The 121,965-nt window shown below is 43.9% G+C and overlaps 1 protein-coding gene across 4 annotated transcripts; it reads left to right on the top strand.

Moving 5' to 3' along the window:
* The first annotated feature begins 27,160 nt into the window (after positions 1-27,160).
* On the top strand, positions 27,161-101,700 carry PDLIM1 (PDZ and LIM domain 1). 4 transcript variants are annotated; one of them, XM_073596484.1, is made up of 9 exons: positions 27,161-27,401; positions 54,289-54,440; positions 77,052-77,136; positions 86,387-86,457; positions 87,382-87,690; positions 91,156-91,310; positions 99,311-99,364; positions 99,744-99,855; positions 101,265-101,700. In XM_073596484.1, the coding sequence occupies exons 1-9, from the start codon at positions 27,306-27,308 to the stop codon at positions 101,449-101,451; spliced, it is 1,221 nt and encodes a 406-aa protein (XP_073452585.1). In that variant the 5' UTR covers positions 27,161-27,305; the 3' UTR covers positions 101,452-101,700. The 4 variants fall into 4 exon arrangements, with proteins under 4 accessions (XP_073452585.1, XP_073452586.1, XP_073452588.1 ...); XM_073596485.1 differs by lacking the exon at positions 99,311-99,364 and having other exon boundaries at positions 27,164-27,401; XM_073596486.1 differs by lacking the exons at positions 86,387-86,457; positions 87,382-87,690 and adding an exon at positions 82,473-82,675 and having other exon boundaries at positions 27,167-27,401.
* Positions 101,701-121,965: the final 20,265 nt, after the last annotated feature.

Genomic DNA, 121,965 nt, shown 5'->3' with positions numbered 1-121,965 from the left:
GGGTCTTCCTTTAAATCAGGTGTCCCCATCAGAGTCCTTCTTTAAATCAGGTGCTCCTTTGCATTAGGTGTCCCCGTCATTGTCCTCCCTTTACGTCAGGTGTCCCCCATCAGAGTCATTCTTTACATCAGGTGTCCCCATCAGAGTCCTCCCTTTACATCAGATGTCCCCATCACAGTCCCCCTTTACATCAGGGGTCCTCATCAGAGTCCTCTTTTAAATCAGGTGCCCCTTTACATCAGGTGTCCCCATCAAAATCCTCCCTTTACATCGGGGGTCCCCATCAGAGTCCTCCTTTACATCAGGTGTCCCCATCAGAGTCCTACTTTAAATCAGGTGTCCCTATCAAAATCCTCCCTTTTCATCAGGTGTCCCCATCAGAGTCCACCTTCATATCAGGGGTTCCCTTCAGAGTCCACCCTGTACATCAGGGATCCCATCAGAATCCCCCTTTACATCAGGTGTCCCCATCAGAGTTCTCCTTTACATCAGGGGTCTCCTTTAGACTCCTCCTTTAAATTGGATGCCCCTTTACATAAGGGGTCGCCATCAGATTCCTCCCTTACATCAGGGGTCCCCATCAGAGTCCCCCTTTACATCAGTTGTCCCCATCAGAGTCCTCCCTTTACATTTGGTGTCCCCATCAGGGTCCTCCTTTAAATCAGGTGTCCCCATCAGAGTCCTTCTTTAAATCAGGTGCTCCCTTTACATTAGGTGTCCCCATCATTGTCCTCCCTTTACATCAGGTGTCCCCATCAGTGTCCCCCTTTTCATCAGGTGTCCCCATCAGTGTCCCCCTTTTCATCAGGTGTCCCCATCAGGGTCCCTCTTTACATCAAGTGTCCCCATCAGAGTCCTCCTTTAAATCAGGTGCCCCTTTACATAAGGTGTCCCCATCAGTGTCCCCCTTTACATCAGATATCCCCATCAGGGTCCCACCTTACATCAGGGGTCCCAATCAGAGTCCTACTTTAAATCAGGTGGCCCTTTACATCAGGTGTCCCCATCAGAGTCCTTCTTTAAATAAGGTGCCCCCTTTACATTAGGAGTCCCCACCATTGTCCTCCCTTTGCATCAGGGGTCCCCATCAGAGTCCCCCTTTACATCAAGTGTCCCCATCAGAGTCTTCCTTTAAATCAGGTGCCCCCATCAGATTCCTCCTTTAAATCAAGTGCTCCTTTACATCAGGTGTCCCCATCAAAATACTCCCTTTACATCCGGTGTCCCCATCAGAGTCCTCCCTTTACATCAGGTGGCCCCATCAGAGCCCCTCTTTACATCAGGGATCCCCATCAGAGTTCTTCTTTACATCAGGTGTCCCCATCAGAGTCCCCTTTACATCAGGTGCCCCTATCAGAGTCCTCCTTTACATCAGGGGTCCCCAACAGAGTCCTTCTTTACATCGAGTGTCCCCATCAGAGTGATCCCTTTACATCAGGTGTCCCCATCAGGGTCCTCCTTTACATTAGTTGTCCCCATCATTGTCCTCCCTTTACATCAGGGGTCCCCATCAGAGTCCTCCTTTAAATCAGGTGCCCCTTTACATCAGGGCTCCCCATCAGTGTCCCCCTTTACATCAGTTGTGCCCATCAGAGCCCTTCTTTACATCAGGTGTGCCCATCAGAGTCCGCCCTTTACATCAGGGGTCCCCATCAGAGTCCTACTTTAAATCAGGTGCCCCTTTACATCAGATGTCCCCATCAAAATCCTCCCTTTTCATCAGGGGTCCCCTTCAGAGTCCTTCTTTACATCAGGTGTCCCCATCAGAGTCTTTCTTTAAATAAGGTGCCCCCTTTACATTAGTTTTCCCCACCATAGTCCTCCCTTTACATCAGGAGTCCCCATCAGAGTCCTCCTTTAAATTAGGTGCTCCTTTACGTCAGGTGTCCCCATCAGGGTCCCCATCAAATTCCTCCTTTACGTCAAGTGTCCCCATAACAGTCCCCCTTTACGTCAGGTGTCCCCATCAGAGTCCCCCTTTATAGCAGGTGTCCCTATCAGAGTCCTCCTTTACATCAGGTGTCCCCATCAGAGTACTCCTTTACATGAGGTGTCCCCATCAGAGTACTCCTTTACATGAGGTGTCCCCATCAGAGTCCCCTTTACATCAGGGGTCCCCATCTGAGTCCTCCTTTACATCAGGTGCCCCCATCAGAGTCCTCCCTTTACATCAGGGGTCCCCAGAGTCCTCCTTTACATCAGGTGTCCCGATCAGAGTCCTCCTTTACATCAGGTGTCCCCATCAGGGTCCTCCTTTACATCAGGTGTCCCAATCAGGGTCCCCTTTACGTCAGGGGTCCCCATCAAATTCCTCCTTTACGTCAGGTGTCCCCATAACAGTCCCCCTTTACATCAGGTGTCCCCATCAGAGTCCTTCTTTAAATAAGGTGCCCCCTTTACATTAGTTTTCCCCACCATAGTCCTCCCTTTACATCAGGAGTCCCCATCAGAGTCCTCCTTTAAATTAGGTGCTCCTTTACGTCAGGTGTCCCCATCAGGGTCCCCATCAAATTCCTCCTTTACGTCAAGTGTCCCCATAACAGTCCCCCTTTACGTCAGGTGTCCCCATCAGGGTCCCCATCAAATTCCTCCTTTACGTCAAGTGTCCCCATAACAGTCCCCCTTTACATCAGGTGTCCCCATCAGAGTCCTCCTTTAAATCAGGTGCCCCTTTACATCAGGTGTCCCCATCAGAGTCCTCCCTTTACATCAGGTGGCCCCATCAGAGCCCCTCTTTACATCAGGGATCCCCATCAGAGTTCTTCTTTACATCAGGTGTCCCCATCAGAGTCCTCCCTTTACATTGGGTGTCCCCATCAGGGTCCTCCTTTAAATCAGGTGCCCCCTTTACATTGGGTGTCCCCATCATTGTCCTCCCTTTACATCAGGTGTCCCCATCAGAGTCATCATTTACATCAGGGGTCCCCATCAGAGTCCTCCTTTAAATCAGGTGTCCCCATCGGAGTCCTCCCTTTACATCAGGTGGCCCCATCAGAGCCCCTCTTTACATCAGGGATCCCCATCAGAGTTCTTCTTTACATCAGGTGTCCCCATCAGAGTCCTCCTTTAAATCAGGTGTCCCCATCGGAGTCCTCCCTTTACATCAGGGGTCCCCTTCAGAGTCCTCCCTTTACATCAGGGGTCCCCTTCAGAGTCCTCCCTTTACATCAGGGGTCCTCTTCAGAGTCCTCCCTTTACATCAGGGGTCCCCTTCAGAGTCCTCCCTTTACATCAGGCGTTCCCATCAGAGTCCTCCCTTTATATCAGGGGTCCCTATCAGAGTCCCCCTTTACATCGGGTGTCCCCACCATAGTCCTCCTTTTAAATCAGGGGTCCCATCAGAGTCCTCCTTTAAATCAGGTGCTCCTTTACATCAGGTGTCCCCATCAAAATCCGCCCTTTACATCAGGTGGCCCCATCAGAGCCCCCCTTACATCAGGGATCCCCATCAGAGTCCTCCTTTACATCAGGTGTCCCCATCAGAGTCCCCCTTTATAGCAGGTGTCCCCATCAGAGTCCTCCCTTTACATCAGGGGTCCTCCTTTACATCAGGTGTCCCTATCAGAGTCCTCCTTTACATCAGGTGTCCCCATCAGAGTACTCCTTTACATGAGGTGTCCCCATCAGAGTACTCCTTTACATGAGGTGTCCCCATCAGAGTCCCCTTTACATCAGGGGTCCTCCGTTACATCAGGGGTCCCCATCTGAGTCCTCCTTTACATCAGGTGCCCCCATCAGAGTCCTCCCTTTACATCAGGGGTCCCCAGAGTCCTCCTTTACATCAGGTGTCCCGATCAGAGTCCTCCTTTACATCAGGTGTCCCCATCAGGGTCCTCCTTTACATCAGGTGTCCCAATCAGGGTCCCCTTTACGTCAGGGGTCCCCATCAAATTCCTCCTTTACGTCAGGTGTCCCCATAACAGTCCCCCTTTACATCAGGTGTCCCCATCAGGGTCCTCCTTTAAATCAGGTGCCCCCTTTACATTGGGTGTCCCCATCATTGTCCTCCCTTTACATCAGGTGTCCCTATCAGAGTCATCATTTACATCAGGGGTCCCCATCAGATTCCTCCTTTACATCAGGTGTCCCCATCACAGTCCCCCTTTACATCAGGTGTCCCCATCAGAGTAGCCCTTCATATCAGGGGTTCCTTTCAGAGTCCTCCCTTTACATCAGGTGCCCCCACCAGAGTTCTCCCTTTACATCAGGTGTCCCCATCAGGGTCATCCTTTACAATAGGTGTCCCCATCAGAGTCCCCCTTTACATCAGGTGTCCCCATCAGAATCCTCTCTTTACATCAGGGGTCCTCCTTTACATCAGGTGTCCCCATCAGAATACTCCTTTATATCAGGGGTCACCATCAGAGTACTCCTTTACATCAGGGGTCCCCATCAGAGTCATCCTTTAAATCAGGTGCCCCATCAGAGTCCCCTTTTACATCAGGTGTCCCCACCAGAGTTCTCCCTTTACATCAGGTTTATATCAAGGGTCCCTATCAGAGTCCCCCTTCACATCAGGTGTCCCCATCAGAGTCCTCCCTTTACATCAGGTGTCCCCATCAGAGTCCTCCCTTTACATCAGGTGTCCCCATCAGAGTCCTTCTTTAAATCAGGTGTCCCTTTTACATCAGGTGTTCCCATCAGAGTCCTCTCTTTACATTAGGTGTCCCCATCAGAGTCCTCCTTTACATCAGGTGTCCCCATCAGAGTCTCCTTTACATCAGGTGTCCCTATCAGAGTCCTCCCTTTAAATTAGGTGTCCACACCAGAGTCCTCCTTTACATCAAGAGTCCCCATCTGAGTCCTCCTTTACATCAGGGATCCCCATCAGAGTCATCCTTTAAATCGGGTGCCCCATCAGAGTCCTCCCTTTACATCAGTTGTCCCAACCACAGTCCTCCCTTTACATCAGGTGTCCCCATCAGAGTCCTCCTTTACATCAGTTGTCCCCATCAGAGACCTCCTTTACATCAGGGGTCCCCATCAGAGTCCCCCTTTACATCTGGTGTCCCAATCAGAATCCCCTTTACATCAGGCGTCCCCATCAGAGTACCCTTTTACATCAGGCGTCCCCATTAGAGTCCCCCTTTACATCCGGCGTCCCCATCAGAGTCCCACTTTACATCAGGCTTCCCCATCAGAGCCCCCCTTTACATCAGGCATCCCCATCAGAGTCCCACTTTACATCAGGGGTCCCCATCAGAGTCCTCCTTTACATCAGGGGTCCCCATCAGAGTCCTCCTTTACATCAGGGGTCCCCATCAGAGTCCTCCTTTACATCAGGGGTCCCCATCAGAGTCCCCCTTTACATCTGGTGTCCCAATCAGAATCCCCTTTACATCAGGCGTCCCCATCAGAGTAACCTTTTACATCAGGCGTCCCCCTTTACATCAGGTGTCCCCATCAGAGTCCCCCTTTACATCCTGCGTCCCCATCAGAGTCCCCCTTTACATCCTGCGTCCCCATCAGAGTCCCCCTTTACATCAGGCTTCCCCATCAGAGCCCCCCTTTACATCAGGCATCCCCATCAGAGTCCCACTTTACATGAGGGGTCCCCATCAGAGTCCTCCTTTAAATCAGGTTTTCCCATCAGAGTCCTCCTTTAAATTAGGTGTGCCCAATAGTGTCCTCCTTTTACATCAGGCGTGCCCATCAGAGCCCCTCTTCACATCAGGTGTCACCCCTCCCCCCCCCCTCGTACTCACAGCACGGACCAGCCAGAAACTGGAAGTGACGGTACGGGACTCTCCAATCACTAACCACAACAGGGAACAATGATACAGTGGGAGTGTTCAGGGCGCAGAGCTCTGCACCCTGTGGACATTCTAAAGGTAACCAATAGAGCTTCTTGTTTGCAATCATGTATTTGCAAACACGTCATGCTTCCCATAGCACCTGTGTGTCTGGCGTCCCACACACACTTTAAGGGCCATTATGTTAATCTTTTTTTTTTTGATGAGTAACTTTGGGGGGGCGCCCCCTATTGATGGGTCACCGCTGGATCCAGGCTATTCAAAAAGATGGTGACCACCCCAAATTATAACTGGCCTTTGCAGTAAGGTGCACATGGAAAGGCAATGCACATCAGCAAACAAGCAAACAATAATTTCCCAGCACACTTACCAGCCAGCCTGCAAAAAAGAAAAAAAAGTACCCATTTTAAAAATTCATGTTAAAACAAATAAAACCTCTGTTTTAACATGAGTTGTTAGACCGGGTCAATTTTATTTTTTGCATGCTAGCTAATAAGTGTGCGGGGAAATTTTTGTTTGTTAATGATCCAGGCTGCAGATGTTTCACATTATCTTTGTTTCACTATTAAACATTCCTCTAGTAGCATTGGTTGCACATTATAATCAGAGTCACTACTCTCTGTCCATATAGTTTACAGTTTATGGTATACAGCTGTTCTATAGCCTTGGGAAGAAGAGGGGAGAATTATATTTGTTTTGCATAGAGTGACATTTGCATCTTTTTGTTATGTATGGCAATAGAGTTATCTTAATAGAACATGGTTGTCTATTACATTTTGTGGCCATCTGGGAAAAAGAAAAAAAACAGATAAAGAGTAAATGACTGTTGAAAGAGAAGAAAAATATGGCTTTCACTTGGTACAGTGCAAAGGGTTCAACCAAAGGCAACTAATGTTGCTACTTCATAGTAATAAAATGGGTGATTTATCTAAGGGTTATTCATTTAAGGACTCGTTCACACGTTAATGCCCATATAGCGTGAATGGGCTGTTTTTTCCAGAGTCTCAATTACAGGTGCTGCATTCAGGCAGCCCATTTGAATCTATTAGGATGCACAGAAACAGCCGCTGGTCCTAATGTGACACTTGTCACAGTGGCTGTGTCCGTGCAGCTGCTGCATCCTAAAAGACTTCAATGGGCTGCAAGCAACAACTGAAGTTGAGACCCTGAAACAAACGACGCCTTTGATACAATAAATAACCTGTTTTATTATTACTATGACGTAATCAGAGCATCATCGCCTGTGTGAATGAGGCCTAAAACTAGCTTTTTATTTTTTCATTTTAGAGTAGTGAGGGGTTAGACTCCATGTTGGGTTTTCATCATTGTCTTTGTTAAGGCTGGGGAGATTCATCCTCTAATTGTCCCCATAACCATTATCACTGGGACAGAAAAAGAAGGGAGATAGAACGCGTAATATTCTGAAGGGGTAAATTATTTTATTTTGCCTACAAAAGCATAGGCACGCTAGTGCAACAGACCTCCATCTCCTGATTTACATATGTCAATAAACACAAGGTCTGGACTGGGCTGATCTGTTATTTACCAGAGGGGGCCTGTTCCCGAGGACACGTGAGTGCATGTACATTATCTAGGCTAATATTTGAGCACATGTACAGCCATGGCCAAAGTTTTTGAGAATGACACAAATATTAATGTTCACAAAGTCTGCTGTTCTTATGATGACAATTTGCATATACTCCAGAATGTTATGAAGAGTGATCAGATGAATTACAATTAATTGTAAAGTCCACCTTTGCCATAAAAATGAACTTAGGCTGGGTTCACACTGCTGCGGTGGCAGACATCGTATGTGATTCGCAGCGCACTGCTGTTCACATCACATGCGATGTCTGTGCTGTGCGATATCAGCCATACACATAGTATGGCTGATATCGCACCGCATTCGGTCCAAACTCGCACAGGACCCTTTTTTTTGTTCGGACCAGAATAGGATCGCATGGGTGTTCACACCTATGCGATCTGATACATGTCCGAATTGTCAGTTCGCAGTGCGATATGCAAGCTGAACTGGGGGTGTCGTTAACATTGTATGACACTCCCCAGCAGTTCGCATATGGCAGTGTGAACTGTCGTGCGAGTTGGTGCAATGCGGGAACCCGCAGTAAATTTGCCGCGTTCCCGCACCGCAGCAGTGTGAACCTAGCCTACATCCCAAAAAAAAAAAATCCACTGCATTTCAGCCCTGGCACAAAAGGACCAGCTGACGTCAGTGATTCTCTCGTTAACACAGGTGCCAGTGTTGACGAGGACAAGGCTGGAAATTACTCTGATTGAGTAAAGCTGCTTACACACGGTACGATTGTTGGCCAACCGAGCGCCTGATTTTTGTCAAAAGGGCGTGTGCCAGGATCTTGTCTTGCATACTAACAGTACACAATTGTCTTGCAACAAACACAAACATAGTGACGTACTACGAGGAATTTCAACTCTTGAGCGTCGCCCTAATTCCGTGTTTGGTGAGCATTGATTCCAAGCATGCGTGTTTGTGCTTTCGACTTTTGTGTCACGGATTTTTGTACTGACCATATGAAAATCTGACGTCAAACCGTTGTTCACCGAAAATATACTAGCCTGCCATCCAAAATTTGTTAGGCGAAAGTTGGACAACAATTGTCAAAAGGAGTGTACTAACAGTAAGATTTTAGGACAACAGTCTGTCAACAGACAATCCCCTGCCAACAATCGTACCGTGTACGAGGCTTTAGAATAACACACTGGAAGCTTTAAAAGGAGTATGGTGCTTGAAATCATTTTTCTTCCTCAGTTAACCATGGTTACCTACAAGGAAACACATGCAGTCATCATTGCTTTTCACAAAAAGGGATTCAAAGACAAAGATATCGCTGCTACTAAGATTTATGGGATCATTAAGAACTTCAAGGAAAGAGGTTCAATTGCTGTGAAGAAGGCTTTAGAGCGCCCAAGAAAGTCAAGCAAGCGCCAGGACCGTCTCCTACAGTTGATTCATCTGCAGGATCGGGGCACCACCATCAGAGAGCTTTCTCAGGAATGGCAGCAGGTAGGTGTGAGTGCATCTGTATGCACAGTGAGGCAAAGACTTTAGGAGGATGGCCGATGTCTAGAAAGGCAGCAAAGAAGCCACATCTCTCCAGGAAAAACATCAGGGACAGACTGATATTCTGCAAAAGGTACAGGGATTGGACTTCTAAGGACTGGGGTAAAGTCATTTTCTCTAAAGAATCCTCTTACCGATTGTTTGGGGCATCCGGAAAAAACCTTGTCCAGAGAAGAAAAGGTGAAAGCTACCATCAGTCCTGTGTCATACCAACAGTAAAGCATCCTGAGACCATTCATGTGTGGGGTTGCTTCTCAGCCAAGGGAGTGGGCTTACTGTCAGGGCTGGGCTCAGTCCTGCCTTCTCAGAGCTGGCCGCTCAGCTGTCGGCTAATTGCCAGCTCCTATCTCTCCACAGTTACTCAACTGTTGATGACATGCTACTCATTAGTCCTGCCTACTTAAAGTGGCTGTAAACCCATTACAACCACTTTAACCTACAGGTAAGCCTAGATTAAGGCTTACCTGTAGGTGCAAGAAATATCTCCCAAACCTAAAAGGTTTAGGAGACATTTGCAGGAATATCTGCACCGATGTCTACGGCGCATGCACTGTAGACATCGGGCGCAGGTGCACTGAGTGTGCCGTTTCTAACAGCGATCATGCCGTTAGTGGTGGCACCAACGCGCATGCACGGGAGTGATGTCATCACGGCTCCGGCCAGTCACAGCGCTGGAGCCGCGATACATAGAAGTCACTCCGGGATAGATGGCGGCGTCAGAGGAGGCGAACGAGGGCCGATGCCGGGGCTTCGATCTCAGCTAAGTAATTCATAATGAGCTAGTATGCTATGCATACTAGCTCATTATGCCTTTGCCTTGCAGGGTGTATTTTTTTTTTAAGAGGCTTTACTTCCTCTTGAAGCCGTTCAGCCCAGTGGATCACTGCGTTCGCCTTGGTCAACATCACAGAAACTATCTCCTGTGATCCTGTCCAAGACTTGCTTTGCTGACATCCCTTCTGGCTCCAGATCCTGTTTGCTGTTCCACTACCTTGATCCCTGGCTTCTGGCTTGGATGACTATCCATTCCGGTTTCTAAACTTTGGCTATGTTTTGACTACGTTTGTTCTTTTTACTTTTATTATTAAACAAGTGTGATTTAATTGTACCTCTGTTTCGGTCTGATTTTATGGTTTCTGACAGTAGGCGAAGGCTTTGAATTCAGAAGATGCAGTCAATCAACTTGGTAATATTTTTTCCAGATTGGATGAACTGGATCACCGCATGGATCAGTTTGCCATGACGTTACAAACGCTCCTGAGTCACACGGCTCACCTGGAATCTCCCACTGTGGCCGCCCCGGTACAACCTATGTTGCAGGCCGACCCTGCTGCTGCTCCATTCTCTGTGCAGGCACCCGCCTTGAGTATTACCTCTATAAGAGGTATGTCTGGTTCCGCTCCGCTTCCCCAGCGATTTGGAGGTGATCCAGTCCAATGCAGAGGGTTTCTCAACCAGGTTGAGATATACATTGAGATGCTGCCCCAGGCGTTTCCCACAGACAGAAGCAAAGTAGGTTTCATGATATCTTTTATTTCTGAGAGAGCCTTGGCCTGGACAAACCCTCTATGGGAGACGCAAAAACCTGTTGTCTTGAGCTACCCTGAGTTTGTGGCTTTGTTTAAAAGGGTATTTGATGTTCCCGCACACTCTGCTTCTGCTGCCAAGTGCCTCATGTCCATCAGAGTATGAAAACTGTTGCCGACTATGCCATTGAATTCCGTACTCTGGCAGCAGAGGTTGCGTGGAACAATGAGGCCGTTTTTTCTCATGGTCTCTCGGATACTTCCAAGGATGAGATGGCAGCCCGAGATATACCCACTGAGCTGGAGAAGTTGATCACGTTTGCCATCCTCATTGACTCCAGACTCAGAGGAAGACTCTCTTTTAAGGAGCGCTTGCAGAAGCCACCTGTTCGTTTGTCTCCGAGCTTTGCAGTCCCACCCGTGCCTCCCTCACGTCCCATGCCTCCTGGTACCGAGTTGGTCAGTGAAGGTGAACCCATGCACCTGGGTTTCACGCGTCTCTCTGCGGATGAGAGAACCTTTAGGAGAAGGGAGAGATTGTGCCTTTATTGTGGCCAGGCAGGTCACTTTTTTAAGTCTTGTCCTACCCGTCCAGTGAATGCCCGAACCTTGAGGTCCTGTCACGGACAGACCTTAGATGGCAATGTTTCATCCCCAGTTATCCAGAAGGATAAGCCCCTGGTTTCGGTTACCCTTTCTTGGGCTGAGTTGTCCGTCGAGATACAGGATCTAATCAACTCTGGGGCTGCAGGCCTGTTCATTGATGCTGCCTTTGTATCGAAGCACTCGATTCCGCTGCAGCTGCGTGACACTCCACTTGCCATTAAGGCTCTTGACGGGAGACCTCTACAGCCTGCCCATGTGACTCATGAGACGGTTCCGTTGTCCATGGCCGTAAGGGCTCTTCACCATGAGATAATCCAATTCCAAGTTATTTCCTCACCTAAGTTTCCGCTGGTTATTGGTTATCCTTGGTTACAGAGGCACAACCCCTCTTTTGATTGGCTCCATGCTGAGGTTCTCTCCTGGTCGCCACAATGCAGTGAGACATGCTTCCAGAGGGTAGCCAAGGTCCTGTGCACCTCTTCACTCTCCTCCCTGCTGAAAGAATACCGCTATTTTAGTGATGTCTTTAAAAAGGTCAAGCCAGTAGTTTGCCTCCACACCGGCCATATGATTGCTCAATTGATCTTTAGCCTGGTGCCATACCCCCTCGTGGTCGGGTTTACCCTTTGTCGGTCTTGGAGGATAAGGCCATGGAGGAGTATGTTGCAGATGCACTTTCTCGAGGTTTCATCCACAAATCCTTGTCTCCCGCTGGTGCTGGTTTCTTCCTTGAATAAGGAGAAGGAGAACAGTGGTGAACTGAGACCTTGTATTGATTATAGGGGTCTCAATCATTTCACGATTAAGAATTCCTATGCGATTCCGTTGATTATGGAGTTATTTTACCGCCTCAAGGGAGCAACGGTTTTCACGAAGCTTGATTTGAGAGGGGCATACAATCTTGTGAGGATTAAGGAGGGTGACGATTGGAAAACTGCGTTTAATACCAGAACAGGCCATTATGAGTACCTCGTAATGCCTTTTGGCCTTTGTAACGCCCCGGCAGTTTTCCAGGAATTTATTAACGATGTCCTCCGAGATTTGTTGCAGTTATGTGTGGTGGTTTATTTCGAGGATATCCTCATATTTTCCAAGTCCCTGGAGAGCCACCACACAGATGTCTGTCGTGTGCTTCAGAAACGAAGAGAGAACAATCTCTAACGTAAACTGGAGAAATGCGAGTTGCATCGCAAACAGGTTAAATTCTTGGGTTATGTCATTTCCACTGCTGGTTTTTGGATGGACACAAAGAAACTTTCAGCAGTCCTACAGTGGCCCCGACCCCTGGGTTTATGTCCTCTGCAGTGTTTCCTGGGCTTTGCCAACTATTATCGGAAGTTTATTCATAACTTCTCGTATCTGGTCAAGCCCCTGACTGATATAACCAGAAAGGATGGTAACCCACAGAGTTGGTCTCCAGAGTCTGTTAAGGTCTTTGAGAGTCTCAAGGCTGCCTTTGTTTCTGCTCCTGTGTTGGCATATCCTGATCCTACATTACCTTTTATCCTTGAGATTGATGCTTCTGAGACTGGAGTTGGCGCCCTTTTGTCTCAACGTCCTACCTCTGAGAGCGCTATGCATCCTTGTGGCTACTTTTCCAAGAGATTGTCACCTGCGGAGTGCAATTATGAGATTGGTGACAGAGAGCTGTTGGCGATCATTTTAGCCCTGAAAGAATGGAGACATCTCCTCGAAGGTACCACTGTACTGGTTCGCATTCTTACTGACCATAAGAATCTCACATTCTTGTCTGAGGCTAAATGCCTCTCTCCTAGGAGGGCGCGATGGGCTCTAATCTTGTCAAGTTTCAATTACATTGTCTCATTCTTACCCGGTACTAAGAATGTAAGGGCTGCCGCTTTGTTGTGACAATTTTCCTGCACTTCCAAGATGGAGTCGGTTCCGGTTCCTGTGATTCCTCCTGATAGTATTCTGGCTACGGTTCACACCAGTCTCACTTCTCCTTTGGGTGACAAAATTCTTGCTCCTCAGGTTCATGCTCCTCGAGAAACCTTTCGACCACTGCTTTGTCCCAGAGAGTCTTCGTACTGCCATGCTCCAGACTTACCATTCTCCCAAGGCAGCTGGCCACCCTGGGAAGAATCAACTCGTTTGGGCCATTTCCAAACAATTCTGGCGGTCTAGTCTACGTGCTGATGTAACCGCCTTCGTAGCTGCCTGTTCTGTGTGTGCTCAGAGTAAGACTTCATGACATCTTCCAGTGGGCCTTCTACAATCCATGCCCAATGGAGAGAGGCCCTGGACCCACCTGTCTATGGATTTCATTGTGGAGTTACCCGATTCCCAGGGCAACACAGTTATCCTTATGGTGGTTGACTGGTTCTCAAAAATGTCTCATTGTATTCCACTTAAGAAGTTGCCCACTTCTAAAGGAACTGGCTTCAATTTTTGCTTGGGAGATCTTTCGCTTACATGGGCTACCCAAGGTGATTGTCTTGGACAGTGGTAGTCAGTTTGTGTTCCGGTTATGGAGAGCCTTTTGTGCACAGTTGGGAATTCAGCTTGCCTTTTCCTCTGCGTATCACCCGCAGACTAATGGGGCCGCAGAACGAGCCAATCAGTCCTTGGAGCAATTCCTACATTGCTATATTTCTGACAATCATAACATCTGGTTAGACCTCTTACCGTGGGCAGAGTTTGCTCACAATAGTGCCTTGAATTCTGCTTCCCGATTGTCCCCTTTTTTTGGCAAACTATGGTTTCCAACCTTCCATGTTGCCTGTCTCATTTGTTCCGCAGAGTATTCCTGCGTTAGAGGAGCATCTCCCTGATCTTTGTTCCACTTGGGCATAAATCCAGGTGGCTTTGCGGCATGCTAATGATGGGTACAGACTCCATGCTGACCGCAGACGCTTGCCTGCGCCTTCCTACCAGGTTGGGGAAAGCGTATGGCTGTCATCTCGCAACCTCCAACTTTGTGTTCCCTCACTGAAGTTTGCACCTCGGTTTATTGGACCTTTCCATATTCTTCGCAGGATTAACCCAGTGGCTTATGCATTCAACCTTCCTTCTAATATGCATATTTCGAATGTATTTCATGTCTCCTTATTAAAACCTTTAGTCTGCAACAGCTTTACCACCTCGGTGCCATGTCCTCACCCTGTACAGGTTCAGAACCATGAGGAGTATGAAGTACAGTCCATTGTTGACTCTCGTAGGTTCCGTGGGGGCATACAGTACCTGGTGCATTGGAAGGAGTACGGTCCGGAGGAACGCTCTTGGGTCTCATCCTCGGATGTACATGCCCCTGTCCTCCTCCGAGATTTCCATAGACGTTTTCCCCCTCAAGCCTGGTGGTCCTCCGAGGGGGAGGGGTCGTTGAGGAGGAGGTACTGTCAGGGCTGGGCTCAGCACTTCCTTCTCAGAGTTGGTCGCTCAGGTGTCAGCTAATTGCCAGCTCCTATCTCCACAGTTCCTCAGCTGTTGATGATATCCTGCTTGTCAGTCCTGCCTACTTAACCACTTAAGGACCAGCCTCGTTTTGGATTTTAGGTGTTTACATGTTTAAAACAGGTTTTTTTGCTAGCAAATTACTTAGAACCCCCAAACATTATATATGGTTTTTTTCGAACACCCTAGAGAATAAATCCGCACCCACACCAGTCCATCGCCACACCACACTAGAAGCAGCGGGTAGCCATCAGACCCCTCCATCTCCCCGCAAGTGGATCATCACCACATCAGTACCACCATCAGAACACCTTTCCTACTAGCAACAACATCCTCCTCATCATGTGCAACTTTAAATACACAGCAGACACCATCCACAGGCTAAGAAACACGGCCGCAACTTTACCGATCGCCACTCAAAAAAGACTAAAAAAAGAACAATTACTAAGAACCAACCCACAATCAACCAGGAAATGCAAGGAGACACCGATCCAACCGCAACAACTAGCATGCACCTTGATCAACACCAGATGTGCAGTCAAGCACAGGCTGGAAATCCACGATTTCGTCATCGAAAACAACTTAGATTGCCTCTTCATTACAGAAAGCTGGCTAACACCTGACTGCAACACCATCCTAACTGAACTGGTGCCTGAGAACTACAGTATCCTAACCGAGCATAGAATCGGAAAAAAAGGGAGGAGGCCTAGCAGTGATCTTCAAATCTTATCTTGGGTTCACCAAACCAAACGTACAGAACTCAGTGCCTTTCATGGAAACACTCTCACTGCACCTCCAAACAACACCTCAAGACACCATTCACATACTACTATGCTACAGACCACCAGGACCAAAGACCAATCTCCTCACGCCGCTCACTGAATTCTTCTCGATGCACACCTTGAAAACCAAAAACCTGCTGGTACTTGGGGATTTTAACCTGTCCCCACCGCAACCGCCTGCGTCAACCAAATGGAAGAACTTGGCCTTCAACAACTGATAAACTCTCCCACGCATGGTTCAGGACACACTCTAGATCTCATCTTCAAACAGAATATGGACATCAACGTATTTGACAACACTCCACTACCATGGACGGACCACCATGCTATCAAATTTAAAATCACCACTAACACCATCCTCCAAAAACAGAAACACGTAACAGCAACACACTGGAATAGATCTCAGAAGAAACTTCACTCTGATCTCTTCAAAACTACATTATCGAGCAAAATTCTTTTGCTAAACTCAAACCTCTCAACAGAACAAACGCTCAACTCCCTAAACAATGTATTACTACAAACAGCAGACTTCGTGGCGCCAAAACGTAGAACACTCATCCGCAAAAAAAAACTCAAGCTGGTTCAATGGTACTCTCACCCTACTCAAGCAAGAACGTAGAAGAGCTGAAAGAGCATGGAGAAGAAATCCTACCAAGGAAAACCATGCTAACTACAAAGCACTCACGGGGAAATACCACAAGGCAATCTTCAAAGCCAAAAAAGAACATTTCTCAGACACCATCTCATCTGCCTTAAACCGTCCGCGGGAACTTTTCAAAATAGTGGCTCAGTCTATGAACCCGACCTGCTTAGAGCCCCCAGGAAACGATACTCAAGAATTCTGCAATGAGTTATCAGATTTCTTCATCGACAAAATCGACAACATTCGGAAATCAATCCATCAGAAAACAACGATCACCCTCACTGAACCAAAGCAAAAAGAGGATATCGACACAAACATCACTCAACCACCGAATTTCTTTTTGTCCCCAATCACCATAGACACAACCAAAAACATCATCAGAAGCCTTCGAGACAGCACATCACCGAACGACATCATCCCCACTAAACTGCTTAAAGAATGTTCCGACATCTTGGCCCCTATCCTAACACAGCTCATAAATCAATCATTCAAAGAAGGGACTGTGCCAACCTCCCTCAAGCAAGGCATCGTCAAACCTCTGCTAAAGAAAGCCAATCTCGACCCTAAGGACCCTAACTGCCGCAGACCAATAACTAGCCTCAACGCCATCTCCAAGATTATGGAGAAAGCGGTAGTACAACAGCTACAACGCCACCTGGACACACACCTCCTCCTGGACCCTCTGCAATCAGGCTTCCGCCCAGGCCATGGCACAGAAACAGCACTTCTCAAAATATGGGACGACGCCCTTGAAGCAGCAGATGACGGAGAACAGAGCCTCCTGGTACTGTTAGACCTCAGCGCAGCATTCGACACAGTGAACCACAATACTTTACTTGTCCGCCTCGCTGAAGTAGCAGGAGCTACAGGTTCTACTCTAAAATGGTTTACATCCTTCCTAGAGAATCGCTCCCAGACAGTGAAACTAGGAACATTCACCTCGGAAACCCGGGCAGTCTCCTGCGGAGTCCCTCAAGGATCACCCTTGTCACCAGTACTATTCAACATATACATCCGCCCACTTCTCAATATCATCAGGAAAACCGATCTTTGCTTCCACTCATACGCTGACGACACCCAACTCTACCTTCGTATCAACGGACAAAAAGACCTTCATCAATTACAGAAATGCCTCTCCTTAATAGACGACTGGATGACCACTAGCTCCCTCAAACTCAACGGATCAAAAACAGAACTTCTTCTCCTACAAGCTAAAAAAAATTCCAAAATAAAGACTACATGGACACCTCCCACCATCCTTGGACAGACCATCTCCCCAAGCACCAAAGCCAAGAATCTCGGAGTCATTTTTGACTCAGGAATGACAATGGATGCACAAATAGGATCAGTGGTGAGCGGATCCCACCATCTCCTCCGCCAACTACGTAGACTCATCCCCTTCATCCCAGAAGAGGACAGAGCGGCAGTTGTAGGAACAATCATCAATTCCCGACTCGACTATGCAAATTCGCTCTACGTAGGACTACCCCAATATCAGCTTGCGCGCTTACAACTCAACCAAAACACGGCGGCAAGACTGTTAACAGGAAAAAAACCCTGGGAATCCATCTCCCCCTCCCTAAAGAGCCTACACTGGCTAACCGTGAAGAATCGGATCACATTCAAGACCCTCTGCCTCACCCACAAATGCGTACAAGGAAACGCCCCACCATATCTCCGCGAGAAAATAAAACACTACACACCGAATCGCAGTCTTCGATCAGCTAACCAAAACCTCCTTACCATTCCCAAATACCGCTACAAAGCAAAGGGAGAACGAAGATTCGCAGTCCAAGGACCTTGACTATGGAACGCTCTTCCTACCAACATCCGCATGGAAGAAAACCACCAGGCCTTCAGAAAAAAACTAAAGACCTTCCTTTTCTGAGAAACTGACATCAGAGAATGCATCCAGCGCCTTGAGGCGATTCAGTTCGCATTTGCAGCGCTTTATAAATCATTCATTCATTCATTCATTCATAAAATGGCGGTTGTTGCAATACTTTTTTTTGCACCGTATTTGCGCAGCGGTCTTATAAGCGCACTTTTTTGGAAAAAATTCACTTTTTTGAATAAATAAATAAGACAACAGTAAAGTTAGCCCAGTTTTTTTTATATTGTGAAATATAATGTATATATAAAGTAAATTGATACCCAACATGTCACGCTTCAAAATTGCGCCCGCTCGTGGAATGGCGTCAAACTTTTACCCTCAAAAATGTGGAATGGCGTCAAACTTTTACCCTCAAAAATCTCCATAGGCGATGTTTAAAAAATTCTACAGGTTGCATGTTTTGCGTTACAGAGGAAGTCTAGGGCTAGAATTATTGCTCTCACTCTACCGGTCGCGGCGATACCTCACATGTGTGGTTTGACCACCGTTTACATATGCGGGCGCTACTCGCATATGCGTTCGCTTCTGCGCGCAAGCTCGTCGGGACGGGGGTTTTTTTTTTAAAAAATGTATTTTTATTATTTATTTTACATTATTTTATTTATTTTTACACCGTTTAAAAAAAAAAAAAAAAATTGTGCCACTTTTATTTCTATTACAAGGAATGTAAACATCCCTTGTAATAGAAAAAAGCATGACAGGACCTCTTAAATATGAGATCTGGGGTCAAAAAGACCTCAGAGCTCATATTTACACTAAAATGCAATTTAAAAAAAAAAAAAAAAAGTCATTAAAAAAATGACATTGAAAAAAATTTGCCTTTAAGAGGCGTGGGCGGAAGTGACATTTTGACGTCGCTTCCTCCCAGCAGTGTCATGGAGACGAGTGGGCGCCATCTTAGCCTCACTCGTCTCCAGGCACAGGAGGGAGACAGACACGATCACCTCCGCTGCTACTGACGGCTCCGGTAAGTGGCGGAGGGCATCGGATCACGGCAGGAGGGGGGGGCCCTCTCCCGCCACCGATAAAAGTGATCTTGCGGGGAAACCGCCACAGAACCACTTTTATCAGAAAGAGGACCGCTGCACGAAAACGGGGATACCGGGATTATGGCAGCTAGCTGCTGCCATAACAACGATATCCCCCTTCAAAATTATAATGTACATCGGCATGCGGTGGTCCGGAAGTGGTTAAGCCGTTCAGCCCAGTGGATCTCTGCCTTCGCCTTGGTCAACAACACAGAAACTATCTCCTGCGTTCCTGTGTAAAGACTTGCTTTGCTGACATCCCTTCTGGCTCCAGATCCTCCTTGCTGTTCCACTACATTGATCCCTGACTTCTGGCTTGGCTGACTATCTGTTCCGGTTACTGAACTTTGGCTATATTTTGACTTTGTTTGTTCTTTTTACTTTTAATATTAAACAAGTGTGATTTAACTATACTTCTGTCTTGGTCTGATTTCATGGTTTCTGACACTCACTCACAATTTGGCTATATTTTGACTTTGTTTGTTCTTTTTACTTTTTTTATTAAACAAGTGTAATTTAAAGTGGATGTAAACCCAATGTCATCCTTTCTAAACTACTGCCATAGGGGTTATCTATAAGGATATACACGCCTCCTGCATGTATCTTTACCTGTCAAATGTCTCCCCTCTGACTGTTATTAGACCAGACAAACTGCAGATTCTGTGGGTGGGTCTGTTGTCTGGAGCTCAGTGGGTGGAGTCTTGATGTCAGTAGACTCCCCGCCCACCTCTACACTCCCCTTGTCAATATGCATTTTCTCCTGTGTATTTCTAACACTGAACTTCTGCTATGATCTCTAACATCCAGTGAAAAGACAGGAAAGTAACCACATGACTTCAGCATGCCAAATCATGGTGAGGTGTGGAACAGCCAATCCTTGCAGAGCTGCTGAAGAAAGGAGTGGGGGAGGGAATTAAAAAATAATGGCTAGTGCACAAGATGTAAATCACCTGTCACTCAAAGCAAGGGGGGATATTTGACAAAGTTTTTCTCAGTTTGTCAAGATTTTTCTCACTGAACAATAAAAGAGGATTGCTCAGAGAATGATTAACTCTGTGTGGCAAGATTGGGCTCAAATGATAGGAAATCTTATACTCTACAGTATGATATCAAAAAACAAAAACAAATTTCAGGTTTACATCCACTTTAACTGTACTTCTGTCTCGGTCTGATTTCATGGTTTCTGACACTCACAATTTTGCCTAAGATCACAGCCATAAATAAAGAATGACTGCCATTAGTCCGGATGTGCCCCAGAATTTGATTGACAGGAAAAATTACAGAGGTCCTGAAAGTTTTGAGTCAACACTACAAATATTGACTCTCTGCATAACCTTAATGTGATTGTCAATAAAAGCCTTTAACACTTATAAAATGCTTGTAATTATACTTCAGAATACCATAGTAACATCTGACAAAAAGATCTAAAAACACTCAAGCAGCAGACTTTGTGAAAATTAATATTTGAGCCATTCTCAAAACTTTTGGCCATGGCTGTACACTGTCCATGCTCATATGTGAGCACATCAACACTGTCCAGACTCTTTAAGCTCTAGATCAGTGGTTCTCAACCCTTCTAGTGCCATGACCCCTTGATAAAATTTCCCAAGTTGTGGGGACCCTAACATTAAAATTATTTTCGTAGCGTGGGTTGTCAGCACCCAAGGCAAGACAAGTAATTTGCTCCCCTAACCCACGGACATTTAACGCTCCCTGAGTCCCTTCCACAGTATTAAAACCCCGTATGGTACATTTTAGGATGTACCACTCTTTCTCTTTGTTCTTCTTTCTTTCCCTTTTATCTCTCTCTATCCTAATTTCTTGTTTTTTTCCCCATCCCTTTCTCTAGCCGTCTTTCTTGTTCTTTCTCGTATTCTTTCTCTCCCTTATTTTTGTTCCTCCCCCTCTTTTCCTCTCCCTTCCATGTATTCTCTATTTTTTTTCCTTCTCTTACTCCTTAGTGGTGGGGTGGGGGGAATGGGATGAGTGGCAGTGCTGGTGGGGGAGTTCTGATCAGCCAACTTAGGTGCTCTTGATCAAGGTCATCTTCTGATCTGAGAACTGTAGTGGGGACTTTTAATGGCAACTATAATCACAGGTAGTGTTACTCACTGTCACCGGCTTCACTGTGTCTCCGACGCCAAAATAAGGAGATAGGGTCTCCTCTAGCCCCTCCCACTTCCCATTCCTCACCAGTCAGCTCACCTCTAGTCTCTGCCCCCCAGCCATGTCATGAACTGAACGGGCAGCTGCGAAGAGGCTGAGTGGGCGGCCGCGGGCTCCAGGAACAGCCCAGCTGGGCAGCCGCAAAAAGCCTGGGAGAGTGGTGCGGCTTCAGGAACAGCCTAGGATTCGACCCCCAGGTTGAGAACCACTGCTCTAGATTGATGGAAGGCAAATGTCACTGCAGCTGGGCCACATTATTTGCAAATTGTGCATATACATAGTTTATATTGCTTATGTCTGGTGTACATTATGTCCGTGTCTGGTAGAGAGCACCATGAAAAGAATGGCTAATAAAATGCTTCCTATCAGTATAAGAATGACCCTACATTATACCATTTCCAAGTTCCAAGTACACATATTATTTTACCCCCCTTTCACCCTCATAATTCTAGGCCTTTGGAGGAAATGTACTTTAATATACCTATACAAGATTAGGAATGGTTTACCTCTAAAGCAACCATCTTCTCCCATTACTGAGCTGAAACGGCTTTCAAAGCACATGTACTAAAATCAGACCAAAAAGCTAATTATAGTATAGCTCTGCTGTTTTTTTTAGAACTACTGAATTTGCAGGAATCCTCCAGTAAGATCAATACTGGGCCTCCATCACTGACCTCTCCCCTTGAAAATGCTATTTGCCTGGCAGTCATACTGCTTCAATTACTTAATTATTTTGAGTCACTGACTTATAACATGTATACCCATTAGACGCTTTAGTGCTCTGTAAATGCAAGCATTTTTACATTCCGATGGAAAATGTGTGATAGGACCTTGTTGTCGGAAATTCTGACCGTGTGTGGGCTCCATCACACATTTTCCATCGGATTTTCCGACACACAAAGTTTGAGAGCAGGATATAAAATTTTCCGACAACAAAATCTGTTGTCGGAAATTCCGATCGTGTGTACACAAATCCGACGCACAAAGTGCCACACATGCTCAGAATAAATAAAGAGATGAAAGCTATTGGCCACTGCCCCATTTATAGTCCCGACGTACGTGTTTTACCGTCACCGCGTTTAGAACGATCGGATTTTCCAACAATTTTGTGTGACCGTGTGTATGCAAGACAAGTTTGAGCCAACATCCGTCGGAAAAAATCCTAGGATTTCGTTGTCGGAATGTCCGAACAAAGTCTGACCGTGTGTACGGGGCATAGGAATGCAAACAAAAAACATACAACAGAACAGCGCCCCTGGTGGTTATTTTTTTTAATTTACCATGACCAAAAAAAATCAATGGAGAAAATCCATCTATACATTGTGTATATAGGTTACAATTGGGTGAGATAGCAGAGATTGTCACCTTTATACATAGACGCACAATCAGTGTCAAGTTGTCAAGCACAAATAAACAAACAAAGGAAACAATAAATAAATACAAGAGCAAATGTGACCAGTACGGGGCCTATATTGTTTCCATTGTGGAGGGGGATAAGGACAAAAATAACTAATTTAATTAAGCGGTGAGTTTACAAAACCCAAACAACCAAACTTCATAATAGAAATGACATACCAATTACAATTAGGACACAGACTTGTCTCAGTCTAAATAACATTCAGCTAACAATATGGTTTTTCTCAGTGGAATTGATCGCTGAAAATACATTTTACAAAGATGCTCCTTGTCTAGTAGTGGTTGGAGGGGGTGAAGACATACGCAGAGACACAGTAAGTGCCCCTGAGGTAGAGTAACTGTGATGAAACCAAGTAGCCCATACATAGTTGCCAACATTGAAAAAAAAATATGTGGGACACTTTTTTTTGCTGTAGGCGGAGCCAATCAATAATTAGGAGGCGGGGCATTCGTTTGTAGGCGTGGCCTAGTAAAAAATAATAGTTGCGACGCGCGAAGCGCGCCGCGGCGAAAAATGGGCGTGGCTTACGCGGAAAGTGGGCGTGGCTTACGCGGAAAGTGGGCGTGGCTTACGCGGAAAGTGGGCGTGGCTCAAGAGGGTATGGTTAGAGTCTGAGATGAATGGGGGAGGGAAAGGGGGAGAGGGAAAGGGGGAGAGGGAAAGGGGGAGAGGGAAAGGGGGAGAGGGAAAGGGGGAGAGGGGAATGACGGGACAGCAGCCCCAGGTCCTACACAACAATAGAAATATGTGTATTCTAGAAAGTTTAACAATCAGCAGATAAAGATACTCCAAACACCTGGTGTTAACGCTTCAATCATCCCGGCACCATGGTTGTTATGGTGTCAGGATGATTGAAGCGCATTATTTCTATTATTACATTGTAATATAACATTAAATCATTCAACTCACCATAATGCAGAATCAGTGGGATCCCTGAGCGTGTCACTAGCCACGTCGCCTGCCACCAGCAGAGTCTGTCCTTGCATCAGGTGCCCCCGCCAGAGTCTGTCCTTGCATCAGGTGCCCCCGCCAGTGCAGCCCCCCCTCAGTGCAGCCCCCCCTCAGTGAAGCCCCCCCTCAGTTAATGCAGCCCCCCCCTCAGTTAATGCAGCCCCCCCCTCAGTGCAGCCCCCCTTCAGTTAGTGCAGCCCACCCTCAGTGCAGCCCCACTCAGTTAGTGCAGCCTCCCCCCCTTAGTGCAGCCCCCCCAGTTAGTGCAGCCTCCCCTCAGTGCAGCCCCCCCAGTTAGTACAGCCTCCCCCCTCAGTGCAGCCCCCCCCTCAGTTAGTGCAGCCCCCCTCAGTGCAGCCCCCCCCTCAGTTAGTGCAGCCCCCCCTCAGTTAGTGCAGCCCCCCCTCAGTTATTGCAGCCCCCCCTCAGTTAGTGCAGCCCCACTCACTGCAGCCCTCCCTCAGTTAGTGCAGCCCCCCTCACTGCAGCCCCCCCCTCAGTTAGTGCAGCCCCCCCTCAGTTATTGCAGCCCCCCCTCAGTTAGTGCAGCCTCCCCCCCTCAATGCAGCCCGGCCCCCGCTCAGTGGAGGAGCGGCCGGTGTTCTGCCGAGAAAGTTCCCCTCGGCAATGGCGGACCCCCTGTACTGCGCAGGCGCAGCGCTTGCGCAGTACGGGGCTGGGGAACTTTCAGGAAGACACGGCGCCGGTGTCTTATCGAATTCAGTCCCCTATCATATAGTGTCCTCCCTCTACTGCGCAGGCGCAGTACGGAGGACAAAAGAGACTCCGAAAGTCTCCGAAGTTCAACAGCTGATCGTCAGCTGTACACGGCGCCTGCGCATTTATTCTTACCCTATGTCCAGGATCATTCCCTACTATCCAAGTGGACATAGAGTTAGAATAAATATTTGCCGAGCGCAGCGAGGCCGTGCCCGAAGCGTGGCGAGCGAAGCGAGCCCGCGAGGGGCCCTCTTACACTGCCATCGCTAACAGGTGCCCGAGCGCCGTGTACAGCTGATGGTCAGCTGATCAACTTCGGGCATTTTCGGCATCTCCTGCTCCTCCGTACTGCGCAGGCGCTGCGCCTGCGCAGTACGAGGCGGACACTATCTGATACGAGGACACTATATGGCAGAACACCGGCGCCGTGTCTTCTGCTCGCTTCAGTGGAGAGGGGAGGGGCCGTGCAGCCAAAGAAGCCGCTTCATTGGCTGCACGGATCGAGCCCCCTTCCCCTCTCCACTAGAGGCAGCTAGAGCGGCAGCGCCGGCCGCCATTTTGCTGGAGCCCTCTGCTCCAAAAAAAAAAAAAAAAAAAAAAAAAAAAAAAAAACCAACATTCCCGATTTTCCTTATGGAAAATCCCGATTCGGGACACTCTCCAATCGGGACGAGGGTCCCAAAATCGGGATTGTCCCGGGAAAATCGGGACTGTTGGCAACTATGCCCATACAGTGTAAAATTGTTACCATATTTCTCTTTGCACTTCCATCCATTCTACCTGCTATTTTCTTAATCTAGCCTGCTCTGCTAGGCACTTGGAGTCTCTTGCAATAGCCTGGAATTAGTCGTCTAGCAGCGTTTAAGAGGTGTGGCAACACACATTTTTTATAATGGTTGATGGGAATGGTGGAGAGGTGAAGTAAAAATTGTTTTGGCAAAACAAGTATGCCTATATCTAAGATAGATTTAATCTGAGTCTTGCTGTTCATTCAAAACAGACAGATACTAGGACAGTCCCACCAACTATGTGGAAAAGTACCTTGGTGTCCACAACCTCTCCTACAGAGATTGAACTGTTAGGAGTAAAAGATTGCGAGATTGGAGGGGACTTGGTACCATCAGGTAAGTCATTTATAGTTGTTCCCCTGCATCTTAGTGTTCACAGAACTAGAGTGAGTCAAATGATATACGTGATCTGGCTGAGAAACTAAAAATTCATGGTGCAAATCTCTTTTCCATTCGTGTATTAAAGACTGGTTTTCCCTGAGTGTCTGCCAATACAATGAACTGCACCACACCCATTCCCAAAAGTAAATTCTGCACTACTTTTGGCGACTTCAGGGGCGACTTCAATAGACATCTGTGCATGAACCCGCACAGATGTCTGTCAAATTGCCCCTAAGTTGGACTGAAATGCCGGTTTGAAATTGTGCGAGTTCAGCTGAACTCACACATTTCAAACCCGCCCTCAGTGGGAACGTGGGCTCAAAGCGTGCTGCTGTCAACCATAGAGGAGGGTATCCACCTGTGTAAAGACAAAAGAGGGGGAAGGGACAGACGACGCCACTGCTTTGGCGAAGTATGTTAATGTAAGCCTTTATTAAAGCAATGTAAAAAGATCCTACTAACAAAGGTAGATGCATCGGGAGCAATTAGGGGGAAAACTGTGCACTGCCCCAAACTGCACAGGGGATCAGTCTGTAACCCCATGTCCGGATCTCTGAGAGTGTGCCGGCTCCTCCTAGGTGCTGAGCCGCTGCCTAATCTCCCAGTGGCAAAAAGGTCCACTGCACCAATGACACCACCAAAGATCCAGATCGCAACAAGAAGCGTTTCAAGGAAGCGTCCCTTACCTGCATAGGCAGTTCTTTGGTAAGGACAAGTTTGATCCCATCTGCCTGCACTCCCTACCACCATTTTATATCTTCGATTGCTTTCCAAATATAATAAAAAATAGACCCAAACGTTTAATCGCTAAGTCAAATTTGCCAATAAACCACAAATCAACTTGAATTCATAGTTACATAGTTAGGTTGAAAAAAGTCACAAGTCCATCTAGCTCAACCAATAAAAAAAAAAAAAAAAAAAAAAACACACACAACCATTCAACCCCATACACACAATCCTATACCCACATTTGATCCAAAAACCCCAGCAAAGCATGATCCAATTTGCTACAGCGGGGAAAAAATTCCTTCCTGATCCCCCGAGATGCCATTGGATATTCTCTGGATCAACTTTACCTATAAATGTCAGTACATTTAGGAAAGAATCCAGGCCTTTTTTTAAAGCAATCTACTGAGCTTGCCAGAACCAGCTCTGGAGGGAGTCTATTCCACATTTTAACAGCTCTTACTGTGAAGAAACCTTTCGGTATGTGGAGATGAAATCTCGGCAGGCATTTTGCATGTGGGTAGTGTAGGAACAGATATTAGCGTAAGGGAGATGTTCCAGACGATTAGGGAAATAATAGGGGCATACCATCCTTCCTGGAGACTTCCCCATTTGGGTACAGACCGGCCAGGCCACATTCCACCCCTCCAGAGACCTGCTCTGCTACACAAGGCTGTTACATTCTATGAGTGTTCCCGGTCAGAAGCCTTCCTGCTGGGCTTGCTGTGAATTGTGCAAACAAAATCGCAGGATGCCTGTCCTCCCTTTTTGGGCGACAGGCACCTCACAATTTTGTTTGCGGAATTTTACAATGATTCCTTGGGCGACAATTGTGGCAAAATTGCGCAGTGAATGGGATGCCACTGAAAGTAACAGATTGCAGTGATTCAGGAATTGCTGGCAAAATTATGGCGATTCTGCTCGCGATCCGGAACACCAAGGTGTGAATGGAGAATGTGAGGTTCCATTGAACACTGCCCTATACTACCCAAGAAAGGTTTGGCTTTAGCTATACTTTGCTATGGAAGAGTGTAAAGAAGTGCTATGAAGAAATGAAAGGCCTTCCCCCCATAGTCCGGGATCCCTCCAGGGTGCAGAGTGATGATGGATCTGATGGAGAGGAATGCTCAGCTCTGACAACATTCCTGAACTTTGGGATCCTGATCTTCCATACATGGGCACAGTGCTGTCAGAGGGGGCGGGGCTGGGACCTCCCACACACACACTCTGCCCAATAGAGGAAGAAGAGGGAATCTGTGCGCCGCTTGAACAGTCTTTGTAGGGAGTTCCCGACTGTCACACACCACGCCCCTTTGTGCCGGAGGAGCCGTCCTTGGGAGAAGCTGGACACACACAGCCTGCCGGGAGAAGATTCCACACTTCCCTCCACCCATCCATCCCTCCCTCCGGACTATGACCACCAAACGTGTCGTCCTCACCGGACCCGCACCATGGGGCTTCCGACTGGTCGGGGGAAAAGACTTCGATCAACCGCTAACCATTTCCAGGGTAAGTCCCAGCTGTGATCTCTATTGGGGATCCTCTGTATGTGGACATCTCCCAGCTGTGATCTCTATTGGGGATCCTCTGTATGTGGACATCTACCAGCTGTGATCTCTATTTTGGGGGGAGATGGATCCACACACAGAGGATCCCCGATCTCCCCCCCCCCCAATTGAGATCACAGCTGGGAGATGTCCACATACAGAGGATCCCCAAATGTGATCTCTATTGGTGGTGGTGGTGGGGTGATTGGGGATCTTCTGTATGTGGACATCTCCCAGCTGTGATCTCTATTGGGGGGGGGGGTTGATCGGGGATCCTTTGGAGACCTCTCAGCTGTGATCTCTATGGAGGGAGATCAGGGGTCGTCTGTATCCCCCATACACTGTCATAGAATAGTCATATGTACATCCCCTGCTCCTCTCCTTTGATCTCTATGCATGAGATGACTGGCAGGGTGGAGCACACTCCGGCTTCCTGAGTTCTATGTGATACTCTGTCTACTTTGCTTAAAGGCAAATTCATGCTCAGCCTGCTTCACTGCAGCTGCTGGTGGACTACAAGTACCAGCATGCCCCCTCAGGCGCACACACTGCTCTGCAGTAGCTGATTAACTGCAGACAGAATGCCAGTTTATTAAATCCAGACTTGGGACAACCACAGATATGGGGGAGACTACAGTATACACTATACAAGCTCCTTTACATCTACTATCAGTCGTGTAGTACAAGGTCCAGTATGGATACAAACCAAATGAACTGTAAAGTGATTGTAAAGTCTTAATTTTTTGTTTTTTTTAATAGCAAACCTGTTATTCTTACCTGCTCTGTGCAATAAAATTGCAAAGAGCAGCCCCAATCCTCTTCTGGGCTCCCCCGCCCGTGCTCCTGGCTCTTCTTGGTGTGCCACCATAGGAAGCCACTTTCTTTGGTGGCACATGTGCGTGCTCAATCCCGAGCCGCACTGCCTGCATGGACACAGACAGCAGCCCCAGCCCCAATCTCTTGTCACAGGATTTGACTGACAGCATTGGGAGCCAATGGCAAAGCCAGTGAGAATGAGAAGGGCCACTAAAGATGGGCACAGTGCTGGATTGAGCGAGGTAAGTATATGGGGGGGGGGGGGGGTGATATTACTACCTAAAAAAACAAAACGTTATCTTAATTTAGGGAAAGCATTTTTTTTTTTAAATAACAAACATGTTATACTTACCTGCTCTGTGCAGTTGTTTTGCACAGAGCAGCCCAGGTCCTCCTCTTCTCGGGTCCGCCACTGGTGCTTCTACCCCCTTCCTCCTGCCAAGTGCCCCCACAGCAAACCACTTGCTATGGGGGCACCCTAGCCGAGCCACTGCTCTGTCTGTCTGTCTGTTCAGACACAGAGTGCAGCTTGGCCCTGCCCCCGCTATCTCCTCATTGGCTCACTGGCTGTAGCGGAAGCCAGTGGCTCCCACTGTTGCCTCAACCAATGAGGAGGAAGAGACCCAGGACAACCGAGGCTCTTGTGCACATCGCTGGATCGAGATGGGGCTCAGCTAGTTATTGAGGGGGGGGGGGGGGGGACACTGCTGCACATGGAATGTGCAATGGTAAAAAAAAAACCTTGAGCCTTTACAACCAATTTTGGGTCAAAATGTTTAGGCTTAAGAACCACTTTAATGTTTGTCATCCTATTACATAGCTTTGGTAAATCTAAAGGAGATTGTGCAACCAGGTTGTATCGTGTATGGCCAGCTGTCATGTTTGGTCTATAATTATGCATGGTGGGTTCTGCTGAGTGTGTGAGTTCATGGTTTCTGTATATTCCCATTCTTGAGAAAAATATACTAGTGACTGTTTTTGGTAAAGTTTAAATGAGAGGGGGGGGGGGGGGGGGGGAATTGTAGATATCACAGTCTGTCAAAAGTTATATGATCATTTCCCATTCTGATCAAACGGATTACAGGACCATCATTCTATGTCTAGGAGTAGCCCTAGGATCCCCATACATGTTACAGTCTGCTGTACAACCAACTTTAGATTTACTAAAACAATGTAATATGAGGACCTACCTTGCAGGACAGAAATTTGCACGGTCTATGGTCTTCCTAAGCTATCCAATCTAAATTTGATTAGGCTTCCTGTACTATATAATTATTGGCAGATCTAAAGGAGATTGTACAATCAGATTGTGCCATGTACGATTTCACACAGAGAAAGATGTCGCTGACTGAACGCTTCTGAATCTCAATCGCTAGCGATGGGAGTGACATCTTGCTGCCTCAGCTACAGAGGAATCATCTGTCTGACATCAGTATTATGTTTACTACACACTATTAGAAAGATTGTTCAATCTCTTGTTTATTAGCACATTGCATTCCAGAGCTAATGACCATCACGTTTGAATTTCATGTAATTGTATTCGTCCTATAAAAATCAAATGAGCAATCGAATAACAAAGTATTACCATAGACTGTAGGAAGTTGTTCTCTGTGGTTTGAGAGTTTTTTTGGTTTCCTTTTCAGCATAGGACGTGGAACCCATCCCTTATGGCCCGCCCTGGCATCCTTTAAAAAGTTCTGAACATCTGGGGAATGGGGGGCGGCAGGAAGGATCATCAATCATGTGACTACTGTACTGTAATTGGCTGTCACAGTGGTCACATGATCAGGAGCTGACAGCTCAGTCTCTGTTGGGAGCGCACAGTGAGCACGCTCCCAGGACAGAAACAGTGATGCATGCGTGGTGTGTGTGTGTGTGTGTGTGTGGGCGTTTTTAAAGTGGATGTAAACCCTAGTTATGAAAGTTGAACTAAGCACATATATCTGTTGTGTTTACTTATCCCTCTCCAAAGCTCTAAGTGGCATTTCTCTCTGGTGCTTTGTTCCTCTGTTATCAGCATGAGTCCTTTCTAAGACACATGAGATAACAGTAGCTGAAAGGGGGAGTGAGATTAGAGGGAGATAAGCAGACAGCCTGTCTCTGTCTATTCAGACTACAGCTCTGCATGCTCCTTTTGTTTGGGGGGGGGGGGGGGGGGGGGTCCACTTCCTTCAATCAGCTTACACACAGTGTAAACCCAGTTTCCTCACCCACTCCATGTGCTGCTGAAAGAGGAAGAAAGAGTGTATATATATATATATAACTCTTTCTTCCTCTTTCAGCAGCACATAGGAGTGGGTGAGGAAACTGGGTTTACACTGTGTGTAAGCTGATTGGAGGCAGTGGACAACCCCCCCCCCCCCCCCTATAATTTTTTAACACAACCTGCGCTTTCTAAAGAGTGTAGAAAGCTGAAGACAGAAGATATACAAGTAAAACTTATATAGGGAGATTTGTTTCATCCCCGTGTATCTTCTGAAGCTATTTACATCCACTTTAAGGTCCAACTTTTTTGCTGCCACACGTGTGTTATCTGGGAGGCAACAGATTAATTGCACCTCCCATTTTACCATCTACAGGGCATTGTTAGGGCTCTTTCATATGGGTGGTAAAAAGCTGGCAGTTGAGCTGCTCCCCACCTAAACCCAGAAATACAGCTTCTAAGGGCTGTACACATGCCATGGTCACGATGCTTAGCTTCGCAGCCCAGGCAAAAACAAAATGGTTGTTGCATTTGGAGGGCGATGCCATCACCGAACACAACCTATTCAAGTGAATGGGGGTGCTTCACAACCGCCCTGCAACTATGTGCCAGTGGACACAGTTGCGGCATGATAGGTTGGCTTTTTGGGGTTAAAGGCTGGGTCACCCCACAATGCATTTAGACCCCTTTCACACTGGGGCGCTTTGCAGTCGCTACAGCGCTAAAAATAGTGCCTGCAAAGCGCCCTGAAAGAGCCGCTCCTGTCTCTTCAGTGTGAAAGCCTGAGGACTTTCACACTGGAGTGGTGCGCTGGCAGGATGGTAAAAAAAGTCCTGCTAGCAGCATCTTTGGCGCGGTGTGTATATCGCTCCTCCACCGCTCCTGCCCATTGAAATCAATGGGGCAGCGTGGCTATACCGCTGGCAAAATGCTGCTGCAGCAGCGCTTTGCAGGTGGTTTTAACCCTTTTTCGGCTGCTAGCGGGGGTTAAAAGCCGAATACCCCTGCAAATACGACGAAAAAGCGGCACTTTACCGCCGACACCCCAGTGTGAAAGGGGCCTTAATGCATTTTCAGTGCGTTTTTGTTATGCATTCCTGTGCGCTAAGGATCCCTCTAGCTCTTTTGTATGTTTACATGCATTCCAATGGAAGCAAATGACTGCTGCTGTACGTTTTAGTTTTTTTGCTTTTTTTTTTGTTTTTTCCATTTGTTTTTTGAAATCAGTGGTGTCGGCTATGGTGAGCGAAAAACCTTGATTTTACTGTGCGTAGGTTCACAATGGGTTTAAAAAAAAAACTATGCACCTGAGCGCATCTGGTGTGCACAAGCCCTAAAACAAGGCGGTCAGGAGGTTATCTATCTCTCTATCTCTCTATCTCTCTATCTCTCTATCTCTCTATCTCACCTGTCAAATGTCTTTGAAGAGCTATCACAGCAGAACGTTTTTCAGAGGGACAGAAATAACAGTATACTTGTGAACGAGCTCTCAGGGCCAGTGTGGGCAGTCTTTTGTTTGGTTTAGAACAAATCCTATGGGAATGCAGAAACGGCTGAAGAAGGCCAAAAACAGTTCAGCGGTTCCTACAATGAACTCTGATACTCCTAGGCTCCTTTCTCATAGGCGCCCTCTGTTCCTTCACCTCAGGGCGCCCTACACGCTTCCTCTTCTGGGTCAGATCAGAATGGAATCTAATGTCACGTATGTGAAATCCATGTCTGCTCTATTGTGTGGTGGTGTTTTATTTTTTATTTTTTTTTTTCTTCATCTTGCTATAAAGGAAAAACTGACCCATGTAAACCCTACAGGCAGCCAGATGTAAGATTACGTGCATCTTCCTGGTCTGGTCAGGTCCGCAAAACGTTTACAAAAACGTCTTGCTTTCGGTCTGACGAACCTGAATGGATCCAGATGTAAACTGACGCACATCCACTTATATTAAGCCATATATATGGACACATTGCTGGCTGTTTTTGATCCGTCTTGTCACAGTTAGAAAACAGACTGATGGGACGCTTGTGTGAAAGGGGCCTTAGAAGCATCCTAAACTCATGTCAGAAGTACGCTGCATTTGCCCATCCACCCACATTCACACGGTTGCTGAAGCCCATACGCCGCGTTCGGTCATTTTGTTTATTTGACTGGAATCGCTGGTCACGGCACGTGGGCAGTCCATGTAATGCAGGCCATACATAAGTCGACTTCCAAACTAACTTTCTTTTGAAGATTGTAATTAAGAATTTTTGTTTGAATTTCCCACCATTAGTGGGCCGCAGGAACGGCTGATTTTCGTGTGGTCATCGAATTTGTGTGATCGGCATGTTGTGCGTGAAATATAATCGAAAAAGAAATGAACATGAGCTGTGACCTGGCAAGAAAAGAAGATTCCTGGCCTCGAAATGTCTTTTCTGTAACATGAGGTGAAATTGAAGGCTTGGTTGGTTGAATTTGGAAGTCAGTGGTGGCCTCATCAGATTACAAAACGCACAGAATTTCTGATCTTCAAAATAAAATTTGTTTGGAATACGACCCATGTATGGCATGCATACGTCTATGGTGATGCAGTAGCTGTACAGACACAGCTGCTTGTCCTAATTTGACAGGCGTGTGGGTAAGTGGTTACAAATGCAGGATGCCAGCACTCCCCACCTGTCAAATTAGGACAAGGTGCTGTGTCCATACAGCCACTGCGTCCCTAAAGTCTTCTATGCGCCTCCCGCACACAGCACCTGGCGGCTCCAGCCGCATAAACAAACGTCCAATTTATGGTGTACAGGCCTCAGCACCCCTGCAAAGAAGGCCTAAAAAGGCAATTGATCATGCTTGTTGGCATCGTTATAATGGCTGTTTGGCATTGTTAGGTTTATGTAAGCTGTTTCTATGTTTATATGATGGTCGTCCTTACTGGAGCTCTGTAGACAAAGATCTGCCTGGTAGTGACATGGCTGTTTTAGGCAAGGTGATTTTGTCGCTGTGGTTTGGCGTCGGTCCAGGATGAGCTCATCCATTTCACAGAAGCCATCATTGGTGATGTATGAGGTGGAGGCCAGGCTTATCAGGAGTACAATGCAGCTGAAGATGAACCCAAAGTTTGGACAATGAATAGCTGTACAGTCTGACTGATTTTTGTAGGTTAGATTAAATCCTAAAAGTAGTTCACCTCCCGCCTTAAGTAAACACAAATTGCACAATGTGATAAGACCTGTGAGGACAACTCTTGACCAGGACCAACTCGCAAGCCTGCATGTTCACCTGAGCACAGTGTGAGCAGGACGTGTTCCTGGTGATTTCAAAGCTTTTTTTTTTTTTTTTTTTTTTTTTACTTTTATTTTGGCCTTTTTTTTTTTAAAGTGTTTTACAATCCTATTGTACATGTTTCAAGCTTTAACCATTTCCTAGGCTGGACAAGGGAAGGAGAGCAGTTCTAGTGGAGGAGAGGATTCTTGGGGTGCAAAATCATGTGCATCACATGTTTACAGACAGTCTTTTCGAGGTCTATGGGCCACAAAAAAAACAATTTTTGCTAAAAAAAATAGCTTGTGTAAAACCACTGAGTGCTTAAATGTGAAGTCAGGCATAGGGAAACGCACTACTAAACGCTCAAGTGTGAGTGGGGGCTAGGAGCTCATTCATGCTAGTGGCACATAGGTGTGTTAATGTGCGATTACCGTCTATGAGTCGAGTTAATGCCAAATAGCTCAATTTTAGTCTCATCTGACCACAGCACTTTCTCCAAATCCTCCTCTGAATCATTTTAGATGTTCATTGACATTACTGTACATGTGCCTTCTTGAGGAGGGGGACTCGCTGTGTTTGGAGGAAGACAAATGCTGACTATGACCCTAAGAACACCATTCCTACAGTCAAGCACGGAGGTGGAAACATTATGCTTTGGGGCTGTTTCTCTGCTTAAGGTACAGGCTGACTTTGCCGCATTCAAGGGCCAATGGATGGGGCCATGTATTGTAAAATCTTGGATGAGAACCTTCTTCCCTCAGCCAGAACACTGGATCATGGCTGGGTCTTCCAGCATGACAATGACCCAAAGGAGTGGCTCAAGAAGAAACACATTAAGGTCATGGATTGGCCTATCCAGGCTCCAGCTCTGAATCCTATAGAAAATTAATGGAGGGAGCTGAAACTTTGAGTTGCCAAGAAACCTTAAGCCCCGTTCACATCGGCGTAATTTGACATGTCAAATTGCAGCCAATTGCTGGCAATGGCACTGTCCCAATATGGCACCACACCGATTTCCAAAAGAAGTTCCTGCACTACTTTTGGCAAATTTTGGGGGGCGATTTCAATAGACATCTGTGCATAAACCCGCACAGTTGTCTTTCAAACCCGCATTTGGTGTGAACGAGGGCTCGGTATTTAGAGAAGATCTGTAAAGAGTGGACCACACTCCCTCCTGATATGTGTGCAAACCTGGTAAGCAACTACAAGAAACATCTTACCTGATTGCCAGCAAGGGTTTCTCCACCGAGTCATGTTTTGCTTGGGGATCAAATACTTATTTTACTCACTGAACTGCAACTCAATTTATAACATTTGTATCGTGTGTGTGTTTTTTTTTTTTTTCTGGATTTTTGGCTGATATTCTGTCACAAATTTTTATCATAGGTGTATTTTAAATGATATGCCCTCAATATGGGGGGGTGGGTGCTTTGGGGCAGGGGGGGGCCCCCACCCCAAAGCACCTTGCCCCATGTTGATGAGGACAAGGGCCTCTTCCTGACAACCCTAGCTGGGGGCTGTCGGGGTCTGCGGACACGGGGATTATCGGAATCTGGAAGACCCCCGATCCTGCCCCCACCCTATATGAATGGGTAGGGGTACCCCTACTTATTCACCAAAAAAGCAGTGAAATGGAATAAAAACACGAGAGCCGTTTTTTGACAATTCCTTTTAATAGCTCTGTCTTCTCTAGCTGTCTACTCCTTCCCGCTGCTGTCTTAGTCCTCGCCGCTGGTTACCCACTAAAGCCACGCCCCCCCCCCCCATGTTGAGGGCATGCGGCCTGGTATGGTTCAGGAGGGGGGGCGCTCGTTCGTCCCTTTCCTGACCTGCCGGGCAGCATGCTCGGATAAGGGTCTGGTATGGATTTTGGCATGGGGGTCCCCTCCAAATCCATACTAGACCTGAAGTGCCTGGTATGGACAGGCTGCCAGCAGCAGAGCCAAATGGTGCACCTGTGCCTTCTACCCCCACCCTAAAGTGGTTGTAAACCCTCACATATTCCCTAGTGAAGTGAAGGTGACACAGAGATGAAACAAATCCTCCTACATAAGTTTGTACCTGTCTGCAGTCTTCTCTTTTCTACAGCCGTTCAAAGTCCAGCAATTATAAAGCTTGTCTGAGCTGTCAGAAAAAAAAGGGGGGCGGAGGGTTGACATTACATTTAGTGGAGAAAACTGATTCGAGAGAATGATTGGATTTGGGAGTGGAAAAATAGAAGAGGGCAGAGAAATACTGCAAATTGCTAACGTAGCTAAACGCACATTAACGCCAATGCAAAATGCTTCTAAAAGTGCGTTTTTACAGGCGCCTTTTCCTGGTGTTGGTACTGACTTTGCAACTAATTTTTTTTTTTTTTATTTGTATTTTTTTTTTTTACTCCCTGTGTGCATGAGGCCTTAAGCCGGAGTCTCATTCATCGGGGCTAAACACCCATTGTGTATTAGGCTGGATTCACACCTATGCATTTTTAGTGCTTTTTGCATTTTGCACTACAGTCCATTTAACATGGTTTCCTATACAACACGTTCTATAGGTGTGAATCCAGCCTTAGGCCCTCTTGGATTGATAATACAGTATAAATCGGAAAGTGGAAGTATTTGCTTTTTATTTTTGTTTGCTTTTTATTTTTGTTTTTTTAAGGTATTTGTATATATTTTATATAATATGCAAGGCTTCTTACATAGATCTATTCATTCCCTGCCCACTGAATGGCGTTCATTGTCTAATACCCCTACTACACATGTGACAATAGAGGGCCCCAGTTAACCTACAAGTATTTTTCTGGATTATGGAAGAAAAGGGAAACGCCCAAAGAAAACTCACATTAACAAAGGGAGAACCCACACACTCCATGCAGACATTGTCCCAGGTGAAACTACCACTCAGTGCTTTCCCAGAATGTCATAAGTATATGTGTGTTAGACCAAATCTGCATAGTAGAGTAAGCAGATGTCTTCTGTTTGTGTGATGGAAGTCATTTGTTGTATTGCACAATGATTCTCTGTACATGAGCAGGAACATCTGCCTGTCAGATCATACTTGTAAACAAGTCTCAGCCTTGCTGTAGCCATAACCTGTAACGCTTCTGGCGGTTATCACGCACGACAGTTACTTGTGTTCCAAGATGTGGTGATTCACGTTTAGAAAATCATTGAAAAATATTTTCCTACTGTAAAATCGCAGATGGCATTGAAGTGACTGAAATGTGCTGACCCACCTGATCACTGACTTTTCGTTGTACCCGAAGGATGGAATGTGACCGTAGGATGCCCGGGGGCATCTCTAATCATTACTGGGAGATGGAGTGTTCAGGGCCATCACTGATACCGAGAGACTGCCAATGCTGACCTCTCACTCTGGAAATACTAGTTGCCTGGCTGCCATGTTGACCATATTACTTCAACTCCTTATCCCTTGCTCAAAACAAGCATTCAGAACTGTCTGAATAAATGATCTCCAAACAAAATCATGAGCACTGAAATATTAACCATAAATCACACTTGTACTAGTCCAGCAACCTCAGCATTAGAATCACAGGACCCTTTAAAGCTGGCGACAGATGACTGGTCTCTCGGCTGGCCCCTCTGCATGTATGGACAGTATATTGGCTTTCTAGCATTCTGTTATTGCCAGCAGCTATAGCCGCTAGCAACAATCACTGTGTTCTCCCGCAGGGGCGGCTCCCGTCGGAAAAACACACTAGCTCTGTAGGAGGGATTCCCCATCAACACTGACTGTGTTGATTTCCCCATCAATCGATTTTCTTGCAGGAAAGAAAAATTGCTTCATCTATGGCCTGCCATAAAGTAGCCTCAGATCTACTAATCAGTTCAAAGGCAACAATTGTGTCTGAGCTGTTACTAGTGCATAGCAGACCAGAACCTTGATAAAGATCAGTGTTTCTGATCAAAAGATGTCGGATTGAGGCTGTAGGTCAGGGATATGCAATTAGCTGACCTCCAGCTGTTGCTACAAGTCCCATCATACCTCTGCCTCTGGGTGTCATGCTTGTGGCTGTCAGAGTCTTGCTATGCCTCATGGGACTTGTAGTTCTGCAACAGCTGGAGGTCCGCTAATTGCATATCCCTGCTGTAGGTGATGTCACCTAGGTAGGGGAGTTTTTGTTTTGTGCCTTCTGTGAGTGAAGTTATCTGATGGTTTATTTTGCAGCCGGGATCCTGGCTGATACTACTTAAGCCTAGTACACACTATTCAAAAATCTGATGAACGATCGTTCGCATTTTTCCTTGTCCTCTTCCCATGTTGAGAAGCAGAATGTCTAAAATGGCACAAAAATTCTCCAACAACAGAGGACTATAGAACTATAGTCGTATTTTGTTTATGATCGTGCAGACTTGCTCATTCGATTTTTGTTTTTTTTTTGTTTTTTTTGTTTTTTTTTATTGGATGAATACTGGTACTAATTATCGGACATATTGACAACTAGCAAGAAAAATTTCCCACAGGTCCCTTTGGAAATTTTTGTCTGAACAGTCCATATTCTCGCTCTCTATTTCAGAAAGAGGTCTGCTATGACAGCACCTATATGTTTGACTTGGGAAAGGTTCTTTTTAGGTTCCAAACCTAATTAAAAGCTGGATAATCCTGGGGTCCTGTGTATAATTCCCACCAGGCACATCATCTGCATGGAGTGTGTATTTCCTATTTGTGCTGCGGCCATGTCAATGAGCCCTTAGGTGATCCTCTGAGGATACCAGCAGACTGCATCCATAATTGTATATCTCAGCAACCTACTTACTTCACTCTTGACATTTGTTTTATTGCGCTTCCTAACCGCTCTTCAGATGAGTTATGCTTTGAAGCTGTTATGCAAGAGCTGTAGACCAACTTCTGTAATAAAGAAGGTGAGGTATATGATTAATAGACAGTTTGGTACTATAGCATTCTGTAATTTCCTAAAGTTTATATCCAGATATTACCCACATTTACCCCAAACCTCCCTCTCTTACTCTTGAGATTATATATTTTTTATACCTTCTTCCTGTAATGAGAAACTGCTTTCATTACTCCCTGTGACATCACCAGGCTTGTAAAATGATTGCAGGGGAAGCTTCTGTGAGCTCAGTTCTTGTTGATGTAGGCACACCCCCAGAACTGCATCTCCCGAGAGCCTTTTCCTTACACACAGCATGTGGACAGACTCAAGGCAGCAGCACTGTTTTGTTGAGAAGTAAATTAATGTATATGTTCTGTAGCCCAGCAGGCAGAACTGATCACAGTGATTGCAATTTCATTGCAGGAAAGGGCTCCATGTTGTCTGCCTGCTCACTAGATTTCTGGCAGGTGGGGAATTTCTTTCTGTACTTGCAGCATTTTTAAAGTGCTAAAACATGGTGTTACTAAATGCATTCAGAGCATTATGGTAAATACTGCTGCAGTAAATTTATTACCCCTTACCTGCTGTTGCTGCATCCAGGTCCTCCACGATCTGCCCTGTCCACCAACTTCCTGGTTGTTGGGTAGAGGTGAGCGATTGGTTCCTGCAGCAGGAGCTGGGAGGAGGTAGCAGGGGGGTGACTTACTGTGTGCTTTAATGGATGCTAGGGCCAGGAACACGCATGCAAAGGTGTCTACTTTGCAGCAGCAAGAAATAGAACATGCCTACTAACCGGATCACAAGATGGGCATACAGGAAGGGTCTCGTTTCAAGAAATGTAATGTATATATTTGTTGTATTTAATAATAATAATAATAACTAGAAAAGCTACAATTTCTGGGGAAATTGTGGAAAGTGTTCTTGCCTCTACAACTGGAGTGGGCGGAGTAACTGGGTGGAGTGGCTTGAGTAACTGTTTGTGTGGTTGGAGTGGCTGAAGTAACTGTGAAAAGTGTTAAAAAGCTTAATATTTTAAAAAGTAGTAAAACAGTTGAAGTCCCATCATTAGCTGAAAGAGCTGAACATTTAAAAAAATAAATAAAACCTTTTTAACCACTTCAATACCAGGCACTTAGACACCTTCCCGCCCACGCCAATTTCCAGCTTTCAGCGCTGTCGCAATTTTAATGACAATTGCGCGGTCATACAACATTGTACCCAAACAAATTTTTTATCATTTTGTTCCCACAAATAGAGCATTCTTTTGGTGGTATTTGATCACCTCTGCGGTTTTTATTTTTTGCGCAACAAATAAAAAAAGACCGAAAATTTTGAAAAAAAACAAGTTTTTCTTTGTTTCTGTTAAAATTTTTTGTAAATAAGTATGTTTTCTTCTTCAATGACAGGCACTGATATGGCTGCACTGGCGGGCACTGATACGGCGGCACTGATGGGCATCGATGAGGTGGCACTGACGGGCACTGATGATGGGCACTCATAGGTGGCACTGATGGGCACTCATAGGTGGCACTGATGGGCACTCATAGGTGGCACTGATGGGCACTCATAGGTGGCACTGATGGGCACTCATAGGCGGCACCGATGGGCACTCGTAGGTGGCATTGATTCGTACTTATGGGTGGCACTAATAGGTGATTATGGGTGGCACTGATAGGTGGCACGGTTGGGCACTTATGGACACTGATAGGTGGGCACTGATGGGCACTGACAGGTGGCACTGATGGCACTGATTGGTGGCATTGATTACACTGGTGTCATTGCTGGGCAGAACTTAAATATAATGGTGCCAATCAGTGCCCATTTGTGGGCACTGATTGGCACAGATTGGGCACATGTAGATGGCTATGGGGTACATACCTGGCCATCCACATGTTGCCCCCTTCCCTGGTGGCCCTAGTGGCATCCCTGGTGGTCCAGTGTGGTCATCTGAGGGGGGGCTGCGCTGATAAACAATTAGCGCAGACCCCCCCTGTCAGGAGAGCCGCCGATCGGCTCTCCTCTACTCGCGTCTGTCAGACGCGAGTGAGGAAAAGCCGATCAACGGCTCTTCCTATTGACATCGTGATCAGCCGTGATTGGACATGGCTGATCACATGGTAAAGAGCCTCCGGAGGCTCTTTACCAAGATCAGTGGAGTGGTGTGTCAGGCTGACACACCTTTCCACCGATCGCCGCAATGCGCACCCCTGCGGGCGCGCTGCGGCATGTTATCCTGCTGGACGTCATATGACGCCCAGTCAGGATAACGGAACCACCGCCCGGCCGTCAATCTGCTATAGGCCGGGCGGGAAGTGGTTAAAAAAAAAAAAAAAAAAAGATTTTTTTTTTTTTTATTATTATTATTATTATTATTATTATTATTATATATTTTTTTTTTTTTTTTTTTCATGGTCATAATGTTTTGGCTGATCATGGGGTGGTCATAATGTTTTGGCTGATCATGGGGTTGTCAGCTTTTGTCACCTCCCACCTAGTTTTGAACATTTCGCCATTCATTCTTATGGGACCAATTTCGCCTCAAAAACGACGATATTTCGTGAACCATTCGGCGAAACGTTCCACAAAGTAATAGCACACCAATCGGGAACAATCCGCACATTTCAGTATATTACTGTCTATGTAGTGTAAAAGCTGTGGGAGGAGTTAGGGTGGTAAATTTGGCTATAATAATAATAATATATATGTGAGATAACAGTAAGTAGTCTTGCTATGCAAGACCACTTAATTAGTTGGAAAAATAAACTTCTGGGGGTATCTGTATAGATCTGATAGTGCTCATAGACACGACAGTCATTGCTATGTCTGGATAGGTTATAATATATATTGGGGACGGAAAGTATTCAGACCCCCTTAAATTTTTCACTCTTTGTTATATTGCAGCCATTTGCTAAAATCATTTAAGTTTATTTATTTTTTCCTCATTAATGTACACCCAGCACCCCATATTGACAGAAAAACACAGAATTGTTGACATTTTTGCAGATTTATTAAAAAAGAAAAATTGAAATATCACATGGTCCTAAGTATTCAGACCCTTTGCTCAGTATTTAGTAGAAGCACCCTTTTGATCTAATACAGCCATGAGTCTTTTTGGGAAAGATGCAACAAGTTTTTCACACCTAGATTTGGGGATCCTCTGCCATTCCTCCTTGAAGATCCTCTCCAGTTCTGTCATGTTGGATGGTAAACGTTGGTGGACAGCCATTTTTAGGTCTCTCCAGAGATGCTCAATTGGGTTTAAGTCAGAGCTCTGGCTGGGCCATTCAAGAACAGTCACGGAGTTGTTGTGAAGCCACCCCCTTCGTTATTTTAGCTGTGTGCTTAGGGTCATTGTCTTGTTGGAAGGTAAACCTTCGGCCCAGTCTGAGGTCCTGAGCACTCTGGAGAAGGTTTTCATCCAGGATATCCCTGTACTTGGCCGCATTCATCTTTCCCTCGATTGCAACCAGTCGTCCTGTCCCTGCAGCTGAAAAACACCCCCACAGCATGATGCTGCCACCACCATGCTTCACTGTTGGGACTGTATTGGACAGGTGATGAGCAGTGCCTGGTTTTCTCCACACATACCGCTTAGAATTAAGGCCAAAAAGTTCTATCTTGGTCTCCTCAGACCAGAGAATCTAATTTCTCACCATCTTGGAGTCCTTCAGGTGTTTTTTTAGCAAACTCCATGAGGGCTTTTATGTGTCTTGCACTGAGGAGAGGCTTCCGTTGGGCCACTCTGCCATAAACCCCCGACTGGTGGAGGGCTGCAGTGATAGTTGACTTTCTACAACCTTCTCCCGACTGCATCTCTGGAGCTCAGCCACAGTGATCTTTTGAGTTCTTCTTTACCTCTCTCACCAAGGCTCTTCTCCCCCCGATAGCTCAGTTTGGCCGGACGGCCAGCTCTAGGAAGGGTTCTGGTCGTCCCAGACGTCTTCCATTTAAGGATTATGGAGGCCACTGTGCTCTTAGGAACCTTAAGTGCAGCAGAAAATTTTTTTGTAACCTTGGCCAGATCTGTGCCTTGCCACAATTCTGTCTCTGAGCTCTTCAGGCAGTTCCTTTTGACCTCATGATTCTCATTTGCTCTGACATGCACTGTGAGCTGTAAGGTCTTATATAGACAGGTGTGTGGCTTTCCTAATCAAACACAGCTGGACTCAAATGAAGGTATAGAACCATCTCAAGGATGATCAGAAGAAATGGACAGCACCTGAGTTAAATATGAGTGTCACAGGAAAGAGTCTGAATACTTAGGACCATATGATATTTCAGTTTTTCTTTTTTAATAAATCTGCAAAAATGTCAACAATTCTGTGTTTTTCTGTCAATATGGGGTGCTGTGTGTACGTTAATGAGGGGAAAAAATTAACTTAAATGATTTTAGCAAATGGCTGCAATATAACAAAGAGTGAAAAATTTGGTCTGAATACTTTCCGTCCCCACTGTATTTATTTTATTTATTTATTTTACATATGCTTTAACTAGGAAGGCAAAGTTGTTACTGTGTCATGTCTGTTGGGTATTTGTCTTTATCAGGTCAGCAGTACATATCGCAGAGCTCTGAGTCATTGTGTAAACAGTAAAAGTGACACTGTTCAGCACCCTGTGACAAACAGGAAAAGTAACAATAGCAGCTGTTATGGGCTTGATCATGTAAAGCTGTTTGTGTAACCTCCCTAACTATGCAGTCCTTTGATTGTACACCATGCCCCCTGCTGCAAGTCTGTTTTATGTAAACTGTCATCTGCCAGCTCCATTAATGGTGCCCATTGGCATGCTTCTGTTCATAATGACCTACTGTTTGAGTATAGGCGAGTATGATAGACATCTTATGGATGGTGGATGATTTCATCCAGACAGAGCAATGACTGTCGTGTCTATGAGCACTATCAGATCTATACAGATACCCCCAGAGGTTTATTTTTCCAACTAATTAAGTGGTCTTGCATAGCAAGACTACTTACTGTTATCTCACATATATATTATTCTTATTATAGCCAAATTTACCACTCTAACTCCTCCCATGGCTTTTACACTACATAGACAGTAATATACCGAAACGTGCGGATTGTTGCCAATTTGTGTGCTATTACTTTGTGGAACGTTTTGCCGAATGGTTCACGAAATATCATAGTTTTTGCTGCAAAATTGGTCCCCCATAGGAATGAATGGCAAAATGTTCCAAACTAGAGTGGGAGGTGACAAAAGCTGACAAACCCCATGATCTGCCAAAACATGACCATGCCATAATCGGCTAAAACATTGACATCCACCCCCCCCCCCCCCATGATCAGTCAAAACATTTTGACCCCCCCATGATCAGTCAAAACATTTTGACCCCCCCATGATCAGTCAAAACATTTTGACCCCCCCCCCCCATGATCAGTCAAAACATTTTGGACCCCCCCCCCCATGATCAGTCAAAACATTTTGACCCCAACCCCCCCCCCCCCCATGATCAGCCATTATGACCACCCCATGATCAGCCAAAGCATTATGACCACCCCATGAAAAAAAATAAATCATTTTTAAAAATAAAAAATTCATTTTTGAAAAAAATGCTCAGCTATTTCAGCTAATGATGAGACTTCTTCAACTTTTTTACTACTATTTATACTTTTTTAAAATATTAAGCTTTTTAACACTTTTCACAGTTACTCCAGCCACTCCAACCACACAACAGTTACTCAAGCCATTCCACCCAGTTACTCCGCCCACTCCAGTTGTAGAGGCAAGAACACTTTTCACAATTTCCCCAGAAATTGTAGCTTTTCTAGTTGTCATTGTTCCAGCCAGATTAGGCAGACAGTGGGGTTTATTTGCTAAAGAGTGCAAAATGTGTCACATTTCTGCATAGAAACCAATCGGCTTCTAACCTCAGCTTGTTCAATTAAACTTTGGCAATAAAACCTGGAAGCTGATTGGTTTCTATGCAGAATTGTGACTAATTTTGCCCTCTCTAGCTTTAGTAAATAAACCCCTATGACTTCATCTTCTCCGCTGATAGACATGTATGCTTCTATTTCAGGGGGCAGATTTCTTCAATGGGGGCAGCAGCAGGAGGTCCTTTTGGGTGCCCATTAAGCTGACCAGACACCTAAATATATACACATCTAATCTAACCAATGACACCATCTGTACTGTAATCTTGTGCTGTGGATATTGTAATCTGACAGCTGGCTCCGCATATGATTGGATGCGGTGGCTGTTTGACCAACAATTTTATGCCTGGCTTCTTTGATATTTCAGTTAAAGTTGGAGGGGTCCAAAAGGGCCACCCACAAAGCAAATTTATATATCTGGTTCATTAGCAAATACATTTTAAGCCCCTGTAAAAACTCTCCCCTATGTCGCATTCAATGGGGGCAGTACTGCCACCTAAACCAACCTATTCAAGTGAGCTGAACAACAGCCTTGTGTTTGCAGTTTGGTATTCCCATTCAAAAACCCTATTTAATTCTTCAGAGACCAACATGTGTAAATAAGCCCTAATAAAGTTAAAAAAAAAAAAAAAAAAAAAAAAAAAACCAACGCATCCTTTCGTTTTAGGCCAGCCTAACTGCATCCCCTAATATTTTACAGTAAGTTAATTTGTGCTTTTCAGGCTCGGTTCACATTGGTGCGATGCAGGAAGCCCTGCAAACCCATTGCGGCTTCCCGTATTACATCCGACTCGCAGGCAGTTCACACTGCCATATGCGACCCACTGGGAGTGTCAATACAAAGTTGATGACCCCCCCAGATTGGTTTGCCTATCGCAGTGCGAACTGTCAATTCGGACATGAATCGGATCGCAATGGTGTGAACACCCATGCGGTCCGATTCTCATACAGACCAAAAATTTGCATCACATAGACATCGCATGTTATTTGCACAGCAGTGCGTTGCGAATTACATGCAATGTCACACAGCGCACTAATGTGAACCCAGCCTAAAGGATTTTATTTAGCATTCTAAATCGGCAGAAATTTGAGCCACGGGCACCACTGTGTAATTTTATCGAAGGAATACAGTAGAATATTGCTAGCCAAACAGTGACTATCCAATCAGATGCAGCCACTCATTGGGTTTATCTGTGCAGTGCGGATAGAGGAATATTTTTGATTTTTTTTACTAAAAAAAAAAAAAAAATCTGGGTGTGTGGCCAGCTTTAATCAACATTCAGAGAGCTCCTCAAATAAAAGTCCAGGATCTAGTTCTTGCAAAGCATGGTCATGTCCTGACCTTTTTCTTTTGGATGTGAACTTTAGCTGGCCATAGATGGATCGAAATTCAGCAGCCTTTTAAAGTGGTTGTAAACCTCAAACCTAGCATATGCATAGCACAAAGCATATCCCTCTATAGTGTGTACCTGTCTCAATCCAGAGCACTAAGTGTCATTTCTGTCTGCTGGCTTCTTCAACCAACTTCAACTTTAAAGTGGTTGTAAAGGCTGAAGGTTTCTTATCTTCATGCGAAGAAGGTAAAAAACCTTCAGGATCCAGCCCACCCCCAATACTTACCTGAGCCGATCAAGCAATGTGCACGAGAGCCAAGGCTCTCCAGGGATGCTCTCTCCTGATTGGCTCCCGCTGCTCTCAGTCACAGCCAGTGGGGAAGGAGCAGACACAGAGGCAAACAGCTTGCTCTGGGTGCACTTGGCAATGGGGAGGGGCCTGAAGCACCGGTGGGGGATCCCAGAAGAGGTGGATTAGGGCAGCTCTGTGCAAAACCATTGTACAGAGCAGGTAATTATGATGTGTTTGATATTTAAAAAAAAAAACAAAAACAAAAAAAACAAGGCTTTAGAACCACTTTTTAAAGTGATTCTAATCAATCACCTTGTAAAACAATCTGTTCAGTTTAAAATAGAAATGAAAGGCAAAACATTTTTGTGTATAGATATAAAAAAAAAACATCGATTACCCCCCCCCCCTTTTTTTTTTTTTTTTTTTTGTAAGTGATCACATGCCCTGTGTTTTCAGCTGCATAAGAGCAGGGGGAGGAGAAGCAACAGTACACTAAGCTTTCCAGTGAATGGCTGTGCAGGGGAGGCGTGTCAGAACAAGTCTGACTGGAGGAGAGCAGGCTGAGTTCCCAGCACAGCTAGAGAATTAACCACTATGTGCTCTCCTGCTTAGTGTGGTCAGTTGTTCATAGGAAAGCAGAGGGACTGGCAGGAACACCAGGGATTTCAAACAAGGGAAGCAATACAAAGAGAACAGCAGAAGACTTTTTGATACAAGTACATGGTACAGCAGGCACATATCAGGAATATAAAATGTCGGGGTAAAAAACACTTTAAGCAATGTCAAATGAGAAGAGCCACTATGTTTATTCTCTTCAGGAGTTTTAGTCCAAACATTTGTTTGATTAGCCTGGGAATGTGTTTGTGGAAAAGTTATTTGTGGCACAGATAAGATCTGTCTGGTCTGCAGAATGCCTCATTCCTGTGTTTAAAATGTTTGACCATATGTTTCCTTGTTCTCTTGGATGGACTTGCACACATCCAATGTAAATATCATTCACATTATGTATACAGCAGAGGCTAGACTTTTTAAATTTCTCGTGGAAGCATAGCAGCTCCCAGTAGATGACGGAACAGCTGAGGCATGCTGTATAGTGCTCTGTGACCCCAAACTGCACAGTTAAATTAAAGCTAAAAGCTAACCTCATCTCCCCTTCTTCTTTCTTTTTTGATAGGGTAAGGGAGGGTTATAACGCCTTCCAGCTTCTTGGCAATCTGTTTCCCATTGGAGAGATTTCCCTTCACTTCCTGTTCCATAGCCAGAACAAGAAGTAAGGGCGGTCCAGGTTACCAGAACTAGTGTCTCCATTGGAAGCTTTCCCCTCTATTCCTACCATGACAACAAACCCCAAATTTTGGGATTTTCTTTCACTTTCACTCCGTGATAACAGTAAACAGGACAAATAGTGAGGGCGAATCTCCCCAACGGGGGGGGGGGGGGGGGCAGGGCACAGCCAGCAATAAAGCCAATCCGCTCCACTCTATCCAGAACTAATAAATGTTTTGCCTTTTAGTTTTACTGTAAGAATTAAAGTGGAATTTCAGCTATACACCTAACTAGCCTTAAAACTGTCCCCTCCTCCCCCCTCCTCCCTCCTAACACCTATGCTAACTAACCCTTTTAAGACCGAGGTATATACTTGTTTTCAGGCTGCTTCGGTCACGTGACTTCCCCAGTGTCAGTTAGCAGCAGCTGCAGGGGAGAGGAGAGATTGCTCTGACAACGACTAGTAAAGCCTGAAGTGGTGAGGTCACCCATAGGCTCCCATAGCCCAGCCATTGTCGGTACTCCCTCCTCTCCCCTGAGGCCAATGCTGACGGATGCTGGGGAGCCAGTTCACCGGACCAGCGTGGCCTGAAAAAAAATACGTAAGTATACTCATACTCCCTTCCCCTTCCTCCTTTTTTTTTTTTTTTTTTTTTTTTTTTTACACAGGTTAGTTGGCATAGGTGTTAGGATTCCGGTGGGGACAGTTTTTTGAGGCTAGTTAGATGTACATTTCTGGAATTCCACTTTAAGCTGAGGATGTGAGATTGTATCGCTCCCTTTTAATAAAGACACTTGTTGACTCTCAAGCAAAATATATATACTGAAAAATAGCTGGCACATCAGGAGGTAAAGACCTCACGTGTTTACTGAGGTCTTAGTGTTACTAAACCCAGGACCCTGCATTCACTATATCTGGTCTTCCACAGAACATTGAAATGCAATTATTTTAATAAATATAAACTGCTAAATACCTTTTCTCATCAGCACTATTTATCATTCTTGTGATTTCTACCAGTGTCTGGCCGAGCACTGGTTAAAGCTTGTAGGAGGAGTTTTTTTATTCTCCTCTGACTGTCCTATGAGGCTGCATGAAGCCTGAGTTTCTGTCTGGACAGTGCTGATTGGCCCTGTGCTGATCACATGCATCCTCCCAAGAAAAAAAATAAACAGATGGATTGGGGACAGTAAAAGAAGGGGAGGATCAGAGAAGACCGGATCAAACAGCCTTTTTACACAATGCAGAGGATTAAGCCCTTAGGTTCCAAAGTGAGTATAACAAGCATGCTTTACTGCATATACAGACTGATTTTACTGTTTCGGGTTTAGTAACACTTTAATTGCAGAAATACATCCATAAAGGCACAGGCCATATTCACATAGGCCATATTGGTGTTTGCAGACAGCCTTGGACAGAAAACCTGTACAAGTTAATAAAGGGAACTGTGTCAGGAAGGCCGGGGCTCTGGGATGTCCCTTGCAAACAGTGTAGTGATTGGTGCAGAAGCTGTAGCAGGATATGACCAATGCTGTGACCCTAAACTGGGCAACACGGAGTGTGAGGCAGATGATGTGTGGTAAGGCTAGTCATACATTGTTTGATTTCTTTTGTTCTGCCCACATCCTCCACCCTCTACAGAGCAGAGGGACAAATTGCCTGCTGTGCCTACCATGTTCTGAATGGATGCAGGCGCTGTACAGCAGACCATTTTCCGCCAGCTCCTTTTGATTTTTGAATTGAAAAATGTCTGTCGGAAGGCGCCACCTACGTAGCAAATTTCATGTGATTCATCAGAAACCAGCAAAAGTCAGATAGTGTATGGCCAGCTTTAGTGTTACTTGCTGTATCAGTTTGTATCCATATTCTTTTGATGCTGGTATGAAAGGAACTGGATAGCACTCAGTTGTATCTCCCATGGACATGACACAATTCCCGCTCTTACCTCTAGTGGTGAGAAAGTCCTCATTTTGTTTGTATAAGATCTGCAGTTCAGTGCAATGTTGATTTGTGTGTTAGGAGAATAAATACTACGTCTACTTTGACTTCAATACTACATTGTTAGCAAAAGGTGTTGCAAAAGAACACACATTCTTCATTCGCTAAAAGAAACCAACAAGATTCCTTTCTCAAACATTACCTCTTGGGGGGTTTTGTTTTTGAGCCTGTAAAACATTGCACAAGGAATCAGCAGTTCACTGGTGCCATGCAGGTCTCCTCCCGATCTGTCAGAGTATGCCCAAAAATCTCGTATGTATCCCATTAAGAACTACAAGCCAACAGCCGCAAAGGATGTCGGGGCTTGTAGTCCATTCACACACAGAGCTTTGTGCATGAATCGTGCCGCCATGTTGGCCACGCTGATTTCAAAAAATGACAGCTTGTATAGGGACCTTCTCCCTGTACTGTTGTCACGGGGGAAGATATAACATGTTCCCAAAGGTCAACTTATCCTTTAAGTCAGCTCTGGATCTTCATGCTGAGGTGCAAAGGTGAATATCCTCGTCCTCCTATGCCAACCACACTAAATAACAGACTTTTTTTCAGGTACAAACTGTTATTTGCTGTTGCAAGCCAGCAATTAGACCCCTTTCACACCAAGGCGCTTCAAAAACGCCCTAAAACGCCTTAGCGTTATTAGCGTTTTAACAGCGTTTTTCAAGCGTTATTGAAGCATGTGTGTTGATGCTATTTTTCTGCTTGCATGTTTATCCTTTGTGTTATCATGTAAAACAAGCAGTGTCTTGTTTTATTTCAAATCTTCATTTTTTTGGGATTAATTCTTTTATTTGGCACTTTAATTTTGTTTTTTTGGCACTTTGATCTGTTTAATCATTCTGACCTTCCCACAAGTTCATTCCTGTTGTTGTAGATCTCTCTTTTCTGCTTGCATGTTTACCTTTTTGAGATCATGTGAATTTTCTACAGCTCAGGGGAGATTATAGGCGCTATTCAGGAGTTTTTACAGCGTTTTCAATTCATTTCAATGGAGAGGCGTTTTTGAAGCGCTTTTTCAACGCCCAAAAGCTGCTCCAAAGATGCTGCTTGCAGGACTTTTCTCAACACCCCGCCAGTGCAACGCCTCAGTGTGAAAGGGTCCATTGAGATGCATGGGGAGCATTTTATGAGCGTTTTAATAGCGTTATTTTTAACGCTAAAACGCTACAAAAACGCCTTGGTGTGAAAGGGGTCTTACAGTAGCCACCCTTGGCTCAATTTTACGACAGTTTAATGTGGTTATAAAGCCTTAGAGCCCTTTAACACTGGGGCGGTTTGCAGGCGCTATTACGCTAATAATAGCGCCTGCAAACCGACCCGAAAGTGCCGCTACTTTCATTCCAGTGTGAAAGCCCCGAGGGCTTTCACACTGGAGCGATGCACTGGCAGGACTGTAAAAAAAAGTCCTGCCAGCAGCATCTTCGTAGCGGTGAAGGAGCGGAGTGTATACCGCTCCTTTACTGCTCCTGCCCATTGAAATCAATGGGACAGCACGGCTATACCGCCGGCAAAGCGCCTCTGCAGATTCGCTTTGCGGTGGTATTTAACCCTTTCTCGGCCGCTAGTGGGCGGTAAAACCGCCCCGCCAGCGGCCGCATACCGACGGTAAAACGCCGCTAATAATAGCTGCGTTTTACCGCCGACGCCGCCCACGCCCCAGTGTGAAAGGACTCGTAAGGTTTTTCACCTTAATGCATTCTGTGCATTAAGGTGAAAAACCTTCTGTGCTGCTGAATCCGCCCCTTTTTCTCTGAGCCTGATCAGATCCAGCGATGTGCACGAGTGCAGTGGCTCCAATATAATTACACTGTCGCATGAAACCTGACATTGTAAAACCCAATAAAAATGTATTAAAACAGAAACATATAGGTTTACAACTAAGGGGCGGTTTACACTAGAACGCAGTGTGGGAAAAGCTCATTTTGCGTGTTCCTCATAGCGTAGGTGAACGTGTTGCTCTTGTGATTTGCATGCAGGTGCCAATAGATTGTTAATGGCACCGCAAATGCAGTGAAATTGCATGGTACCACAGTACCATGCAGTTTGGTGTAGCGCGTTTTGAAAAGTAGTGCATGCTTTTTCCATGGTACAGTGCATTTTGCAGTCCATTGGAATGAACAGGCTGTCAAAACACACCACGCGGGGACATGCGCATTCTAGTGTGAACTGGCCGTAAAGGGGACTCCCAGTGGTGCAGTATAAAATCTGTCTTCACTGTAAGATCAGTCATAGTGCATTGTACCCACTCAATTACCTGACTCCTGGGGTTTGTGTGGGGTCATGTTTGTGTGAATTGGGGCGTAATCAATTGTTAGGCGGTTTTCTCCAGGTTTAAAAGAGAAGTATGGGATTTAGAAAAACAAACATACATACTCTGCTAGGTGGATGCAGCATTGATCCGAACTGACTGACAGCTCAGAGCGGATCCAAGACCGCTAATCGCTCAGTTCTCGAGTCCGCTCTGAGCTGTCAGTCACCAGCTCATTGCTCTGCCCTTCCAGCGCTCACTAGAGCGCCGGGCTGTGGAGGGGGTGGGAGGGGCTTGCTCAGGCTCTCGGAGGTGCTCTGAAAGGCTGAGCCAGCTGCCGACCCAGGCATTTAGGTGGATGCCGACATTGTCGAGATGACTGCAGAGGCTGGACCAGTTCTCCAACGGTTCCCTCCCACTTTAATGTGTTCTAACACTCCATGTTTCCTCGTCCATATAAAATAATTCAACAGAAAGGGGCCACAGCTGGTGGGCAGACCCTGGAACTCAACCACAGAGATCTCCGTAATGGTCCCCACAAAATACTTATTAGCAGGTAAAACTCTCCAGCATCCTATCAAAAAAATATATTAGTTTCAGCTGAATTTAGCCATTAAATCTGTCCAAACTGCATTTAAAGCTTAAGAGATACCCTGAATTGCACAAAATTATTGCTACAGTAAAGTACAACTTAAAAGAGAAGTCCAGCTTTCTCAGCATGTTTGATGTAACACTCATATTTAGAGTTCTTCCCCTTCTGCCCGCTCCTATCATTACTTGAAATCGATTCCGCGCACAGCTACAGCATTTGTTCAAAGGAATCTGAAAATTAAAAAAAAACACCATGGGACTTATTCACTGCAGCAGAAGGACTTGTAATCCAGGGATACTTCCTCCAGTCCCTTAACTGAAGGTCTATATCTTGGTGTGGATCTGCAGCTGGAGGGATAGTCAACAGGAGCCTGCATTTCACCCATAATCCACTGGTATGCAAAAAAAACTTTTTTTTTTTTCTTTTTTTTTTTCTTTTAATCAATACGAGTGCCCTTCCCTTTTTTCCCGGGGTTTTTTTTTTTTTTTCACAAAGGTGGAATGTGCCTTTAAGTCGTCACTTGTACAGTGCAAGGTACAGCCCATGGTGATGAAAGCAGAAGATCTAAGGAGTGAGGCAATATCCTCCGCCAGACAGGCAGCATGTGATTTTAATCTATTCTCTACCTTATATGTGACCATAAAAAGACACATATCAAATTCCTGACAATGTTCAGTAGGTCACTGCTAAAAGCAATGCATAAAGAGAAAAACTTTGCCTCAACTGGAGCACAACCACTCAGCATGTGAAAATTTTAAGCTTCGTGGAAAAAAACGAAAGCTGATTGTTTGCTATGGGCAGATCTTGTCTCACTTTTTTTCTTAATTCCCCTAAAATGTTCACGTAAGAAACTTTGTTAAATGTTCAGTGTGTGTTTCCCCAGCTCAATAGAACTTCCCAAATAATAAAGCAGAATTGTGGATGCAGTTTGTGTACTGATATTTTATCTTTTTTTTTTTTTTTTTTTTTTTTTTTTTTTTTTTTTTTGTATCTTTCCTTTATCTATGGTTACTCTCATTTCTGTTTTAATGCTTAAAGAGAGAATAATTGGGTTTATTTTACACACTGGCAGGGCAACAATCCAATCCGAGAAATGTTACCTGTACCCAGGCAATGTTCCAGCTGTGCTTAAAGTAGAACTAAGGCCAAAACTTTATTTTTATTTTTTATTTTTTTCATTTTGGATAGAGTAAGGGAGACTTTCTGTTCCATCTTTCAGTGACATTGGTGATCAGGACAAATGGAGGGGGTGATTGTCACCAATAAGGACACTACAGAGCACACTCACTCATGTCCATAACATAAGCGGGAGGTGTTCTGTAGTCCAGCAGCAAGAACACGGGTAGGGCTGATAACTCTGCTTTAAATTTCAGTGCAGCAGAGGCAGCATTGTTCAGACACAATGGGAAGTTCAGATCACACTGGATTTTTTGGGAAGTCAACAGATATTTTTCTGTACTCGCAGTAGTTTTAATAAGGCAAAACACCGAAAATGTGCATGTATTGCAGAAATGTAGTGACTGGCTTTTTTTTTTTTTTTTTTTTTTTTGCCTAGACATGCTCATTAATTGAGAACGTTTACCCCGAGGCAGCAACATCTGGACTCCAAACTGTGGCCCGAGGGCCAGATGCAGCTCTTGGCTTGCTTTTAGCCAGCCCTTGGGGCACTATCTCATCCACTGACACCAAAGATGGGGCACAATTCCTCCCAATGATACAAAAGATGGGGCACAATTCCTCCAATTGGCCCCAATGATGGGACACAATTGCTCCCAATGACACCAATGAATGGGGCACAGTGGCTCCCAATGATGGGGCGCAATTGCTCCCAGTGACACCAACGATGGGGCACAGTCCCTCCCAATAACACCAACAATGGGCACAATTCTCTCACTGACATCAAAGATGGGGCATTGTTTACTCCAACTGATGCCGAGACATTTCCCCCCAAGTAAACTGGGACAGTAAATTGGGCCTTTGTTTGGAGACCTCTGATCTGGAGGAACCCTGGCTGAGAATGGCTGCTCTAGGCACTTGCGCAGAAGTACCATGTAGAAAATACAGCTCCAGCAGTATTATTTAAATCCTATTGCCTACAAATGATCTATAACTGGACTTCTTGCCTTCTTACAGGTGACACTCGGTAGCAAGGCTGCTTTGGCTGAACTGTGTACTGGAGATGTGGTTGTTGCCATTGATGGAGAGAACACCGATGGAATGACTCATTTAGAAGCCCAGAACAAAATCAAGGCCTGTGAAGATGATCTGGCTCTCACCATTAACAGGTAACTTTCTCTGAGAGGATAGATGACAACATATAACCAGTTTGCATTTTCTCTAAGTGCTTCAGCCACAGTTCATGTAAAAACAGGAATGTGTATGCATTCCTGCGGTCTCCTCCCTCCTCGTGTGTAAGTGGGGAGCGTGAGTTGTTATTAGACGTCTGTATTCAGAGGCAGGGGACCAGAGAAGTACAGAGGTCTGTATAAGGGCAAGATACATAGGGGGAACAGCTGTATAGTTTGTCTATACCATCAATCCAATTAGTAATAGCAAATGGCTATATCTCTTGGTTTTTTTTTTTTTTTTTTTTGTTCCTTTATATCCCTTTTCTATGGCTGAGTGAACACGGATTTATACAATTCAAATTCATTGCAGTTTGCTTTATAAAACCTGTCAGAAGCAGAAAACAAATACCGGTACATGAGCCGCCATATCTCTGATCTATCCTTTGTTACCCAAGTGCTTGATGAAACTTTGCATATGTTGAAGAGCTGTATATTGCTGTAGTTTATACAATGTGGGATTCATCCGGTATACCAGATGGTGTACAGCCGCATCAAAAAAGAAATATTGTGTATTTTCAGTAAGCACATACTTTGAGTTATACGAATTGCAAATTCTACATAGAAACACAAGGTTTTTAAAGCCGTATGTATAAATGTAAAAATCTGTTTTACAGTTTCTTAACAATATATACAATTTTATTTAATTTTTTATGAATCTATTGCAAACTTTCTACCTGGAGATCCTGCCAATAACCAAACTTCCTGTTGGCAGGTTGACAATGCTAAGCTACCTCCTTGCAATTAGCAGCTTTTTTTTTTTTTTTATATATACTTTAATAAAGTTTAAGACCTTACAAAAAACAGTAGAACAGTAGCAGAGCTCACAATTCAAAAATAATGACAGCAGAATAAACAAAGTCCAGGTATAGTCTAGGTATCTTGCAAAATTTGGTGAACAAACCTAAAGAATTGTACAAATTATGAGATACACCACTGGACAATTAATAAAGAATAAGAGAAAAAAGGGGAAAATACAAAAAGAAAAGAACATCCTAACCAACTAAAGGATGAGGGGGTTGAAAACTCCAGAAATCAGACTGCCAAACAAAACACAGGGAAGTTATGAATTATTGGGAATCTCTGCAGAATAATACATCCAGCCCGGCCATACATTCCGCTTCCATAATATCTTCCTCCCTCTTCCAGTTGGAGAGTGTGGGGCAGGTGGTCTGTTTCCAGAACCTGGGAATTAAGGTTTTGGCAGCATTGAACAGATGGGGAGTAACGCTTCTCTTATAAAAGTTTTATTGAGAAGGGGACCCCATGAAAAAAAATTGGAAGGGAGAACTTTCTGTAGGTCTAAGAGTTGTAATTTTTTTAATCCAGGGGTGATCACCTCCCAGAAGGTTCTAATCCTGGGACAGGACCACCAAAGATGGAGGATAGTGCCACATTGGTCGCACCCTCTCCAACAGTGGGCATCAGCAGTGGGAAACATCCGAGCTTAACAGGATGGGATCTTTTACCACCTAGTGAGAATATTTATAAGCCAACTCCTGGATACGGGAACTAATGGAAGTAGTATGTGTCAATTTAATGATCCTCTGAATCTGTGGAGGTGTAGATTTCCAAGCCAAGTTCCCTCTCCCATTCCCTTTTGCTCTCCTTTTAATAGGCTGTTGGACTGTCTCCCCCATTGACCCGATAGATCCCCAACAGTCAACAGAATGAGTGCATACAGCAGAGTGACAACACTGCTGCCAACTGGTAAGACAGTGACTTAGTTACTTGCAGGACTTCCAGGTGAGAAACTTTGCAACACACTCACAAAAAATTCTTTGCTTTAAAAATATTATATACAGCAAGACATGATGCTGTAAATTACATTTTGGGCTTTCATACACTTTTTAAAACACATTGATAAGACTATACACTTTCCCTTTCTGAAGGGCTTACTTAAAGGTCCCTGTCTGCATGTAACCACTAAGGTGTACGTACAGCCACTGCGTTGGTCAACCTGTCATTGATGTGAATGCAAACAGCTGTGACTCCTGGGTGCAGAAATGCACTGAATTCAGTCATTGTACGGCCCTTTGCACTAATGTGAATGCGCCCTAATAAAGAATTATTACTAGGCATCATTCATTTTGATCCCTATATAATGTGATATTGAGGTACTTACAGTCTGACCCTCATGCAGTGCAATTTGGAAGCAGCTACAGTCTGACCAGTTGGACCTCATGTACACTAGGCTCTTCTGAATAGTTTTTCTCCTGACAGGAGAAAAGCAGCGTTAAAGATGCACCTAAAGCCACGTTTAGATGCTTTCAGCCATGTCAAGCCTTTGGGCATTCATTTTTCATTGGCCAGGATAAAAAATTTATTATGGCCATTGAAAGGAATAAATGCTTAAGCACTAAATATGCCTAGCCTTTAGGTGCATTTAGATGCCTTTACATGCATTTACACACGTTTAGGCGTGTCAGGTGTTTTCTGCCCAAACATTCCTCTTAACGCGATTTTGATGCGTTCAGATTTCTGCCCCTATAACGCCCCTGCCTCTAAACTCCTCTAATAGCCTATGTGTGCATGGACACGTAGGCTAACGTAGAGGGGCGTTTAAGGGCAGAAAAAAATAACCTCAAACGCCTGCAAAACAAGCTTTTAACAGCTGTAGAGTACATGAGGCCTTAGTGTCTGCAGAGATGGGTATACCTTTTCTGGGTTTAAACAATCTCTAAACTCAAGAACAAAAATGTGGTGGTTGCATTCGTTTTAAATTTCAGGCTAATATCTCTTTTTCACACTCCATCATTATCAGAACAATTAATGTTCTGGGAATGTCATATGTACTTATGTGGGTAAACGCCAGTGCTGGAACAACATTGAGATTTGTGCCGCCTGTGAAAGTCCATGCACATGAGCCCTAATGGCCATCATTTTTTCATTTTTTTTTTTTTTTTTATTGTAATATTAGTGACAGCAGTTTTGTTATTTTCTTAGCACTGCACATTTTTTAAAAGTAACTTTTATGGTACAAGTACAGAACATGCCTGTTGATTTTGCATAAAATGCCACATGTCTATTAATGGAGGATATGCAGATGAATGACAGGTCTGCCGCCATTCATAGAGCGCTCTTCATTTATGGAAAGTATAGTACAGCTTCTATCAATGGAGGAGGGTGGAAGAAAGCATAGCTGATGGCTGCCTGTGACAGGTCCCCTTGGCTGTATTAACCCCCATAGCACTGAATTACCGTATGATGGCTGCAGGGTATGCGAAGGGGGGGTGGTAGTAGAGGACAAAGAATGTCAGCTATGACAGCTGGAGCCAGCACAGGATACACTTTTAAGTGTAATTGCTGTCCCCTGTGCTGGAAAAAAAAAAAAAAAATTTACCAAAACTTAGACTTTTTACGCAATCCTCTAAGCTCCTATTCACACTTAGGTGTGCCATAGGTGGGCGATTTTGAGTGGTTTTTTTTTCGTGCACATTTTTAAGCGGGAAGTGCCATACAAGAGCTTCTTTATATTCTTTGGAGTGCCCAAAAACGTGAGTAATGCGTGTTTTGTGCATTTTTATTTATTTTATTTTTTTTTGGGTGCTCCTATTGAAGTTAATGTGACCCAACTCTGCTTCAAAAGCAGCTCCTGTATGGCGACTGAACACTCAAATATGAACAGGGACAATTTTAAAAGCATGGGATTTTGATTGTAGAGTGTTTCAGAGCTTTGAGCTCCAAAACCCTCACTTGTGAATGGGAGATTAAAGTGGTTCTAAAAGCCAAACATTTTTTTTCTTCACGCATTTCCTGCATTAAGATAAAAAATGGTTCCAGTGGAAGTAGTGCCCCCTCCCCTTATACTTACCTAAGTTCTATCCCAATTCAGTGCTGTGCCTGCAGCGGCCTTGGTCTCTTTCTCTCCTCAAGGCCAATGGCTCCTGCTGCTGTCAATCAAATCCTGAGAGCTAGGGTCAGGGCCAAGCTAGGCTTGGAAGTAAGTCCGTAGGTGCGCTCCCATAGAAAGCAGCTTCCTATGGTGGTGCACTGAGAAGAGGAGAATCCTGGAATGCCGGCAAGGGGACCCCAGAAGAGGAGGGTCGGGCTGCTCTGTGCAATACTGTGCATGCACAGAGAAGGTAGGTATAACATGTTTTATTTAAAAAAAATAAAAACAGATCTTTTACATATTCTTTATGAGTAGCTATGTTTATCAGATATTTAAATGGTTCCTTTATCTACTGGGAGATTTTATGGGGAAATCATTTTATGCAAGGCCTGTCAAGTGAAGATGTTTTAAAAGCGGAAGAAATGAACAGGTCAAGGTAGTAACTCTGCTCGCGATCTGTATTTAGTTGCTAGGTCAGTCACTGTTTAAACAGTGGGAAGATTTGCTTTATCAGCATGAAGATTTAAGTCATTGTGAAGTCAATAGGTATATTTCTTTCATCTATCACTTATTAAACTGATACTAAGTGTTGCCAGTAGTAGCAGTTTAGGTGAATCCTTTTTTTTTTTTTTTTGCCTTGACTTGTACTTTACAGTGCATTTTTAATTTTTACAGTTAAATTTGAGAACACCCCCCCCCCCCCCCCCACTATGCTTGTGTGTTCCCATTTATACAGCATACCTAAAAATAATAGGCTCCAACATTCATTCACAGATCTATTCAAAAGGAACTGTGAATGGAAGAACACAAATGCTACCTGCCATCGTTTGCCAGGCAAACCCATAAATATCAATGGGGCACAAGTGTGGTGATGTCGCTGCACTTGTAGTCCAGTCACTCCATTCTCCATAACCTGGAGGTGGAATATGGCTTTAGAGTGGATGTACAGACAAAACTTTTTTGTGGTGGGTTTTTTTTTTTTTTTTTTGTTTGTTTTTTAATTTTGAACAGTGTAGGAAAGCGTTTAAAACTTGCCAGTTTTCTGTTTCCTATATGCCATTGGGGCTATTTCCCTTTGCAGTCCTGTTGTGTGTCTGCCTCAGGAAGTAAAGTACAGGGAATTCCTTTCTTGGGAAGTTTGTCAGCAGAACAGTGGTCTCTCTGTAAAGGTGGCCCCTAGGCCAACTAGGGAATTTAATTCTACCTTGTGGGGACACAGGCAGCAATAAAAACTTGGGTCCTAACCCTTCCCTACGTTAATCAAAACTATGAAATAAATTACACCATTCCTTTTTCAAAATTAAACTATAAATAATAATTTTAAAAAAAGGGAAAAAAAAAAGCATGATGCATTAAGGCCTTATACGTACTGATGTCTGGAGGCTGCAAAGTCCTTTCGCGTAAACTCCCTGGCGCTTTCCCATGCCCAAGGAGCTGCATCTTAATGGTTGCAATGCACGGTACTCGGGTTAACGCCGATGGCTTTTGCATCAGCATTTACATGCACATCCAACGTATTTCCCAAAACGCAAAAGTGGTGCGTTCAGGAAAATGTACCATACACGCATGTGTGGGAAACCCGCCAGTGCAGAATCCATCTGCTTTTTACAGGATTATGGCCATGTCTATCCATTCACTTGTATGGGCAGCTGTACCCAGCACTTGCAGCTCCCCAGGCACAGGAAAGTATTGAGGAATTTACACTAGATGATGTTGCAGCCTCTATACATGCGCATGCATCAGGCCTTAGGCCGGCCATACACGATTCAAACCATTAAAGGGCAGGCTGAATGTACCAAGTTGATCGATCAGCTTGGGTACAACCAGCCTGACGGATTTTCTTACGATTAGTGACTGCTATAGCCGCAAGCAATAATTACTGTCTTCTCCCGGTAGGGATGGCCTTTCTGCCCCCGCTGGGAGCAGATAATGGCTCGGCAGGAGGAATTGCCCTGTCAGCACTATCTATGTTGATGGGGGAATTGTACGAATTTCCTTCTTGCAGGAAAAAAAAATTCATGCCGTGTATGGCCGTCCTTAGGGCCTGTAACTGTAAAAATTCTGGTGCTGTGACTGGAAGATTTACTCTGTAGAGAAGATACCAAAAAACAAATCACTATTTTGACCATATTATTCCTTAAGTCATATACTTCAAATTTTCTGCTGTATTTGTGGTCTATGATTAATGGCAAAAATATGCTGAGCACACCACATTATCCTTAGGCTATCCCACTTGTATATACCATATTATTGGAGCACCCAGCTGTATCGGACCACTTGAATGGAGCCAACTCCTTTTTCACTTTTGTACAAGTCTGCAAGAAAGTACTTGTGCCTGTTGTTGCTATGGTTACATAGACTTTATAAACAACTCCTGTAAATCCCCACTGTGTACTGTTTGTTCTGGGTTTGTCACTGATTTGGTGGAGCAATAAAACTTTTTTTTTTTTATGAGTGTAACAAAGGTGTGTATGCCTGAACAAGGCAGAAAAAAATAGAATATTTGCAGCACAATGAGAAGGCCTTTGCTTTACTGCAAACAAATGGTTCTTGGAAGAACAGTTAATGAATCCATCGCATTTGCCAATATACTGAAATAAAAATCATGCTGCTTCAATGCAGGCAATATCCAGTGCAAGGTTGTTTTAATAAATGGGATGAGAAAGAGCATTTGCCTCAGGCTAATTGGGGTTGATGGTCTGTTCGCTAAGTAATAGAACCTAATATTGGGTGTGCAAGACATCGAGAACTTGAATCTCTATACCAGGGTTTATGAACCAGGGTTCATCCAGATCCTTGAGCAATAAGCCATTTCTGCCTCTCGGATAAGTTCCCATTGACACTATTGATCTTTTTTAGCCATTTCTAAGTGGGTAGTTCTATCCAAAGACCACAAATGTAAGGAGCATTCTTCCACTAATCATTAGGGGAGCGCATCTTCACTGGTCTTACAATTCAATATAATTACGATTATCCTGTCCACTGTTTGATTCCGCAATGCATCACAATTACTGCGCAAGTGCGCATGGTTAAAGTTTTTATCCAAAAATTCAAGCGGTCAGAAAAACTCAGTTTTTCTCCAGTGGCAGAGGGATGGCTGGGATCAGGGGCAGAGGGGTGATGGTAGTGGAGGGATGGAATCAGTGACACTGGCACTCACCAGCTCTATGTCAGTCAATTCCCCCTCTTCCATACTGCTCAGTGTGTTTTCTCCTTCCTGTGCCTCCAGTGAAGCCTCTCCTGATGTCGGGTCTCCTCAAGCTCCTCCCCCTGCACTGTACTGGCTGTTGGCTCATCAGCTGACTTTCTGCTTCAGTAAAGGGAAGTAGGCTTTATCCACCATGCAGGCTCTGCCTCTGTGTTTCTCCCGGAGAGGGAGAGCACTGCACGGAGTGACCGATGATGCCATTGGATATGAATTTGGCCGACTTGCAGCATTGTGAACGTCAATCTCAATGCATCCATGCTGAGATTTATATTCAACGTCCCCTACTAATCGTATCATTAATTGTAGATATAGTTTAGTCATTTTTAGCAGGGGTTCCCTGAGACCAGAAAGTTATTTTTAAGGGTTCCTCTGTAATGAAAAGGTTGAGAAATGCTGCTCTATACAATAATGAATGCCTGTCCATGAGTCCTTTAAATTGCCTCGACTAGTTTGAGCTCTTGTGGTTTTATAGAGGCTTTCCCAGGTTCCCGAAGAACTTGCTACAGTTCTGCCATAGACTATAGCTGTCTTCCTTCTGTCTCATTGACTCAATTATGTTGAACTTGAGATCAGGGCTTGCTGGGAGGTCATACCATATGCTGCAAAGTTCCCACCTCCTCTGCACTGCAAATAATGAAGTTGTGACTGATAAGTCTGCTTTCTGATTGTATTACATGATGGTTAAGAATGTGCTTGTACTTCTTACCTATCCTGCTTGTGGACATGCAGCCCTAAACGTGCAGGGAATCTCAAATACTTGATTGATTGGGAAAGCGTAGGCCCAAAGTATAAGGGCACATAATTATAAAACCTTGCCCCTTCCCCTCCCAAAAGATGATACAGAGACAAATTAAGTTTGGAAATGAGCAAGGCTACAGCTTCATTGAATTTCCAACAGAAGAACTTTATTACTTTTTTCAACCACATAACCAGTGCCAGTCAGTTATACAGTGAGCACATCTGAGCAGTAACCTAAAAAAGTCTTCAAAGCCTGTCTTTACTATGAGTGCCAGACAGGCGCTAGACCACATCTGTCAAACACAAGGCCTTTAGGCTGAATTCTGCCTGTCAGGCTTTGTCATGTGGCCCTTGCACCCAGTTTTGCAGATGAAATGTGGCGGAACGCCCCTCTGCTCCTGCTCCTCGCTGTTACTTGTAAACACAGAAACCTTCTGTGTTTACAAGGGACAGCTTTGCTCGCAGCGGTTCCCAGATTTACCGGATTCCTACCCACACTCCAGGCGGGGAAAGATCTCCAGAATCTGAGAGAGAACGCGAGGCAGAGCTGCCTACACAGGGAGGTATTAGAGCAATTACACATGGAGGCAATAAAGCCAGGACAGGTAGGAGCGAGATGTGAGGAATCTTTGGGGTGAGGAGGGTTGGGGTTGCACACTGTACACAGAGCACCCCTGAACCCTGCACTCTGTACACAGTGCGCCCCATATACAACCGGCCCTTTTGAGGACAACCATACTGCTGATGCAGCCTGCAATGAAATTGAGTTTGAACACCTCTGCGCTAAACCAACAAAAGAAACCATCCTAGCCTCTGATATGCAGTTATCATGGAGCTGTACATGTGATCAGTTATGGCCCCAGCCATTTGATAGCTTTACAATTCGGTTGAGAGCACAAGCACTTGTGCAATTTATCATTCATTGCATGCCTTGAATGTAATCATTTTGGGAAAGTGTTAAATCGATGGATTTAACTGTATTGCCAGGTAATGAATACTCTATTAGGATATTATTCACTTTAAAGGTCGCTCTTGGTAGGAGCTCAAAGGGCCAATATTGCTGTTACCTGTGGGCTTTCATCTATGAAGGCAACACATGTACAAAATTTCCAACAAAATTCCCAGGTCTGATAGGTCTCTCTATCATAGAAGGACAAGTCTATGGGCACTCTGCTATACTTGATTTGGGCGTGTCTATGCACAACCACAACAGTCTTTTGGAATATAGCATGGAACTTGTTCCCCATTACTAGATGGATAGATATGTGAATAGATGTACAGTATATTTTTTTTATCATTGTCGAAGAGGAAAGCTCTTCCCTTTTTTTTTTTTTTTTTTTTTTTTTTTTTTTTTTTTTTCTCACGGTGTCTTGGGAAGTGTCTGTTTATTGGCAGAAGATGGACGTTTTGGTTATAAATAAACACGGATAATATTCCAAAGCATCCTGTCATTTGTCATGTCAGTGTTCTCAGTATTTCACAATTTTTCACCGAATAGCAGTCTTCTGTGTTGGAAAATATTTTGTGATGTTCATGTCTAAAAGGTTTCTGAAACAGGAGATGACTAGATCTATGTAATGTGTGCTCACCAGATAACTCCCGGGGGTGGGGTGGGGGGGGAGAGAATAGTAGTCTGCAATGTTGAATAATTGTGGTCTCTTTCTATTGTGCTGGAGGTGTTTGCTTGTGTCTCCTCCTCCCACCTCTATAGACATAAGCACATATGAATGCGTTTATTTGTAGGCTAACAATAAGGATTCCATTGCTGCTTGCAGAGAGAGGAGGGTGCAAGACATGTAAAGCGAGCCATAGACGGTGCAATTTCCCTCTGGGCTCTGAGCACACAGTGATTATTGGTAGCGACTATAGCCGCTGGCAATATTCGCATTAAAAATCCGACATCTTGCTTGTACCCAAGTTGATGATTGATCAACTTGGGTACAATTAGCCTGGCCATACATGGTTCAAATCTCGGCCGGTCCCTGCTGAACCAGCCAAGGTTTAAACCATCTATGGTCGCACACTGAGAAGTCTCAAATTCTACTTTTAGTTCAAGAGGAGAATCTCTAATCTTTGTGCAATCTCCTATAACCAAGACCCTGTTCTAAGTTTAGCAGTACCCCCAGAGATGCCATTCTGTGCCTGCTAACACAGATGTGCCATGTTAGTCAGGTCTCCATATTTAGTAAACCTTGAGAGTCACTAGGGATTGATTGATTTATTTATTTTTTATCGTTTTTACCCCTACCCTTCTATTCACTAACACTGCAGAGTCATCATGTGTGATGAAAATAATATATCATTTAGCTATTTTTCTCCAATAAAATATACTTGAAAAGGTCAAATGGTAGTGGACATGGGAAAATGTGTATTACTGTACACGGGCCAATGTTAAATATACAATTCAGTGGATATTCTGAAAATAGGTACTTTTAAAGCAGAAGGCAGAACTTTTCATTATTTATTTTTTTGCCAGTAAATACCTTTTTTATACAGCCCACTTCTTGTCTGGTGAGAGTTTGCCAGGAAGGGAGAGGGATGAGTCATAGGAGGGCCAATGAGAGCTGCAGAGATGGAGGTGTGCCTGTGTAAATCCAGGAAATGAACAGGCAGCAACTTCAGCTGCCTACACTTAAAATGGCTGCAGCCAGAATATATATTTATATTTTGCAAAGTGGTTGGAGGTAAGCTTCACAATGGCAAAGATATTTTTAATACAAATTATGTGAGCAGACTGCAGTTTCTCTTTGAAGCTGAACGCCAAGAATGATTTGTATTGCATACATGCATTGGTCCAGCTTGGGCCAATGTAATTATGCATATTTCATACATTAGGAACTGCTAGGGAAGCTTGCAGTCACTGAATTTAAACCAATAAGATTGCTGATATCACCATAGTGGTGCCAACTACTACAGCGTTTGTCAGATTCCTCAGGTATAAATTATGCATTATTACATTGGTCCAAGCTTGACCAATGTAAGAATGCAATACAGCTAGTACCTGGAATTCAGCTTTCAGTATTTTTGATAAATTGTTTACTTAACCACTTGCCGACCGCCGCATGCACGTCCAAAAACGTCACTTCCGCCCACGCTTCTTAAAGGCACATTTTTTTCAATGTCATTTTTTTTAAATGACTTTTTTTTTTTTCTTTTTTTTTTAATTGCATTTTAGTGTAAATATGAGATCTGAGGTCTTTTTGACCCCAGATCTCGTATTTAAGAGGACCTGTCATGCTTTTTTCTATTACAAGGGATGTTTACATTTCTTGTAATAGGAATAAAAGTGACACAATTTTTTTCAAAACAGTGTAAAAATAAAATCATGGAAAATAAATAATGGAAATAGAAAACAAAATTTTAAAAACCGGCCGTCCCGACGAGCTCGCACGCAGAAGCGAATGCATACGTGAGTAGCGCCCGCATATGAAAACAGTGGTCAAACCACACATGTGAGGTATTGCCGTGACCGGTAGAGCAAGAGCAATAATTCTAGCCCTAGACCTCCTCTGTACTGCAAAACATGCAGCCTGTAGAATTTTTTTAAACGTCGCCTATGGAGATTTTTGAGGGTAAAAGTTTGAGGCCATTCCACGAGCGGGCGCAATTTTGAAGCATGACATGTTGGGTATCAATTTACTTGGCGTAACATTATATTTCACAATATAAAAAAAAATTGGGCTAACTTTACTGTTGTCTTATTTTTTTATTCAAAAAAAGTGAATTTTTTCCAAAAAAAAGTGCGCTTATAAGACCGCTGCGCAAATACAGTGCAAAAAAAAGTATTGCATTGACTGCCATTTTATTCTCTAGGGTGTTAGAAAAAAAAAATATATAATGTTTGGGGGTTCTAAGTAATTTTCTAGCAAAAAAAAATGGTTTAAACATGTAAACACCTAAAATCCAAAACGAGGCTGGTCCTTAAGTGGTTAATAGTAATATCCAATGTAGTAGCCAGTTAGTTGATACAGTTGTGTTTATGGGAGCAAATCTTGATGTTTGATTTCTAAGGGTAACATACAAAACATAAATGGAGTAAAAATGTGTTAACAAAACCAACAACAAAAGCAGTATGTCATTATCCCCGCAAAGCTGGAATTCATGGCAGGGGACTATTCAAAATCCACTCTTATCCAAAGACATAAACGCAAAACCTAGTATATGACACACAATGCCTGGTCTCCTGAATAATTGATATGTCCCAGGGGAGTCTTCCTTCATCCTGCTTCCTATAGAAGCTTTTTTTTTTTTTTTTTTTTTTTCTTCGTTCAACTCAGCAGGGCTGAACGAAAAAAAACCTTACCACCCTGCCAGAACACTCTCTGGTCAGCACTCTCGGCCATCAAAGAGCGCTGATCGAAGCCGGTCAGAAGACCTTTTTTGGTCATTCCCCTTCGACAGAAGCCATCGGACTGGCTGCAGTACACACGGGCTGAATGTTGGCAAGTTTCTATTAAACTTCCTGTGAAGTTACCAAGTACGAGAATAAGGGATGATGATTTGAATCATACAAAGTCAGAAAATACCTCCTCGTTTACCAGGTCTAAACATAATGGGAATGGTAAATTGCAGAGTATCCTGGACATATGGGTTTATGAAAGCGATGCAAGATGGGCTGTAGGGGTGCTGAAATTGTTGCATCGATGCATCGCGATTCGGGTGTCCCCGATGCGGCATCGATGCATAAAAACCCGAAAATCGATGTTCGGTGACGTCATTAGTAGCCCCGCCCCTCCCGGGAAAGCGCTCAAGCAAATTTTTAAAACGTCTTTATTTTAATAAATGTTTTACAATTGATGCCGTGCCCCCGCTGTATGTGCTTTTTAAAAAACAATGTCACTTCATACCGAACTTCGCCGGTATACGATCATGTGACTCCCGGCCCGCCCCGCCCCTCTCCGCTCTCCTCTTCGCTCTCCACTTCCGTCTCCTGAGTCCTGACGTCAGCGGGGATTTCTCAGTCCCGCCCGCCTCTCTTCTGATACGATAACTATAGTCAGCGGGTGGGACTGAGAATTCCCCGCTGACGTCAGGACTCAGGAGACACGTGAGCGGAGAGGGAAGAGGAGAGCGGAGAGGGGCGGGACGGCCGGGAGTCACATGATCGTATACCGGCGAAATTTGGTATGAAGTGACATCGTTTTTTAAAAGCACATACAGCGGGGGCACACCATCCATTGTAATATATTTATTAAAAGAAAGTAATTGTGGGGGGTCAGTGATGGCTGCATTTAATGGGCACAGGTGGCTGAGTTTGGCGGGCACAGGTGGCTGAGTTTGGCGGGCACAGGTGGCTGAGTTTGGCGGGCACAGGTGGCTGAGTTTGGCGGGCACAGGTGGCTGAGTTTGGCGGGCACAGGTGGCTGCGTTTGATGGGCACAGGTGGCTGCGTTTGACGGGCACAGATGGCTGCGTTTGACGGGGGAGGTTCAGTATTTTTCAGTTTGTTTGCTCCCCCCAAAAAAATTTTGAGCACCAGCCGCCACTGGTCAGCACAGAGAAAGTACAGAGAACTTCACAGGGCTGTTTGTCATCTGTGGATTCTTTCCCTTTTGACCTCCCAGCAGCCGTGTGTGTGTGAATGTCTGTACCCTGTAGTGCACCGGATTACTGCACTTTTTAGGGAGTGAGGTTATTTTTAATTCAAAGCGGAGTTCCAGTCAATTTTTTGTTTATTAGAAGTCAGCAGCTACAAAAAAAGTGCATCTTCTGACTTTTAATAAAAAGACACTCGCCTGTCCCACAATCCAGCGACGTGGCCACCCAAACCCTCCCTTCTCCCCCCCCGCCTGTCCACAGCGCTGGCAATACTATTGTGGGCATCCGGCTGTGACAGCTTGCAGCTTCACAGCCGGGTGCGCATGTCTCACTACGCTGTCCTGCATAGCCGGGCAATCTTTTGGGAACTGTGATGTGTCCCAGAAGATTGCAGGGTGGAAGGGCCACCTAGGCGGCCCAAGCGGAAGTGGGAGCTCGTCGGTAATCGTGATGCATCGCGGAATCGAATCGTTGACCAGATAATCGTAATCGAATCGTGAGACCAGTGAAGATGCGCAGCCCTAATGGGCTGAAGCTGTTCTTAAGAGATAGTGGCCCTGATCTAGATTCTTAACGCCCAGGTCCAGGAATTGGGGAGGGGGGGGGGGTTCCCCCTGCACTATAAGGGTTTAAATGCTTGTTATGTCTAGGTGGTACATTAACGGGCATTATTATTACCTTACATTCCTGCTTCGGCGCTCTCCTCTTCCACTCAAAGCTCCATTCTGTGGTCCGTCCCTTGGTGTAAAAGTTGGCAGTAAAGTGCCGCAATTTTTAGTGGAGCTATTCAGCCGCTAGCAGGGTGGCTTTAACCCCCGCTAGCGGCCGAAAAAGGGTTAAAACCACCTGCAAAACGCAGCGGTGCTTTGCCGGTGGTTCGGCGGCACTGCCCATTGACTTCAATGGGCAGGGGCTCTTTAGGAACGGTGTATTCACTGCTCCTACAGCGCTGCAAAGAAGCTGCTTGCAGGACTTTTTCTGACGCCCTGCCAGCGCAGCGCCCCAGTGTGAAAGCACTCAGGCTTTCACACTGGGATTGCAGCTGAGGCTTTTTTCAGGTGCTTTACAGGCGCAATTTTTAGCGCTAAAGCACCTGAAAAACGCCTCCAGTGTGAAAGGGGTCTTAGAGGAAGACCTTTGTCCACGGCCATGACTGGTTTACAGAGGAGGCTGGAGGGTTTCTACTGGGGTGCCGAATATATTTCTCCTTATTTTGGCACCCCCAGACATGTCAAGCATTTAAAGCTGTGCAGTGCCGTATCACAAAAAATGGCCTGGTCCTAAATCTTCCGGGGGTCAAGTGGTTAAAGTGGAGGTAAACTCCACTTTTGAACTTGTACCTACAGTTAAGCCTTTAATAAGGCTTATGTGTAGGTATAGTAAATGTCTCCTAAACTTGCACTGTTTAGGAGATATTCACACTGGATGCAGTCGGTGACCTCAACAGCGCATGTGCTCTGAAGTTCTGGCATACCGTGCCGGAGCCGAGATCTCTCGCACACATGGCGGGAGTGACATCATGGTGGCCCTGGCCACTCATACAGCTGTAGCCCACGCGTCTGGAAGGAAGAACGGGGGAAGATGGAAGCCCTGTCAGCAGCGACAGCGCACCGCTGGAGTGTGTTGTAAGGTAAGAATTTTGTGCTAGTATACATACATTATGCCATTTGCCTTGCAGGGGATTTTTTTTTTTCTTTAATGCCACTGTTTACTACTGATTTAACCTTTTGCAGTGCCCCAGTACAAGGATTATATGTATATATTCTCTATCTCTAGGCTATGTATGTATGTGTGTGTGTGTGTGTGTGTGTGTGTGTGTGTATAATTAATATATATATATATATATATATATATATATATATATATATATATATATATATATATATATATATATATATATATATATATATATATATATATATAAATATAATTCTCCTAATGCCAGTCATGTTGTGCTACCCCTCCCCTTCTTAGATCTAAAAAGACAAGTATAGAAAAGTGTTTTTCTATATTTTGTCTCTGTAGATCTAAGAAGGGGAGGTAGCACAACATAGTGGGCAGTACAGTGGTGTAGTGGATAGCACCCCCGCCAAGCAGTAAGAAGGGTCGCTGGTTCGAATCCCAACCACGACACTACCTGCCTGGAGTTTGCATGTTTCCCCTGGGTACTCCGATTTCCTCCCACACTCCAAAGACATGCTGGTAGGTTAATTGGATCCTGTCTAAATTGTCCCTAGTATGTATGAATGCAAGTTAGGGACCTTAGATTGTAAGCTCCTTGAGGGTAGGGACTGATGTGAATGTACAATGTATATGTAAAGCGCTGCGTAAATTGACGGCGCTATATAAGTACCTGAAATAAATAAATAGTGACTGGCATTAGGCTGTATACTCCTCAGAAGCCTTATAAAGGTGCACCAATTGAATTCATGTAAATTGAGGGTACTGTAGCTTGGTGTGGATGTTTCCTGGGTTGCAGTAGCTGTTTTCTTGCTTTGTTATATGAGATGATTGGTGGTTATGATGACGGGCTTTAACCTAAAATGATTAGGTTCATTGGGTAATCTCCTGGCATTTTTCCATTGTTGCTATGTCTGCTGTCCATCTTGTCTATTTCTGCATAATTGCATGCTAGTGAGTAGTTAAGAGGCTGGTTAATTAAAGAAAAAAAAAAAGGAGTATTTTTTTTTTTTTTTTTTTTTTTTTTTTCATAGGCTTGTGTTCAAAGCAAATCATGCAAGTACAGAAACCAAACCTTTACGGGAAGATACAGCATCATAAGAACGATTTGAATTCAGTCCCACTGATGCCCAGTAAAGTTTAGAAGTGGCGTGATGTTGGGTATTTGTTTTTTACTCCTATGAGAAGTATCCGCTGTGCATAGCTTTGCACTCCAAGTCCAAAAAACCTAGTTGACTATTTGAAGTGAGCCTAGGCACGTATGAAAGTTCCCCTTTTAAGAATAGCTTTCCATGAGCTTTTGTAACGGTGCAAGTTTTTAATGCATTTACATATGGAATTTAAATGATACACAATGCAATTGTGTATGTGACCATCACTGCGTCGAATTTAAAAAAAGAGAAATATTCCATCTGGTTTTACTGTAGAACAAGATTATTCAAAAACCCAAAACCAGACAGATTTACCAAAGGATAAAGTATATGTACTACGAGTTTCTCATGGTTCACACATGGTTCATTCTAAAGTGTGAATTCTTTTCCGGGATTCAGTAAATTGATGATTATTCTATTGTTCAAGCCTAATCCTGAACACCTGCTCAACAGTCCAAAAGCAATTGTGTCACACCTACACAATGCTATCACGCACACATATAGAGTGCTTATGCTAAGAGATGGGGACTTTCACCTTTTTTACAATCTTAAAGCGGAACTACACTGCATGTGAGCGCCTCAGAGTGAAAACGCTAGAAAATTCTATTTTAGTATTCAAAGCAAACTCCCCATCTATCCATGTCTCTAAGCTTTATTTTGCTGAGAAATCACTTTGAAAATCTCCCACTAGCATTTCTGGCCATGGCCAACTCAAAGCGGTAGTAAACTACCACGAAGATTACAAAAAAAAAAATGGGTCCCCCTGTAGGGTTAAGTTGTAATGTACTGGTATGCACTGCATGACGGACTTGCCTGTAAAGCAGATCGCTCCCTTGCAGCGCTGTCACGGGTCCCTGATACTGCTATCTTCACCCGGTCTTCCTTCCGGGTTCACAGTCTCCAGCTGTAGTAGTGGTCAGGGCCGTGATGATGTCACTCCTGCGCATGTACGTGGGAGCCCTAGACTCCGGCATGCCATCCCTTCACAGGACATCGGTGACGTCCCCGGCAACATCCCTTGTGAATGTCTCCTAAACGGTGCAAGTTTTTAGGAGATATTCACTGTACCCACTGGTAAGCCTTATTATAGGCTTACCTGTAGGTACAAGTTCAGAAGTGGATTTTATCTCCACGCCAGAAGATTTACCCCCCCTTCCTGACCAGGTCCTTTTTTGCGATCCGCCACTGCGTTTATTTTAAATGAACTGACAATTGCTTGGTCATGCAACACTGTATCCAAATAAAAAATTTTTTTTTCCCACAAATCGAGAAAAGATAGACAAAAAAAGGCAATTTAAAAAAAAAAAATCAAAACAATATTTTTTACTTTCTGCTATAAAACACATCTAATAAAATATTTTTTTAAAGAAAATCTAATTTCTTCATCAATTTAGGCCAATATGTATTCTGCTACATGTTTTTGGTAAAAAAAAATCCAATAAGTGTATATCGATTGATTCACGTGAATGTTATAGTTTCTACAAACTATGGGATATATTTATGGAATTATATATATTTTTTTTTATACTAGTAATGAGCTTTAAAGCTGATGTTTTTTGCAATAATTTTTTTCCCCCTACAGCGAAGTATGTTACAAGCTGTGCAAGCTTCTGGATCCTGGAGAAATCGTGTGTACAGGAATGCCCGGTCCTCTTCCTGTCTCTGAACTGTAGGGGATAATCTCTTCAGGTCTCTGAACTGAACTTAATATAAGAAGTTCCCATTGAGGACCACCCCCTTCCTTCCCTCCCGTCCATTGACAAAGGTTCTTTGATTGTGTTGCGTGTAACAAGATCCATGAATGGGGGAGAGTCACAGGATTCTCTCCCTCTCATTCACAGATTGAGTTACAGGAAGTGTAATCAATGAATAGGCTTTTCTCGCTTGATGAGCAGGGAGGAAGGGGTGGGTCCCTGCCCGAAGCTGTTAACTTCCTCGGTGCCGATAGTTCAGAGACTGGAAGAGGACCTGTCATCACTTCAGACTGCTCCAGGATCCAGCAGGACGTGGGATATACTTCAAGTGGTATAAAACCCAAAATCAAAAATGTAATATATTGACACTTACCAATCATTGGATGTGGTGGCTGCATCAGTTTTCTTCTCTTTGGTTTTATTCCCCTCTGTTTTCCCCTGGTGATCTGGCCAGCAACACCCCTCCTGTATTAATAAGACACCACTCTGGAAGAATGAGCACAGGAGGCACCGCAGCATTTTCAGTCTGGGGGTTAAATGTATAAGCAGATTTAAATACGCCAACAAATGGAAGCCAAATTCCAGCTCAAACTTTATAATCGGTTACCGCAAGCCATTTTGGCCTTTTGGAATAAAGGTTTTGCATGAATAAATAAAAGCGGATTATTTTAAAGCGCCCCTGTCAGCGATAAATGGTTCGCCTCATCCATGTAAACTGATACATTCTGCTGGAGAGCTTGTGCTTTTGAAACACAGCAGGCTTGCTGGCTGGATCATCAGATGACTATAGAAGAAATAAAGCCTAAAAAAAGAAAATGAATGCAACCATCACACATTAAGACTGCTTCCATTGCAGGTAAGTTAGGCCATTAAGGCTGTAGGAATAAAATAAATTTTAGGTAAACTACGTCCTGCCTTGCAAAGATCAAACACTTTTTTTTTTTTTTTTTTTTCTAAAGCCGGTCATAGACAGATCAAAGTTCAGCAGGAACAAGACGAATTTCAATCCATGTATGGGAAGGCAGGTTGTACTGAATTTGATCTATGGAGGGACTTCAGTGCAAACAGCCTGTCGATGTTTTTTTTTTTTTTTTTCCGGTCAGTCGCTGCCAGTGGCTACAGCCGCAGGCAGTGATCATTGTATTCTGATTGGAAACCCCCCACTGTCAGAACACAATGGCTCCACAGGAGGGATTCCTCCATCAACACTGACTTTGTTGGTGGGGGAATCGAGCTGTTTTTCTTTCCTTCAACCCGTGGTTGAAGAAAATAAATTTGCCTAATGAATGGCCTGACTAAAGCTGCCAACAAGAAATCATCCAGTGCTAGGCTTTCTTAATAGAAAGCCCAGTATGAATTGCAGGCTATCATAAATGCCACCCTATAATGGTTGCAAGATAAAAATGAAACATCACATTGACTCAAAACTGTTAGAATTCCATTTTGAAGGAACCACCACCATTCCAGGTATTGAAGTCAGACTGCCAGACAGATGGCATTTTCACAAGGAGGTCAGTGATGGAAGCTTTCATGTTTTTCTCAGCACTGGTTTTCTGTGATCTACAGTTGTGCTCATAAGTTTACATACTCTGGCAGAATTTATGATTTCTTGGCCATTTTTCAGAGAATATGAATGATAACACAAACTTTTCTTTCACTCATGGTTAGTGTTTGGCTGAAGCCATTTATTATCAATAAACTGTGTTTACTCTTTTTAAATCATAATGACAACAGAAACTACCCAAATGACTCTGATCAAAAGTTTACACACCCCAGTTCTTAACACCATGTATTGCCCTCTTTAACATCAATGAGAGCTTGAAGTCTTTTGTGGTATTTTGTGGATGAGGCTCTTTATCTTCTCAGATGGTAAAGCTACCCATTCCTCTTGGCAAAAAGCATCCAGTTCCTGGAAATTCTTGGGCTGTCTTGCATGAACTGCACGTTTGAGATCTCCCCAGAGTGGCTCCATGATATTGAGGTCAGGAGACTGAGATGGCCACTCCAGAACCTTCACTTTATTCTGCTGTAGTCAATGACAGGTCGACTTGGCCTTGTGTTTTGGATCATTGTCATGTTGAAATGTCCAAGTACGTCCCATGTGCAGCTTCCTGGCTGATGAATGCAAATGTTCCTCCATTATTTTTTGATAACATACTGCATTCATCTTGCCATCAATTTTGACGAAATTTCCTGTGCCTTTGTAGCTCACACATCCCCAGAACATCAGCGATCCACCTCCGTGTTTCACAGTAGGAATGGTGTACCTTTCATCATAGGCCTTGTTGACTCCTCATCAAATGTAGCGTTTATGGTTGTGGCCAAAAAGCTCAATTTTGGTCTCATCACTCCAAATGGCTTTGCGCCAGAAGGTCTGAGGCTTGTCTCTGTGCTGTTTGGTGTAATGTAAGTGGGATACTTTGTAGTATTTGCGTAGTAATGGCTTTCTTCTGGCGACTCGACAATGCAGCCTATCTTTCTTCAAGTGCCTCCTTTATTGTGCATCTTGAAACGGCTACACCACATGTATTCAGAGAGTCCTGTATTTCACATGAAGTTATTTGTGGGTTTTTCTTTGCATCCCAAACAATTTTCCTGGCAGTTGTGGCTGAAATTTTAGTTGGTCTACCTGACCGTGATTTGGTTTCAACGGAACCCCTGATTTTCCACTTCTTGATTAGAGTTTGAACACTGCTGATTGGCATTCTCAATTCCTTGGGTATCTTTTTATATCCCTTTTTTGTTTTATACAGTTCAACTACCTTTTCCCGCACATCATTTGACAATTCTTTTGCTTTCCCCATGACTCAAAATCCAGAAACGTCAGTGCAGCACTGGATGACAGATGCAAGGGTCTGTCAGGAGTCCAGAAACTCATTGACCCTTTATATGTACACACACACACTAAAACAAGCAAACAGATCACAGGTGAGGATGGTTACCTTTTTAATAGACATTCAAACCCCTTTTGTGTCAACTTGTATGCATGTTATCAGGCCAAAATCACCAGCGTATGTAAACTTTTGATCAGGGTCATTTGGGTAGTTTCTGTTGTCATTATGATTTTTAAAAAGAGTGAACACAGTTGATTGATAATAAATGGTTTCAGCCAAACACTAACCTAGAGTGAAAGAAAAGTTTTTGTGTTATCATTCATATTCTCTGAAAAATGGCCAAGAAATCATAAATACTGCCAGGGTATGTAAACTTATGAGCACAACTGTAACCAAATTTATCAGTGAGTGTTGAAGTTTTCAGTTCTGTTTAGCAGCTATCCATGTAAGACGGGTAACCAAATCACATTGCTCCTATGAGCTCATTCATATGTGAAGTCATCTGCCAAACATGCAGTACATTTTGGTGTGATGGGGTATTCTAAGGTTACACTGTTCGGTCCTCTGGATGTTTATCAGGGAACTTAAGTGTTTCTGTTCCCCCTGGAAAGTGCCTTCCAACTCCATAGGTCTGAAAGCCTGCAGTTTGCTGAACTACTTGGTACACTCCTTCTAAGGTCTTCAGGCTATGCATTGCTTCCAACTGGCCCAAGCTCTACCCTATTTTTTTAACATGGTTTCCCCTGGTGGCACCCTCTGCTGGAAAAGTGAACCAAGCGCATTACCAGAGGGGCCAATGGGTACTATATGCTCTGCTTTTGCATCTGGTACCTGTGGAGCCTGGTACAGGCAGTCCCCGGGTTACAAACAAGATGGGGTCTGTAGGCTTGTTCTTAAGTTGAATCTGTTTGTAAGTTGGAACAGGTACATTTTTTTAAGTGTAACTCCAGCCAAAAAAAACTATTTTTTAATCTTTTTGGATAGCATAGGGAAGGGTTAACACCCCTGTAATGTGTTTTACTGTTTGTGCCCCTTTTCAGAAGATTTCACCTCACTTTCTGCCCCAGTGACAAATGGATTTTGAACATTTTGTTTTGTTGTGAAAACAAGGATTGGCCTTGTTGGATGTACCTTTTTTACCTTGATAACTCTTACAGGAGAGAATTTCTCTTCCTAGGGGTAGATTTCCTCTCACTTCCTGTTGTCTCCCTTCGTTTGTAACTAGGGGACCGCCTGTATTGTGTATGGCCAGTCCAAAGCCTGTCTTCATTTCTATACCTAGAACATCTAATAATAGGAATGAAAGAATATGTAAACCCAACACCTCCTATTCCAGATACGTACCTGCTGTACCATGTACTTGTATGAAAAAGTATCCTGTTCTCTTTGTATCGCTTCCTTTGTGTGAAATCCCTGGTGTTCCTGCCAGTCCCTCTGCTTTCCTATTTAAAAACTGACCACACTAATCAGGAGACCACACCATGGTCAGTTCTCTAGCTGTGCCGGGAACTCGGCCTGCTCTCCTCCAATGATCAGAATTGTCCTGACCCCCCCCCCACACAGCCTTTCACTGGGAAGTTCAGTGCATTGCTGTCTCTCCTACCCCAGCTCTTATGCAGCTAATAACAGCAGTAATGTAATTGTATGTATGTGTGTGTGTTTAATGCTTTTTATATCTATACACAAATGTTTTGCCTTTCTATTTTAAACTGAATGGGTTGTTTTACAAGGTAAGGGTTATTACATTTATTGTTTAAGCACATATGTTTTAATACCATATTGTACTGATTTAATATTATGTGTAGTATAGTAGTATCGTGGGTATGATAATTAATTAGTAAGTTGACTGTCCTGTGCTCATTTTTCTTTTAAGGGTTGAATCTAAGATTTGGTCACCCCTTGTAACTGAAGAAGGCAAATCAAACCCATATAAAATGAACCTATCATCGGCTCCTCAGGTAAATGCTGTTTATTCTCAAATTGTATTGTTTGATTAGAGGATGATGGAAATTTTATTCATAGGGTTCTCAGCAGAACATCAACCTATGAAGTGTCCAACTACAGAACTAAATTTGCCAGAAAGGTGTTCTTGATTTAGATTTGTCGTTGTAGGTTGATGTTTGACAGCTACAGGCTATGCTTTATTAAGTCTTTTATGCCCCCCTAAGTAAATGCATAATTCTAAAGATCAAACTTAAAAACTACAGATTGAGCAAAAGCATAATTCCAGTACATAATTTACCATCTGTATAATTCTATCTCCTGGAGAATAAAATGCCATGGCATGAATTTTGACAATGAGGTGCATGTGGCCATTCATAGCCAATCACAAGTTTGTATTGCATGTTGGGAGTCCCTCTTGTGATTGCTTTTCAGAAGCAGCGTGAGCATGCGCTTTGCGGCTAAATAAGTATTCACACCGAGTGGGAGTGAGGTCGGGCGGATCTCATGCTGACTTTTCTGAGGGAAAAATTGTTATTTTATTTGCATTAACTTGTATAAAGGAAGCTAACTAATTATTTGAACCAAACCAATGTCTTCAGACATCAGCTAAATGGCATAGCTTAGTCCTAATTAAACAGCTACAGTCTGAATTTTTGTGTGGATCCAAGATCAGAGCAGAAGATTTTTGTTAGGGCCCTTTCACACTGGGGCGGTTTGCAGGTGCTATTGCGCTAATAATAGCACCTGAAAACCGACCCGAAAGTGCCGCTGCTTTGTCTCCAGTGTGAAAGCCCCGAGGGCTTTTACACTGGAGCTGTGCGCTGGCAGGACGAGAAAAAAAGTCCTGCCAGCAGCATCTTTGGAGCGGGGAAGGAGTGGAGTGTATACACTGCTCCTTCTCCGCTCCTGCCCATTGAAATCAATGGGACAGCGCGGCTAACCCTTTCTCGGTCGCTAGCGGGGGGTAAAACCGCCCCGCCAGCGGCCGAATACCGACGGTAAAGCGCCGCTTACAATAGCGTTGCTTTACCGCCGACACTGCCCCAGTGTGAAAGGGGCCTAAATATAATTTAACAAGAATGTATCAGTTTTTGAAGCTTGGAGGGCTTGCCTTCCTATCTAGATGTGCAAAATTGTGTTTCTGTACACTCTCTTATTTGAGATCTTAGAAGCACTATAGGCATCCTGTTGAAGTATTTGCAAAGTGCAAATCGTTCTGCAATCCTGTGACCTGTTTTCAGCAGACAGCGGGTTAAAGCCTCCTGTCATCTGACATCACTCAGCTGGTCCAGGCTCGGGAAAGATGTTGACCATATGTTCCAGATCCACCCAGATGCTTGGACCGGCACCTGCCTCAGCTTCTTAGCGATCCGCTGAGATCCTGAGCCAGCCCCACCCACCCCCTCCACAGCCCAGCGCTCCAATAAGCACTGGAGGAGAGAGCAGAGAGCCGGTGACTGACAGTCATGGCTCTCCACTTAGAGCGGAGGGGAGAACTAAGTGATCAGCGGTGTTTGAACGCTCAGTTCTCAGTGCACAAGGAAGTGACAGCCGGCTCCCTGATGATGTGCCGCAGTGCATACACTGTAGCATACCCTGCATCCTCTGGGAATGTATGACTTGGGTATGCCAGGAGACTGGGGGCAAGTGACATGCCATTCTCGCCTAGGCAAGAACATGGGAAGTGGTGTAGAGAGAATTCCCTGAAAAAGCTAAGTAAAAGGGAAAACAAATGAAAAAAGCAGTTGTGAGGAGGGGGCTGGGGGAGGGTCAAGGTTCGCCTAAATTTTTTTCTAATATTGGCCTATAACGCCTCCAAATCCTCCAAATTAATCCAAAAATAAATACTTTTAAAAAGTTGTCCTGTAGAGCATTTTTTTTCTATAGTTCTGTAGTAATAAATGTATAGTCTGGTGATAGGACCACATGTTTAGGGGGCAGCCAATTGAAACCCTGATGAGGTTGGATCGTATCTGCACAATAAACCACCCTTGTATGCCAATCGCTCCTCTGTGGTATTGAGGAATCTGGCTTTTACTTTTAGTTTAAAGGAGGACCTCCTAAGCCATGTGGATAATCCACCATCCAGCAGAATTGCCCAGTGTTTTGACCAATGGCGCAAGAAAGTGTCCATCTCCAGCAAAACGTATGAGTGGTATGGAGTTGGGAGGGTATCTATGGCAGATTTTTATTGCGATCAGTGTCTCTTTTCTGATAAATATCAGACAAAGCAAGGTGGTATCAAAAAGTTTTGAGACTAGTTTTGTAACGCCAACAGATAGTAGCACAGGGCTGCACATTCACAGGGAGCACCACCCTTCATAAGTCAGTGTGCCAAAAGACATTGTCCTGTGTACATCGGGAGCTGTGCAACTGGTACTATTGTGACCACGTGCGGTACCACGTCTGCTATTTCATCATGGACAGCAAGTTAGAACAATGAGTTTTTTGCCGGAAAGATGATCTCACACCCTACTCGCCAGATTTGGCTCCTGCGGACTTCACCCTCTTCCTGAAGATAAAGATCCAGCTCAAAGGTCACCGTAACACCATTACAGAGATCCAGCGCAAATCGCAGAAGATGCTTGACACGCTTCATAAAGAAGGATGCATTCCAGAAGTGGCAGGGACACTGGGAATGCTGTATAGCTGTGCAAGAGAACTGTTTTGAAGGTGATGGTGTGTAAACGTAGATAAAGTACTTTCTTGTGTATATACAGGGCTAGTCTCAAACTAGTCTCAAAATTTATTTATATCATCCCGCAGTGGCGGCCCGTCCGTTAGGGGTGCAGGGGCGCCACCCCCCTTATTCATGCGTCTGGCCCCTAATCTACATGCAGGATGCCAGATGCATGGATTCCATTATATTTTAATTTTTATTTATTTTTTAGAAGTGCATGATTTTGTCTATAAAAAGGGTGGGCTCAGGGCACAGAGCACTGCGCCTCGAGCCCACCCAGTTGTGTGACATTAGCAAAATAATATTCGCTTATGTTATGTTCCTGTTTCTCCTCCCGTCCAATCGGGAAGCGGGTTCTGAGTCCCAATTGGCCGGGAGTCCTGAGACCCGATTGGCTGTGAGTCCTAACTCCTGATTGGCGGGGAGGAGAAGCGACCGCTGGGACTCAGGAGGAGACGCAGGGGAGCCACCACCAAGATGGGGTAAGTGCAGGGGCGATCGATCGAGCAATTGGGGGGGTGTTTTATGTGGTTGGGGGGGAGATGATGGCTGGCGGGGGATCGCAGGCCACCCCCACCCGCACCCCCCCAAGAAAGTTGAGCACCAGCCACTGCCACCTCGTATAAAAGTTCATGTATTGGATAGACAGCAGTAGGGTTAGAACCTCTATCTGGTTTTATTGCTGTCTATTGTTCAGTTTCAGTGGCGGCTACATCTACTAATTTCTTGTCCTGGTAAAACCCCAGGGAGTACAGAAATAGAAACCTGATAGAAGTTCCGAGCCATTCTAATAAAAACAGTTGGAAAAACATTTAATTGGAGTTGGGCTGTTCCTGCTATGGTCAGTTATTTACAAATGCCTCTCTGAGGCCACTATGGCTCCACCAAGTGGCAGTACGAAGTCATTGCTGCCATTATTCTAATATTAGAGTTGCCAGCCTCGATCACCAGCCAGTAAAATAAACTCTCCAGTCTTGTATCTAAATGAATAAAGTTACAGTATTAGAATTATCCCATGAAAAAGAAGTCCTAAAAAGGAGCAGTCTCTGATCTCTGGGGAGATGGTGATTGTGATTTGGCGGCAGGGATGAGGTCAGTCATGGTAGGGTGTGCAATTTGAGTGTGTTGATCTGCTTCTGTAGAGACATGATGTAATCACAAGGGTGTGTCATTCAGCTCTAGGTGTGATAAGAATGGAAGAACAGGACTATTGTTTCATGTGCTGGAGCCCGTGTAACCTCATTGCTCTGGAATGTCAGCGGGTTCCGTGCCCTGTGGGAAAGTTCAGGGAACATTTTCATTGCTGAGACTGCTAAAAGTCCCCGTGTGAGTGTAGTTTTTATAGATCAACTTCTAGTGTACTTAAAATGTATCTTCAAAGGACGCCAGGATGTTTTTATGTACCAATGCAATAAAAGTAATGGGCAATACAATGACACATAAAGAATTCATCATCATAAAAAAAAAAAAAAAATTAGGGCTGTGATATGCCATTGCAACCCCACATGGTGAATGGCACAGCATGGCTCACTGTCCTTAGAGACCCTGGCACCAACTTTAAAAATTCTAGGCAAATGCACAGGAAATTATATATACCGCTAACGATTTATTTATGTATTTTTAAACTTGCAAGACAAAGTTTTATAATGTGCTAGTATGCATACTAGCACATTATGTGAAACTTGCCGCATCTCTCCCCAGCATCCCCATAGATACAGTCATGCAACATTCGCATGTCTGCCACTATTGGGAGTCCCTGTATTAATTGCTGCCGTTGTTATTACAAAAACTGCATCCCACCAGCCAAGCCTGTGCCTGGATTCTCACTGCCAACCCCTGTGGCTGCTATGCTTGCCCATCATCCCCGGCATCCCTCCATATGTGCTTGTCCCTGCTGGCCCCCCCTTGGTTCTTTGCTTGCCCAACATCCCCGGCATCCCTCCATATGTGCCTGTCCCTGCAGGCCCCCCCTGGGTTCTATGCTTGCCCAGCATCCCCGGCATCCCTCCATATGTGCTTGTCCCTGCAGGCCCCCCCTGGGTTCTATGCTTGCACAGCATCCCTCCAGACATGCTCAGACCACATGCTGAACTCTCTTGGGCCACAGGTTGAACACCCCTCATGTATACCAATGGTTGGCACATCACAAAAATATATATCTGGTCTTTATATTGTCCCTTCAAATCTTGATGGAGGCTCATTGTGAAGAAAGGGAAAGTCCTAATCTTTGTTACTTGTACCCAGAATTCGTGATGTAAAATGACATCTTTAGAAGTTACTTCATAAAGCCTATATCCAGTCCTTTTTATCGTAGTGTTGATCTAGCGGAGAAGAATCTGAACTTCTGTTTTTTTGTGCCACTCACCCTGTTGGGGAGATTCGAACCATTCACTACTCTACTCGGATGTATTTCTGTGTCCCTATTGGGGAGATTGAAAGGGATAGATGGGGCAAATCTCCCCAAAAGGGACGCGGACACCAAATGTGGTTTGGCCAGATTTGCGCTTTTAAAGAGCAGTTACTCTGTGCTGCGTTTTTGTTCACATTTTCAATTGCTGTCACCAAAAGTTGGATGGTATCATTGTGTGTTGCATGAGTTTTGGCTGTGTTATCACGTCACGCATGCATGTTAGTCACCTCTGATTTTCCTTCTGGTCCCCTTGCATGCAGGAAGTAAAACCGATAGGAATCGCACACAATCGAAGTGCTATGCCATTCGCTGCTGGCTCCGCTTCCAGCACTCCCAAAGTGATCACTTCCCAGTACAACAACCCAGCCGGCCTCTATTCCTCTGAAAACATCCAAAGCTTCAATAACACTTTGGAGTCCAAATCAACCAACGGTGCCCATGTTGCCCAAGTGTCAAACAAAGAGTAAGTGTCCATTATCTGGCATGTAATGTTGATGAGAAATATTGATGTGTGGTTACCATGCAGGATGCTTGCTGCTCTGTAAACCTGTACTGACTGCATCTGCCTGTTTTGTGAGCCCGATCCACTCCAGTTGGGCACCCAATAATGTACCTATTTTATCTTCATTGATGACCTCACAAGGACCAAGGGCTCTATTTTATAAAATTATTTGTTGCAGGACTATCAGAAGCATTCACGCAAATTGAATGAAGTGTCACTGGTTGCTTTCTATAAGATGAATTCCTTTATTGCCTGCTCCATCTAGTGGCCAAAATGTGGTATCGTTTTCTCGCTGAGGTATTTCAGAAAATTGTGCATTTTGACCACTAGATGGAGCTGATGATAAAGGAATTAATGTCTCAGAAAACATACAGTGACCTTTCCTTCAGTTTGCACAAATTCTGATGTTTCTGCAACAATTTTTTTATAAATAGACTCCCAAGTCCTGACAGGGTCATAATACTTTGTACAGTTCTCAATAAAAAAAAAAAGGCACATTTCACAGTATTGTCAATAGGGTGTGTACATTGTATCGTAATTCAGAAGGAACATGTCAGGTTGATAATATGGGAGCTGCCATTGATTTCAAAGTGTATCCGAATCTAAAAACAAAACTGTAATATATTGCAGATTGCCAGTCCTTAGATTTAGTGGCTGCAATAGTTTTTTTTTATTTGATTTTTTTTTTTTTTTTCAGGGTTTTTTTTCCCCCACTTTTATTTTCATCCGGTAATCTGCAAATGGCACAGTTCTTTTCCTTCATGTCTATTCTAATTTCTCCTCTGTATCTTTGGAGGGAGCTATGGTTGTCATACAAACATGCCTGTCTGCCTTTTTGTTCATTTATTGTTATTATTATTATTTTACAGGCTTTATATAGCTCCAACAGTTTGCGCAGCGCTTTACAACAGTATCATGCCCATTACATGGTGGATTGATGGAAGTATTAATTTACACCAGGAAGATAAGGATATTTATTCTTTCTTTTGACTTGACCAGAAGTGACAATGATACAGAATTTAAAAATTTACACCTACATTTCCCATGGTACTTTTGAAGGCAATATACATAAAACACAAAGTGATAAAATTTGTGCCAACCTTGTTCAGTGTTGCATTAAAAACAGCAATACAATTCCATAAAGGCTGGCACATTACATATACACTATATTACCAAAAGTATTCGGACGCCTGCCTTTACACACACATGAACTTTAATGGCATCCCAGTCTTTGCCCGTAGGGTTCGATATTGATTTGGGGTTTTTTTGCTATAACAGCTTCAACTCTTCTGGGAAGGCTGTCCACAAGGTTTAGGAGTGTGTCTATGGGAATGTTTGACCATTCTTCCAGAAGCACATTTGTGAGGTCAGGCACTGATGTTGGACGAGAAGGCCTAGCTCAGTCTCTGCTCTATTTCATCCCAAAGGTGTTCTGTCGGGTTGAGGTCAGGATTCTGTGCAGGCCAGTTAAGTGCCTTCTTCTCAAACTCGCTCATCCATGTCTCTATTGACCTTGCTTTGTGCACTGGTGCGCAGTCATGTTGGAACAGGAAGAGGCCATCTCCAAACTGTTCCCACAAAGTTGGGAGCATGAAATTGTCCAAAATGTCTTGGTATGCTGACACCTTAAGAGTTTTTCACTGGAACTAAGGGGCCAAGCCCAACCCCTGAAAAACAACCCCACACCATAATCCCTCCTCCACCAAATGATTTGGACCAGTGCACAAAGCAAGGCCCATAAAAAAATGGATTAACCAGTTTGGGGTGGAGGAACTTGACTGGTCTGCACAGAGTCCTGACCTCAACCTGATGGAACAGCTTTGGGATTAAATAGAGTGGAGACTGCAAGCCAGGCCTTCTCATCCAACATCAGTGCCTGATCTCACAAATGTACTTCTGGAAGAATGGTCAAACATTCCCATAGACACACTCCTAAACCTTGTGGACAGCCTTCCCAAAAGAGTTGAATCCGTTATAGCTGCAAAGGGTGAGCCAACTCAATATTGAACCCTACAGACTTATGCCACGTACACACTGTCGGAATTTCCGACAAAAAATGTTCGATGTGAGCTTGTTGTCGGAAATTCTGACAGTGTGTAGGCTCCATTGGACATTTGTTGTTGGAATTTCCGACAACAAATATTTGGGAGCTGGTTCTCAAATTTTCCGCCAACAAAATCCGTTGTCGGAAATTCCGATCGTGTGTACACATTTCCGACGCACAAAATTCCACGCATGCTCGGAATCAAGCACAAGAGCCGCACTGGCTATTGAATTTCATTTTTCTAAGCTTGTCGTACTTGTTGTACGTCACCGCGTTCTTGACGTTTGGAATTTACAACAACATTTGTGTGACCGTGTGTATGCAAGACAAGTTTGAGCCAACATCCGTCGGAAATAAATCCAGGATTTTGTTGTCTGGTGCATAAGGCTGGGATGCCATTAAAGTTCATGGGTGTGGAAAGGCAGGCGTCCCAATACTTTTGGTAATGTATATATGTAATAATACATTGTGTCTTTGTAAAACTAGTCCACAGTCAGGGTATTACTACATTTCCATAGTGCTTGACTTGTCTGCACTACCCCTGGACCAGGGCAGACCAACACATTTCAGAAAATCCTTTCTCGGGGGTATAGAGGGTATGACTTATATTACAGATTACTTATAGCCAAATAAACCAGCCAGACTTAAACCATCCCAGAACTGGGGAGAGCCTTGCCACCTTTCCCCATCTGCAGGCCAAGCAGAGCTGGCATCATGTATACACTGAGGTCACAGGAGATGCAGCCTGATCATTAATGCAGATCCTATTGTGTGCAGAGGTGCTGGGAAAAATCCAAATGTCTTATTATTCTGTCAGTACTTGTGCTCACCATATATATTACAATCAGACTATACCATTTTTGTACAATCAGGTTTAGATATACCAAAATTATGTAATATGGGGACCTACCAAACTAACCAATCAATCAAATGGTTCTGATTTGAATACAGCTTTGAAGTGATTGTAAAGTCTTTTACCCCTTTTTTTTCCCCTATAATAATAACAAACATGTTATACTTGCCTGCTCTGTTGCAGTGGATTTGCACAGAGCAGCCCAGATCCTCCTCTTCTCGGGTCCCTCTTCTCCTGGCCCCTCCCTCCTGTTCAGTGCCCCCACAGCAAGCAGCTTGCTATGGGGGCACCCGAGCTGATTCACAGCTCCCTGTGTCCATTCAGACACCAGTGCCCTGACCCAGCCCTGCCCTCTCTCTCTCCCCTGATTGGCTAGTTGACTTTGACAGCAGTGGCAGCCAATGGCGCCGCTGCTGTGTCTCGGCCAATCCAGGAGGGAGAATCTCGGATGGCTGAGACACTCGTGGACATCGCTGGACACAGAGGGACCTCAGGTAAGTATTAGGAGGCTGAGGAAGGCTGCTGCACACACAAAGCTTTTTATCTATATGCAGAGAATTCATTCTGCTTTTACAACCCCTTTAATCTTCAAGGGTGATGCTATTTTTCGCTAGTCACTGCGTAGGGTATTTTTCTGTAAGTTTGGTATCCTGAGTGATCAGTAAAACATGTTTATTGGTTCTTTCTTGTTCTGACCATATGTTTTCTCTCCATCCACATGCCTTCTACAGATCGACTGATGGAAAAACTAACAGTATATTTTTTCATTTACCAGAGACCTGTCAAATTTCAACGTGCTTTCAGCATGACTTACCAACCACTAAAATCACCATCAGGCTCCATCAGGTGCTTTCCTATTAATACGGTCTGCTCTAGCTCATAGTGCCATCAGCAGAGAGCCTTATGCTCCACAATGTCATAACAATTCTTCATCTGATGCTACCAAATTCCAACCTGTACATTAACATAGTTACTGTATAGAGAAATAATCCATATTCCTTTTAAGATGAATGCTTTTTTAGATTGCTCTAAGGTGGCACAGATGTAAAACCACAATATAATTTTATGAGCCTTTTATGTACTGTTAAAATATAATTTTTAAAAGAAAAACATAAAGGCTAATTTTGATGTTTTTTTTTTTATACTTGGGCTCCATGCACACTGAAGCTCATAAATGGCCATTTTTGGGAGTTTGGGCGTTTTTTGTTTTTTTATTTTTTAATTTTTTTTTAACCACCCATAAACTCCTCTTTATGTTATCCTATAGGTCCATGCACACATGTTTGGTTTTTGGATGTTTATCAGCAGTGGAGTTTATGGGCTGTTGTCTGAACGCCATAAAATCGCATTCAGAAGCTGTTTTTTTCCGACCACAAACGCTTAAACGAACGCTGATAAATGTCGATAAACGCTCCAAAAAACGGGGCTCACCAGTGTTTTTTAATGGGTTTTTTTTTTTTTTTTTTTTTTTTTTTTTTTGATCCATTGAAAAAAAAAATAATTTCTTTAAAAAAAGTAAAAAAAAAAACACTATTGCAAAAACTTTAAAAAAAACGTTGAGAGACTCACTGCAAAGCTACTGGCGTTTTTTATAACGTTATTTTAATGTCCAGTGTGCATGGAGCCAAAATGTTGCAAGGTTGTCAATGTAGTTTTAATACAATTGCCAAATGCAACAGAAACGTTTATTAATATTTTTTTCTTTTTTTTCTTCTTTTGTTTCTGATCTTGTGTTCTTTTTGCCTTTGGACCTTTTGAACTGGGCTTTAGTCCTGTCTCTCCCTCTGTGATGTTTAAGGCTCCCATGGCTTCTGTGTATAACCCTCTTCAGTCTTGTACCGCCCCTGGCTCCTTGCAAAGGCGGCACAGCACCTCTTCAATCCCAACTCAAGTGCGAGTGGGCCCTGAAGAGTTGAAACAAGCTGCACAGATCTGTCCTAACAGCCCAGTGGAGGTGGATATTCCTGGACTAAAAGTCATGCACAACCAGTTTAACTCCCCATTACAGCTCTATTCCCAAGAAAACATTCTGGACACTTTACAGGGCCAGATCTCTTCTATTAACCCAACTTATTCCAGGTAACATTGCCTGTGTGCGCACATCCCCAGCACAGTGCATGCCCACTGGAGTGTAACTGCATGCTGCTCACCTGGCATCTCACCTTCATGTATTGTGCTTGTGTTCCCATTGTACCCACCATGCGCAGATAATGCTGCTTATATACTAGAACTCACCATCGCTATATAATGCATTAGTCACAGTAATGCTATTAGCATTTACCAGTGTGTGAATTGTGTATTATGGCTGGCTGAATACTGTATTTGTAAGGCTTGTAACATTTTTACATGGCCTGTTTGCTTGATTTTTTTTTTTTTTTTGGTTGTGTTGAGATTTCTAGCAATCTATATGTACAAAATTACACAAAAGTTACAGAACGTTCTTCAAACTTTTATGTTTCTTAAAGCTAAACTCCAGAGAATAAATAAACTTTACCTTTGCTGTGGGTCCTTTTCTTCTCTGCAAGAATTAACTGCTCATTTTCCCTAGAGCAAGGGTCTCCAAACTTTCTAAACAAAGGGCCAGTTTACTGCCCTTCAGGCTTTAGGGGGCTGGACTATGGCCAGCAGAAGCAGAAAGTGCCCCGGCATCAGTTGGACTAAATAATACCCACTTATTGGGTGGAATAGTGCCTCATTGTTGGTATGAGTGGGAGTAATAATCCCCTATCGATGGTGTAAGTGGAAGGAATGGTGCCCCATCATTGGTGTCGGTTGAATAAATGGCATTCCAAGGGCTGGATAAAGGCACGCTAAGGGCCACAGTTTGGAGACCCCTGCCCTAGAGGATGATGAACTAGGTATTATACCTACATTTTTTTTCTTGGTAGCCAGTACTCTCCCCTTCATTCCAATGTCCTGGGTTTTGGGTGGGCCCTCTGTGTCCCCAATGTGCAATGCAGAACTGCTGGTAATACCTTGTATGAGGTGACGTTGGAGGACAGTGACTGGTTGGGCAACAAAGATGATTGGCTTCAGGGGACTGATATTACAGCATAGAGAAACCCTGCACAAACAAAGAAAAGGCTTAATATATCACCTTTATTTATCATCTCATATGCAGTTGATCATTGCATTGCAGAAGGGGAGCCACTGCAAGGACCTTCTTCTCTTCCTTTTTTTTTTCTCCCGGAGTTCAGCTTTAAATTGCATCTCTAGCCAAAACTTTTTTTCTGTTTTATATGGAATGGGAAAGGGTTCTAACCCATGTCAGGTCTTTATTGCTTCCTGTAACTTCAGTGGGAGGATTCACTCTTCATCTTGGTGGTCATTACTGAGTGATGGGGAATTCAAAATGTTCCAAGATTTCTCCTCATTCTGCTTGGTATAATTTCTTCTGGAGACAGCTGTCTAAGAGGGGATTTCCACTTATTTCCTGTTGTGTCTCCAGGACAGGAAGTGATGTCAAACTTCCCATGTTTCCTGATGTATAAACAGACTATAAAGTTATGCATGGTTTCCAGAAGGAGATATCCAGATTTTGCTTGTTTATTATTCCATTACAAACTGTGAATAAGTTCAGGGCATTTGACAATGTTAATTTTTTTTATTAAATAATTATACCAAAAGCTCTCTCCTATGGACTCCAGTGGTGAAGGCAGTTGTTGTGGAGTCTTTGGGTATCCATATACCCATTTTCTATGATGATTCCTAGGATTTGGGGGACATCAATGGAATAAACATGTCTGTTCCAACTATTGGTTATAATCCTCGATTACCTCCTCTTTTTTTGAGAACACTAAAGAGAGCCTTTCTTCTAAAGGCTCCAGGGCTGTCATCCCTATCCTGGCTTCACTGCCTAGTGAGTCGGTGACCTTGAAAAAACATGCAGCTGGTAAAATCTGTAAAGTCTAAACTCTCATGCCAGTCCTGAAACAGTGACTTACTAAGGCATGAATCAAAATGGAGATGGCCTTCTGGAGCCTGCCCTTTTTTTAAAAGCAAGAAGGCTTCCCTTTCTCTCCTTTAAACATTATTTATCTATCCATCTCTTTGTGTATTTTCTTTCAATATACCCAGTTCTCATATCCTGTAGATCCATTGATCTTTGATAGTAGGGCTTTTGTCTCCTATTTTTTAGCACCATATGCTGTCAGAACCGAATACAATAAAACGCATGACATAAAATAATTGCATCATTTTCAATTTTGTATGATTTACTTTTCTTCATTTTGTAGGTTGGATAATGAATGTAAAGTCAAATTTCCTTTGTTCATTAGTTTTATAAGGTTTAAATTCTTCCCAAAAGAAAGGTGCATTGAAAAACCAAAGCTATTGGAGTTTAGGCAGTAACACGGCATCAATAGACATGGTTTTCTGTAAGGGCAAGCAGTCATTGGCTCTCCACAGTTTTAGTTTATTCAGTATTGAAAAGCAATGTTTGGTTGTTAAAAGTTACTGCACACTGATGTGTGTGTTTGTTTTTTTTTTTTTTGTTTTTTGTTTTTTTTTTAAGATTTATTTTTTTATTATTTCTTTTGTATGGAAACCAAACTCTAGCCACATTACCGAAAAACAAACCAATGTGTTTTTATTTGAAAAAAAATAAATATATATATCTATTATCCAAAAAAAAAGACATTCCTGGGTAATGGGGTAGAGATTAGTTTTTTTGGTATATTGCAAAAATGCAAATTAAGAGTTAACTTATTCTGTACCCATTTAGAGCAAAATTGGCTTTTTACAAATTGGCTCAGACACCAAAGTATCATATGGGGGTGCCCTGTGTAAGCTCAACTTCAAACTTACACAAGACTTCTCCTTGCTGCTGGTGGTGAACAGAACTGTGCAGGGGCTTGCTTTAAAGCCCAACTGAACACCCAGTTTAGACCAACAAAAAACATTCTGGGGTTATCAATGTCTTTCAGTTTGTCTTTATTTTAAAGCAGCCACAGCATGAGTAGAAAAGACTGTTCTGCCAGTGGCTGCAAAGTGGGACCCTTGCTCTCTGTGTGAATGTAGTTGCCTTATTGGAATATTTTCCCATGCCCCCTGTTGATTCGGACCTAGAACTCTGCAATCATCAAAGCTGAAAATCTCATGCTCCCTGTTGATTGGAGAGCTCTGGCTTTGGTGCATGTTAGACCTCTACAAAGAACTACTTCCTATAGAGTGCAAATGTCCCAATCTTCTGCTGGCAGAGACAGGCTTTTCTTTTCAAGCTGTGACTTCTTTAGAATGAGAACAAACTGCAAGACATTGAACACCTTTTTGTTTTGATGCACCTAAAATGAATTTAGCGTATTTAAGCTAAAGGTTCATTGGACTGCAAAAGTAAACCCATTGCTTTGCCCTGCATAGGCAAATCACTGGTTTCCATTCAGTAATACATGTCTAAACAGTTTTTTCAATTTGTATCTCTCTCCTTTTTGTTGTGTTGGTAAGTATATTTTAGGACTAGGGTCTCAAACTGTATTCATGCTACAATCCTGTCATGTACTTCTGTCAAGTGGTGTGAAATATGTGTTTTCCTATTATTTTATTCAGTGTAGAACGGCCTCCTCCTCCGCCACAAGCACGGCAAATTGACACGGACTCCGAGGTATACAAGATGCTGCAGGAGAACCAGGAATCGAATGAACCCCCAAGACAGTCCGTCTCCTTCCTAGTACTGCAGGACATATTGGAGAGCGATGAGAAAGGCAAGTAATAAACCTTAATTATAGAACGTTTTGGGAAGATGGCTTTCCAAAATAGATAGCTGTGAGTTTATAGTCCCATTTATTTGTAACCTTAAATGTACAGTACCATGATATCTGATCTGCATACATACTGTATATATATATTTTTTTTTACTCAGTGTAATTACATTTTTGGTAAGAAAGCAAAAATACAGATACAAAAACAACCCCGGAATAGGCAGCAAGAGAGGTTACGTATATTTCTGTAAAAGTTGGATCCCAGCTCCTGCCCCTAGCATAGCTGTTATACATGGCTGACTTGCCCCTACCTGCAACAAAAGGATGGAGACACAGCTGAGATTTCTAGTAATTTAAACCACCAGCATCTATCTATAACAAAATATCAATGTTAGGATTCAGCATTTAATGAAAAGTCAAGGTGGGGAATATGTCTCTACAAAAGCACAAATGACTACTTGGTAAAGTCCATTCCTACATTGCATGAACACGCAGAAGGTAGTTCTAATCAACAATGTGACCCAAGGCTTTTAGCGTAGTTGGTGCCTTAAATTCCAATCAGAAATTCCATCTATGTGCTGATGAGATGATGGTAGCCCCAGGATACTACACAGGATGTTTGGAGTCATCAGAAGGCATTTGATGCTTTTAAACCGTGTGGAAGAGGGATTAATTAATATGCCTACCATGTGAAAGTGGCATTTACCCAGATAGTTGTCTTCTTTTTCAAGAGATCCATTCTACAGGGATCAATATTTGAAGTCTGCTTTCATTTAGTACTATAGAAGGTTCAAAGTTAATTATTGATATTCTGTCATTTATAATGTTGAAAATGACATAAAAGCAGCCAAACAATACTGCAAATCTTAGAAGAGCCCCTTGTATTGGAAGTTTCAAGAATTCTAAATAAGAATTTTATTTTATTTTTTTTTTACTGCTAAATCGGTTAAAAAAATACAATAACTCAGGTGTATTTGAAGTTTCTTTTAATTGCCTCCTCATGGATTTCTTTTTTCAGGTGTCCCCTGGCTGCTATGTTTCCATTCTCTCTGTGCTGCCAGGACCTATGGAGTCTTGTGGGAGTCTCTGCAACGTGCGTGTTCTTGCTCTGTACTGCAACTCTATGTGCAGCTGTTCAGAGCGCCGCACACACCGCCACTGACCATCACCACTGTGGGGGAAGAGGAGAGGAGTGGCTTTAGCTCTGTGTCCCTCTTGTGCTGGCTGTGTATGCGGTGCTCTGAGCGGCTGCATGTAAAATTGCAGTACAGAGCAGGAATGCGCATGTTTGAGGACTCGCACAAGACTCCATTAGTCCTGGCAACACACAGAGACCAGGAATGTAGCGGCATGGCCAGAGCACAATTGAAAAAGAAAGCTTTGAGGAGGAAATTAAGGACAAATTCAAATGCATGTGAGTTTGTTATTTCTATCTGATTTGGGAACAAAACATACTTTATTACCACTTAAACTGCTCTGTGATTTAAAAAAAAAAAGTCTTAAAGTGGCTATAAATCCTAAACATCTTTTTTTACCTTAATGCATTCATTGCATAAAGGTAAAAAATATGTTTAGGCATCAGTATCCTCCTTGCACCAACCCCTCCATTTTACTTGCCTGTGCCCTCACTCGATCCAGCGATGTGACCATTTGCAGCTCTTCAGTACCCTTACCGGTCTCGCTGGCTTTGCTGAGACAGTGGGAGCTATTGACTGTCAACCAAACCCAGTGATGGGGGACAGGGCCCTGTCCTACTGTCCATGTCTATAGACACAGGCAGTGCAACTCGGGAATGAGCCTGCACAATTGCCCCCGTAGAAAGCGGCTTTCTATGGGGGCACTCACCAGCAAGGAGGAGCCAGGAGCGCCGGCCTTGGCTTTTTGAGGAAGCGCAGACATGCTAAATGCATCAAGGTGTTATGCAGATGACTGCTGTATAATTTGCTGTGTTATTAAACCTGCTGGATTCTAAAAATCCCTTAGTGATGGACATATTATATACTGTATTGGGTTGCCCAAGTCTGGGTCTTAAAAAGGGTTCGAGAGCAGAGATGAGCAGAATCTCCCATGGGACAACAGACAAGTTGTTGAAATGCATAAGTACAATATTCCTAGTAATGATGTGCACATCTTAGTTGGGAAATCTTTAAAGCACATGTGAAATTTTAGAAATGCCCCTAATGTGGCACTGGTATTAGAAGACACCTCCAGGTGCCTGCACTGCAGCTTCACTTTCCTACTGGGCTTGCCTATGCGCACCAGATCCAAAGATGCTTCAGTGCACACACTTGCACCAGCTACCATTGTCATAGTTGCATAGTAGGTGAGGTTGAAAAAAGACACAAGTCCATCAACTCCAACCTACAGTGGGGACGGAAAGTATTCAGACCCCCTTAAATTTTTCACTCTTTGTTATATTGCAGCCATTTGCTAAAATCATTTAAGTTCATTTTTTTTCCTCATTAATGTACACACAGCACCCCATATTGACAGAAAAACACAGAATTGTTGATTCATTTTTGCAGTTTTATTAAAAAAGAAAAACTGAAATATCGCATGGTCCTAAGTATTCAGACCCTTTGCTCAGTATTTAGTAGAAGCACCCTTTTGATCTAATACAGCCATGAGTCTTTTTGGGAAAGATGAAACAAGTTTTTCACACCTGGATTTGGGGATCCTCTGCCATTCCTCCTTGCAGATCCTTTCCAGTTCTGTAATGTTGGATGGTAAACGTTGGTGGACAGCCATTTTTAGGTCTCTCCAGAGATGCTCAATTGGGTTTAAGTCAGGGCTCAGGCTGGGTCATTCAAGAACAGTCATGGAGTTGTTGTGAAGCCACTCCTTCTTTATTTTAGCTGTGTGCTTAGGGTCATTGTCTTGTTGGAAGGTAAACCTTCGGCCCAGTCTGAGGTCCTGAGCACTCTGGAGAAGGTTTTCGTCCAGGATATCCCTGTACTTGGCCGCATTCATCTTTCCCTCGATTGCAACCAGTCGTCCTGTCCCTGCAGCTGAAAAACACCCCCACAGCATGATGCTGCCACCACCATGCTTCATTGTTGGGACTGTATTGGACAGGTGATGAGCAGTGCCTGGTTTTCTCCACACATACCGCTTAGAATTAAGGCCAAAAAGTTCTATCTTGGTCTGCTCAGACCAGAGAATCTTATTTCTAACCATCTTGGAGTCCTTCAGGTGTTTTTTTAGCAAACTATATGTGTCTTGCACTGAGGAGAGGCTTCCGTCGGGCCACTCTACCATAAAGCCCCGACTGGTGGAGGGCTGCAGTGATGGTTGACTTTCTACAACTTTCTCCTATCTCCCGACTGCATCTTTGGAGCTCAGCCACAGTGATCTTTGGGTTCTTCTTTACCTCTACGTCTTCCATTATAAGGATTATGGAGGCCACTGTGCTCTTAGGAACCTTAAGTGCAGCAAAAAATTTTTTGTAACCTTGGCCAGATCTGTGCTTTGCCACAATTCTGTCTCTGAGCTCTTCAGGCAGTTCCTTTTGACCTTATGATTCCCATTTGCTCTGACATGCACTGTGAGCTGTAAGGTCTTATATAGACAGGTGTGTGTCTTTCCTAATCAAGTCCAATCAGTATAATCAAACACAGCTGGACTCAAATGAAGGTGTAGAACCATCTCAAGGATGATCAGAAGAAATGGACAGCACCTGAGTTAAATATGAGTTTCACAGCAAAGGGTCTGAATACTTAGGACCATGTGATATTTCAGTTTTTCTTTTTTAATAAATCTACAAAAACGTCAACAATTCTGTGTGTTTCTGTCAATATGGGGTGCTGTGTGTACATTAATGAGGAAAAAAATGAACTTAAATGATTTTAGCAAATGGCTGCAATATAACAAAGAGTGAAAAATTTTAAGGGGGTCTGAATACTTTCTGTCCCCACTGTAGATTGCATTAATATTTTTGCCACCCAAATGCATTATTTTACATTTTTCTACATTCAACCTCATTTGCCATGTAGTTGCCCACCCCATTCATTTGTTCAAATCTTTTTGCAAGGTTTCCACATCCTGCGGAGAAGATCTTGCCCTGCTTAGCTTAGTATTGTCCACAAATACAGAGATTGAACTGTTTACCCCATCCCCCATGTCGTTTATGAACAAATTTAAATAGGATTGGTCTGTCTAAGCACAGAACCCTGTGGGACCCCACTACCCACCCCTGACCATTCTGAGTATTCCCCTTGCTTGCATACTATTGATATTAGGCTAACTGGTCTGTAATTCCCAGGGATGTATTTTCTGCCCTTTTTAAATATTGGTGCTACATTGGCTTTTCTCCAATCGGCTGGTACCATTCCAGTCAGTAGACTGTCAGTAAAAATTGTGAACAATGGTCTGGCAATTACTTGACTGAATTCCCTAAGTACACTCAGGTGCAAGCCATCTGGTCCCGGTGATTTATTAATGTTAAGTTTCCCAAGTCTAATTTCAATTCTGTCCTCTTTTAACCATGGAAATGCTTCCTGTGATGTCATGAGGGTAAACACTGCAGTTTTGGTTACTGAAGCCCCCCCCCCCGACTCCGTTGAAGACTGAGGAGAAGAATACATTCAATACCTTCGCCATCTCACCATTCTTTGTAACCAGATGTCCTGCCTCGTTCTTTATGGGGCCAATATGGTCTGTCCTCCCTTTTTTACTGTTTACATACTTAAAGAGTTTCTTGGGATTTTTTTGCTCTCCTCCGCTATGTGTCTTCCATGTTCTATCTTGGCCATCCTTATTGCACCTTTACATTTCTTGTTGCATTCTTTATAAAGTCTGAATGCTGATGATCCCTCTACCTTGTATTTTTTGAAGGCCTTCTCCTTTGCTTTTATATGCATTTTTACTTTGGAGTTAAGCCATCCAGGACTTTTGTTTGCTCTTTTAAATTTATTACCCAATGGCATGCATTGGCTAATGCCCTTATTTAAAATGCTCTTAAAGCAAACCCATCTCTCCTCCGTGTTCTTTCCTAAGATTTTATCCCAATTTTTCCCTTAGCAAGGTTTGTAGCTTAGGGAAGTTGGCTCTTTTGAAATTCAGTGTCTGTATTCCCCTTATGTTTCCTACTTGTGCGATTTTATACTGAAGCCAATTGACCTGTGATCGCTGTTTCCACATCCGTGATCAGGTCTGTATTGTTGGTAATCAGTAGATCCAGTAACGCTTTATTTCTAGTTGGCGCGTCTACCATCTGACCCATGAAACTGTCCTGCAAGACATTTAGGAACTGGCGAACCTTAGACAAATGCTTGGTTCCTTCTACCCAGTCTGTCTGGATAATTAAAATCCCCCGTTATGATACTTCCCATCCTTGCTGCTAATCCAAATTGTGATGGGAGATCCGTCTCCCCCTCCTCCCTCAGGTTAGGGGGGCGATAGCATACTCCCAGTATTATTTTCCCCTTAGTTTCATCCCTTTGGAGCTCTAGCCATAAGGATTCCACCTCCCTCCCTAGCTCCCTTAGTGATTTCATCTCTCACATTGACTTGTACATTATTCTTGATACATAGGCACACCCCTCCCCCTTTTTTACCCTCTCTATACCTGCGATAAAGGGTATACCCTTGAGTGGTTGTCAGCCAATCATGAGAGCTGTTGAACCAGGTCTCTGAAATTCCCACAAAATCCAAATCCTCCTTGTACAACAATATCTCTAGTTCGCCCATCTTGTCCGCCAGGCTCCTGGCATGGGTGAACATGCCTCTTCTTGGGTGTTCCGAGATTGTAACTAGGACTTGTTACTATACTTACCTTGGGTTTATTTCCAAAGGCGTCTCCTTTTGGCTGGAACGGCTGCAGTGGTATCCACCGAATTGAGGAAACGACACATCCAATGGGGACATCCAAATCTTGCAACAAAGTACCCCGAATTAGTGGGTCCTGCACTATCTATAAAATGGAAGATCCTGCTTCTCTGGCAGAGAGGAGAAGCAGGATCTTCCATTTTATAGATAGCGCAGGACCCACTAATTCGGGTTACTTAGTTGCAAGATTTGGATGTCGATGGTTTGTAGCAAGAGATATACAAATAAACCGCCCCTGAATCTCTCTTACTCCACTGCGCCAAAGAAAAGTGCAAAGCTATATCAAAGATGTGTAAATGAATACAAAATATGTGTACATACACAGTGTACAGTGAAAAAAAGCTGCCACTTAAATAAATACATAAACTGATCAAAATCTCCAAAACTATACCTCTCACATGTGTACAGATAGAGATAGCGGCGCTAATATAAATTGTGTAAAATAATGGGTCAGAGCAGTATAATGCCTATGACCCTCTACTTATGCATACAAATATTAATAATCATAGTGTCATGAAAAATATTAATTTTATCATGAAAAGAAATTTCTTTAACACCCAGTGAAAAGTGTCACTATAAATAATAAATTACAAGAAATGAATGATCAAGTTCAACAGTTGTTTTTCAATCTTCTTGTGAAAAATCTTCTACTCTTCCACCACACCACCGTGATAGTGACACCACTCCCTCTGAAGAGCGCACTCACCAGATTGTATAGCCTCCCACTCTCGTGTTTGGCAAAACAGCAATTGAACCACACCTGGGTTGCATGTGATGAACCGTGACTCCAATCAAGCCAGCTCCATATGTGAAAAAATGAATAAAGTGCTCCACATAGCGTGATACCATTTTGACAGATTTATTAAAATCACTTCAAACACACTTCAATGGTTACACTCACTTTTAACCTGAAACATAAAAGCCTTTAAAAAGAAATCCAGAGCAAGCAACAGGATCAGTGATTTTAATAAATCTGTCAAAATGGTATCACGCTATGTGGAGCACTTTATTCATTTTTTCACATATGGAGCTGGCTTGATTGGAGTCACGGTTCATCACATGCAACCCAGGTGTGGTTCAATTGCTGATATATATATATATATATAGGCCTCAAGCACCTGTAACCAATTAATCACTCCCCTTAATTAGTAGGCTTGAAGGAAGGAATTAAAATAAAATTCTGTTTTAAAAAGTGACAGAAAAATGTGTTAGACAGCTGCAAGGAAAAGCCCCAAAAAGAACATAAAAATGCAACATAGCAGTCAAAAGCAAAACTTGTTCACACTCTCCACTCAAGGTCCCCACTGTTTAGCTTCCAACCAGCAAGTCTGGCGACTCATGTCATGTCCCTCATATTCCTGTCTCACTGGGCACTAGTGAGGTACCTGGTGGAAAATTGTATAACCAATAATTCTAGTGTATTTGGTTCCCATGATGCCCAATAGGGTTGGTGGGGTTATTGCAATGGATGGATCTACCTGCTTTCCTATGGACAATGGAACACTCTCATCCCATGCATTATGTGATTGTTGCAGGTAGTACTCAATTTTTTCGACCAGCCTTCTTAAATCAGTTGATCAGATCAGAGGTTGAAATGGTTATCCATTATATCTACCCTGACCTTTTAGTTGCTCCTACAGCTAAAATGTTTAACCATTATCTTTAAAAAAAATTATAGCATGGTTTAGGAAACTTAATGAATGCAGTGGAAGTCCATGCTAAAACTAAAATCCCTGCATCTATAGCCAGCAACATTCTAACACTAACCTATCTAGCCCTCTACAGAAAAAAAATATGTATAATACCTTTTCTGCAGGCGATCCGACCCGATCTCCAGCGGCAGAAGCTCTGCAGAGGACACTGCCGACAACGGCTATGAAATGAATGGAAAGTGACGTCACCCATAGACTTACTTATGGGGCTTCCGTTGTCGGATGTGTCCTCTGCCCCCGCCCACACAGAGAAGCCACGGCTGAGAGCTCAGCGTAGGATTGGGTTGGATCGCCTGCAGAATAGGTATGTATACTGATCTTTTTTTCTTTACAGGGCTAGATAGATTAGTGTTAGAACGTTGGTGTCTATAAATGCAGGGATTTTGGCATGGACTTCCACTTTAAGTATATATTGCAGTATATTCTTATGAGAGAAATGATGCCAAATTCTATCCATGTTGTCAGACTTTCAAGGCACGGAATATTCATTCCCAGGTTCAGCTGATGGTTTAGACCCAGGTAGTTCATGGCTGACAGCTCAGTCAACACATATCACATTATTGTGAGCGCTTATTATAGCACTCTGTTCTCACCTTCCTTTGCATGTTCTCTCTGGATTGCCGGATCTGTCCTGTGTTGTATGGCAGTAGTTCTTGGCTATTGTGAATATCATTTAGTAATGGGCTTCAGTTGTGTATTGTGTTTATAAGAAGTGGTGAGAGACACTGCTCTTTGGCACTGCTGGCCTTTATGCATGTATTTCCCCACCATCCAGTCACAGAGCGATTCATGTGAATTTTTTCTTTTTTCTTTCACTTGAAAGCAGGAATGTTTCTTCTATAGTAATATGTATGAATGTAACATATGCATGACCTTTTGCTTTTATCAACTATTGCAGGTGAGAAGCCTTCTGGGTTCCGCAGTGTGAGAGCCCCCACCACAAGAGTAGCAGCCTCTGTTGGCGGTGGGCAAAAATTGCCAATCTGTGATCATTGTGGATCAGGCATTGTGTAAGTAGTGCTTTTTTCCTTTTTAACGAAAAGGTGGTAAAGGAGTAAATCTTTATTTTGCTTTGCCTGCTTTCGTAGCATACATACAGGGTAAAGGCAGCCATACATGGTTTGAAATTCTTCTGGTTCAGCAAGGACTGGCAGAATTTCAATACATATATGGGTAGGCTGGTTGTACCAATCGATTTCTGTACCAACAGCCTGATGGGTTTTATCCCAATTGATCAGTGCATTCTGACGGTGAGCGCTGTCGGAATAAAATGTAAAATGATTCAGTGGGAAACTATATTGGGCCGGCCGTCCATCCATCCTTCCTTCCTTCCTTCCCTTTTTTTTCATTATATATATTTTTTTTTTTTGTTTGTTTATCCAGCAGGTTGGGGAAAAAAAAAATGTATGGCCTGCCTTATTCTATTGGTTGCTATACTTAAGAACATTCTGTGGAATTTGTTTTGGTCTTACTTTTAAAATGTTGACTCAGCTTGCTGCTGAACCTCGAACAGTCCACCATCTTTTGGAGCAGAACCCAACACGTAAACTGCAGTGCCAACAAAGCAAGTCATTAACAGCCCCACACTGAGGCCTTGACAACCAACTCCTTCTCATGCCATGCATATAACTTGGGGCCCCCTTCACATTTATTTATTTTTTTTTATTTTTTGTGGCGCATCGCATTAAAGTGATTGTAAAGGCAGAAGGTTTTTTTTTTTTTTTTGTAATCTTAATCCATTCTATGCATTAAGATAAAAAGCCTTCTGTGTGCAGCAGCCCTCCTAAGAGGTCTCTCTAGATCCAGCGATGTTGCAGCAGTGTCTCGGCTATCCTGGACTCCCCTCCTTATTGTCTGAGACAGCAGTGTGGCACCATTGGCTCCCGCTGTTGTCAATCAGCCAATGAGAAGAGAAAGGGGCAGGGCCTGGCCGCGGCTCCATGACTGAATGGACACAGGGAGCTATGGCTCAGCTCAGGTGCCCCCATAGCAATCTGCTTGCTGTGGGGGCACGCGACAGGAGGGAGGGGCCAGGAGCACCGAAGAGGGACCCGAGAAGAGGGGGATCTGGGCTGCTCTGTGCAAATCCACTGCAGCAGAGCAGGTAAGTATAACATGTTTGTTATTTTTAACTAAAAAAAAAAAACGAGACTTTACAATCACTTAAAGTTGTGCTTGAATGGGCTACCTGTATATACCTGTATTTTTTTTCTTCACAGTGCACAAAACACATGGTAGTGTATTGCAACACAGGTTTGTTGTGTTATGCATTTGGGTACCATTGAAAATACCAGAAACACATAGGTGTGAAGCCGAGACTAAAGGGTTGTGTGTGTGTGGGGGTTTTTTTTTTTTTTTTTTTAATGCAACTGAAAAAAGACCTGAACGTTATAAGTGACTATAACTTTGCCTTTGATAGGGGAGCCTTCGTAAAGATCCGTGACAAGCCTCGTCACCCTGAATGCTATGTGTGCACTGACTGTGGAACAAATCTCAAACAGAAGGGGCACTTTTTTGTAGAAGAAAAGATGTACTGTGAAAAGCATGCACGGGAGCGTATGACACCCCCTGAAGGCTACGACGTAGTGACAGTATTCCCAAAGTAAAACTTCGCAATTTCTGATTTCTGCTTTGCACAAAATGACATTTCCTACCATTTTATTGCTGAGTGAAGGCTTCTGTTTACCCAAGCACAATTGTTTGCAGAAAATGATTCTAGAGAGGAAACCTGTGGATTTTTAAAAAAATATATAGGAAATTCAACCCAAACATTTCGATGTGTTTTTTTTTTTTTTTTTGTTGTTTTTTTAATCTTGATTGTAATACTCAATACAGAGAATCTTTATGACACAAAACTTTGTGTTTTATTTATTTATTGTTTTATAAATAGCCATGGCAGCGGACAAAGATGTTTCACTATTAATTTACAGTAAAATACAGTTTTGCCTTTGACAATAAGATGGTGATTGTTATGTTATCCCAATTGATCAGTGAAAAAAAAGATTGATCCAGTAGTTAATAGAGAGTTTGACAAAGACATATCAACTATGAATGGTCTGCTTGATTGGCCAAATCACAGGTCAGAGTATGAGGGTCAGTGAAACATCCAATCCATGCTAAAATATTTTTTTTCTTTGGAAATGTTGGCAATGGCAGCCCCCGTATATCTTTATTTAAAGTGTTACTAAACCCACAACAGTAAAATCCATCTGTGTACGAAGTAAAGCATGCTCGTTATGCTCACTGTGGAACTGAAGGAGTTAATCCTGCACATTGTGTAAAAAGGCTGTTTGATCCTGTCTTCTCTGATCCTCCCCTTCTACTGTCCCCATTCCATCTCCTAATAAGACGGTGCCTTTTGGAGTCACTCTGTACATGCTCGGTTTGGAATGAATCGCTAGAGCATTTTTTCCTTCCATTGGCCCTGTGCTGATCACATGCACCCTCCCATCAGAACTGTCCAGACAGAGGATCAGGGGTCCTGCAGCCTCATAGGACAGTCTACGTAAAGAAATGTTTCTGGTACAGTTGGGAAGTTTAGAACGTCAGTCAGGTTTTTATTGCCGAGTATGCCTTCCTGTCCAATGATCCGTTTCCTATTTCTTGGTTTCACAGGAGCCTAGAGTCGAGAGACAGAGTGGAAATGTCCCTAATGGAGTTAAAAAAAACAAAAAAAAAAACAGGTTCTAACCATTTCTCACTATAGAAATTGAGTAGTCTAATTCTGTTTAGTTTTAGATAAAGCTTACCCACACCTTTTTAAGTGGCATTGGATGCATTTATTCCTGTTTCTTCTCTTCACTTAGTAATCCTGCCAATAATTTTTGGACTTAAGGTGGCAATGCTCACTTACTGTACTGTATCTATGAAGGACCACCAACATAATCCTAGCCTGTATTTTTTTATATGGACTACAAATACCTCTTCCTTATAAGCTTTCTTGGATATATCTTTGTACGAGGACTCTTGATTTATGACAAGAGGGGTGGGTGCTGTGTCTGTCAGTGAACTCAGAGAAACGGATTTGATGGTAAGTAAAAAATCCTATTTTCTCATTCGTTCATTTACAGACACAGCCTCTTTATTCATAACGATAGGGATGTCCCAAAGCAGTGCCAACATGAGGGGTGGGAAAACAAAAATCCCAAGGCTAATACAAGAGCCAACCAGGCAACAGGAACTTCACCCAGGACAAGCTGGAACCCAACCTGGACGATACCCCTTCAAGAGGGAATAGACCCTTTAAACAGTGGCCTGCAAAAAAACATCCGCAGATGCCAAACCATCCACTTCGTAGAACTTGTGAAAATGTACACCAAGGACCAGTGGCAGCCTTGCCAACTTGCGCAACGGCCACCTGATGACAGAAGGCCCAAGAAGCATGAAGTGCCCGAGAAGAATGCGCCATAACTGGGAAAGGAGGAAACCGATCCCTGACAGGATAGCTCAGAGACATCATCTGTCCGATCCATCCAGACCAACAGACTCAGTGGCTGGCAAATACATCCGAATCCCCCAAAACACACCCAGGCCAGATAAAGCCAATTCCTTGGGATGTGCTGACCAGGGACAAGAAGACAACTCAATGTCCTTATTCAAATGGATATCCAAGGACGGGACTATGTACAAAAGTATGAAGCACCACCTTAACCTGGGTAAGGTGGACGACAAGATAACGCCACCATTCACGCCACCCTGCGAGTAGAGGTGATGGCCACCAAGGGGGCACCTTCCGAGACAGAGTAAGCAGTGGAACCTCCTGAATATTTTGAGAGAAAGATAGAGAGGTCTTTGGAGAACCAAAAACACGGTGGGGTGGAAGAAACCGCCCCGGTGGAGACAGACTTCTAACCCCTTGAACAAAAAGGCACGCACCAGGGAGTGCGAGATCAGGAGACACTGAAGAAGACCGCCTAGGCCGACACCTGACCCTCTATGGTACTCAAGGCCTATTCCTGCTCATCCCTCTGTAAATGGAGGTCGGAAACTGAGCCACCTAAAAGGAACCAGGACAAATCTGATGACAACACGGCCCAGAGAAAGGCCCACCCTGTGGCCCAACCCTAGCCAACTGAGGTATCAGTCTGACAGCATTCCACTCCTGGAATGCGTTCGTCAGAGAAGGCCAGAACTAGACGTTCTGCCCACCAGAGGAGGATACTGGCAACAGCCAGGGTTGCCAACAGCCTTTTTGGCCCACCCTGGTGAGTGACATAAGCCACTGCTGTTGCCTTGTCTGACTGACTGGATCCGTACTGGGAGCCCCCAAAGTTGAGCCGTTCGTGATCCAGACCTAGTCTGATCACTTGAAGTTCTGTGATATTACCCGGTAGTCTGAATTCCACCAACGTCTAACGACCCCGAGCCAAGCTCAGTCCCAGGACATCTCCCCACCCGGACAGACTGGTATTGGTGGTCACCCTGTTCAATACAAGGGGAGAAAGGATCTTCCCCACTGAAGAACCGGAGAACAAAGCTCCCAGACCAGGGAACCTTGGGTATTTGTCTCATTATGCCAGGATCTCCCCGAAGGGAGCCTACATGGAACTGTGCAAATGACCTTGCCCCAAAAAAAAGTGTAGATACCATCAGACCCAACACCCACATGTAGATCCGCAGAGGAGCCCACCTGCCAGAAAGTAAATGGGAAAAAAACGCTGCATACCACTTCTGGAATCTGTCCAGGGGAAGAACACTCTGGCGAGAGCTGAAGCTTGGTCAGGCTCAGATAAACCAATGTTCTGGCCGGACCAAAGCAGACTTCCGATAGTATAGACGCCAACTGAAATCGGAGAAAGTCTGTATAGGAACTACGTTGCTGCTCTGGATAATCGAGAATTCGGCGCAGAAGATCGCCTAGACGGCCACTCCCATGGACTGTCGACCCCCACTGACGTAACCATGCTAGATCCGGGGCCAACACCTCGTGAACACCCGAGGAGTGGTGGCCAGATCAAAGGACCACACCATGTGCCGATAATGCTCCGCACCAACAGCAGATGGAGGAAGTGCTGGAGTCGGGCACATAGCAGAATGCTTAAGCATTTGTGATGTTGTAGAAGTCAGAAAGACCTCATGATGGAGTGCCACTGCTGCGTGGACGGACTCCAATACTCCTGTACCCACACAAGGCAGGTCTGGGCCTTGAGGTCCAGAATTAGATATACCATGCCCTCCATCTTTTAGACTGTGCACAGGTTCGAACAAACCCCCTGACAGTTCCCAGCACAGGAACCAGGACATCACACTCTGCAGCAACGGGGCTTGCACAGACCCCCGCGGAGAACAGCAAGCAGACTACCATTGGAAGCAACAAACAAACTGTTTGGAGGAACACAGCAGGAAAACTATCTTATAACCGGACAAATGCAAGACGTGACATGAAGTCATTCAGAGTAGCCCCCCAAAATGCATGTCTAAGCGCCACTGAGGCAACAGACTCAGCAACCAGGGGAACTGTGGCCAAGAGGCATAGCGGACAAACCACAGCGCCTACCCAATAGGTCCCCAGCAGCAAATGCAGGGGAATTCTGCTCCCCCTCCAGGTATGCCAGCTGGGCCCTCAGAAGCCAGAGATTCCTCTATCGGAGCCATGGTTGCCTCTAGCAGCCTACAGACAGAGGGGTACCTTACAGCCAGCGTTTTTGGAAACGCAAAAGGCATTTTGGACACTCCCAGTCTGCATGGACAAATTTTGTCAAAATGAGAGGGGGAGAGAGACGCTTTCGCCACGCAAGACGGTTTATCCAAGAGGGAACTGGCCCACCAGCGCTGCATCCCCCATCTTGAAAAGGTTCCTGCACAGATGTAACAAGTGCCCCTTTGAGCCCTTCTGCCGTCATCCTCACCCCCCTGACAGGATAGGGAGCGTGGCCACCAGTCCGCAAGGTGGCCACATCCGAGTGTCAGAGACAGATAGGATTGTTCAACAGGGGAGGTAGGGGAGGGCAGGAGTGTCCTATACTAGGCTACCTGCCTAAGCGCTACACCAAAAAGTCAAGGGGGGGGGATGGGGGTCCCCCCCTCCGAGGTCCACATAGGGGATGTCGACTGAGGTCCCTTACAGGGGGCACAGACTGGGCCCCTCACTGGGGACACAGACAGGGGCATAAACCGTGGCCCCTCTCAGGGGGCACAGACCCCCGCAGCGCCACCCCTCAGGAAAAGGGGGGCCGCCACGAGGCCTAGCAGGCCACCGAAGGCGCAGCCTAGTAGGCCACAAAAGCCCCGGGCTAAAGTTCTGGTGGCCCATGGGGGGGACCGGGCCGATCCTCGGGAAAGGGGGGCCGCCACGAGACCTAGTAGGTCGCCGAAGCCACAGCCTAGTAGGCCGCAAAAGCTGCGGTCTAAATTTCCATCCACCCGCGGGGGGACCGGGCCGATCCTGAGCCCTGAACGGACGGTAGGCCGCAAAGCCGTGGCCTAAATTTTTGGCCGCCCGCCCCAATCCTGCGGGAGGACCGGACTGACCCTGAGCCCTGGATGGACACTCGGCCGGCAGGCCACAACCTAAATTTTTGCACGCTGGCCAGGAGCGGGCCCAGCCTAGCTGGTAGGCCGCAAAGCCGCGGCTTAAACTAGTCCGCAGATCCCCCGCCTCCCAGGCCTAACCACCAGCTACCCCCCCAATACAACTCGAGGCTGGAAAAAAAAAAGGGCCGTGTGTCCCAATAAATGCCTAGGCCGGAAGCCTGGGCCTTACCAGGGAAAGAGAGGAGGGGGAGTGGAGGAGAACCCCCCAAGGGACCGACCACCCCAGGGAGTACCCGCGTCCCACACAACTCCAGGGAAGGAGAGGAGGGGACTACTTACCTCTCCAGCGAAATGCGCGGGTAACACTCCCGGACAGATCCTCCTCGCCACCAAAGTGGGGGGGGGCTGTGGGCCATGAGGAACGCTGCGACACAGGCCGAGACCCGGTCATATACGACCTCGCGAGACGTTTAACTCGCAGGGCCAGCCCCTGTCCAGTGGGAGCTGCGGTCTGCACGCGCTCGCTGGCCAGACTGGGGTGACCCCTGGACCAAGTATCCAGTCCATCACCCAGCCTGGGAGTTGATTGGAGATCTCACTGGAAAAAAATCCAGGAAAGGCAAAAAGTAAATAAGAAACAAAAATTCCCAGGATTAGCGATCCCAGCAGGGAACTAAGTCCTTACTCCTGACTAGGCAGAAAAAACAATACCTAGAGCAGGGAGGGGGGGTTATATACTGACTGAGGACATGGGAGTGGCCAAGTGTTTTATTTTTTGTTCTGTCTAGTCCTAATCCTGCGGAGGTGATATAACCCTATCGTTATGAATAAAGAGGATGTGTCTGTCAATGAACGAATGAGAAAATAAAATGTGATTGGATACACTACTCTCCCCAGTCCCCACAGTACATCCCTCCATGGATAGTGCCCTTGTAGCTGGCGTAATGGTTCAGGGATTTGAAATCCCCACTCTTCACCCTCTTCTTTCTGCAAGGCTTCCAGGATGGATCAGAGTGATACTCTGTGTTGGCACTGACAAACCAGAATTGCTCTGATCCATTTCAGAAGCAATGCAGAGGGAAGAAGGAGAAGAGCAGCAACTACACCAGCTGCCTGGGTACTGACAGCTCATCACTCACCTCACGGGAGGGTGTAGGGTGTTTTGTTCACCTTCCTTTTTTTTTTTTTTTCTGAAAAGGTAAACTAAAGCTTTACATACAGAAAAATATACACTGCAATTACATTACATTTTTTTTATTTGGGTTTTAATAAACTGTTAAGTAATGTTTTAATGTGGATTGTTAAGAAAATATCAGGACGCATTACGCTCATCTGCACACTTGCACTGGAGTAAGTTATTCTAAAGCTGATAAAGCACAGAATCCGCACCACGCCTGCCATTTCCAGAAGAGGTCAACCAGGGTAGAATACATCTTTAGTGCAGGTTTCCTTCAAAGTATTTCCAAAGCATATCTGGGTGATTTTTATAGGGACACAAATTTTTATTTTATTTATTTTTTTTAAACCATCTGTGGTTTACAACCACAAAGCAAGCTTAATGTGACACTAAACTAATTCATTTTTTTTTACATCTATAATACCAAATGGATCTTTTTTATTTATTTTCAATGAAAGTCTCCATTTTAAACATTGTTTTCAGGCATATTTATTGTCCTGTGCTCTTCGTCTGGCACTGATGCTATTTTCTGGTCACATGCTTCGCGCTATGTGTACTTCAATTCCCATAGACCTGAATGTGTCTACAGGTGGATGTGTAGTCTCAGGGCAAAAAGCAAAGGCTACATTCACATACACAAGGGGGGCATGGAGAACGCATGTAGCCACCCCTAAATCAGGAAGTCTCAGAGCTGCAGAAAAAAAAACAAAAAAAAAAACTTGCATTTGAGAGATGGAAGACAAGACCTATAGAAGGTATATTTTAGAAGTTATATCTAGATTTTATTTTTTTATTTTTTTATTTAAGAAAAAAAGTCTAGATTTAACTAGAAAATACATTCTATCTCTTGTATTCTCTCTCTCAAATGCAATTTTTTTTTTTGGGGGGGGGGTGGGGGTTCTGCGGTTCTGAGACTTGAGATTTAGGGGTGGCTACATTTCATTCTCTATGCCCCTCTTGTGTATGTGAATGTAGCCTTTGCTTTTTGCCCTGAGACTACACATCTACCTGTAGATACATTCAGGTCTATGGGAATTGAAGTATGCATAGTGCGAAGCATGTGACCAGAAAACAGTAGTGAGGTGCATCATTGCCAGATCAAGAGCACAGGACAATAAATATGCCTGAAAACAATGTTTAAGAGACTTTGTTAAATAAAGATTATAAAAAAAAAAACAAAAAAACATTTTTACAATTTTTATACAACACTTACATATCCAACTTATATCTATTGTATGTACAATTATTTTCACAATCAGGTCCTAGAATCCATTAGAAAAAAGAAATAATTAAAAAAAATTCCCCCTTACTAACCTCTTGTCATATAACCAAATATATTTGCTTATGTATACCCCTGATTTTGAATAAAATATTTCACCACATTGTCATATTATCACTAACTCCCAGTCATACCCCACTCATAACCACACACAAAACAAAAAGAAAAAAAAGGGGGAAGGGAAAAAAAAGGGAAAACCCCACAAGGGGAATCCCCAATCCCCCCCGCACCCCTATACTTCCCTCTATAATGTCAATGAGGCCCTATACTCTCCCCAGACTTGCCAAGGGGTTATGATCTGTTTTTTTTAAACCTGCTTCCAGAACCAATCTCTCTTCCAGTCACCGCATCTCGTCCATCTCACACAACCATTCTTCGATAGAAGGCTATAGTCCGCTTTTCCATTTCCTGGCTATGATTGTACAAGCTGCTGTTAGGAAATGTTTTAAAATACCCTTTTTTATATTTTTCACCGTTCCCGGGATCATAGATAATACTGATATAAATATATCTGGCGGTATGTTGATTCTTGTCACTGCCATATATACTCTTAATATTTCCCTCCAGAAATTCTGGACCCTCGGACAATAGTACCATATATGTGACATTGTACCCCTTGCACCCCGACACCTCCAGCATATATCCTCATTTTCTACATTTATCCTGTGCATATCCACTGGACATCTATACCACCTTGCTAATATCTTAAAATTTCTCTCTTGATGTCTATAGGAGATTGATAACTTATGCGTTAGTGTTATTGCTTTTTCCCATTTTGCTTTAGGGATAGTTATCCCCAGTTCTTCCTCTCATCTTTTTATATAAGTTACCTCCTGTTCCTTGTTTTTAGAGATTAAGTATCGATATACCTTGGATAGGGTATGCGTTGGTTTTTGTTCTTGTCGGAGCATTTTTTCCATTTCTGTCAGTGGTCTATCTATCATATCCTCCTTCGTCAGAGAGAAGATATACTCCTGTAGCTGTCGATATTGCATCCAATTTGTTTTATATTCTATACCTAGAGCCTCTAACGGGGGAAGTCTATTCCCCTCCATTCTCTCTACTATTCTAGTATCCTCCTTACTCTGCCATTTAAGAAAAGTCCTAACTTCCATTGCTGGTGGGAATTCTGGATTGCTGAAGAGAGGGGTCATTGGACCCCTATACGTGGACCCTAGTCCCCGTCTCATTATTCCATCCCATACTTTCAATATTGAAGCCACCAGGAAGGGCATATCTCTTAGGAGGTTGCATATCCTTTATTCATGGTAGTGATTTCAATTTTATGGCAGCGAGTTCTTCCTCCAGCTTTACCCATTGTTTACAGCCTGCATTATGAAACCAATCCACTATCCTGGTTATAAAAACCGATTTAAGATAGACCGATAAATCTGGTAGGGCCAATCCTCCTGCTTCTTTTTTTAATCTAGTTAATACTTCTCTACTAATTCTGGCGGATTTACCCGCCCATATAAAACTCCCAATGGCCTTACGTAATTTATTCAAAATATTTGTCGAGGGGAATATTGGAATGGTCTGGAATATATATAAAGTATCTTGGGCAGTATGTCCATTTTTATGATGCTTATCCTACCCATCCAAGAAAACATTCCCTTATCATATTGCTGAAGTGTCTTCATAATATTTTGCATTATCGGGAGATAGTTATATTCTTGGATCCTTTCCAGGTATATACGTTCCCAGGTATTTAAGCGCATTTGCTTGCCATTTAAAGGAAAAGATTTTTCTCAATAATTCCACAGTGTTAGTTGATAATGAAATACTCAAAGCTTCTGATTTATTAAAGTTCACTTTAAAATTACTCACCTCTCCAAAGCGCCTGAATTCTTGTATCAAGTTTGGTAGTGTCACTAATGGGTTTGTGATATAAAGTAGCAGATCATCTGCATATATTGACATTTTATACTTGGTATCCCCTACTTTTATTTCTTGTATGTCTCTTGTTCTGTATGGCAATTGCTAGATGTTCCATGGCTAATACATAGAGCAACGGGGACAGCGGACAACCCTGTCGGGTTCCGTTTGCTATAGTGATTGTATCAGATACATCACCATTTGCACGTATTTTAGCAGTTGGGTTATGGTATAAAACCATCATCTTTTCCAAGAGCACCGGACCCAGTCCCCACTGCTTCAATGTCTCCCGGAGAAACCGCCATCCCAACCTGTCAAACGCCTTCTCAGCATCAATTGCCAGAAGGCAGAATCTGATGGCGTGTCTCCGGGCATATTCTACAAGTGATACTTCAGGGTATTGTCTCTCGCCTCTCTCCCTTTTATAAACCCTGTTTGATCTAAATGTATATATGATGGTATTATCGGGGTAAGTCTGTTAGCGATGATTTTCCAGTATACTCTAAGATCAATACTTGTCAAAGAGATGGGTCGGTATGGTCCTTTTCAGGCTTAGGTATCAATGAGATATAAGCCTGCATGCCCTGTGGGACAAAGGGCTGGGAGGCGGATACCTAGTTGAAAGTCTGCTTCATAATTGGAATTAGTATATCCTTAAAGACCTTATAGAATCGCGGGGTAAAGCCATCTGGCCCGGGGCTCTTTCCTGGTATAAGCGCCTCTATTACATTTTGTATTTCAAGCTCTGAGAACTCCTGTTTTAATTGCTCTATTTCTGTTATCTTTAAAGCTGGCAACGCAGTTTCTTTTATATATTGGCGTGTACTCTACTGAAATTTCTCCGGATCGTTTATTGCTAATTGGTTTGGGATATTATATAATTTGGCATAAAATTTATGAAAAGTTTCCAATATCCCCTTAGGGTCATATGCCACGTCTCCTGTTTCGGTTATAATCTTTACAATAGATGATACATAACTCATTGACGCAAAGCCCTAGCTAACAATTTGCCGGGTTTATTTCCCTGCTGGTAATACAGAGTACGGTTTTTGTCTCTAACCCGCATTGTTTGTTCATTTAGCAAGGATCGCAGCTCTGATCTTTTTTCTGTTAATTTGATAAGTTTTGCCGATAATGGTGTTTGCTTATGTTGTGTTTCTAATTTCGTTATTTCTTTTGAAAGCTTAGCTATTCTATTCCCTTTTGCTTTTTTTAGTCTAGATCCATGTTTTATGAATAGACCCCGTACTACACATTTCAGTGCTTCCCATTGAATAGATAGAGAAGTAGTATCCCTTACATGGTCTTTTGTAAAATTCAATATCGCTGTTCTGATCTCTGCTACACAGGCCTCATCAAATAATAAATTATCATTTAATTTCCAGGAGCTTCTTACACTGTTCCCACTAGATGCTGCTATTACCAAAAATACCGGCATATGATCCGACCATACCGCACTGCCTATATTGGAAGAAGAAATTGCCACTATTCCCAAATGGTTAGTCACAAAATACTCAAGTCTGTGGTATGTTCCATGGACTGGACCTTTGAATGGAACGTGTAATCCCGCTCTAATGGGTGAAAGGCCCTCCATATATCAACTAATTGAAGCCTCTCCATCATATCTTTAAATTTCTTTCTATCCCTGCTTTTTTGAGATACTAAAGGTGCTGTGGTGTCCATTTTGCAGTCAAGAACAAAATTAAAGTCCCCTCCTATTATTATTACCCCCTCTGCTCTTTCCACAAAATCTGTTAACAATTGCGTTCCTACCTTAATCTGTTCATTATTGGGTAGATATATATTAATAAGTGTATACTTTTTACCATATATGACGAGCTTTACAAGTATCTCTATTCCTCCAGCTTTCCAATACCTGATAAGGTATTGACTTATGTATTGCTATAGAAACCCCCCCGAGACTTTGAATATGTAAAGGAGTTGTGGTACCAAGCTGTATAGTATCTATTCTGTAAGTTAGGTATATGGTCTTCGCGAAAATGCGTCTCCTGAAAGAAGGCAATACCAACCCTTTGCTTGTGGAGAGAGTATAGGATCTGTGATCTTTTAATTGCAGAATTTAAACCTCTGACATTATAAGAACATATTTTTATTGTACCCATAGGGAAAAAGGGAGAAGAGAGAGAAGAAAAAAAAAAAAAACCCCAACCCAACACTGGACTCTTACCCACAAACCTAAAAAAAAACACCCACTTAAACACTCAGTCACACCTCATTCACCTACCCCACTCTACCCAACTCACTCACTACCTAATTGACTCCCTAGAGTCAGATCTTACTAAGTGAGTTCCCTAAATTGAGGGGGAAAAAAAGGGGGAGGGATTTTCCCCAGAAAAGACGTGCCACGCCCAGGCATATTATTTTATTAAAAACATTAGTTCCCCAATAATACCATATACCCCTCCCTTTCTCTTTTTCTTTGGATTAACAATCATTATGACTTTGTAAATTTGCCCCTGATATCCCCAGATTATCAAGTGCAATTTTTTTAGCTTTATATCCGCCCCATAAGCCTACATGAGGAAATTAACGATACAAAAAGCTGTATAGTGCCTTAATGTCGAAAGGTGGGGGGACAGGGGAAAAAACGGGGAGGGAGAGGTGGGAGACAAAGAAAAGAGAGGGGGAGAGAAGAGAAAAAAAAACCCCATCAATCCCTCTACGAGTAACATCCCTTTATTATATAAAGCTGTGACCTTCAAAAACCGTTAACCATTATTACTTCTGATATATAATTCCGCAAGTTGTTAAACAATCACAGAAAGAGAAAGAAAAAAAAAAAGGGGGGGGGGGAGAGAAAAAACTCTCCCCTTCTCTTTTCTTTAGATCCGTAATCATTATAACTTAATAAATTTACGCCCGATATCTCTAGATTATCAGATGCAATTTTTAACTTTGTATCCACCTCATAAGGGAAAAAAAAAAAAAAACACCCCACAACCCACCTATATTGTGCTGCTTAACTCCATAAACCTAAATAAGGCAACTGACGATGCAAAAGCTGTATAGTGTCTTTATGTCAATATCCCCACGTTATTTTTCTGTTCCGTTATTTTTCCATTTTCGGTGACCAAATCATCAAATATTAACAAAAAATTTTTTTTTTTATTTTTCTTTCTTTTTCTCCCCCTCCCTTAAGACCCCCCCCCCCCCCCAAGTCCCTCCCCCATCCCCCTCCCTTATTCCAAAACCACATATAAACCTGGGTGAAGAAAAACTACTGTGAACCCATTCTTTTTCTATATTCACTATCAACCTAGTGATTAGGTGTCATTGCAATCCTAATAAATACAACATTTTCATTGTCTAAATTAACCAACAATATTCGTAACATCTGCAATACAAAAAAAAAAAAAAAAAAAGAATTTGGTTTTGTTTACCCCCCAGCCCGCCCACCTAATACTATATTAATCCCAATACCTTCATAGTATAATTAACCGTGCAAGGGCTGCATGGTATTTATTGTGTCAATATCCCCGTGATACACTTCCACTCTACTAAATCACACTTTTTTCAGTGACTAAATCATCAAATACTGATATAAACATGAGATATAACAAAAAAAAAGGGAAAATGTCATCCCCTCTCTACCCCCCCCCCATCACGTCCCCTGCCTATCTCCCACTAAACTGCATCCCCGGCATACCATAAAATATTTGGGGCCATGCTGGCAAATCAACCAAGGGGAGCTGAAGACATTTCAAAAAATTAGGAAGATCCCCCATATCCCGGAAAACAACTTTACGTCCATTTTGGTGGACTATAATCTGAAAGGGAAATCCCCATCTACAGTGGGGCAAAAAAATATTTAGTCAGCCACCAATTGTGCAAGTTCTCCCACTTAAAAAGATGAGAGAGGCCTGTAATTGTCATCATAGGTATACCTCAACTATGAGACAAAATGTGGAAACAAATCCAGACAATCACATTGTCTGATTTTTGAAATAATTTATTTGCAAATTATGGTGGAAAATAAGTATTTGGTCAATATCAAAAGTTCATCTCAATACTTTGTTATATATCCTTTGTTGGCAATGACAGAGGTCAAACATTTTCTGTAAGTCTTCACAAGGTTGTCACACACTGTTGCTGGTATGTTGGCCCATTCCTTCATACAGATCTCCTCTAGAGCAGTGATGTTTTGGGGCTGTCGCTGGTCAACACGGACTTTCAACTCCCTCCAAAGGTTTTCTATGGGGTTGAGATCTGGAGACTGGCTAGGCCACTCCAGGACCTTGAAATGCTTCTTACGAAGCCACTCCTTCGTTGCCTGGGCGGTGTGTTTGAGATCATTGTCATGCTAAAAGACCCAGCCATGTTTCATCTTCAATGCCCTTGCTGATAGGAGGAGGTTTGCACTCAAAATCTCACGATACATGGCCCCATTCATCCTTTCATGTACACGGATCAGTCATCTTGTTCCCTTTGCAGAGAAACAGCCCCAAAGCAGGATGTTGCCACTCCCATGCTTCACAGTAGGTATGGTGTTCTTTGATTGCAACTCAGCATTCTCTCTCCTCCAAACACGAACAGTTGTGTTTCTACTTTGGTTTCATCTGACCATATGACATTCTCCCAATCCTCTTCTGGATCATCCAAATGCTCTCTAGCAAACCTCAGATGGGCCCGGACATGTACTGGCTTAAGCAAGAGGACATGTCTGGCACTGCAGGATCTGAGTCCCTGGCGGCGTAGTTGTTACTGATGGTAGCCTTTGTTATGTTGCTCCCAGCTCTCTGCAGGTCATTCACTAGGTCCCCCGGTGTGGTTCTGGGATTTTTGCTCACCGTTCTTGTGATCATTTTGACCCCACGGGGTGAGATCTTGCATGGAGCCCCAGATCGAGGGAGATTATCAGTGGTCTTGTATGTCTTCCATTTTCTAATTATTGCTCCCACAGTTGATTTCTTCACACCAAGCTGCTTGCCTATTGCAGATTCAGTCTTCCCAGCCTGGTGCAGGTCTTCAATTTTGTTTCTGGTGTCCTTTGATAGCTCTTTGGTCTTCACCATAGTGGAGTTTGGAGTGTGACTGTTTGAGGTTGTGGACAGGTGTCTTTTATACTGATAACAAGTTCAAACAGGTGCCATTAATACAGGTAATGAGTGGAGGACAGAGGGGCCTCTTAAAGAAGAAGATACAGGTCTGTGAGAGCTAGAAATCTTGCTTGTTTGTAGGTGATCAAATACTTATTTTCCACCATAATTTGCAAATAAATTCTTTCAAAAATCAGACAATGTGATTGTCTGGATTTGTTTCCACATTTTGTCTCTCATAGTTGAGGTATACCTATGATGACAATTACAGGCCTCTCATCTTTTTAAGTGGTTGAACTTGCACAATTGGTGGCTGACTAAATACTTTTTTGCCCCACTGTATATAGGATTCGCTTCTCTCTCAATAGATCCAATAGTGGTTTTACTGCTTTTCTCTTAATCAGTGTATATCTAGACAAGTCCTGCAATAGAATAAGCTGGGTGTCCTCATATTCAATGGTTCGTTGTATCCGAGCGGCTGCCATGATGCTGTCTTTAATGTAGTAGAAATGTATTCTGCATATAACATCTCTTGGGGTTCTTATTTCTTTGTCTCCAGGGCCTTGTGTCCTGTGTGCTCTATCGATCTCTAGGTCTGCCGTCCTTGGTCGTTTTAGTAGATCATTAAATATGCCTTGGAGTGTCGTTTTCAAACTATCCATTCCCACTGATTCTGGCAGGCCTCTAATTCTTATATTGTTACGCCTACTTCTGTTTTCGAGGTCGTCAGAAATGTCAATTAGATGTTTTAGGTGTTGATCCACTTCATGATTTTTTTCTTCCAATGATAGTATTTTTTGGTCAATATCTTCCAATCTAGAGTCCATAGTGACAATCCTACTCTGTGTATCCGCCAAAGAAGACTTCAGTGCCTGTATTTCCTACTTATATGACGTTTCCAGTCTATACACATGTTTGTCCATGTTGGTAGAGATTTTATATATGCCTGCATATCCCAAGTAGGATTTCCTTCTATTCTCTCCTGATCCATTATGGGTTGTTGCGTATGTTCCACTGGGCTACCATTAGATCTGGACTCTACATCTTTTGCAGGGGACACAAGGTTAAGTTCTGACACTATGGAGCCCTCATGCTGATCCTGAGGCAAATGGATGTTGGAAAAAACCCTTTATATCTGTTTTTTGAGCAGATGATGGTCTAGGGGGGTTCTTATTTGTTCCTCCAGTAGATCCTCTTTTTGTTTTCTGAACATGTGCGCTTTTTGGAGGCAAATTGTACCCCAGTTATTTACACAAAGGAAGTACAGGAATGTAATTCAGTCCCTTATATTATGTTCTTATATATATTGCACACTTATGGCTTTAGATAATGTCCCACTAGTGCAGACTTAGCCTTATACCAGTCCCTCTGTATTATCCGGGGCTTTCCACTATTTTAGGGGACCTTCTTCATAATTTATCTTTTAATTGTTAATCCATAGTATTTATCAACCATCAAACAGGGAAAAAAGGAAAAAACAGATACTGCTGTAATCAAACACTACTTTTATCCTTTACTCCAATGCCCTCTTCCTCTCTCAAGGCTAATACTTTCCCTTCACAATCACTTCAAATTGTTACAGTGTTTGGTTTACTCGCCTGGTCCCAATGCTGTATACTGGGGCTTGGATCCCTTAGAGTGTCCTCAGCCACCTCAGAAGCCTTCGGAGGGTTTAGCTCTGTGGGAGCACAAGGCGTCCTCTGTTTCCTCGGTATCCAGGAGGGCTTGGATCAGCTTGGCTCCATTCGCAGAATTTCAGCGGGATGCGGGCTGCTTGGGAACTCTCGGAGAGCTTCGTGTTTTCAGCGCAGTCTATCGGGGTGCACCTCAGCCCGCACGCCAGCCGATTAACAGTCTCTGCCCTCTCCCGTAAACACCCCGGGTATTGGATGATTCAAGGGAGATGTCTGCTGACAATCACCCGCTCCCTGCAGGATCCTCTGCGTTCTTTCTGCCAGGGATAAACAGAGGTAAAGCTGGCTAATAGATCAGATTACTCTATGATACACTGTAGCATGCTGCACGAATGATCAGGAAGAGTCCATAACATCGCTGGGATTTGCTACAGCTGATTGCCTGGGCGAGGAGGAGCGGACTCACCGCATGTCCATCTTTTTTTTTTTTTTTTAAATTAAACACAGATCCACGGTATATTTGGTATTATAAATGTAAAAAAATAAAATTGAGTTTAGTGTCACATTAAGCTTGCTTTAACCACTTCCCAACCAGCGTCATTATATTGCGGCAAGGTAGCGCGATCCTGCAAATCGCTGTAGGTGTACGTTGGCTCATACACGTCAGTTCGTGGGCGCACGCATGCTCCCATTGGCCAGCGGGGGGAGCCAATCAGTGGGTCCGGTGGACTCCATGTCTGCCGGCCATCTGTGATCGTTTCCCACAGTGACAGAACAGGGATCTGTCTGTGTAAACAAGGCAGATCCTGTTCTGACAGGGGAGATCACACAGATCCTATCTGTCTTTCTGCTGTGATCCGTGTGGTCCCCCATACAGTTAAAACACACAGTGAGGAAACACAATAAACCCCTTCCCTGCCAGTGTCATTGGTACAATAATAGTGCATAGTTTTAGCACTGATTACTGTAATAATGTCACTGGTTCCCAAAAAAATGTAAAAAATGTCTGTTAGGTGTCCGATCTGTCTGCTGCAATGTCACAGTCCCGCTAAAAATCTCTGATCGCCGCCATTACTAGAAAAAAAAAATGGCATAAATCTATCCCCTATTTTGTAGACGGGATAACAAAATATACACTTATTGCAATTTGATTATTTTTTTAACAGAATCCATATCCTGTCCATATTTTTTTGATATCGTGATCCAATACCACTAAAAGAAAGCTCTATTTGTGGGGAAAAAAAGAGAGTCAATTTTGTTTGGGTACGTCGCACGACAGCGCAATTGACGATTAAAGCGTCGCAGTGCGGTATCGCAAAAATGGCCTGGTCAGGAAGTGGGTAAATCCTTCTGGGGTTGAAGTGGTTGTAAACCACAGATGGTATTAAAAAAAAAGGGGGTATGACTGTGATGCAGTAGAGCAATTAGGCAGGATAGGGTATGAATTGCTTTCGAAGCATTTTAAAGAAAGCTGCAAACTTAAATTATATGACTATTGAAATTATACTATAGCCAGACTAATGAGGAAAATAAGGCTGTTTAGTGTAATGTATTAAATAAAATTCTGTGCTCCAAATATAATGCCATTTATACACTCACTGGCCACTTTATTGGGTACATCTTGCTAGTACCAGGTTGAACCCCCTTTTGCCTTCAGATCTGCCTTAATTCTTCATGGCATAGATTCGACAAGGTGTTGAAAACATTCCACAGAGATTTTGGTCCATATTGACATGATAGCATCACGCATTTGCTGCAGATTTGGCAGCTGCACATCCATGATGGGAATCTCCCTGTTCGACCTCCCAAAGGTGCTCTGTGGGATTGAGATCTGGTGGCTGTGGAGGCCATTGGAGTACAGTGACCTCATTGTCATGTTCAAGAAACCAGTGGTGAGATAATTTGAGTTTTGTAACATGGTGCATTATCCTGCTGGAAGCAGCCATCAGAAGATGGTTACACTGTAGTCATAAAGGGATGGACATGGTCAGCAAGAATACTTGGGTAAGGCCATGGTGTTTAGAAGATGCTCAATTGGTACCAAGGGGCCCAAAGTGTGCCAAGAAAATATCCCACCAGCTTGAACCATTGATATAAGGCGGGATGGATCCATGCTTTCATGTTTACACCAAATTCTGACCCTACCAACTGAATGTCACAGCTGAAATCGATACTCATCAGACCGGGCAATGTTTTCCCAATCTTCTATTGTCCAATTTTGGTGAGCCTGTGCAAATTGTAGCCTCAGATTCCTGTTCTTAGCTGACAGATGTGGCACCCGGTATGCTCTTCTGCTGCAGCCCATCTGTTTAAAGGTTCAACGTGTTGTGTGTTCAGAGAGATAGCATTCTGCATACCTTGGTTGTAACAAGTGGTTATTTGAGTTACTGTTGCCTTTCTATCATCTTGATCCAGTCTGCCCATTCTCCTCTGACATCAAGGCATTTTTGTCCACACAACTGCCACTCACTAGATATTTTTTCTCTTTTTTAGACCATTCTCTATAAACCCTAGAGATGGTTGTGTATGAAAATTCCAGTAGATCGGGAGCTTTTTAAAATCCTCAGCCCTTCTGGCACCAACAACCACGATCAAAGTCACTGAAATCCCTCTTCTACCCTATTCTGATGCTCAGTTTGAACTTCAGAAATCTTCACCACGTCTATATGCATTGAGTTGTTGCCATGTGATTAGCCGATTAGCAATTTTTGTTACCAAGCAATTGAACAGGTGTACCTAATTAAAAGTGGCTGGTGAGTGTACAGGGTTAATGTGTTTCTAAAGTTTAGCACCATTACCAGTGGCAAGAATACTGTAGTGAGGAAGGTGCAGGTAGGATGGAGAATTTGCACTGGGGTGAGGGATAATTTGACTTTGCTCACAAGAAAAATGACCGGGAGATTTACTAAAATCTGGTGCAGCTGCACTTGGTAACCAATCCGCTTCTAAGTTTTATTGTCAAAGCTTAGTGGAACAAGCTGACATTAAAATCCAACTGGTTACTATGCACAGCTGTACCAGATGCAGTGTACACCAGTGTTAGTAAATCTGTGTCCCAGGTTCTTCTGGGCCAATTAGAGCAAAAGAGGAAAACGCATTCTAATTGCACCAACTTCTAGCAAAAGATCCCTGGCCTGGATCCCAGGAAATCTATTGTCTGGATGTAGTCTGAGCCATTAAAGTGATTATTTAAAAAAAAAAATACGAGGGTTTACAAACATGTCATACTTCCCTCCACTGTGCAGTTTGTTTTGCACAGTGGCCCCGATCCACCTGTTCAAGGGTCCCCCGGCGGCTCTATCAGTTCCTCCCTGCATCCGTAACCTCCCTAGGAGAAGCACTCTCCCTGGGGGGGGTTAACGCGCGGGCGCACTCCCGAGTCCAGCATTTGCGTCCATAGAAACAGAATGCCGACTTGGCCCCAGTTATTGAATTTGATTGACAGCAGTGGGAGCCATTGGCTGAACTGTTATCAATCTATCCAATCAAAAGCCAGACCACAGGCAGAGAGGAAGAGCGCGTCTCCGCAATTTTGTATCTTGGAGTACAGTACAAGACTCGATCCATAGACCATGGGTTATATGCTGCTACCCTCAGGTGACATTAGTAAAAGCCTTGTTGGGTATAGCCTCTAGTGCCCCCACATAACCTTGCCCACTCAAAGAGGCTCACGTTGTGTTAGCAATAAAGAAATCAGAAAAATAACCAGGGGAGGGATCTGTTGTCCTGTGCTTTAAGATGAGAAAAGCAGAGTTAGTTCTTACCGGTAACTGTTTCCGGTAGTCTTCCAGGGCAGCCCTTGAGAGATGGAGCTCCTCCTCACACACAGGAAACACATTGCCAATAATTTCCTTATTGAGGGTTTAGCTAGAAGAAACGCTTCACCTGGGTGTTTTTCCAGGATGCAAATAGATCTATATTTGGTATTCCCCCAACGGGCTGTAATTACCCTGAACACCTCTGGGTGTAATACCCATTCCTCTTGGGAGATCTCCTGGCGGCTGAGGAGGTCCGCCACTTGATTTGTTTTTCCCCTTTAGGTGGACCACTCCCAGCAACAGTAGATTCTCCTCTGCCCATTGACAGATCTGGTTGGAGATGTGGTTTAGGGAGGGGCTCCTCATGCCCCCTTGTTTGTTCACATAAGCTACTGCCGTGGCGTTGTCTGACAGGATCAGGGTGTGATGACTTCTTAGTTGGTCTTGGAAGTGTTCTATGGCTATTGCCATCAGCTCCCTCCAATTTGAAGTGGCCTGGGCTTCTTCTGGGGACCGACTCCCCTGAGCATGTTGCTCTGCTAGGTGGGCTCCCCATCCCCAACTGCTCACGTCTGTGGTCAACTTCCATGAGGTTGGGAAAGACCATGCCAGACCCCGGTTTAAATTTGTGTGGATCCTCCTCCTCCACCACCATAGCGACCTCTTCACAGGTGGTTGGGACTAAGAGTGTCCTGTCGAGATCCTCTTGTTGATTTCTTAGGAGAAAGACCTGTAAGGGGCCTGATGATACTTGGCCCATTGTATTGCTGGTATCGTTGAGGTCATCAGACCCAGAACCAACATCAGCTCCTTGATGGATATCAGTAGGTTGTTCTGTATAGAACTTACTCTCTTGACGAGGCCTTG

The sequence above is a fragment of the Aquarana catesbeiana genome, linkage group LG08, assembly GCF_042186555.1.
Source record: "Aquarana catesbeiana isolate 2022-GZ linkage group LG08, ASM4218655v1, whole genome shotgun sequence".
Lineage (NCBI taxonomy): Eukaryota > Metazoa > Chordata > Amphibia > Anura > Ranidae > Aquarana > Aquarana catesbeiana.
The sequence above is the reverse complement of the archived record's forward strand: the minus strand, read 5'-3'. Positions and strand labels throughout refer to the sequence as shown.

Excerpts from the sequence above, each read along its gene's own strand:
- PDLIM1 (XM_073596484.1), top strand. The coding sequence starts at position 27,306 with ATGACCACCAAACGTGTCGTCCTCACCGGACCCGCACCATGGGGCTTC. Across the intron at positions 99,365-99,743 it reads AGCTGATGGTTTAGACCCAG|GTGAGAAGCCTTCTGGGTTC; the intron begins GTAGTTCATGGC and ends CAACTATTGCAG. Across the intron at positions 99,856-101,264 it reads CATTGTGGATCAGGCATTGT|GGGAGCCTTCGTAAAGATCC; the intron begins GTAAGTAGTGCT and ends TGCCTTTGATAG.